At 48.5% G+C, this 142845-nt stretch overlaps 3 protein-coding genes across 9 annotated transcripts in view; 2 read left to right on the top strand and 1 right to left on the bottom strand.

The window, feature by feature from the left end:
- RFTN1 (raftlin, lipid raft linker 1) overlaps positions 1-39344 on the top strand; it is a 228494-nt gene extending 189150 nt beyond the window's left edge. For all 5 annotated transcript variants that reach the window (XM_070377114.1, XM_070377103.1, XM_070377110.1 and 2 more), the window contains 3 exons: positions 28071-28174; positions 29117-29198; positions 38075-39344. In XM_070377114.1, coding sequence (XP_070233215.1) covers positions 28071-28174; positions 29117-29198; positions 38075-38434 — 546 coding nt within the window. In that variant the 3' untranslated portion in view covers positions 38435-39344. The remainder of the gene's footprint in view (positions 1-28070; positions 28175-29116; positions 29199-38074) is intronic.
- A 16737-nt stretch (positions 39345-56081) lies between these two features.
- Positions 56082-107986, bottom strand: OXNAD1 (oxidoreductase NAD binding domain containing 1). 2 transcript variants are annotated; one of them, XM_070377115.1, is made up of 10 exons: positions 107205-107986; positions 100210-100359; positions 97854-97971; positions 97475-97538; positions 96895-96987; positions 81350-81456; positions 69650-69791; positions 58183-58425; positions 57312-57420; positions 56082-56637 (listed from the first exon to the last, which is right to left on the bottom strand). In XM_070377115.1, the coding sequence occupies exons 3-10, from the start codon at positions 97961-97963 to the stop codon at positions 56483-56485; spliced, it is 1023 nt and encodes a 340-aa protein (XP_070233216.1). In that variant the 5' UTR covers positions 97964-97971; positions 100210-100359; positions 107205-107986; the 3' UTR covers positions 56082-56482. The 2 variants fall into 2 exon arrangements, with proteins under 2 accessions (XP_070233216.1, XP_070233218.1); XM_070377117.1 differs by lacking the exon at positions 96895-96987 and having other exon boundaries at positions 107205-107980.
- Positions 107987-108021: 35 nt separating this feature from the next.
- On the top strand, positions 108022-114426 carry DPH3 (diphthamide biosynthesis 3). Of its 2 annotated transcripts, XM_005896320.3 has the most exons (3): positions 108022-108484; positions 109460-109534; positions 111760-114426. In XM_005896320.3, the coding sequence occupies exons 1-3, from the start codon at positions 108164-108166 to the stop codon at positions 111823-111825; spliced, it is 462 nt and encodes a 153-aa protein (XP_005896382.2). In that variant the 5' UTR covers positions 108022-108163; the 3' UTR covers positions 111826-114426. The 2 variants fall into 2 exon arrangements, with proteins under 2 accessions (XP_005896382.2, XP_005896383.2); XM_005896321.3 differs by lacking the exon at positions 109460-109534.
- The last annotated feature ends 28419 nt before the right edge of the window (positions 114427-142845 follow it).

Raw genomic sequence — 142845 nt, forward strand, 5'->3', positions numbered from 1 at the left:
GTTGCATACACGTCCCACATCTTTATCCATTCTCCTGTCTGTGGACCTTTAAGTGGCGTCCAGGTCTTGCCCAGTGTAAACTGTGCTGCTGTAAACACTGGGGTTGGTCGTAATTTTAAAAGGTGTGTGTATGTGTATATATATATTAACTGTGACCAACCTAGACAGCATATTGAAAAGCAGAGACATCGCTTTGCTAACAGGTCTGTATAGTCAAAACTGGGTTTCCGTAGTCATGTAAGAGGTGGGCCATAGAGAAGGCTGAGCACCAAAGAACTGATGCTTTGGAACTGTGGTGCTGGAGAAGACTCTTGAGAGTCCCTTGGACAGCAAGGAGATCAAACCAGTCCATCCTAAAGGAAGTCAACCCTGAATATTCTGCTATATTCAGAGGACGTACCTGAATATGATGCTAAAGCTGAAGCTCCAATACTTGGGCCACCTGATGCAAAGAGCTGACTCATTGGAAAAGACCCTGATGCTGGGAAAGATTGAAGGCGGGAGGAGAAGGGGACAAGATGGTTGGGTGGCATCACCGACTCAGTGGACATGAGTTTGAGTAAACTCCGGGAGATAGTGAAAGACAGGGAAGCCTAGTGTGCTGCCGTCCACGGGGTTGCAGAGAGGCGGACACGACTTAGCGAGTGAACCATGCGTGTATATGCAGGTAGTCAAATGTACCCGACCTCACTTGAGACTTGACCTTCTTTCTCCTTTGTTGGCTTTGCCTCCCTTTGCTGCTGTCTCTGGGGGTCAGGTACTTCCCTTCTACTCTTGTAAATGCACATTCTCAATCTCCACAGACTCATCCATTCTCTAAGCTGCTTCCAGCTTTGGCTCTGGAGTCACATGTCCACCTGGAGCTAGCCTCCCTTGGAGCACTTCTAGCCGTGGGGCCATATTGAACTTTCCCGAACTTTTGAAATCCTTCTTCTTGACTCTGGAAGGGGCTTACAGTGCTCTTTGGCTGTAAGAGACTTGTCGGAAGACAGCTTAGTTTGTACGGTCTGTGTTCCCTAGGTTAATTATTCTCTTCCCCAAATGATGGAGATCATATTTTAAAACAGTGACGTAAAAAAGCCACTCTGAGGTCATTGAGTCCTGACTCTTTTTTGGGGGGAGCTGTGCCAAGAGGCTTGTGAGATCTTAGCTCAGGCCCTTGGCAATGCAAGCGCAGAGTCCTAACCACTGGACCACCAGGCAGGTCCCAAGGCCTGAGTCGTGAGTCCTGACTTCTGCTCTGACTCTCACCCTGTGCTGGGAGGGCGGAGCCCAGGATGGCCGTGTGGTCCTCTTTCATTCTTTTCAGACAGATGTTTTCCTCTGCCTCCTCCTCGTCAGCAGCAGCCTGGCGTGGAGGTCATGAGTGTCACATGGCTTGGAGCAGCGACAGCACAGAGACAAGGGGGGTTTGGATTAGTGCCAGTCCTCCGGTTCCCCAAGATGCAGCTGGCCCTCGGTGGAGGATTACATAGGAGTGAAGATAATTTAGGGTAAAGGGGATTTGTGGGCACAAAGCGGAGAACCCTCAGGGAATCGGGGAATCCCAGAGGCTCAGAGTGAGTGACTGGCTCTTTGCTGTCCTGGGACGAGAATGCAGAGGCCCTAGCCTGTGGGTAACCTCCAGGTGGGAAGGGGACTTCTGGCAGATATGCAGCAGGGCGTTCCAGGCCGGGTGGTGTCCTGCTGACAAGATGTTTGCGGGCAGAGCCGAGCTGACCAAGGCCCCTGGGCCCAGTGGGCTCCGGCGAGGTGGTCACAGTCAGGATGTGGATGAGCCGGGGGCATTAGGAGGGGCTTCCTGTGGGTGGGATGAGGGGCGAAGTGGAGGAGAAAGCACGTCTGTTCCTTCTCGTCACCATTAGGAGACACTGTGGACGCTGCGGTGTTCCTCTGGATCCCGTCTCGCTTGTGCTTCACTTCCTCTGTGTCTTCGCTGCCACCTGCCCCTGGGTACCAAGCCTGGTGCTCGGGCAGGGGGAGCCGCCAGCGCCTGGAGGTTCAGATGCCCCTGGAGAGGTCCATCCCCAAGGGGAGGGGTCTGGGGTCTGAAACCCAGGGTGGGCCATCCCCAAAGAGGGGAGTATGAAACCCGGGGTGGGCCATCCCCAAGGGGAGGAGTCTGAACCCCGGGGCGGGCCATCCCCAAGGTGGGGAGTCTGAAACCCCGGGTGGGCCATCCCCAAAGTGGGGAGTATGAAATCTGGGGTGGGCCATCCCCAAGTGGGGGAGTGTGAAACCCGGGGTGGTCCATCCCCAAGGGGAGGAGTCTGAAACCTGGGGTGGTCCATCCCCAAGGGGAGGAGTCTGAAACCCTGGGGTGGGCCATCCCCAAGTGGGGGAGTGTGAAACCCAGGGAGGTCCATCCCCAAGGGGAGGAGTCCATCCCCAAGGGGAGGAGTCTGAAACCTGGGGTGGGCCATCCCCAAGGTGGGAGTGTGAAACCGGGGGAGGTCCATCCCCAAGAGGAGGAGTCTGAAACCCGAGGTGGGCCATCCCCAAAGGAAGGAGTCTGAAACCTGGGGTGGGCCATCCCCAGGTGAAGGAACCAGGGAGTCCATGAAACCTGGGGTGGGCCATCCCCAGGAGGGGGAAACCGGGGGTCCATCCCCAAGAGGAAACCTGGAGAGGTGGTCCATCACCAAAAGGGGAAACCTGGGGTGGGCCATCCCCAAGGGGGAGGGGTCTGAAACCTGAGAGGTCCATCCGCAAAGGGAGGGTCTGAAACCTGGAGAGGTCCATCAGGACTATGAAAGTATCCCCCATCGTGGGGGATACTTCTGAGCACGGCGTACCCCCAGAGCCGCCCGTGGGTCAGGCTGAGTTTTCCGTTCAGGGGCCGCCGCATCAGCTGTCCCTGTGCTTGACTTCATCAGCTTCCCTCCCCCTCGCTGGGAGCCTTGCCTTTGCAGGAACCTGCAAGTAACTTTCGGGTCTGCTTCTGCAGGATCTAGCCTAAGATAGACTGCGCCGTTTAAAAAATACCATGTGATGATATGAATTGTGGTGCAAATTGAGATAAAGTTGTTATGGGTTTTATCATTTGAAACAAAATTCTTGCATTCCAAAAGCTTATACATTAAAAAAAAAAAAAAAAAATGACCCTTCCTCCTGCCTCTGGGCCTCCGCTCTCTAGCTCCTTTTCCCAGAGGCAGCTCTTCCCCGAGGTGCCCAGGGAGCGTGTGCACACGCAGACACAGGTAGTGGGCTGACCATGCCCCCCAGGGTGTCAGGCTCTAAGCCCTGGAACCTGTACGTGTTAACCTCATTTGGAAAAACCGTCTTTACCGACGTGATCAGAGTTAAGGATTTGGGGTGGGGGATGATTCTGGATTATATGCTGGGTCGTACGAGCAGTCTCATGGTTCCTAATGGGAAGGAGGGTCAGGGGATGTGAAGACAGGGCTCAGAGAGTTGAAATGCTGGCCTTGAAGCTCTCAGGGATGCAGCCGCAAGCCCAGGAAGGAGCCGGCCACCGGCAGAGGGGAGAAACAGGAAACAGTTCCCCGCTGGAGCCTCCAGAGGGGGCGTTGCCCTGCTGACACCGTGCTTCTGAGCGCCGATGCTGACCGTGAACGTCTGGCCTCCAGAACTGGGAGACAAACATGTCTGTTGCTGTAAGCCACCAAGGTTGTGGTCACTTGTTAGAGCAGCCCTGGGAAATGGATACAGCATGCACAGATGTACCTGCAAAGGAGCCCCGGGGTGTGTACTTGATAGGGTGTCTTTGTGAGGGGAGAGTCTGCAGATGGCTGTGTGGTCCAGGCAAGCGCTGGGCTTGGGGGCTGAAGGGGATGAGGAGGGAATTTCTCATCAGAGAGCCCTGTGTCCAGCCTGCTGGCCTCGAAGTGATGCGTGTTTGGAGAAACGGACTGGAAAGAGGAAGGCAGACAGAGAGGTGAGAGAGTAGGGATGTTCTTTGCAAGTATCACTCAGGATGCTTTCCACTGTCCGCGCTGAATGTCTGCCTGGCGGTGGCCGGGACGGTTGGGGTCTGTCACCGCGCTCCCCCGGACAGGAAGTCTGGAGCACGGCAGTGGCTGCAAAGTCAGCTGTTTCAGTGGCTTGGGGACATCACCAGGGACACGGGTGCCGTCACCTCCTGCGTCCTGCTCCTTGACGTGTCTGCCAGGTTTCTCACGACCCCGACCCCCAGGCAGCTGCAGCAGATCTGAGCATCTCGTGGGAACATGACGACGGTGGGGAAGAACAGGGTGTTTCCTGCCATGCGCCCTTTTTTATTAGCAAGCAAGACCTTTCCCAGGAACTCCCAAGCAGAGTTTCCCTTGGGTCCTGTTGGCCAGGGTTGGGTCCCAGATGCATGTCACTCTCAAGACCGTGATGAGCTGGGGCTGGGGAGGGGCTGGGGACCTGGGCTATTGGCTTTGGAAGCCAATGGTTTGCCACTGAGTGGGAGCAGAAGGCAGGCACGCTCCTAGGAGTATTTTAAGGAAGACAGTTAAACTTGGACTTGGTGACAGCTTATGGAGTTGGAGGTTAAAAGGAAGAATTTGACTTTTCCTCTCTCTCTGCACTTTTTTCTTCCATAAACTAGATGGCCCTGGCTGTCCGATTCCCATATTTCACTTCCTGCTCACAGTTTAGTTATACACTATGTTAGACTTTAAAAAAATGTATTCAACAAATAAATATTGAGTTCCTACTGTGTGTCGGCTGCTGTGAAACGTGATGAATGGCGGAAATCCAGGCAGGAGGATTGATTTCTTTAACCGAGGGGAAGAAGTGCAGTCATTAAAAATGAATGCCCACCCCCTGGCCTTTCCATGCCCGTAAATAACTTCTCTTCCTTGTCAAGCTTCCTGAGGGGTGGTGAGAGGCCCTAAATCACCAGGAACCTTTGAAGGCTGGTGAGAGCAGAGGGGCAAGTGTGTGGTCTGGTGAAGACCCCAGGACACAGCAAGTTTAGAGCCTGGGTGCAGAAGGAAGGGAGAGGGAAAGAAATCATCCCATTTTCAGAATCATGGGACAAGTGCATTTTTAAAAAGTGATATGCTTTAAGCCATCCCATGCATGCTGCAGAATGATAAAAAGGAGGTGACCCTCAATGTGAAAATCAAGAAAGGCTTCATCTTTAGGCTTTCTCGATGTGTTTGGAATTAGAATGGTGGGAAGATGATTCTAGAAGATCTTTAAACACACACAAACACGTTCACTTTATTGTCATATAGTTTCTGGAGGTCAGAAGTCCAGGTGAGCTCAACTGGGTCTGCTCCTTCGGGTCTCATAAGTTTGAAATCGGGGTGGCAGGGCTGTGGTCCTTACTGGAGGCTCTGGTGGAAGGATCTGTTCCCAGGCTCATCCAGGTTGCTGGCCAGATCCAGCCCCTGGTGGTTATAGGACTGAGGGCCTTGGTTCCTTGCCGGCTGCCAGCCGAGGGCTGGTCTTTGCTCCGAGAACTGCCTGCATGCTTTCTCACACGCTCCACGTGGCCCTTCTGAGAATAGTTTAAATGCACAGCCAGCCTTGGAGCCACAGGTGAGCTCAGGGCCAGCCTGGGAACCACAGTTGCCCTCAGAGCCAGGCTGGGAGCCACAGGTGCGCTCAGAGCCAGGCTGGGAGCCACAGGTGCACTCAGGGCCAGCTTGGGAGCCACAGGTGTGCTCAGGGCCAGGCTGGGAGCCACAGGTGAGCTCAGGGCCAGGCTGGGAGCCACAGGTGCGCTCAGGGCAAATGCTTCTCTGAGGACTTAGTACAGGAGGTTAGTGAGCGTAGCTGGCTGGCTGGCATTCTTCTAAGTGATCATTAAGCACTACTCCTTGGAGTTTGTTCTTTTTAAGTCCAGTTGGCCGAGAATTTTAGGAAAACCAAATAAAAAGGAAGGGTCTACGGGGGGAGCGAACCAGTTGAGGGGCTGCACTCTGTAAGAACACCTTTAACTGGGTGGAGGGTTTCCTCCGTGGGGCCTGTGTTGCCCTCCTGTGCCTCCTGCCCTTTCCACATCTTGGTCAGCATCCTGTGTAGAAGGTAGGGACCTCTCGGAGGCCGTGGAGTATACAGGGTAGTTGGTCAGTCGTGTCTGACACTTTGTGACCCCATGAACCGCAGCACGCCAGGCCTCCCTGTCCATCACCAACTCCCGGAGTTTACCCAAACCCATGTCCATCGAGTTGGCGATGCCATCCAACCATCTCATCCTCTGTCATCCCCTTCTTCTCCTTCCCTCAATCTTTCCCAGAATCAGGGTCTTTTCAAATGAGATGCTCTTAGACTCCACAAAAAAAAACTGTTTCAGTTGCGCATGGGGTTGGGGAAAAGAATTGAGGGAATCCTTGAGAGTGAGGGGTGGGCATGATTCTGGATAACCTACCCATAGCAGTGGGACTCAGAGCTGCTTTTTCTGCATCTATCTACTTCTCCGTGTTGGGCTTCCAAATTAGATTTCATTGGCCTCTGTGGAAACTCTTTCACTGCTTCTTCAAAAAAAAGAAAAAGAAGAAGAGAAAGAAACAAAACCAAAAAACCTTGAGAACTACTTCTCTAGTCCAGCTTCTTTTTTTACTAGGGTTTCCTGACTTCTTAAATTCTTCCAGTCTCATCATCTACTAGTTTATCAATGTTAGGTCAAAACCAGTTTCAATAAGATGCAATAGGATACATTTAAGTATGAAAAAAATCAATTGTATTTAAGTGCCAAAAAAAAATCAATAATACAGAATGGAGAATACCTGATTTGAAAGCAGTCCTAGAGAATAAGTTTAATGCAGGTGAAGAGTGTGCCCACCGCTCCCCTCCAGTACTCCAGTGCTCTGAACTGGGGCCCAGCGGGGTTCTCCAGATCCTGCCTGCTTACTTGTCCCTCCATCTGTGTCCTCTTCTGCCCTCTGCCAAGTCCTGTCTGCGCCCCAGTCTCCACCTTTGTGATCTTCACAAAGATCACACCCTTCCTGGTGCACCTCTTTGTGACGTCATCTGTGATGTCCTGGGCTGGATTTGCATTCCCTTCCTTTTGGCCCTTACCGTGTTCCACCTTCCTTTCAGTTCAGTTCAGTTCAGTCGGTCAGTCGTGTCCGACTCTGCGACCCCATGAATCGCAGCACGCCAGGCCTCCCTGTCCAACACCAACTCCCGGAGTTCACCCAAACTTGTGTCCATCGAGTCGGTGATGCCATCCAGCCATCTCATCCTCTGTCGTCCCCTTCTCCTCCTGCCCCCAATCCCTCCCAGCATCAGAGTCTTTTCCAATGAGTCAGCTCTTCGCATGAGGTGGCCAAAGTACTGGAGCTTCAGCTTTAGCATCAGCAGGTGGCTTAGACGGTAAAGCGTCTGTCTACAATGTGGGAGACCCGGGTTCAATCCCTGGGTTGGGAAGATCCCCTGGAGAAGGAAATAGCAATCCACTCCAGTACTATTGCCTGGAAAATCCCATGGACAGAGGGCCTGGTAGGCTACAGTCCATGGGGTTGCAAAGAGTCAGACACGACTGAGCAACTTCACTTTCACTTTCTTTCTTTCTACCAATAAACACCCAGGACTGATCTCCTTCAGAAAGGACTGGTTGGATCTCCTTGCAGTCCAAGGGACTCTCAAGAGTCTTCTCCAACACCACAGTTCAAAAGCATCAATTCTTCAGCGCTCAGCTTTCTTCACAGTCCAACTCTCACATCCATACATGACCACTGGAAAAACCATAGCCTTGACTAGACGGACCTTTGTTGGCAAAGTAATGTCTCTGCTTTTGAATATGCTATCTAGGTTGGTCATAACTTTCCTTCCACGGAGTAAGCGTCTTTTAATTTCATGGCTGCAGTCACCATCTGCTGTGATTTTGGAGCCCAGAAAAATAAAGTCTGACACTGTTTCCACTGTTTCCCCATCTATTTCCCATGAAGTGATGGGACCAGATGCCATGATCTTCGTTTTCTGAATGTTGAGCTTTAAGCCAACTTTTTCACTCTCCTCTTTCACTTTCATCCTTTAGAGTTATGTAATTTTTTAAAAATACGTGTTTTATTGAAGCGTAGTTGATTTATAATATTGCATAAGTTTCAGGCGGACAGCAAAACGATTCAGTTATAGGCACATATGGGTTCTTTTTAAATACTCTCTCCCATTATGGTTTCTCATAGGATATTGGATGTGGTTCTCTGGGGTGCACAGTAGGACCTTGTTGTTTATCTGTTCTCTATATGATCGTCTGCGTCTGCTAATTCCAGCTCCTAACCCATCCCTCCCCTGACCCCACCTCCATCTTGCCCCTTCGGGAACCACAGATCTGGTCTCCGTGTCTGTGAGTCTGTTTCTGCTTCATAGATAAGTTCATTTCTGTCGTATTTTAGATTCCACATACAAGTGATGTCATATATGTGTCTTTCTCAGTGGCCTGACTTCACCTAGTATGATAATTTCTAGATCCATCCACGTTCTGATTTTTCATTTGCTTTTCTAAGTTTCCCAGGTAAATTGTGAGCTGCAAATGGCATTATTTCATTCTTGTTTATGGCTGCGTAGTATTCCACTGTATCTATCTGTCTATGTATATGAAGACGTGGCATGTACGTATACGCACATATGCCGTATCTTCTTTATCCATTCATCTGTGGGTGGGCATTTACGTTGCTTCCATGTCTTGGTTATTGTAAATAGTTTTGCTGTGAACACTGGGATGCGTGCATCTTTTTAAATTATAATTTTGTCTGGATGTATGCCCAGGAGTGGGATTGATGGATCGTATGGCATACAGTTATTTTTTAATTGCTCTGCAAACTCCTCGAGTCAGGAACTAGCTGTTTCTAATATTCATGTTCCCTGGATCCAAATTAACTCCTTTCGTGTTACAGCTTCTCATCCAACACTGGTTAGATGGATACGGAACAACATGAGGTTACTGCTGTGTTTAAAAGATAACTGACCGTGTTGTGAAATGTACACGGGAGGTTCTTATCCTCTGGTCTGCATTGTGATCCCGGCTGACTGGGAGGGTCATGCCCACCACACTGCTATGTGTGCCAAGAACCACAGACAGAATGCGGGGTGGGCAGAGATGGGGGACATTCCTGGAAATGGTTGAAAACGTTGGGCATGTTTATGTTGGAGGAAGAAGAAACACGGGGAGTCAGGAAGCTGATTCCACGTCTTTGAAGGGCAAACCTCTGATAAGGGGACAGGCTCTGTTTTCCTTGCCTGCAAGGGGAAAGCTGGGTCCCCTTGGGGAACTCTGGTGGAGCCATCTGCCAGTGGAAGTGGCTGGGGCATGCCACTGCCGACCCCAGGTACCATCTCTCAGGGGTGATGGAGGCGACCTTCCTGAATCACCTGGGGCCTTGATACGAATGCACATTCCCAGGCACCAGCCCCAGCAGCTCGGAGTCGGGAGGTCTGGGGGTGGAGATTAGGGGTCTGCATGTTAAAAACTCAACCAGGAACCGCTGGGCAGAGAACCACCCTGGTCCCTTCCAGCTTCAGTAAACTGGGATGCTTGGGTCAACTATTGCTTTTAAGCCAGTGGCTTCTTTGAGGCAAAATTCTTAAACATCGTCTTCAGCTCAGTGGAAAGAGGCATCATTTGGCAAATTAGACAAGAAGGCTCAGAAGCTAGTCTAATGAGGCCACGTTTTATAACTTTTTTCTTTTTGCAAAAGTGATGCGTGGACAGTTCCTCAAAATGTTCAGCATCCTTACCGTGTGATGATGGAGAATCACCGACCTTTTGATTCTACTCCAAGATGTTTATTCAAGAGAAATGAAAATGTAGGTCTGCATAAAAACCTATACATGAATCTTCATGGCGGCATTATTTGCAATATCCAAAACGTAGAGACACTCCAAATGCCCATCAGTTAACAAATAAGTAAAACGTGTGCCATGGAGTATTCTTCAGGTAACCTTTTACTGAACTCATGATTCCTTGGGTCTGCTGAGCAGTTCTGCTCCGGAGCAGCTTAGCGGACCTGTCCTGGGCTCAGAATCAGGTGATGGGAGGGTCCAGGTGGCCTCACTCGTGTGTCTGACAGTTGGCTGGCTATTGGCTGGGCCAGCGGGGCCCTGTGGGTCTTACCGTCTAGTAGGCTAGCCTGGGCTTCTTCACAGGAGGGCAGTCACAGGGCCCCCAGGAGCCCCAGGGTGCGGGGTTACTTGTCTCATTTGTTAATATCCTGTTAATTTGTTAATATCCTATGCATTTTCAAAGAAAGTCTCGAAACTAAGCTCAGATTCAAGAGACAGAGTCACAGACCCTTAGACTCTTAACTCCTAGTAGGACCACCTGCGTCAGTGCAGTGGCACAGAGGCTGGGCAGGGTGGAGCTGTGTGTGGTCAGTTTAATAATTTATCAGTCTTTGCTAAAGCATCCAGTGGCCTTAGTGGTTGGTGACCAACGTGATTCTGCATTTAATTTTCATGCACGAATATACTTGCCGCTTCTGCGTACAGAAAGGTCAGAAGGTTGGTATCACAACACCCTGGCAGATTAACTCCCATTGTTAATGGCAAACTCCTGTCTCGTTGCTGTTGGATGTGATTTACAGCAATTTTGATAAGATTTTGAGCATATAAGACAGTGGTGGCAGAATCTACCCCAGAAATGCTGGGAAAGGTTCATTCATTCATTCACTCACCCATTCTGTGCCAGACAACTCCCTAGTTGCTTGGGATCCATCAGGAATAAGATAAACCGCTTGCCTTGGCAGAGAATGCGTTCCAGGAAAGGAGATAGTGATGTGTAGATAAACTCATCGGTGCCGAGTAGTGATCAACACAATGAAGTGTTGGGAGACAGAGGGTAGTGGGGGTTTCCTCCAGGACCCCAGGCGGAAGTGGCTAGTCTCTCTGACACCGTGTTTATCTTCTTGACCATGATTTTCTTAGTCAGCTCCTCCTCTGATGGGTCACAACCCAAATACTGGTGGAAACCCAGCAGTGCACCTGTGATAGGCTCTGATGCATGTGTCTCCAGGCTGCAGTGGGGCAGAAAACCAGAGAGAACTGACGGACTCTGGAGACCCGGGAGCTGACAGTCAGGGCTCTGACATGTCCTGAAGGCTGGATATTCCCACCAGCATCTCCCAGCCCCTTGGAAGCCCTAGAAGATGTCCCCCTAGCAGGAGCAGGGTCCTCAGAGGACACGCTGAGGATGTGCGCAACGTAATTTGGCTTAAGGGAGAGGGGATGATAAGGAGACAGGGTCCAGTTAGCATCCCGGTAACCATGGCAACAAGAGGCTGACAACTGGGTCACCACCGAGAAACTATTGACCAGAGAGGATATTGACTGAATGCCAAAGTGGCCCCTTGAATTTACCAGATGGAGAAAGTCAGGGACGGAAAGTGTGTTGTGTTGACTGTTGCACAGTGAGACTTTCTTTTCAGAGTGACCGTGCTTTCCAGCTCTGGTGATGCTGGCCGCCCGGCGACAGTTGAGTAGCCCTTAAGTTCCGTCTCCTCCTCTGCTGCGGTTTTGAACCAGCCTTTGCTCAGGGACATCCTCTGGGCCAGCGTTTTGTGATTATTGGTTAGCAGTCAGGAATGAGAGCTGGTGATAACTTGGATGTAGTTTTAAGTTTGAGAGTTTTAGCTGACACACTTCCCCCCCACCGCCACCACCAACTCCAAAATAAATCCCTTTTCATTGTATACTTTGGGAAGGCTGTTTTAAATCCTCTCTTTTCTGGGTTGTAGATACAGTGGAAAAATAAGCAAGATTTAAAACGCGATCCCTCGTTGACTTCATGTCTAAAGACAAAGTGACAAATCCCAGTTACTCCCAGAAAGCCTAATTTCCTCTCACTCCTCCCAGAAAGTGGAAGGGACTTAGCGAGCCTGCGGATGGAGAAAATGTTTCTTGTGTAATTGTTATCAAACAAAGCTGTTTCCAAGGCTGCCTGCCAGAGAGAACACACTCACCCCAGACGTGGTCAGCATGTGTGTGTGTGAAATGTGTGCTCCTGGAGGTCGCGGGCCCTGCGGAGCAGCCTGCAGGATGTGACGGCTTTGAGCTGCGTAACAGTTTGCGCTCGGAGCAGCAGCACCTGCCCCCTGACAGTCAGGGTCCACCCCAGCCGTGCCCCCTCAGTCTTGACCCGTCCAGCGTCAGTCAGTGCATTTCAGTCGCTCATTCGTGTCTGACTCTCTGCGACCCTGTGGACCACAGCATGCCAGGCCTCCCTGTCCATCACCAACTCCCAGAGTTTACTCAAACCCATGTCCATTGAGTTGGTGATGCCATCCAACCATCTCATCCTCTGTCATCCCCTTCTCCTCCTACCCTCAATCTTTCCCAGCATCAGAGTCTTTTCCAATGAGTCAGCTCTTCGCATCAGGTGGCCAAAATATTGGAGCTTCAGCATCAGTCCTTCCAATGGATTTTCAGAGCTGATCTCCTTTAGGATGGACGGGTTGGATCTCCAGTGTAATCAGGGAGCCCTGGTCGTCAACGCACCGGACCTGGTTCTCACTCTGCCCGGCAGGCAGCTCTGGTGGGCGTATGCAGCCCCCAGCCCCTCTCTCCACGCCTCCCGCCCGGCCTGGAATCCAGGAGAGGGTTATCTTGCCCGGCAGGTTCAGGCTCCCTGCCAGCCTGGCGCGCGTGGTGGGAGGCGGCCAACAGCATCTCGAGCTGGCACACCTGCCTGTGTGTGCGTTTATCTCTCCCTCCCAGAGCTCCCTGGTGGCAGTGCCCGGCCTCACGGTCGCTTGTCACCAGTGAGGCTTCGGGGCCCCCGTGCCAGGCCAGGTCCCTGTGCGTCTGCCACGGAGGAGATGAGGGTAAGATGCTGCCAGCTCTGAGCGAGGTGAGACGTTAGCCAGTCTGGCTCCATTCAGCGGTAGCCATTACGGTCTCTCTCGCAGTGTTGTCTGATGAGGTGACTTTCCCTCTGATTTTCCTCCCAAAGATCTGTCCGGGGAATTGGCTCTTTCTCAAACAATCGTGATCGGTGTCCACTTCTGCTGTGGAATGAGGCATCCCAAAGCTTGGCGAGCTGAGATGAGCAGCGTTTGCTGTTGCAGTCAGTGGGCAGGTCCGCCGGGGGTTTCTGCTCATCTGGCCCGAGCTTCTCTGACCTCACTGTGCTTCTGCGGTGCTGGAGCGTCCACCGGCGGCTCCACTGGCTCAGGACGGCATCTCTCCTGTCTGCCGGTTGCCTGGGCTGCGGGGCTCCCGTCCTCCCGCAGGCCAGCCTGGGCTTGTCCCCGGTCCCCTGAGAGCATGTAGAAACAGCAAGCACCCTCGCGGCTGAGGCTGAGAGCAGCGTGAGGTCATGTCTACCATCTGCTCTTGGTCAGAGCAAGTCCCAAGCCCGGCCTGGATTCAAGGGGTGGAGAAGTGGACCCTTTACGGGAATTGCTGCATATGTACCTTGTCAAGAGGCCTGGATGCAGGCAAGTAATCACTGAGGCCATTCTTTGCAAACAATGTGTCTCAAATAATAATAACAGTCATTATTGCTATTCTGTTGGGCTCTCAAAGGGCTACCGAGTTTGCTGTTTTTCTTGCATGGTAGAGAAAATCAGGGTGAGACGTGAGCGAACCAGCAGGGGTGGGTAAGGAGTCCTAGGAAGGAAGCCTTCCACACATCACATGCATTTATTTCCTCTGCCCCCTTTTCTGCATCTGAGAACTAGGCTTGCTTTCTTTTTTTTTTAACGTATTCTCTTTGAACGTTATGAAAGCCAAAGTTGTCGAAAACGAGACCGTCGGCTTTCTTAGACTCTATTATGTTGGCCTAATTACATATCAGCAAAATGTTGTTTCTGGGGCATTGTGTGTAAAACAAAGAGGGAAACGGCGTCTCCGGCGGGCCCCAGCATCGGCTGGCAGAAGCGGTCGTCCCTGCCAGCCGTGGTCCCGGGAGAGGCCTCGGCAGGGACGGGGGCCAGGGAGGCAGGCCCACTGCAGCTGCCGCTGGCTCAGAGGGGCCAGGCCTTCCCCAGAGAGGGGGCCTTCTGCCCTCCTTCCTCAGCGCACCCGGCTGGCTCCCCTCTGGGGAGGGGCCGTGTGTCTGCCCTCCACACCCCCTGGACTAGGATTTCCTGCAGCAGCGGAAGAGGCTGGCGTGGCTTCGCTTCCCAGATGCCTGGCACAGAGCCAGACAGACTGGATGCAGAGATTGCTTGGTGAACAGTGGTGCCCAGGAGAGCCTTGCCCCTGGGATGCTGAAGGACGCGGGGAGTTTCCCAAAGGACCGCCCCAGGGTTAAGTAGCGCCCGCTTTCTATTTGATAGGGAGAAGGGAAATGGCAGCCCACTCCAGTATTCTTGCCTAGAGAATCCCGTGGACAGAGGACCCTGGTGGGCTGCTGTCCATGGAGTTGCACAGAGTTGGACATGACTGAAGCGACTCAGCATGCATGCATGCATCTATTTGATAAAGAGAGGTGCAGTGTTGCCTCTTTCCAGGTTGGCCTTCCCTTCTGCCCTGTCCTTGGAGCTCCGCTTTCCATCGCCTGAGGGCATGATCTTTCCTTCCCCATGTGCTATCGAGGCCAGGGTCTCTGCTCAGGCCAGGCCCAGGCACGGGGAAGCCCAAATTTCCCGAGAATGTGTTCACACACCAGCCGCTGCTTCCTGCCCTCTGAAGCACCCTGGCCGCGGTCTCTCGAGCCCTCACTGTCCATCCCGACCTGGTTTCTCAGCCTCCGCGGTGCGTCCCTTCTCAAGGCAGTAGATGCTGGGGATCTTCCTTCTCTTCCTTTGTCTGCACTGCACGGCGTGTGAGATCTTAGTTCCTGACCAGGGGTGAAACCCTTTGCCCCTGCAGTGCAAGCGTGGAGTCTTGACCACGCGACTGCCAGAGGAGTTCCTGGATTTTTCTTCTCAAATTTATTTCCTACCCTGGACAGCCCTCTGGCCCGGTTCCTCCCGGTTCAGTGCTTTTTTTATCAACGTCTGCTCCGCCTGCCCTGGAGACCCAGTCCTCAGTCACGCTCACCCTCCTGAGCTGTCATCTGCCCTGTGTTGGCCAAGGCCTGCAAGCCTTCGTTCTCACCGTGACCTCTCCCTGGCTTTAGACCGTGTGTCGGTGCTCTACGGCCGCTGTGACAAGTGACTGCAAAGTTAAGACAACGCAGATTTAGTCTTTTAACAGTTCTGGAGGCCAGAAATCCAGAACGTGTCTTAAGGGATTATAATCGAGGGGTGGGCAGGGCTGCTTTCTTTCTGGGACCGTCTGTTCCTCGCTTTTGACTTCTAGAGGCCAGCTCGCTCGTGGTCAGGCACTCTGCCCTCTGCTCTCTGCTCCCCTCTCTTTCCCTGACTCTGACCCCCCTGCCACCTCCCTTCTAAGGACCATCCTCCTTTTTTTTTTTTGGCATTATGTGGGATCTTAGTTCGCCAGCCAGGATTAAACCAGCGACCCCTGAAGTGGAAGCACAGAGTCTTAACCCTCAGACCACTAGGGAAGTCCCTAAGGACCCGTTTGATTACACCAAACCCACCTTGTAAATCTCCCCATCAGGTGATTCATAACTTCATCAATCTGCCAGATCCCTTTTACTGCACCGTAGAACGTAGCCTCTTCCCAGGCCCCAGGGTTTAGGATGTGGAGATGCGTGGAGGGAGTGTGTGGGTGTTATGCTTTCTGCCACAGGAATTGTTCTCTCTGGTTGTGGTCCTTGCCTTGGTTCAGTACACAAGCAGCCATTACCACACCCCCCAAGCCATCACGTGGGTCCTGTGTGATTCATTTAACAAGCCCAACGTGCGTGGGCACAGGCGGCATTCAGGGCTCTGCTCTTGCGGACAGCTCTGTGTCCGTTTGTTGTTTTTATATACAGGATCGTTGCCAGAAGTGAGGTTGTTGGGTCAAAGGGCAAATGTATTTGTAACTTAGATGCTGTCAGATCTAATGAACAGTGCCATCAGATTGTTCTCCCTGAGGTTGAATCCGCCCTCCTGCCAGCCTCTGTGAGGATCCCTGCTCCCCACAGCCTCGCCAGCTAAGTAGTTGTTAAACTTTTGGGTTATTCCAACATGAGAGAGGAGCTACGATATCTCAGGGCAGCTTGGGTTTGGACTTCTCTTACTGTGAGTGCGGCATGGTTTCCTGTGCTTCACGACCGTTTCAATTTCCTTTTCTGTGACTCTTTTTGCATCTTCATCCCACCTTAAAATTTGGATTACCGGATGTTTTCCTCATCAGTTTTTAGGAGCTCTTTTTTGACTGTAATTTGAGCTACAAATCTTTTCCCGTCTTGTCATGTGTCTTTTGACTTTGCATAGCTTACCTTTTGTCATGGTGAAGGAGTTTTTATGTCACCAGATTTATTATTTTTACTTTGTGGTTTCTGGATTCTAACCTATTTAGAAATGGCTTCCAATGGGCCCTTTAAAAATTTAAATAATAAAATTGTGTTGATGTAGGGGATTGGACACCAGCATCTGTTTCTTCTGAAAAATCCCAGTGAACTGATACCAAGAGAATGTTTGATAGATAGATGTGTGTAAGAGTCACTCCTGATTATTCGTGGATTCCATTTTTGCAAATCCTATTTGGTAAACCTATCTCTAACCCCGAAGGCAGGACTCTCGGTGCTTCCGCAGTTGCTTGCAGACGCGTGCCTTGTTGTTGCTGTTCAGCCGCTCAGTCGTGTCCAACTCTGTGACCCCAAGAATCGCAGCACGCCAGGCCTCCCTGTCCATCACCAACTCCCGGAGTTCACCCAAACTCATGTCCATTGAGTCGGTGATGCCATCCAGCCATCTCATCCTCTGTCATCCCTTTCTCCTCCTGCCTTCAATCTTTCCCTGCATCAGGGTCTTTTCAGATGAGTCAGTTCTTCCCATCAGGTGGCCAAAGTATTGGAGCTTCAGCTTCAGCATCAGTCCTTCCAATGAACACCCAGGACTGATCTCCTTTAGGATGGACTGGTTGGATCTCCTTGCAGTCCAAGGGACTCTCAAGTGTCTTCTCTAGTACAATTATGTGGCAAACGCGCGTTCCAGGCTAAAAAGCTTTCGTGCTGCACACAGGTGTGCAGTTCCCGTCTGCAGTTCACTTAGGGCCACGTTTTTGCGTGCTTGTGCTCCTTGTTGGTGACGTCACTGTTTTGAGTGGTCCTCAAGCATGGCGCTGCGGCACAAATTGCAGGAAAGCGGGCGTGGGCCGTACAGAGCGAGTGCACGTGTTAGGAGCTTTGCTCATGAGCGAGTTACAGTGCTGCTGGCGTGAGGTTCAGTATTAACGAATCCATGATATATACTAAAGCCAGGTGTCTTTAAACAGAAACTCTCATTAAACAAAGTTATATACTAATCATGTGACCAAATATCTGACCAGAGGTTCACAGGAAGCTAACCCTGTATTTCCCCAGGTTCAGTATCTGCTAATTTAGTGTTGTGGTGACATTGTAGTACATAATTCCCACAAATAATGAAAACTGGCTATAGATGGTAGGTAGCTAGATGGATAGAGACATAGGCAGGTAGATAGATGGATGGATGGATGGACAGATACGTACATACATAGAGATGTAGACAGGTGGATGGATGGATGGATAGATGGGTGTCCATAAGAACAAAAAGACTGAAGAAGAGAAAGAGGAAGCTGTGTAATTTCAACAGATTTCTCGAAGATGGTGGGTGCATGGAGAAAAGCTGATTGACTTAGCACAGTGGTGGAAGCCGCACCTGGAAGAGGAAGGGATTGTGAGGAAAGCGCTGGCCTTGGAAGCCTGAGCCCCTGCAGGGGGTGGGATGAACAGCAGAGCTGGAGACAGGCATCGGAGTGAAGTCCGCACACAGTGTGGTGAGATCCCTGGCTCCCACCTGTGCCTCATGCAGCCCAGTAACTGTAGACACGATCCAAGGGTCGGATGAAGCCACTTAAAGAGACAGAGTATGTGTATCCGTGAAACAGAACCAAGACGCTATAAGAAAAGAAATGATCAAAAGAGGAGGAGGAGCTTCAGGGCCTGAAAATAGGACAGCAGAGCATTTTAAAACATAACGAAAGGGCTGGGAGTGAGACAAAGGGCATTTTTAAGAAGACAGAATTAAAAAGAAAGCACAGTCGCTTGGTCGCGTCTGTCTCTTTGCGACACCATGGATGGCAGCCCACCAGGCTCCTCCATCCATGGGATTTTCCAGGCCAGAATACTGGAGTGGGGTGCCAGAGCCTTCTCCAGGGGATCTTCCCGACCCAGGGATTGAACCCAGGTCTCCCGAATTGCAGGCAGATTCTTTACCAACTGAGCCACCAGGGACGAGAATAAGAAAACAACAGGGGGGAAGGTCATAAAATTAAAATACCAATCCTACGTTTTGACTAACAGGAAGTCCGAAAAGAAAAAGACAGAAATGGAGAGCAAAATTATCAAAGAAAAGAAAAAAAAAATACTTTTCAGAGCTGAAGGATGGGAATCCTTTGAGGGCAAAGCTATTGGGTGTACACCCTTTGAGAAAAAAAAAAAAAAACACCCACATGAAGGCATATTGTGAATTCTGGAACTAATGGGGAAAAACATCCTAAAATGTTCCAACGCAGCACAGCAGGCTACACAGCTTGAGTATTACAAAGCTTGAGTAATCACACAGGTATCACAATAGCAGTGCTGACATAGAGAAGCTAGTGGAGGGATGCTTTGAAAGTATTGATGGAAAAAGTGATCACAGTCTAGACTTCTGTACCCAGACGGTTAGTTAAAGGTGAAGAGAAAGACACTTGTAGGAATGCAGGGATGCAAATAACTTCCAGGTCACGGTTTCCTAGGAAGCCAGCAGAGGGTGTGCTCCAGCAAAATGAGGGGGAAACCCAGAAGGAGAAGACATCCTCCCTAGGCAGTGTGGAGGGAGAACCTGGGCCAGAGGAGCATCCACGCCAGTTGGAGCAAGGGCACAGAACGTTCTGGAAATGAGGTCTCCAAATGGGAAAAAATAGAACTGATAGCTTATGGTGAACGATGTCGGATTCATGGTCTCCGAAGAAGATTTACCTTTGGGACCAGGGACCAGGCGTGATCACTCAAGAGCTTTTGTGTAGCAGTCTTAATATAAAAGTAAGAAAAGGGGCAGAGGAACCTTCTGACATAGACATCAGAAGGGGGACAGAGAGTGCCCCCTCGCTAGTGTTAGCAAGGGAGCTATATACTTTTTTAGTTAGTTATTACAGGAAATCAAAAGAATGTCTTGAGGTTGTGAAAATTTTACCACACCCACTCCCACAATTTACATTTTAGGATAACAGGATTAGAACTTAACAATAGATCCTACCAGGCCCACCTCTTTCAGAATCTCCAGTTTATTGTGATCCACACAGTCAAAGGCTTTGGCATAGTCAATAAAGCAGAAATAGATGTTTTTCTGGAACTCTCTTGCTTTTTCCATGATCCAGCGAATGTTGGCAATTTGATCTCTGGTTCCTCTGACTTTTCTAAAACCAGCTTGAATATGTGGGACTTCACAGTTCAGTTATTGCTGAAGCCTGGCTTGGAGAATTTTGAGCCTTACTTTACTACCGTGTGAGATGAGTACAATTGTGTGGTAGTTTGAGCATTCTTTGGCATTGCCTTTCTTTGGGATTGGAATGAAAACTGACCTTTTCCAGTCCTGTGGAAAATTCTGAAAGAGATGGGAATACCAGACCACCTGATCTAGGTTTCTCCTCTTGAGAAACCTATCTACAGGTCAGGAAGCAAGAGTTAGAACTGGACATGGAACAACAGACTGGTTCCAAATAGGAAACGGAGTATGTCAAGGCTGTATATTGTCACCCTGCTTATTTAACTCATATGCAGAGTACATCATGAGAAACGCTGGGCTGGAAGAAGCACAAGCTGGAATCAAGATTGCCGGGAGAAATATCAATAACCTCAGATATGCAGATGACACCACCCTTATGGCAGAAAGTGAAGAGGAACTAAAAAGCCTCTTGATGAAAGTGAAAGAGGAGAGTGAAAAAGTTGGCTTAAAGCTCAACATTCAGAAAACTAAAATCATGGCATCTGGTCCCATCACTTCATGGGAATTAGATGGGGAAACATTGGAAACAGTGTCAGACTTTATTTTTTGGGCTCCAGAATCACTGCAGATGGTGATTGCAGCCATGAAATTAAAAGACGCTTACTCCTTGGAAGGAAAGTTATGACCAACCTAGATAGCATATTCAAAAGCAGAGACGTTACTTTGCTAACAAAGGTCCATCTAGTTAAGGCTATGGTTTTTCCAGTGGTCATGTATGGATGTGAGAGTTGGACTGTGAAGAAGGCTGAGCGCCAAAGAACTGATGCTTTTGAACTGTGGTGTTGGAGAAGATTCTTGAGAGTCCCTTGGACTGCAAGGAGATCCAACCAGTCCATTTTAAAGATCAGTCCTGGGTGTTCATTGGAAGGACTGATGCTGAAGCTGAAACTCTAATACTTTGGCCACCTCATGTGAAAAGTTGACTCATTGGAAAAGACCCTGATGCTGGGAGGGATTGTGGGCAGGAGGAAAAGAGGATGACAGAGGATGAAATGGCTGGATGGTGTCACCGACTCGATGGACATGAGTTTGAGTAAACTCCAGGAGTTGGTGATGGACAGGGAGGCCTGGCATGCTGTGATTCATGGGGACACGACTGAGGGACTGAACTGACTGACTGACGGGACCCATTCCCATAATATACATTCTAAGATATCAGGATCAGTCAGAAGGTTTTCAGGAAGGAGAAACTGCCCTCAAGCAGGATACATTGTTGTTATATAATCCTTGGTACAAAGTTTAAACTGAGTTGTTTGTTGTATAATCATGAGTTCCGGGCTTAAAGAAAAAGCATTTTATGTGACTAAGGAATTTAGAGAAAAAAAAAAAAAAGATGTTTGTCCTTTCCTCCTCCTGAGAATTCCAGACCCCTTTCTCCTCCTCAGAAGCCCCAGACCCAGAGGCTCTCTCCTTCTTGGAGACCCCGGACTTTATCAACCTGCCTGGGAATTGATTCTCTCAGTTCAGTTCAGTTGCACACCAGGCCTCCCTGAACTAATATATTAATATTTAGGCACATGGGATATTTACTGATGGGTAGGAAGAAGAGCTGGAGAAGGAAATGGCAACCCACTCCAGTGTTCTTGCCTGGAGAATCCCAGGGACGGGGGAGCCTGGTGGGCTGCCGTCTATGGGGTCGCATAGAGTCGGACAAGACTGAAGCGACTTAGCAGCAGCAACAGCAGTAACATAGACTTTTGATTTAATTACATTATCACCATTGGGGGCACCAGGAAAGAGAAAGTAAGAATTGTGAAGGGGAACAGTGAGCCTCCATGTCCCATGGTAGGAAATCAGAAGAGGCCTGAAGTTGATACATAAGGAAGTCGTATATAAACATGCCTTGCCTGTTAGCGCTGGGCATTGGTGCTTCGGCAGCAGTTTACAAAAGCCTCTCGGCTGTTGCTTCACGTGTCCTCTCCAGGCATGGAGGGGAAAGACCCCCAAGGCTGCCAGGAGACCAGCCCAGAGGTCCTTTCAGACATGGAAACTGAATTCCCTTCTTCATCTCCAGTTACGAGTCAGGAACAAAGTGTCGTCTTTTAAGCTGCCTTTGTCCCAGATCCTTCTAGAAAAGAAACAAGGAGAAAAAGAGAGGTGCGCAGTGATACCAGTATAGAAACTTTCTCACTGGACCAGGGCGTTACCTCCTAATATTCCCTGCTGCAGGGGCTTTGGGAAAGGATCAAAAGACACACGTGTTTGTTAGTAAACGCTGCGTTTTGTCCTGGTTTTGGAGGGTAAGGGAAGGTTGTGTTGGATGTCTGTTTCTTCACTGGATTCGCGGCCACTGGAGGCATCGGCGGGAACAAAGGAAAAAGAGCCGTAAATACAAACGAATCCCTTTTGTACAAGTCGAAGAACCACAGGACGTGCGCCATTTTTTTTTTTAACACTCCAGGTGTGATCGGAGATGCCGCATCCACACGGGAGAGTGGAGAGTTAATTAAAATTTTTGCTGCTGTTCCCAGAAATGTCTTTCCGTTTGATCAGCGGGCTGGCTTTGGAGTGCTGCGTGTGCGTCTCTCCTCACTGGAGTGTCATGGAAAAGCAGATCAGAGAGCGGCTTCCATCCGACGCCTGCCCGACCCCCTTTCCTAGCGAACGGACTTGAAAGCGGCTTCCCCTGACTGCGTGGGGCTCGTGTCGTTTTTAGAAACGTCATCTTCTGACTATTGATAATGTGCACACCGGCTTTGATACAGGTGCCTGTGGAAAACCGCATGAACCCTTAATTACATCAAGGCGGCCCAGAGCGTTGGGCGTGGCAGAGTCTGGCAGGGCGAGCCCCCCACCCCCGGACCGTTTGTATTTTCCTTTTCCACCCGTGCTGTGCAGCCGGCTGGCAGCACCTGGGGCTGAGCCCTGGGCTGCGTCAGGCCAGGGCCATGTTTTGCAGTGTTTTCTCTTTGTTTTCCTTTTGGGCTTTATGGTTCTGGACCCTCTGGCTGGCATCCCCCACCTTGAGGGCGAAGGCTGCTGAGGAGGAATCCTGTCGTCTTCCTCTTGAAGATGGTGGAGAAGGAGAAGAGCGCAGAGCAAAGCCCGGCTTGGGAGCCCCGTCTGGGCAGGCAGGCGAGGCTGCCCCCGGGGTGCCCATTGTCTGCCTGCGCACAGCGCGGAGGAGAGAACCGGCTGGCCGGACGCTGGTGAAAGGGCTCCATCCTGCCGCTCGGGCTTTGTGAGCACCCGGGCTTTGTGAGCACCGCGCTGGTCCTGGTTGCCATGGCGACTGTCTGATTGTGGTGGGCCTGTCATGGCGCTTGATAAAGAGGGAAGGCTATTCTTGATAGACCCGAGTAATTACAACCTCGCAAAGCCCGAGTGTGGATTTAACATTTTCTCCCTTCTTAAATCCAGAATGCAGGGATGGGGGCCCGGGTTCTCAGGGTAAAGCGGCCGCAGCAGGGCGGGGAGCCCCTGCCCAGTGCCCGGGATGTACTGGCCAAGGCGGGCCTGCCATGGAGGGCCCCGTGTGCCGGGGGTGGGGCAGAAACGGGGTGGGGCCTGCATGGGGTCTCCAGGGTCGGGGCCAGAATGGGGCCCTCCCGTCCCCCTCCGCCACTGGTTTTTGTACCTGCCTCCCTTCCTTCCGCCCAGTCCAGCTGCCTCCGAACTGTGTCAGTGCAGGGCTGAGCCTTTCAGAGCCCCCTGACCTCTCCGCCCCTCGTGGAGAATGAGGGGAGGGCTTCAGTTCCGTTTAGTTGCTCACTCGTGTCCGACTCTTTGCGACTCCATGAATCGCAGCAGGCCAGGCCTCCCTGTCCATCACCAACTCCCGGAGTTCATACTCACGTCCATTGAGTCAGTGATGCCATCCAGCCATCTCATCCTCTGTCGTCCCCTTCTCCTCCTGCCCCCAATCCCTCCCAGCATCAGAGTATTTTCCAATGAGTCAACTCTTCCCATGAGGTGGCCAAAGTATTGGTTTCAGCTTCAGCATCATTCCTTCCAAAGAAATCCCAGGGCTGATCTCCTTCAGAATGGACTGGTTGGATCTCCTTGCAGTCCAAGGGACTCTCAAGAGTCTTCTCCAACACCACAGTTCAAAAGCATCAATTCTTCCGCACTCAGCCTTCTTCACAGTCCAACTCTCACATCCATACATGACCACAGGAAAAACCATAGCCTTGACTAGACTTTGTTGGCAAAGTTATGTCTCTGCTTTTCAATATGCTATCTAGGTTGGTCATAAATTTCCTTCCAAGGAGTAAGTGTCTTTTAATTTCATGGCTGCAATCACCATCTGCAGTGATTTTGGAGCCCCCAAAAATAAAATCTGACACTGTTTCCACTGTTTCCCCATCTGTTTCCCATGAAGTGATGGGACCGGATGCCATGATCTTTGTTTTCTGAATGTTGAGCTTTAAGCCAACTTTTTCACTCTCCACTTTCACTTTTATCAAGAGGCTTTTGAGTTCCTCTTCACTTTCTGCCATAAGGGTGTTGTCATCTGCATATCTGAGGTTATTGATATTTCTCCCAGCAATCTTGATTCCAGCTTGTGTTTCTTCCAGTCCAGCGTTTCTCCTGATTACTCTGCGTATAAGTTAAATAAGCAGGGTGACAATATACAGCCTTAACGTACTTTTCCTATTTGGAACCAGTCTGTTGTTCCATGGCCAGTTCCAACTGTTGCTTCCTGACCTGCATACAGATTTCTCAAGAGGCAGGTCAGGTGGTCTGGTATTCCCATCTCTTTATTCAAGGTAACAGCAGAGAGATTGTGGCCACAAAACTGCACTCTTTTCTGTCATCAGAAGAAACCTAATCGATTCCCTAGGCAGTTTTCTGCAGACTAAGTTGCACCTCAACTATTAGAAGTGTTCTTTAAAAAAAAATAAATAGAGCTGCCTTATGATCCACTCCTGGGTGTGTTTCCAAAGGATAGGAAAACACTAATTAGAAAAGATAGGTGTACCTCAGTGTCCATAGCAGCATGAGTCACAGCTGCTAAAATACAGAAGAAACCCGAGTCAGTAGACATATGGATTAAAACGAGTGGTGTATTTGTGTGTGTGCACACACACATGTGCACACGTAATGCACACTGTGTATATGTACACACACAGTGGACTCTGACTCAACCGTAGAAAATGAAATGATACCATTTGCAGCAACACAGATGGATCCAGGAGGTATTATGCTTATCAGTGAAGTAAGTCAGAGGAAGAGAGATACTTTTATATGTTTCCACTTACATGTCAAGTCTGAAAAATGAAATGAATGAATATAGCAAAACAGAAACAGCCTCACAGACGTAGAGGACAAACTAGCGTTTGCCAGTGGAGAGGATGAAGGGGATTAAGAGGTACAACCTATCACGTATAAAATAAGATATGGAAATGTACAGCACAGGGAATAAATGTGTGCTTTGTGATCACTGTATATGGAGTCTCCCTGGTGACTCAGCAGTAAGGAATCTGCCTGCCAGTGCAAGAGACACAGGTTTGATCCCTGGGTTGGGAAGCTCCCCTGGAGAAGGAAATGGCACCCCAGTCCAGTATTCTTGCTGGGAAATCCGTTGGACAGAGGAGCCTGGCAGGCTGCAGTCAGTGGGGTGGCAGAGTCAGACACGACTGAGCATGCATGTGGCCGACATGGCTTGTGTGGAGTATAATCTATAAAGCTGCTGGATCGCTGATGGTGTGAACCTGAGAAGAGTGTAATATTGCAAGTCGACAGCAATTCTTTGGCCACACCAGCAGGCGGCACGTGAGGCTTTAGCTCCCTGACCAGGGATACGTGCGGGGTCTGAACCACTAGACTGCCAGGCATGTCCTGGTCCCGTGCAGCACTTCAGTTAAGAAAAGGAAAAAAAAACAGCCCCCTGGGCCCCACCATTTGTAAAAGGAGTTTCTGATTGTGCAGGTCTGGGTAGGTCCCAAGACTCTGTTTGCAACAAGTTCTAGGGTGAGGCTGCTCACGGAACCGCACTTGGAGAGCCGTTGCCACAGGCCACGACTTCCTGTGTGCAGTGGAGGCTCCCGGGGGACGTGGCTGCGCAGTGGCCATGCCTGGACAGGTGCCTGCCATGGCAGCTCTAGAAGCTCCGGGGAAGCAGGCCTGCCCTTCTTTTGTCTTCGGCCCCCGGTTCTGTCCCCAGAGGCCCCCTCGCCAGCCCCGTGGGCCAGGCCTCTGCCCTGCACCCGCTCGCTCGCTGTGCGGCTCATGCTGGGGTCCCCCTGGGAAGGCCCTCCCTTCTCTGCCCACCGTGTTCCCCAGCCTCTGAGCCCCCAGAAGCCCACCCTCACCACGATGGCCCCAGCCCCTTTGCACTGACCGGCCAGCTTCCTGGCCTTCAAGCGGGCCGTCTTGTGTTCGGGGACATGTGTGTGTGTGTGCGCACGCATGCGCACCCTCTGGTGTCTGCAGGACGGGAACCCAGCGGCAGGGCTGAGCCGTCCTTCCCGTCCACCCCTCGGCGGGCCTGCGGTCCTCCTGAGTGGGTCCTGCGGTTATCCCGGCATGCAAGGACTCTGGATGCCTCTCAGGGGAGCAGGGCCCGGTGGGGCTGCCGTCAGAAGTCCACCTGCCTCTTGAGAAAGCAGGGTATGGGGTCGGGGGTGGGGGGCCCAGGCAGGGGCCTCACAGTGGGGTCCTCTTCCTGTCTACCCCCTCTGTGTGTGTGTTGTGTGGTGTGTGTGTTATGTGTGTGGTGTGTGTGTAGTGCGTGTTCAGTGTATTGTGTGTCTGGTGTGTGTTGTGTGTTGTGCTGTATGTGTGTTGTGTATGTGGTATGTGTGTGATGTGTGTGGTATCGTGTGTGTTTCTAGTGTGTGTTCTGTGTGTTGTGTGTCTGGTGTGTGTTGTGTGGTGTGCATTGTATGTGTTGTGCGGTGTGTGTTGTGCTGTGTGTGGTGTGGTGTGTGTGTGGGATGTGTGTTTTGTGTGTGTGTTAGTGTGTATGGTGTGTGTAGTGTGTTCTGTGTTGTGTGGTATGTGTGTGGTGTGTGTGGTGTGTGTGTGGTGTATGCATTGTGTGGTGTGTGTGGTGTGTGCATGGTGTGTGGTTGTATGTGTGTGGTGTGCTGTGTGTGTGGTGTGTGCATTGTGTGTGTTATGTGTATGGTGTGTGTTTGTGTGTGGTGTGTGTGTGTGGTGTGCATTGTGTGTGTGTGTGTGTGTGTGTGTGTGTGTGTGTGTGTGTGTGTGTGTAGTGTGTGTTCTGTGTGTTGTGTGTCTGGTCTGTACTGTGTGTTGTGCTGTGTGTGTGTGGTGTGTGTTATGGGTGTGGTATGTGTGGTGTCATGTGTGTCTAGTGTGTGTTGTATGTGTGTGTTGTGTGGTGTGTGCATTGTGTGTGATGTGTGCGTTCTGTGTGTGGTGTGTGCGTTGTGTGTGTGGTGTGTGTATGTGTGTGGTGTATGTGTGGTGTCGTGTATGTGTTGTGTGTATGGTGTGTGTGTGTGTGTGGTGTGGTGTATTTCTCTATGTGTGTCTGTGTGTTTGTGTGGGGTGTGTGTGTGTGGTGTGGTGTGTGCATTGTGTGTGGTGTGTGTGTGGTATGGTGTATTTCTCTATGTGTGTCTCTGTATGTGCTGTGTGTGTGTTGTGTGTGGTGTGTGGTGTCGTGTGTGTGTGTAGTGTGTGGTGTGTGGTATGTGTGGTGTTGTGTGTGTGTGTAGTGTGTGGTGTGTGTCTGGTGTGTGTTGTGTGTGTGTCTGGTGTGTGTGTGCAGTGTGGTGTATTTATGTGTGTCTGTGTATGTGCTGTGTGTGGTTGTGTGTGTTGTTGTGTGTGTGTTCTGTGTGTGGTGTGTATGGTGTGTGTGTGTCTAGTGCATGTTCTGTGTGTTGTGTCTGGTGTGTGTTGTGTGGTGTGTGCATTGTGTGTGTTGTGCTGTGTGTGGTGTATGTGGTGTTGTGTGTTCTGTGTGTTGTGTGTCTGGTGTGTGTTGTGTGTGTGGTGTGGTGTGCGTGTTGTGTGGTGTGTGTGGTGTGGTGTGTGTGTGGGGGTGGGGGGTGTGTGTGTGTGGTGTGGTGTGTGCATTGTGTGTGTGGTGTGTGTGTGCGGTGTGGTGTATTTCTCTGTGTGTGTGTGTGTGTGTGTGGCCGCTCTGGTTGAATGCAGTGACTTGATTTTCGCTCAGATGTAGTTTAACTCCCACAAGAGGCTCTGAAACCCCGTGAGCAGCGTGTGGTCATGGGCCCTGGGTCTGTCCTGGAGGTGAAGTGACTGTGCTTCTTCTTGAGTGATGCGCATGGAGGCGATTTGTCCAGAGGAGAGTGAAACAAAACAAACGCTCAAACCCCTTGCCAATGGCACAGACCAGGGCAGGGGGGAGGGAGACCCCACGATGGCACAGACCCGGGGCGAGGGGGAGACCCCACGACGGCACAGACCCGGGGCAAGGGGGAGGGTGACCCACGACGGCACAGACCCGGGGGAGAAGGGGAGACCCCACGACAGCACAGACCCGGGGCAAGGGGGAGGGTGACCCCACGACAGCACAGACCTGGGTGGCGGGGAGGGAGACCCCACGATGGCACAGACCTGGGCAGGGGGTAGACCCCACAATGGCAGTTGGACCCCAGGCTCTTGCAGCATCTTCGAGCCGGAGCATGACCCCGCTTCCACTTTGTTGGGTTGGTGGCCGGGTGGTGCCTCCCCATCCCTGAGATGAGGCGGCCCCAGCCCTGACCTGACCTTTCTCCCCAGGGTGTGGAGGTGCAGACAGACTACGTGCCCCTGCTGAACTCGCTGGCTGCCTACGGCTGGCAGCTCACCTGTGTGCTGCCGACTCCCGTCGTCAGGACAACCAGGTACCAATAACCAGCTTACCTTACTGAAGCTTGCACCGTCCTGACCAGCTCTTCGTGTGCGTGACTTGTGGAATCCTGTTGGCATCAGCTCTCCACCCGAGGAACGGCAGGCCCAGGACCTCAGAAAACCACCCCTGCCCCGAGCACCCCCTCCCCACGCGGGCAGCTCAGCCAGTGACCTGCCACCCAGCCTGTCACCGGGCGGAGGGGGCCCAGGTCTCTCATTTGCGAAAGAAACTCAGCACCTAGAGTGTGCCCCAGGCCGAGCGGCCACGTCGTGTACAGTCTCATCTAGTCCTCAGAGCATCCCGGGAGGCAGAATTGTTTTTGTTGTTTTGGGGATTTATCCCAGTCTTACCAACTCTGAAAGGCCTCTGTCTGTCTTCTGGGCTTGCTGTCAAACTAGTCCTCCTAATTACCTGTGGGGTGGTAAGCATAGATATCGTGCCCATTTTATAGATGAAGAAACTGAGGCTCAGGGAGGCTTCGTCACAAACCCGGACACACAGCCAGCAGGAGCCTCAGCCTGGGCCCAGGTCCTCACTGGCCACCCATCCCAGGCCAACCAGCTCCCACCCCAAGCCTCATCCCCAAAGACAGACTTGGAAGAGCCCCACCCCCGGCCGGTGTTCACTGAGGCACTTTGCTGTCATTTGGCCAAGATGCCAGCTGTCATTCCACACCAGGGGAAGGGGGTTTTCAGACGTGAAGCTGCCTTTCAGGGGTGCCCACTTCTGTTGGGCCCGTGAGACAGCCCCCCAGAGGCAAAGGTGCGTGCTGTGGGGGGCTTCATGACCTCTGACCTCTCCATCTTGGGCAGCCCCCTTCCTTCCCTGGGTGGCTGGCCTGGCTGAAGTTGGAGGTGGCGGCCTCCATGTGAGGTCTGGGCCCCCCGCCCCCGGGTGTAAGAGGACTTATCCTTCACTCCCGTGTGTGTTGCAGGGAGGGGACCGTGTCCACCAAGCAGGTCGTCTTTCTCCAGAGGCCGTGTCTACCTCAGAAGGTCAAGAAGAAGGAATCGAAGGTGAGCGACCTTGCCGCCCCCCTGGGCCTGGCTCCGCGGAGCCCCGGGGACCCCTGAGCCCCCTCAGCAAAATGAGCCACGTCACCTGCAGGTGGGGGCGCTGGGGGCCGTGTGGCCAGCCCCCTCCTGCGAGGGTGCTTGGGCAGGCAGGGTTTGCGTTCCCGAGGCTGAAGTGGGGGCTGCTGGGAGGCGGGGCAGGGGGCCCACGCCCCGTTCCTCTGCATCTTCATCTCCATGCGAGCTGGCCGGAGCTCCAGCCGGCGCCCCATCCCTGGAGCCGTGGGAAGTTTGGAGATCCTGGCAGAGAGAACCTGCCAGAACGCCTTCCCCGAAGGGCCCGCCCCGCAGGGCTGAGCGGCCAGGGCTGGTGTGGACGCAGGGCGGCGCCCCTGCAGAGCGAGTCCTAGGGCCAGGCCGTGCCCCACCCTCCTGAGACGTCACCCGAACCCTCCTGGGAGCGCAGTCGCCCTGAGACTGGGGGTGTACCCCGTGCTTCCCTGAGGCGGAGCCCAGGGCCTCCGCAGTGGCTGCACACCCCAGGCTTTGCCCCCGAGGGTGCTCCTCCCAGGCGACCCTCGGGGCCGCGCGGCCGTGCCCTGGGGCCAGCTTGCTGTCCCTGTGACGGGCACGGCCAGGCCGTGGGGCAGAGCCCGCTAGACACCCCCACCCTTCCCCTGGCACCACCCCCCAGGCCTCCTCGCGTGCTGGGGATGGGGGCCGTGAACAGGTTGGCCGTGAACCGCCGCCCCTCCGCAGCCAACACGTCGGGGCGGGGGGGGGTGCGCGCTGGTAGGAGGGACCCCGACGGGCCGGCCGGGGTTCTGGTGCGCGCTGTGCAGTCGCCGAGGGAAGGGCCGGAGGAAACCTGGGCGGCGGGGTTCAGGACGGGGCACAGGGCCGCTGTACGAACGTCCAGCAGGAAGGTCCGGAGTCCGGAGGGCGGCGGCCGGCTCTGCCGGGTCGGGAGGAGCGCCCCCGGGCAGCCCGCGCCCTCCAGGGCGCTCGCTCAGCCCTGCGCCTCCCGGGCACGGCTGGCAGTGGGCACTGCCCTCGCTGTGACGTGGGGCGGCGCCCGGAGGGTGGCCTGTACCGGCCCCGGTCCCCGGCCCCGCTCCTAAGCCGGCGGTTCCCTGTACGGCTCCCTGGAGACCCCGGGCGCCCTCAACTCGAGGCCCGCGGCGCTGACCCCGGCCGCGCCCTCCAGCCCGGGAAGCGCCTTGTTCTCTCTGCCCCACCACGCCCGCCTGGTTTCCCACCCGCTGCCTCATCTGGAGCCCTGTGTCTCCCCACTTCCTCTTCCGTAGAGAATCTCCTGCACCCCCAGACCTAGACGGCCCCCTCCCTACCCCTGAGTCGCCGAGTCTCCCCTTGGAGCGGCCAGCCTCAGCCTCTCCTTCCTTGTGGCTGCTGGTGACCCCGCAATCTTACGCACCAGGAGGGTCGGCCCTTCGCAGGCCCAAGCTGCCGCGCCCTGGAGCTCACCTGGGGCCTCCGTCTCCTCCCCCCACCGCCAGTCTGTCCTGAAGGCATGTCTAGCTTTAGGTCCTTGAGCCTCTGGAACCCCCTCTCCCATTATCACCTGTCTGGACTACCCTCATCTCCCGATGACAGGCCTCCCTTTCCAGGGTGTTCTCCACTCAGAACCAAAGTGACCTTCTACAAAGAGCAAATGGAGTCGTGTGCTTCTAAAGCTTTGTGTTTTTTCAAGATAAAGGTGGGAGCCTTTACTGGGGTCCACATGGCCCTGTGGGGTCTCCCCCCACCCCCTGCCCTCCGGCCCATCTGATGCATCTCAGCCGCCCTGGCCTGCATGCTCTCTTGGATTCCTCGCTGCCACAGGGCCTTTGCTTGGGCGTTTCCTGCATCTGGGATACTTTCTTCCTTTGTATTTTCTCAGGACAGCGTTCTCTCCCTTTAGACCAAGCCAGGCTCTTCTGCGATTTACCGTGAAGAACCATGTTCCTCTCCTCTCTGTTCCTGAGTATTTGTGATCAGTAGCTTATCCTCCCCAGTAGAATTGGACAGGAATTCTCTGAGATCACACCCTTTCTGTCCGCACTGCTGTATGCCCGGCCCCTGGCTTTCAGTTCAGTTCAGTTCAGTCGCTCAGTCGTGTCCGACTCTTTGCAACCCTATGAATCGCAGCATGCCAGGCCTCCCTGTCCATCACCAACTCCCGGAGTTCACCCAAACTCATGTCCATCGAGTCGGTGATGCCATCCAGCCATCTCATCCTGTCGTCCCCTTCTCCTCCTGTCCCCAATCCCTCCCAGCATCAGAGTCTTTTCCAATGAGTCAACTCTTCGCATCAGGTGGCCAAAGTACTGGAGTTTCAGCTTCAGCATCAGTCCTTCCAATGAACACCCAGGACTGATCTCCTTTAGGATGGACTGGTTGGATCTCCTTGCAGTCCAAGGGAGTCTCAAGAGTCTTCTCCAACACCACAGTTCAAAAGCATCAATTCTTCGGTGCTCAGCTTTCTTCATAGTCCAACTCTCACATCCATACATGACCACTGGAAAAACCATAGCTTTGACTAGATGGACCTTTGTTGGCAAAATAATATCTCTGCTTTTCAGTATGCTATCTAGGTTGGTCATAACTTTCCTTCCAAGGAGTAAGTGTCTTTTAATTTCATGGCTGCAGTCACCATCTGCAGTGATTTTGGAGCCCCCCAGAAATAGTCTGACACTGTTTCCACTGTTTCCCCATCTAACTGCCATGAAGTGATGGGACCAGATGCCATGATCTTCGTTTTCTGAATGTTGAGCTTTAAGCCAACTTTTTCACTCTCCACTTTCACTTTCATCAAGAGGCTTTTTAGTTCCTCTTCACTATCTGCCATAAGGGTGGTATCATCTGCATATCTGAGGTTATTGATATTTCTCCTGGCAATCTTGATTCCAGCTTGTGCTTCTTCCAGCCCAGCGTTTCTCATGATGTGCTCTGCAGATAAGTTAAATAAGCAGGCTTTGAGTTAGTACTCAGCAAACACTTGTTGAACCAGCGAATGAACAATCAAACTGCTGGGCCCAGGACGTGCGTGGTGTGTGTCTCACTGACATTTAAGGAAAGAGTGCAAAATTCAGACGTCAGGGATGCAGCATATTTAGTCCTCTTTTAATCAGCCAAGGGGATGAAATTCTCCAAACAGGACTTTCAGTATTTGAAAGAAACCTCTTTGTTCATCTGTGATAGTGGGTTTCAGAACAAATATTAACTTCCTTTGAAAGTAAGAGGTGCTTTCTGCAACCCGGGAGACATCTGTCTTCAGCTAAGCTACCGAAGTGGAGGCAGATACTGTCAGGTTTTAAAACGTGTGAATTCAATCCACGAGCCCTGCTGACTTGGAACTCTGGACATGTGCACACTGCTGTAAAGAGGACTTTCCCCTTTCTGCACTTATTTTTGGCACAGACAGCTAGTCGGGGTTTTCTCGGTTTCCATGCTGGCCGCACACCCTCACCCCACTCGTGCCCTGGCCTGGGAAGGCCCATCCACCCCGCTGCGCATGCAGCGGCTGCTCTCTTGTGTTGAGAGACTCGCCCTGGAACCGCTCAGACACGCTGCGTCCTCCAGCCTGGCGGCCTGCCTCTGGGTGAATGCTGCTGACCTCTGCTCAGAGCCGCCCCGCGGCAAGCTCTCCCGCCTCGGGGTCTGAAATACATACCACCCACCCTTGGACAGAGGTTAATCCGAGTGTAATTCAGAGTGAGCCTCTCATATCCGAGGTTCCCTGAATCCAAGGATGGAAGCAACCACTCACCTCGCAGCACTGGTTTTTACTGCTTCAAGCCACCTGCGTCTCAGGACCCACGTGGTCCAGGGGCCAATCGTCCTTCTGTTGTTCCTTCAAGACTGTGACTGTCCCGAGCACAGCAGTAAGGGGACCTGCAGGTGAGGCTGGAGGAGGAGGCCCTCCTGCGGATGCTGGGCTGGGGCTGATGGGGCACGTGGAGGGGTTGGGGGAGGCTGTTTCCCACAGTGAACTGGTGGTGCTGGTCTTAGCTGTGTGTTCTCACTCTGTGACCCATGAACCTGCTGAATTGGCATCACCAGGGAGCTTGTGTGAAGTGCCAGCCTCTGTCCCCTCCCCAGGCCCCCTGATCAGAAACCCCGGGATAGGGTGGGGGCCCTGTGTCTGAAGGCGTCCCCCAGGTGATCCTGAATGCCTGCCAAGTCTGAGAGCCAGTGTCTCAGCTGAGTAGTTTAGGGCCCCTTTCCAGGCTCACCGTGTGTATCTCCATTCAAATTTTATCATTATTGATTTTTTAAAAATAGGCCTGTCAGGGTCTGTTCAATGTAGATGTGTTTTTTTTTAATCAGACACACCGAAGCGTCTTTCACGGCAGTTAAATCTGTACTTCCATTAGCTGATCAGTTGGTTTCATGCATCAAGCCTTCATCTAGCAGATTCTGTCCTGAGGTCACGAAGTCTGAAAGCTGAGGCACACACGGGCGGGCTGAGCTATTCCAAAGGCGCGTGGCGTCTTCCCTGGCTTCCTTCCAGAATGTGAGTCTGAAACCTTTTACCCACCAAGAAGGAGCAGACGGAAGATTAGTGTAGAGTCAGAGAAACCTGTGTTTGAATTTCAGCTCTGCTGTTTTCTAGCTGTGTGACCTTGGGAGAGTTAACGTCACCTCTCGGAACCAGTACATGCTCATCATAAAATGATGCCAACAGTTCCTAGTGAGAGCACTGCTTTGCGAATTCAGGGGAAGGGAAACCTTGTCTCAGTGTGGGACACTCAGAACATTTAGCTTTTAGATTCTAGAGACCCTGAGTTTCAGCCACAGCTACTTCCCTGCTTCGTGAGAGTGCTCCCTGCAAAGGAGAGGGGGAAAGGGGAGGACTCCAGACACAGCCTCCAGGTGACCCGGCTGCGGCCCCAGAACAGCTGTGGTGGGCTGGGGACCCCAAGGAGCTTGGGGAGTCGGTGACATCGCCACCCTCCATCTAAGGACAGAGAGAATGGTGCCGTCCTTGAAGGCGTTTGGCTTGGCAGAGTTTTCCGAAGGACAGAAAAACACGGGTCGGAGTCGTTTGCATCCAGCTCGGCGTGGACAGCCCCAAATCCCCCTCCGCCCAGCAGCCCAGGCAGGGCCTGGAGAGAGTGAGCGGAGCGCTCCCCGCAGGCCCAGCCCGGCTGTGTCCTCGGTCGTGTTGTATCAGGAGGGCGGTGCAGCGTGATCCTCTGCGGGAATCCGGATGCGGTTGGTGTACGGGGAACCACGCGTCTGCTGTTCATTTAGCAAGAGCAGCCTTTTCGAGGACAAGGGGTTCGCACTGAGACTCACCAGGGTCTGCCACAGCTAAGAGATCCTGCGTGCCGCGGCAGAGACCCAGCACAGCCAGATGCATGCATGAATAATTGAAGAAGAAAAGAGCCAGGGTCCGGGGTGGACTCTGTCCCAGGGGGATGGGCACGGCCAGGCACACCAGCCACCTGCAGGGGACGCTGGGAGTGGGCCAGCGGGCCCCGCACCCCACTGCGGGGGAGTGGGCCCCCAACTCACCATCCACCAGCCGCCTGCAGGGGCGCTGGGAGTGGGCCAGCGGGACCCCGCACCCCACTGCGGGGGAGTGGGCCCCCAACTCACCATCCGCTGCAGGCTGAGTGGGTCCCCGGGGTGACTCACCCCACCCCGGGGCTGTGCACCAGTCCAGGGGGCGAGGGCAGCTCTTCTGGAGATTACTCCCTTGCCTGAGGACAGACAGCTACCAAATGCCAGAACCGGGGCCTGAACCGGGGTCTTGGCCACGGCACCGCCTGTGGTGCTGTGTCGCCTTATTTGAGGCCTTTCAGCCTAAGCAGTCTCACCAGTTTTGTTTTGACAAAAATACAATTTCCTCCAACATCTCTCAGAGCTGACTGGCTCTCAGCTCGCTGTATAGGCCAGCTTAACTGGCCTTTTTGTAAAACCATGCAGAATGAAGAGACTCTGACTATTTGGAGACACCCATTAAAAACAACTCCTCTGTGTGGCCTGGAAGTAAAACGCAGCTGCAGCAGCACATGAGGCAGCAGTAGTGAACGATGGCCGCTGGTACCCAGGAGCCGTGCAGGGTCAGTCCGTGCTGAGGTCAGAGGTCCTGGTCCCACATGGTGGTCATGGGGCCCCAAGATGCCTGCTGCAGTCTCGGCTGAAGTGGGCACCTTCGGGGTGGGATCTGGGGGACCACTCCACCTGCAGAGGGGGTCCATTGTTGAAAGCTCGTGGCTTGGGTAGGAAAAGCTCAAACTACTGTCCAACCTGAGGGCAGTCTGTCAGTCACTGTACGAGAGAAACCCCCAAAAGGAGTATCTAGGGGAAACCCAGCCAGTATTGTCAGGGAACTTGGTTGGGATTTGCAGGGCAGGCAGGTGGGGAGGACAGGATAAATATTAAATCCTAACCTCAGGTCTCCCCTGGTGGCTCAGATGGTAAAGAGTCCGTCTGCAATGCAGGAGACCTGGGTTCGATCCCTGGGTCGGGAAGATCCCCTGGCAAAGGGAATGGCAACCCAATCCAGTCTTCTTGCCTGGAGAATCCCATGGACTGAGGAGTCTGGCGGGCTACAGTCCGTGGAGTTGCAGAGTTGGCCACGACTGCGCGCCTGACACACACAACCTCAGCATACACACTTCACTGCTTTTCCTCTTTGTTGATAGAATATCCAGATTTGCTGGTCTTGTTCAAAAGGGGGTCAGTGCACTCACCCCAGGATGTGTTCCGTCTCAGAGCCCTGAGTGCGTCCAGGCAGGTGTCTTATTTGGGGAAGTAGACTTCTCCCGCTGAGAATGCCACAGAGGTGGTGGATTTTAAAGAATATACGCAGCACGTTTTTGCTTCTTCCTGGCAAAGCACCCAGATATATCTGCGACGTGGTACAGCCTTAGGAAATGGTTTTCCCTGGATGGTACAGCTGCCAGCGTGTAGCCTCACCGGAAGTCACTCAGATAGAAGGCTGCCTTCTCTTTCGGTCGCAGAAGGGCTTAGCTCCAAGTCCGTATTTGGTGACACCAGTGTGCTGCGACTCACGTGGAAAGAAATGAAGCAAAGAAAGACGTGCAACTTGAAGTGGAGCCGCGTGTCCGCGGGTGGGGCAGCCAAGGCCGTCCCCCGGGGTCGAGGCCCCCCGGTTCCCTTCCCTGGAAAACCCGTGTCTCCAGCGGGGTCTCCGGGGCTGGCCCGTCCCCAGGGCCCTGTGGCTGCAGTGCCCGCGGGCATAGCCTGCAGAGAGGACACCGCCCCCACGCCACCGGCGGAGCTCTGGGGCGCGGGGAGCCGTTTGCAGAGCGCGTGCCTGTCTTGTGAACACAGGGACCCACGTCTCCGCCTTCCTTCGCCGCCCCTCACGCCTCCCTGTCTGCCCCAGCTCCTGCGCCTGGATGTATCCCGAGTGCAATGGCTCCCAAACCACCTCCCTCCGGAGCGGCTCCTGCTGTCAGCAGGCTCAGCAGGACTCGAACGTTTTCCTCTTTTCTCCCCAGATTAATCTCTCTTTCTGGAGCTCCGCCAGATCTGATGTGGGGATGCGCCCACGCCTCCTCGCTAAGCCCCAGGGTGTTTTGACTCTTAAAATGAGAGGACTGGCTTCCCCTGACGCGCAGGGCAGCCAGCTTGGCCGGCGCTGCGTCCTCCCATTCAGCCGTCTCACAAAAGGGCGCTGAGCATCTTCTCCGCGCCAGGCTCCCTGCTGTATCCCGGGTATGCCAGAACCAAGGACAGGAGGCGTCCCTGACGCTCTGAACTGACATCCAGCGTCAGTCGCCATGAACACACCTGGTTTCTCATGTGCTGGACGCAGCGTAAGCCTGTCATGTGGATTGTGGCGGCATCGTATGGACGCGCACACCTTCTGTGGCAGAGCTTGGCTCACTGCGGCTCTTGGGCCAAAAGGGGCCGGCACAGTGCCTGCTTTTGTCGATAAAGTTTTGTGTTGGAACACGGTGACACCTGTTACGTATTATCACCTGGACTGCTTTTGCACTACAGTAGCAGAGTCGAAACGCTGCAACACAGAACACGTGGCCTGAAGATCCTGAAGTCGTTCTCCCACTGCACAGAGTCACCCACCCCGATTTAAGTTAGGGGAACTCCCCCCGTTGTATAGATAAGAACGCGGCTGAGTGGGGTGGACTCTGCATGGCGTGGCCCCCCTCCACGGCATCCCTGTGACCCGTCCTCCTCCAGCTCTGACACTGACTGTGCCCTTGGTCCTGTCCGCTCCTGGACTCCCCTGCCCACAGGGGAGCGCAGCCTGGGACTCCCTGGGAAGCGGCAGCTGGGATGGGTTTGGGTGAGGTTTCAGGGGGAGTACCATGGGAATGCCGGTGGGGAAGGGGGCCTGGCTGAGGGACGTGCTGGGCTCCGACTGGGCGACTGCAGTGGCCTGGCCAGTGCTGGGGGGAGCAGGAGGATGGGCTGTTGACCAGACCCACGTGGCCTGGTCATTGGGCGTAGCTTGCCCCAGAAGGGAGTGAGGGCTTTGTGGGGGCTCTCAAGCAGAGCGAGGTGCGGCTGGCGGCTGGCACGGCCTGCCAGTCCTTCAGGGGGACCTGAGTGCCCAGGTTCTGACCCGGGTGATACCCTTAGGAAGAGCAGGCCCGTGCGTGCTCACCCCTCCTGGTTCTCCAGATGACAGGATTTCAGCAGCTCCCCTCTCAGGCCTTTGGTATGGGGCCCTCTCCCCAGAAATTCACCCCTAGAGTCCACGCCGTGGCAGGAACTGCCAGCTCCCAGTGGGTGCAAGGTTTGGGCTGTGGTTGGGGAATAGCAGGCCTTGTGTGTCTCGCTGCCAGACGTGGGTGTGAACACAGAACACGTGTCCAGGGACGATCCGGGGTCACGGAAGCAGCGTGTATTTATCTCCCATCTCCCCTGATCTCTAGTTTCAGTGGCGATTCTCCCGAGACGAGATGCGTAACAGGCCGACGAGGAAATCCAGAGGGAAATTCTGTGTCAGGGGCAAGCGACAAGCCGAAGAAAGCGAGAAGAACCCAGAAGACCAGCTTCCCAGAGTGGGAGACGCGGGGGGCCATGTGCCCGGGCGGGAGGACTGGGCGGAGGGCCCCGCGGAGAAGCCGCGTCCGGATGGCCAGCCGTGTGTGGAGGGCGAGGCTGTGCAGAACGGCCCCTCGGGCCGCAGCCCGGCCCCGGCGGAGGGCAGCGTGAGGCTCACTGGCCCCGAGCCTGGAGAGGATGCTGGCGTGGAGGTGGCTCCAGGGCCCGCGGCAGCCGAGCACCCCTGAGCCTCGCTGGGCCGTGGGCTGGGGGCTCGTGCGCCCTGGTGTGGCACGTTGCCTTTGGCTTGGCGCGACCCCTCCTGGTGAGCTAATGAGCCACCCGAGGAGGGCTGGGCCCCGGCATTGCTGGTTTCTGCACATCCTTTTGAGACGTGTCCTGGGCCCCAGTGCTAGAACCCACGAGGACTGGTCGCTCCTAGACCTCGGGGCTAGGAGTCCAGCCCTGACCCTGCGGCTCCTGGGAGGGGCTGGGCCACCCAGGGCCTCCAGGGGCCCCTCAGGCCAAACTCCGGGTCAAGCCTGGCTGCCAGTCAAGGCCGACATGGTCATCGCCCCCACCCCCAGCCCCGAGATGGGGAGGTCCAGCCCCTGCTGTTGGTGCAGCTGCTGGGTGCTTGTAACACGCCCTTGAGCCCTGTCCACTGCTTTTCTCTGTCTGACCCCTGGACCCTGCTTCTTTGGCAAAGAACACGACATTGGGAGGGGAGGTGCTCCACCTCCTGGCATTCTCCAAGTGTTCCCATAGATACTGGTGATCTGGAAACGCAGAGAGAATTCTGTGCGTGTACCCACTTCTGCAGAATGTCCGCAAAAGTATTCTGTTAGTATTATTGCCAAAAAAAAACTTTAAGGTTTTGTATTCAGCACATCCTGGGAACACACCTTCTTTCTGTTATTTCGAGGCCAGCTGACTGGTGGGGAGCCTCTGTTGTGTGTTATTTTAATCAGTGTGTCCTTGGCCAAGTCGCTTCCCACGCGTGTTATGACGTGTTTATGTTGTCCAGAAAATACTGTGGAGGCTTTAAGTAGATGCAGCTGCAAAGCCTGGAGAGAGAGTGCCAGCCGACGTGACCAGCAGCCTGTCTCTCCTGTTTCTTGTTTAGTTACTTAAAGCAATAAATCACCTACGAGTTCAGTGCATTGTGAGTAGGAGTCTTTCTTCACGTCACACTGAAGAGTCGTAGCCTGGTGCCTGGACACCCCGACCCCAGTCCCCGTTCCTGTTTCCTGAGTCCCTTAACTCCTGGCACCCACAGGAGGAGCCAGCTGAGCTCGCTCTGCCTTCCTGTCATTTGTGCAAAGAAGATGAAAGCGGAATTCAGGGGCCACCAGGTAGGTCAGGGCACCCCCGTGGGTGCCCTGGGTGCCCATCTACTCCCAGGGTGAGGGAGACAGTACCTTTTTAAAACAAAAAGCCCCACATCCATTACTAAGGATGCCTCCAATCTTTTTAAGTAAATTATTCAGTGTGCAAATAATTTATCTGTGTGCAGATAAATTTTTATTTATTTTTATTTATCTTTTTATCTGTGTGCAAATTTGCTAAAATAAAACACATTTTAAATATATTTTAATAGGGGAGAATTAAAAATCCTAACACAGCCACATGGCACATTTTCCTTTTATGAGCAAACTTCCCAGCCTAAACCCGAGCTTACGATAAAGGATGAAGACTGTTCAAAGAGAAGATAGTCTTTTTTTCAGTTATACACACACACACATAATCAGATTCGTTTCTTTTATAGGTTATTAGAAAGTACCGAGTAGAGCCCCCTGTGCTATCCAGCAGATCCGTGTTGGTTCTCTCTTTTATATACAGTGGAGTGTATATGTTAATCCCAAACTCCTAATTTATACTGTTTGATACGTAAGTTCATTTGTATCCTTTCTTTTTAAGATTCTACACATAAGCAGTATCACATGGTACTTGTTTTTCTCTGGCTACTTCACTTACTATGCCGATCTCTAGGTCCGTCCATGTTGCTGTGAATGGCATTATTTCCCTCTTTTTATGGCTGAGTAATACTCCATTGTATATGTACCACATCGTCCTTATCCATTTGTCAGTGGACATTTAGGTTGCTTGTCTTGGCTTCATAAATAGTGCTTCAGTGAACACTTGGGCACATGTATCATTTTCAATTTGGTATTCTCTGGATATATGCCCAGGAATGGAACTGTAGAATTGTATGGTAGCTCTTTTTTTTTTAGTTTTTTAAGGGACCTCCATACTGTTCTCTATTGTGGCTACACCAATTTACATTCCCACCAACAGTGTAGAATGGTTGTTTTCTCCGCACCATTTCTGGCATTTATTACTTGCAGACTTTTTCATGATGGCCATTCTGACAGGTTGAGCTCATACCTCGTTGTAGTTTTGATTTGCATTTCTCTAATAATTAGCAATGTTGAGCATCTTTTCCTGTGCCTCTTGACCATCTTTATGTCTTTTTTGGAGAATTGTCTATTTAGGTCTTCAACCTATTTTTTTTTTTTTTAAACTGGGCTGTTTGGTTTTTTTTTTTAATTTAGCTGTGTGTATATTTGGAAATTAATCTCTTGTTGGTAGCATCATTTGCAAGTATCTTCTCCCATTCTGTAGGTTTTCTTTTTGTTTTACTTATGGTTTCCTTTGCTGTGCAAAGCTTTTTCATTTCATGAGGTCCCATTTCTTTATTTTTATCTGTCTCTGACTAGGAGATGGATCCAAAAAGGTCTTGCTGTGATTTACATCAGCGTGTCCAGCCTATATTTTCCCCTAGTTTTATTTAGTAGTATCTAGTTTTACATTTAGGTCTTTAACCCATTTTGAGTTTGCTCCTGTGTCTGGTGTTAGAGAACGTTCTAATTCCATTCTTTGAAACATAGCTGCCCAGTTTCCCCAGCACCGCTTATTGACGAGCTTGTCTTTTCTACCTTGTGTATACACTCTCGCCTCCTTCCACATCAATTAACTGACCGCAGGTGCGTGGGTTTATCTCTGTCCCATCCCACTGACACTTGCTTTTGTGCCAGGACCACACTCTTTTGACGACTGCAGCTTTGTAGTGTAGTCTGAAGTCAGAGAGCCTGGCTTGCCCAGGTCTGCTCTTCTTTCTCAATATTGCTTTGACTACACAGAGTGAAAGAATATGTGTACAAGCTGCCATACGAACTTTAAAATGTTTTGTTCTAGTTCTGTGAAAAATGCCATTGGTAGTTTGACAGGAATTGCATTGAATCTGTAGATTACCTTAGGTAGTATGGTTGTTTTGACAGTGTTCATTCTTCCAGTCCAAGAAGACATTTTTCATCTGTGTCACCTTCAGTTTCTTTCATCAGTACCTTATAGTTTTCCAAGTACAGGTCTTTTGCCTCCTTATGTAGGTTTATTTCTAGGTGTTTTATTAAGATCATTTTTAAAATAAAAGATAGTTTTAAAGAAGATGATTTTTTTAAAGTTATTTTAAAATGACGTTTTCCACACTTATACTCACAAATACCTACACAGTATTTTGGTTTAGTAAGAATGTTACCTCTTAGCTCATATCTTGGAGGATCACAGCTCTTGAAAAATAAGCTCCCAAAGTAGCAGGCTGGGACAGAAGCCACACACATTCTTACAGCTCTGAGAGGCACAGGATACCAGCTGCATCATTAGGCGGATGCCTTAGATCACAGAGCGGGGTATGTTTTTCAATAATTAGATGACATCTAAGTGGGCAGAATTTGTTGTGGAAAAATAGTTACAGGTGAATGTAGCTAATCTGGATTCCTCGGGAGTGTGGCCCCAGCACAGGGAACAGTCTTGTTTGGCGGGCTGCTGCGCATTCCCGCTGGAATGCTGCTGCACATTCCCATCTGGTCTACCTTGGGCGGGGCCTGGACTGGCTGTACCTTGGTCACTGGGGGAGCTTAAAAACCTCAGGGCTTCCCTGGAGGTCTCGTGGTTGACTCTGTGATCCTGATGCAGGGGCGTGGGTTCAGTCCCTGATCGGGAAACTGAGATCCCACAAGTTGTATAGCCAAAAAAAAAAAGATCTCTGACACCTGGGCCCCACCCCAGAGACCAGAGGGTTGCCCCTGGGGAGTGGCCAGGGCTTGGGATTTGCAAACCGCACCCCCCCATCCCTGCAAGTTGGTGCAGCTGAGGGTGAGACGTGTGGCCACAGGATGGCCATGAGCTGACTCCCAGCTTGTTCCTTGTGAAATGAGACATTTCTGACGAAAGGTGAATAAACCCCTAAATCCCACTCCCTCCCTCCTGCACATGCCTGGTAAATGTGGGGATTTCTGAAGGGAATTTTACGTTGCCAAAGCCGCCAGTGGGGGACAAGGCCGTCTTTGGCATTGCCAAGGCCCCGGGACTAGTGCAAGTCGCAGGATTTGGTGAGAGGCCTGTGTGCGTGGAGCTCCGCCTCTAAGGCTGCAGCTGTCACTGCGGGCCTGGAAGGAGTGGGGTGTTTTGAGGTGATCGAGTGACGAAGGTGGGGAACCAAGTAAGTGCTGTGGGTTCCTGATGCTCAGCCATCTCATCCCAACAGAAGCTCTGTGACAACGCTGATGGTCTTAGCATATTTGTTGTTGACTAGTCACTCAGTTGTGTCCAATTTGGCAACCTCATGAATGTAGCCCGCCAGGCTCCTCTGTCCATGGGATTTCCCAGGCAAGAACACTGGAGTGGGCTGCCATTTCCTCCTCCAGTGTATTGGTGGTGGTCTGTAAGTAACCAGACAGTGACCATCAGACCAGTCGTTGAGTTTTTTCATACCTCTAAGTGGATTATACTTTAGAGTCATGCTTCAGGGGGTCAGCTTTGAGAGGACATCAGGAGGAGACATTCTAACTCATTTCTTATGAAGCGTGTTTGGTCAGTAATCTAAACATATTAATCACAGCCCCGCTAAACCACAAATCCTCCTAGTTGAGGATGAGCTCTCAAAGGGAACAGTGGGACGTTACTGGTAGGAACATGTTGTGAAGCTCATCGCCCACACCCAGAGCGGGGCTGTCCTGCTGGGCTCACCCGAGCAGGCCGAGAGCTGCAGTCAGGGTTAAATATGACCTTGTGACAGGGCTGGGGAGGGGGCGAGGAGGGGGCTGGGGGCACAGGCGGCCTGGAAGCACCCCTGCGGAGAGGCTGGCACCGCCTGGGGAGTCTGGGTTTCCCGTACCTGCTGCCAGAGTGATGGCATCCCGTCAGATCAGCAGGACCTGCCAAGCCATAGACTGGCTTCTGAGGCAGTGTTCCCCACAGGTTTCTGTTGCCAAACATCACTTCTGCAGCCAGACCACAGCGAATGGTCCCCGAGCTGCGGGCCCTGCGCCCGCCAGGCGCTGGCTGCCCCCAGCCCTGCATGACCAGCCTCTGTGCGTTCACCTGGGCCCGAGGGCTCAGACCATTCACTTTTCTGGACTTACGGCTTTAACCCCTGTGCTGGGTGCTGGGGGGACAGAGCCAACCCCTGCTCCCCTGGACCTCACGGCCCCCCCAACAGCTGCAAGGGGTGGTAACTGTGCTAACGTGGGCCGCAGAGCTCGGTCAGGTGTGAAGGCGAGCGCTGGACAGGGCTGTGGAAAAGGTGAGCCCTGAGGCCAGGTGAGTGGTCCGTGGGGAGGCAGTGTGCCTGGTGGTCCAGACGAAGGGCATGGATGCTGGGGCCGCGTTGCTGGACAGAAGCCTGAAGGCCACTTCCCAGGTGTGGGGTCTGGGTAATGCGGGTATGACAGCTGTGAGGATGAAGTGAATACATGCAGAGCTCTTGGAGAAAGGCTGACACACAGCAGGTGCTGCATAAACGTCAGCGAGGAGGAGGAAGCTGGGAGCGGGCTCTGGAGATTTCGCAGCTGACCGGAGAATGAAGAGGCCCTGAGACTACCCCTCACGCTAGAAACAAGAATACTGTCTTTTTTTCACATTTTTTTTTAATGTGGACCATTTTTAAAGTCTTTATTGAATTCGTTACAAGTTACTTCTGTCGTTTGTTTTGACTGTTTTGGCTGCAGGGCGTGTGGGAGCCCGGATCCCCCTCCAAGGATCAATGCACCCCTGCGTCGGGAGGCCACATCTTACCTGGTGCAGCACCAGGAACCCCACGCACACTGTCCTACTCAGACATTTCCTCAGAGGAATCAGTACTGCCCTTGTCGAGGACTTCCCTAGAACCTCTACCCAGGGTTCGTTTGCAGGATTTGAACCACTCATTCAGCATTATTCCACAAAGTCACCAAAATGCAAGTCTCGATCCTTTCCTTAAGACCCAGGGAATATGTCTTTTTAACTTCTGGGGAGGGAGTCAGGATGTTTCAGAGAGTCAGGGAGGCAGCTGGCGGGGAGACTCCAGGTGAGGCATGTGTTTGTACGACTGTTTACCCTGGGTCTGGGGGCAGAGCCTACGTTCTGCCCCCAAATGATTCAACGGGGATGCTGGCGATTTCAGCCACACTGCCCAGTGTCTCAGAAATGGGGCGAAGGGATTCATTCAATCCAGAGACGGTTTAAAACGCAGACCGCGTGTTGGCTGGCTGGTGAAAGATGCTTTTCATCCTATAACTAACGCAGTAAAACCTACACTGCTGCTGCTGCTAAGTCGCTTCAGTCGTGTCCAACTCTGTGCGACCCCATAGACGGCAGCCCACCAGGCTCCCCCGTCCGTGGGATTCTCCAGACAAGAACACTGGAGTGGGTTGCCATTTCCTTCTCCAGTGCAGGAAAGTGAAAAGTGAAAGTGAAGCCACTCAGTCGTGTCCGACTCTTTAGCAACCCCATGGACTGCAGCCCACCAGGCTCCTCCACCCATGGGATTTTCCAGGCAAGAGTACTGGAGTGGGGTGCCTTTGCCTTCTCCGAAAAACCTACACATCTGTAGTCAAACGTGCTGCTCACTAGTCATTAAACCCAATATGGCTTTGGATTTCTCTGCTGCCTCTAAACAATATAAAAGTCTCAGTGATGGTAAGGAACAGCCTTCATTTATCAGGGTGAGTGTTAAAACGCTCCTTGTAATGGACCCCTGTGTCTGAGTCTCTGCAGTCCTGTACCTCCCCTGTCTCATGGATTCTTCAACAAAAACAACAAGGAAATCATCCTGGAAGGAAGGACAACCAGCAAGCTTGCCAGTTCCTGGACCTGGAAAATGCCTAAGTTGCTGTCTACACCCTCCCTTCCTTGAAGCTGGGGAACTATCAATTCAGCCCTGTCTCCGTGCAGCCCACCTGAAGCCCCAGTAGGCAAATGTCTGTCAGTCTTCTCTCTTATTAATGGGGATTCCACCATTTCTCTTGAGCCCCAACTCCAGAATTTAATCAGCAGCAGAGTGCAGGAGTCCTCTACATCAAACCAAACTTCTCCCTTGCTTCAGTCCAAGGCGATTTCGTCTTAGGCTGGAGAGGCAAACCACAGTCACTGTGACAATCAGTCAAGTGCCTGAAGACAGTTAAGCCAGCTTCGGTCATCGCTCATCAGAACGGCCAACCGCAGCGCCAGGGGCCCCTAAGGCCCGCTTTCCGTCATGAGACCGTGGGACGGTAAAGCGGAAAGCGGTTTCGGTTGACAGTCCTACCTGCTTGACGGATGATGGCAGGTCACAGAGATGGGCGTGCAGTGCAGGTCTCTGGACGCCTGGCTCCGCGCTCCTGCCATCAGACCACACTCTTTGTACTCCTGCTCTGTAGGCGCCTGACACAGAGACGCTAGTGGGACTTAGGAACCTCACCCAGCGGGACGCTCTGCGATGGGGCGCTCCGGTTAGTGGAGTCTCTCTGAGAAGGCGGAGAAGAGCGGACTTCCCTGGTGGCCCAGTGCGGGGCTCCAGGCTTCGAACACAGGGGCGTGTCCCACCCCTGGTTGGGGAACTAGGATCCCAGAGGCTGCCAAAACCCCAAAACCCAGAAACAAGGGGGAGGAGAGCCCACCCTGTGGTGGTGGAAGAGGTTTGGGGACAAGGCCAGGGCGGAGTCTGTGCAGAGGAAGGTCCTCAGACGGGAGGGGAAGAAGGCAGAGTCCCAGACGCCTGGCCTTGTCGCTCGCAGCCGGGTGGACCCGGGCAGGACCTCTAACTACCGACCCTCACCTGCCTCAGAGGGAAAACGGGGAAGCTTCCTTCACACGGCCTGTTGCACAGAAACATTGTCATTTAATGAGACAAACGCCAAGTACTTCTGTGAAGTGAAAGCCGCTCAGTTGTGTCTGACTCTTTGCGACCCCATGGACTATACAGTCCATGGAATTCTCAGGCCAGAACACTGGAGTAGGTAGCCTTTCCCTTCTCCAGGGGGTCTTCCCAACCCAGGGATCGAACCCAGATCTCCTGCATTGCAGGCAGATCCTTCACCCGCTGAGCCACCAGGGAAGCCCATCTCCAGCGGATCTTCCCGACCCAGGGATTGAACTGGGGTCTCCTGCATTGCAGGTGGATTCTTTACCAGCTGAGGCACAAACTGCCACCGAAACCCAGACCACCACAGAATTCAGGGTATCCCCAGTTACTATTCCTGAAGAAGATGAAAACAATGCAGTAAAGAGAAGGCAGAATAAAGCTAGAGTAATGAAAACAGTGTGATTTCAAAGCAGCAATAAATCAGCAGACTTGGGAAACAGAGCAGTGAGGGGATTTAAGCATGTGATAAAGGAGGAATTTCAAAGCGGGGGGAAAGTGTGGAATATCTGATGAATGCTGCTGAGCAACTGGAGCACTATATGGAAAAAGACAAAATTAATTCCCAGTGGATTAAAGACCTGCAGAAGTACCAGAAGAAAGTATATCCATGAAAACCAAGGGAGGGGTTCCCAGGTGGCTCAACGGCAAAGAATCCGCCTGCCAATGCAGGAGACGTGGGCCCGATCCCTAGTCCGGGAAGATGCCACATGCTGTGGAGCAACTAGGCCCGTGGACCATGCCTTCTGAGCCTGTGCTCTGGAGCCTGGGAGCCAGAACCACTGAAGCCCAGTCACCCTAGAGCTCGTGTTTCACAAGAGAAGTCACTGCATGAAAAGCCTGCGCAGTGAGTAAAGAGGAGCCCCTGCTCGCCACAGCTAGGAAAAAGCCCACGCAGCAAAGAAGACCCAGCAAGCACAAATAAGTAATAAATTTGAAAGAAAAAAAGTGGGGGGAGACTGACATACTTTATTACATATACATTTAAAACTCTGGTATACATTATTAAAAAAAGAATTCAGAGACAAGTAGTAGACTGGGAAAAGATATTTCCAATATATATAAGAAAGGATTAGCACTCATTCTATTTTATAAGGAGTTACAAATCAGATATCAAGATGTATAGAAAATGTGAACACACCATTCTCCAAAGAAAAAAGAGAAGTGGCTAAAACACTTAAAGGAGTAAAAATGTTAGAGAGCAATCAGAAAATAAGTTTTTTTTTTGTTAAAGGCAACTTTCACCCAACTGACTAGGAAAAACCGTATGAAGACTTAGAATATCTAGTATTAGCCAGAGGTAGGGAAGTGGGTACTTTCATACTCCACCACTCTAAATCGACTCGGCATTTTACAAAGCAGTTTGACGATACCAGTCAGTTTTTGATTCAGAAATGACAATTCTAGCGATTGTAGTTTGTGCACAAAAATCATGGAAAAGTGTGTACGCTGCAAACTTTGTAATAGCCCCAGACTGGGAACAGTCTAGATGTAGGTCATAAGGGCGTGGTAAGGTACATTCCGATGCATGTCCGTAATTTGGAGTGTGTTAATGACATCTGCAAGCACAGATATCTCGTGTATCCCGTGTTATTATACCATAAACTGTCTAGAAGGGAACCCAGCCAGCTTTTTACACAGAAGTTCATTCCGGGTGAGTGAGTGGCATGGGCGGGGATGACTTTAGCTTTTCACTTTATGGGGTCACACAGAGTCAGACGTGACTGAGCGACTTCACCCCTTCATATTATTAGATTTTTTATAATCATACTGATCAGGTAATTATAAAGAACAAAGAAATGGACGGAATCTTGGTACACTCAAGCACAGCAAAAGGGGACACAGGGGTGGGATGGAAGAGACCAGCTCAAGCTAAACGGGCCCCGCAGGGTATGGAAGAGCTCAGACAGACTGTATCGAGACGGCTGCTCAACATCCAGGATGGTTCTCGGTTCCTAAGCGCAAAGCATTTTAAAATGCACGCTTTGATCTGACGGTGGTCAGGAGGTATCTTTAAAGGTCATCACCATGCTTGCTTCATATGTGCATATTAGGAAGGCGTAAGATTAAAATACAAGACAGCTCACTATTTCTCTCGAATGAGAGCAGTATACTTCTTTGGCTTTCATTTAAAAGAAAATGAAATAATAGCTCTCAGGTTGAATTATCTGGATAAGATCATCTGCAATACCCAGGAATGAAGGAAATTGCTGTTTTCCATTCAGAAAGTTAAAAAAAAAAAATCTCAGGCCAAGGCTGGATGCTGTCTGACACTCCCCGCGTGCGTTCACACACTGGTACCGGCACGTGTACCTACCTGCTTGCAGCTCTGCATCCCATGGGAACAGTTCTCCTGAGCATGTCGCCAGAGTGGGCAAAACCTTCCCCATTGCCTCTTCCCACCGCCCCATCACTCCGATGACTTGTCCAGTCAACCACAATCCACAGCTTCCCTCCTTCAGATACGAGTTGCAAAAAAAAATTTCCCCCCAAAGCATTTCTGCTTTAAATCATAAAAAAAGGTTTCCCAAAGTATTTAACTTGTTCCTCACGATAATTGTATCTTACATTTTCCTATCTTAAATGTCTAGCACAGTCACAGCACACGTAGATGCTCAGAAAACAACAGCTAAGTTAGTTATCATCCTCTGGAAAAAGGCCAACTGGAGGCCCGCTAAATGGTCCTTTCAGAGGTTTTCATCTAATCAGGCTGTTACCTCCCTCATCTTAAAAAAAAAAAAAAAAATACAACTAAACTGGTTTGGATAAAAGTATTGCACCAGTTTAACTGTGCTACTGGTCCTTAGTCTTGATAAGTAGACCATGGCCATAAAGGTGCTGCCACTCAGGGAGGCTGGGTAAAGGGTATATGGGAGCCCTGTGCTCTCTTTGTAACTCTTCTATAAATCTAAAAGTATTTCAAATAAAGTTTGAAAAACAGATATTAAGAAATGAGTAAAATCACATGCTCTTGGGTTGGAATAAATAATACTGTTAAAAACACCATACTACCCAAAGCAATAAATAGCTTTGATACGATTCCTACCAAATCGCCCATAGCATTTTTTACAGAACTTGGACAAGTCATCCTAAAATTTACATGGAACCATAAAAGACCCAAAAGCACCAAAGCAATGCTGAAGAAAATGAACAAAGCTGAAGGCATAAGCCCCTCGGACTCCAGACAATAGTACAAGGCAACAGTAATCAAAGGGGCGTGACATCGGCACAGAGACAGAGCGAAGGCCAGGAGCAGACGCGCACGCCTGCGCTCCGTTAGTCCAGATAAAGGAGGCAAGAGTGGACAGTGGGAAAAGCCTCCTCAGCAAGTGGTGTCTGGAAGGTTGGACAGCGGCACGCAAATCAATAGTTACAGCACACACCCTCAAACCATATTCAGAAATAAACTCAGAATAAATAAAATGGCTTAAAGACTTAAATATAAAACATGACCCTGTAAAACTCCTACAAGAGAACACAGGCAAAGCATTCTCTGACATAGATCGTACCGTTGTTTTCTTAGGCCAGTCTCCCCAAGCAACAGAAATAAAGGCGAAAATAAGCAAATGGGACCAAATCAAACTTACAAGCTTTTGCACAGCAAAGGAAACCAGAAACAAAATGAAAAGATAATCTGTGGAATGAGAGAAAATATCTGCAAATGATGCAATCAACAAGGGCTTAATTTCCAAAATATACAAACAGCTCAGACCAAATGACCAAAAAACAACAACAATCAAAAAATGAGCAGAAGACTCAGCCATTTCTCCAAAGACATACAGGGCCAACAAACACATGAAAAGATGCTCATCATCGCTAATTATTAGAGAAATGCAAATCAAAACAACAACGAGGTACTGTCTCACGCTGGTCAAAACGGCTAAAGTCTACAAATAGTAAATGCTGGAGGTGTGGAGAAAACAGAACCCTCCTCCACTGCTGGTGGGAATGTAAACCGGTGCAGCCGCTGTGGAGAACAGTACAGAGGTTTCTCAAAAAACTAAAACTAGGACTACCATATGACCCAGCAACGCCACTCCTGGGCATATACCCAGAGAAAATCATAATTCAGAAAGATACACGCATCCCAGTGTTCACTGCAGCACTGTTTACAATAGTCAGGACATGGAAACAGCCTGAATGTCCATCAACAGATGAATGGATACAGAAGGTGCCGTGTACACAGAATGGACGATTTCTCATCCACATAAAGAGTAAGCCAGAAAGAGAAAGACAAATATCATAAGCTGTCACTCGTATGTGGAATATAAAATACTACACACACGAACACACTTATGAACAGAGACAGACTCACAAACATAAGATCAAACTTGCGGTTCCAGGCGGGCGGGGCGGAGGGCATGGATGGGGGGTTTGGGCTGAGCAGATACACACATATATAGGATGGATAAACATCAAGGTCCTACTAGACAGTACAGGGAACTGTACTCAGTATCCTGTGATAACCCATAATGGAAAAGAAGGTGAAAGAATATGTAGATGTACAGCCAAATCACTGCTGTACAGTGAAAATAAATGCATTGTAAATCAACTATCAGTTCAGTTCAGTCGCTCAGTCAGGTCCGACTCTTGGCGACCCCATGGGCAATCACTACACGCCAAGCAAATTTTGTGAGTAAAATTTAAAAAAGGAGCACTTTTGACCCTATTTCCCTTTCCAGCTACCATCCTATCTTTTTATTTCCCTTAACAGTAAAATTCTTTGCAATTACAGTCGACACTCACTGTAATTGTATTTCCCTCTTAACATCCCTCTTATCACGACCACTGGTGACCTTCCAGTCACGTCAGTGGCTGCTCATTGGAACCTCGCTCTCCTGTTACTTCAAGCACGATACAGCTGACCAGCCCGTCCTGCCTGAAACACTGTCCTCACGTGGGGCTCCGGCACCACTCTCTTCTCGTCTATTCGAGCACTTTCTGCAGCTCTAGAAGTGCCAAACCTCATCAACCCTCCACAGCTTACTGAGGGCCACTGACTCAGCCCAGGCAGCCCCAAACAAGCTGGACATTGAAGATCTGAGCACAGTGGATGCAAACAATCAAATGTACAAAAAGCCGAGAGTTCACAGGGACACTTAGAAAAACCTCACTGGTCATTTTGGAGGTTGCTTGGACACCAACTCATAACAGGTTAGTTGGTAAACAAAGGGAAAGAATCAAGCGCTGATCCTGCCTTTCCAATTCAGACTCATTTCAGGGCAAAGTCAATGAGGGAAAGTTCTTTTTAGAAGAATCATGGGCAATAAATGCGGCAAGATGATAGAAATGGGCAATTAGTCCTTAATGAAATAGCACACAATGATCAACAGCTACTAAGATAACTTGGGTGAAAGGCTGATAGAGAACTTTATACTGGGGGGAATCAGGCTGACAAAAGCTGAACCCACTGACCAATCTTAAAAACACTGAGAGCAGGACAGACGTTAGGTGTCACCTCAGGATGCAACAGAAATACGTAACACCACTTACGACATGGTCTCCCAAAAGAAAAAAAAAAATCTTGAGTCTGAATCTAAATAAGCTCCAGATCTACTTACCAGTTTATGCGACATACAGAGCATAGAGGCCATGTTCAACCACACCGAGAGGGTACCGCGGGTGGGGTTCACAACGTGGGAAAGTCCGCAGGACCACCCGGCTTCTTCAACAAGGTGTCTGGGTACATGTGTGGGGAGGGGGGAGGGGACCGTGGATTGAAAGACGCTCAGGAGAGATACCGACTGAATTGCGAGCTGTGGACTTCGCGGCAATGTGGGGAGAACGTAGGGAAAACAGTGCCGGCGCATCTCAGACGACCGTAAGGGGTCGGTGTTACTTGTGCTGCATCATGACAGCTCCATGGTCATCCTGAGGTGATATGGCTGTTACATGCCCGAGAATTTACAGGTATGATTTCTAGGGTTAGCTTCAAAATACCCCTGAAACATTAAAACCCAAGAAGTTGAGGACAGACAAAAACAGACAGTGCATGCTGGTCATCAATGACGTTGGTGATGGATGTGTAAGAGTTGACGCTACTGTCTTCTGTACTTTGGTATATCTGCCATTTGCTTCTCCAGGGCATCTTGGCAACCCAGGGATCAAGCTCATGTCTCCTGCATGGGCGGGGGGGCGGGGCGGAGGAAGGGGGCGGACTCTTTACCGCGGAGGCACCAGGGAAACCCCGCTAATCCCCGGTGATGCCAGTGTGTGTGGCGTGTGTGCGGTAGTCGCTCGGCCGTGGCCCACTCCTTGCGACCCCAGGGACAGTAGCTCGCCAGGCTCTGCTGCCCGTGGGATTCCCCAGGCAAGAATACCGAAGCGGGTGGCCACTGCCTTCTCCAGGTGTAACCAATAAATAATTAAAAAACAAAACGAAGGCCAGTTCATCAACTCTGGGAAGGCCCTTTCACCCATGTACGAAGCATCTACCAAGTGCCTATCGCACGCTCAGGAGAGCGCTGAACAAGGCAGAGCCCTCCTCACGGGCAGGCTCCAGGCCGGCGGAGGAACCCGGGCCGTCTGCCTCCGACATCCTGAGCAGGAAAGCGGAAGGCGGAGTCACGCCACGCTCCCGCTCCCGCTCTGCCCTGCCGAGCCCTCCCCGGGGACCTTCAGCCTCGGTGGCGCTATTCTGTCTCACATGCGGGCGCAAGTCTGTGCCCAGACGTGGGTAATTACAAACCAGGGCATCGCGCAGGTCACCGGCCCAGCGCGGGGTGGGGCTGAGCCGCGAACCCAGCGGTCGGCTCAGGGCTCCCCAGCTGCCCTTCTCAGCCACCACGCCAGCAGTCCCAAGGCACCCGGGCTGGGCTTCCCCGAGACGGAGCTAGGAGCTCCCAGAGGGATCCTGACGGGCCTGGCGGGCAAGGGCAAACGGATCTCCTTGAGCAGCGGACCAGAAGCACCGTTCCGTGCTCATCGCCAGAAAGGATGGAGTTGGAAGGGGCTGCCATTCAGGCAGTGGTCACAATCTGGCCCCTCAGGGGTTTATAGACAGTGAGCAAGCAGCTGGAGAGTGAACTCAGGCCGGGAGGCCGGGAGGCCGGGCCGTTCCGGGAGGAGGCAAACATTCTCGCCCATGCTTTCCTTAAGCCGTGTGCAGCGATGGATCTCGCCCGAGGACTGGCCTTTCTTTAGGAGCTAAGGATCAGACAGCACAAGGTCTTACTCATGGAAATGCTTTTCTTCGGCTCCACGTTAACGACTGTAATTGTAACGAATCTTGCCTGGGGACCTGTTTCTCAAGACTTGTCCCCCTAATGACACAGCAGCAGTCTGCCTCGCCCAGAGACATTGCCCAAAACCCGTTCTCCCTGGCTGGTCTGGGGCCGGTTATCTCAGGATGTCTGTCTTAGGGGAGGGTCTGGGGGAGCTCTTAGGACCTCCAAGTATTCTTTTTCTCTATTCTCAGCTGTCAGCTGAGAAGTATCCAATGCCCTGCTTAAAACAGTGGGGGTGGGTACTCTTTCTACCCGCTTCTGATGTCCGTGTCAGAAGCTTTATCTCTCACTTCCAATGAACACCTACCCAAGGCTCTCGTGAATGAGACGGCCTTTGGTCCCAGAGGTGTCTTCTCCTCCGGAGACCATGGATCCGGCACCGCAGCTCGCCATAAGCTGTCGCAGGCAGCCTGCCGGGCAGAGCTGGGTGCCCCAGGACGGGCGGCCCTGGTTCTCTGACAACACAGAGCCTGACCCAGGCCGCGCTGCAGACGCCCCAGCACCCCACACCGACACGGAAAGGCCCAGGGCGGCCCCCTGCACAGGCATCTCCTCCGGAGGGCCACCTGGGCCTGGGGCTGAGCGCACTGCCCCCATCCCTGCCCCTCCCGTCTCCAGCTCCTTGGCCTCCTGAGTGCGCGGCCCTCAGGCCCAGCCCGTGGCCTGGACACCCCGGGGCCTCCTGACTCAGGGCTCCAAGGAGCCAGAGCCCCCCGTGCGCCCGCCACTTCCGAACAGTGCTGACCGCTGCCCTGAATGGACTCCGATGTTCCCATCAGGTCACAAGCCCCCCTTTGCTCCTCAGTTCAGTTCAGTCGCTTAGTCCTGTCCGACTCTTTGCGACTCCATGGACCGCAGCACGCCAGGCCTCCCTGTCCATCACCAACTCCTGGAGCTTGGCTCAAACTCATGTCCATTGAGTCCGTGATGCCATCCAACCATCTCATCTTCGGTTGTCCCCTTCTCCTCCCACCTACAATCTTTCCCAGCATCAGGGTCTTTTCAAATGAGTCAGCCCTTTGCATCAGGTGACCAAAGTATTGAAGCTTCAGCTTCAGCATCAGTCCTTCCAATGAATATTCAGGACTGGTTTCCTTTAGAATGGACTGGTTGGATCTTCTTGCAGTCCAAGGGACTCTCAAGAGTCCACTCCAACACCGTAGTTCAAAAGCATCAATTCTTTGGCGCTCAGCTTTCTTTATAGTCCAACTCTCACATCCATAAATGACTACTGGAAAAACCATAGCTTTGACTAGACGGACCTTTGTTAGCAAAGTAATATCTCTGCTGTTTAATATGCTATCTAGGTTAGTCATAACTTTTCTTCCAAGGAGTGTCTTTTTATTTCATGGCTGCAGTCGCCATCTGCAGTGATTTTGGAGCCCCCCCAAAATAAAGTCTTTCACTGTTTCCACTGTTTCTCCATCTATTTGTCATGAAGCAATGGGACCAGATGCCATGATCTTAGTTTTCTGAATGTTGAGCTTTAAGCCAACTTTCTCACTCTCCTCTTTCACTTTCATCAAGAGGCTCTTTAGTTCTTCTTCGCTCCTAGTGAAATCAAATCTGGTATTGAAATAGCTGACCAATGACCTCTGCTTAAAACATAACAAAATTCAAAACGTCCTAGTCGAGGCTAGCGTGGTGATGCCAGCCATCACGGGGCCCCACAGATGAATGATGTGTTTACGCCCTGGAGTCCCTGAGACCTGCCCTGGAGAGGAGGAAGGGCCCCCTGCCCTCTCTCCTCAGCTGAGGACTAAACTCTGCATGGTCCCTGCACCTCCCACGCTGGTCTACCTCTCTTCTCAGACCCCATGCACCTCATGAGGTTCTCCAAGAAGCCAGCCGTGGTCCTTGTCACAGAAAGGAGGGCCTGGCCTGAGCCTGGGGACATTTCTCAGATTTTTAAAAATCTACACAAAAATAAGGAGTACAGTCTTCTTTTTAGCAGTTCCACCAGGGAAGCCTCAGACAAGGCTCTCAACTCTCTCCACCCATTCTGGGGACCGCCTCCTGACCCCAGGCTTAGCAAGCACTTAAAATGGTAGCTGCTTTCTTTCAGCCACTCAAAAGCCGTGGTGCCAGGAACAACCCTGGCCAAAGAATGAAATATGAGGCAGAGCAGCAGGACTTGGAATCGGCTCTGCACCCCGCGATCAATCCTGAGCACACTTGTACAGCCCATCAAGCCCAGACACTGAGGGCAGAATCACAGAGAACACAGCACTCATCGTCACCTCGGTCCCGGAAGAGAAGCCACCTCACACGTGGAGCGCTGAGACAGACAGCCAAGACATGGGCCTCAGAAAAGGTTTCATCTGAGGAGAAACTCACAGTCAGGATACATACTTAGGATATTCATTAACAGAAATATGCTGGATGTTCAATACCCTAAAGCAGTTTTCCCAACAGCTTTCTATTTCCAAACCCAACTTTTAACAGTCTCAAGAAACGAGGCTGCAGGCCACAAGAAGGTAAACTAAGACATTCAACAGAAACCATTCCAAATGATCTCACATTTACGTTTATTCAACAAAAGATACATACGTGGCTGTCAAATTATTTAAAGAGCCTGCATTTCACACACAAAACAGTAGTTTCATATGGGTGAAGGATGTGTCTTTTTTCCCTTGAGAGAAAATATGTATTGACCAATTCAAGGTACACCATGAGATAATCAGTTATTCATAAAAGAAAGTCAATGTAATAAAAATCAGTTTAATTAATGAAGTTTTTGCAACAAGTTTATCGTTTAACTGTCAGCTGCTTTTACTTGTTTCTCCAATTGGGCAGAGTCCACAGCCTTAAAAAGAGAGTGGGCAGAGGAAAATCACAGGCCGAACCACAGAGCGCCCTGTGTGTGAGCCTCGCAGGCCTCATCTGCCTCCTTCTCCCGGCCCCGCCTGCCGCTACCACCACTTCTCAAAGCAGATGTGCTCTCTGGGGACGTGGCTGCTCTCCAGCTCCTTGGAGAAGAAGTCTGTCATGGGAGGTGGACCACAAATGTAGAACAAGGTCTCTTTCGAAATGTGATCTCTTATCTCCTTCTGCGTTATTCCTCCTTCTGCCGAAAACACAGAATAGACACCAAGTTGAGCCAGATGCGTCTGTACTGAAAGGAGGAAGCACTGACCACAACTTGGCAACAGAGTTTATTTTCAATAACTGGGCCCAGAGGTTGTGCCCCGAGTCATCCACGCATTGGCTCCTGTGGGCGTCCAGGCCGGATCCCAGCTGACAGCGTGTCTCCAGGCTTCCTGAAGCCACAGCGAGCAACGCGGGCAGCCGGTCACCACACACTCTCCAGACAGGGCCGCGCAGCGTGCTGGTCTTTGGGACAGATTCAAAACTGCCTTCAGCAAAGTAACTAAACTGCTTTGTGAGAAATCCTTCCAGGAGGGGAAACCACGAAAAATTTAAATGACTATTCATGGCAAATGGAACTGATTCAGTCAAAGCTGGAGGATAAATTCTCTGTATGCATGTTACAGCAATGACGCAAAGGTCCCCTAAAAAATGCAGAAAATAAATTTTTAATATAGGCAGCAGGAGATCTGTATATAATAAGTGAACCCAACTAATCTCTCCTTATGTTTCCATAATGAATCATCTCTCAATCCCCCAGGTAGTGACATTCCCAGCCAGCAAATCCCAACAATAAAGCATTTACACTCAACCAACTGGTACATCCACACGGCAATGGCATGGAGACGGTGAAAACACCTTTTGGGGACTCACCCGTGATGTACGGTCTGAGGTCTGCAGTGATTTGTGTCGTCTGTTTTGTAACATGCAAACTGCAGGCAATCTTCTCAGGAAATTCATTCACTAGATCGAGGATATTTTTCTGGAATGTCAAACGTATCTGGTCACACGACAATTTTAAAAAACCAAAACAGATGTGCACCCCCCGGACGCCGAAGCTCCACTGCCAATTCTGCACACGTCCGCTGCTCGGCTCTCCACTTAAGAGAGGCATTGTTTGCAGCCGGGCAGGCCAGAGCAATCTGAGTGCGGGGGGCTATTTGCCTTTAATTGAAATCTGAATATGCTAACAAGCATATTACTAACTCTCTAGGAGTTTTTGCTTTTTTCTTTTCTCTCAGGCGTGGGCAATTAAGCAGCAGTTTCAGTGACCACAGTTGTGTCTTTTAACTGTTTCTGTTCTTTTGTTCATCCTTGCAGCTGCAAAGCCACCCAGAGCGACAGGCTTCTCCCTCAGAGGGACTTAGTTCCTGCAGATGCAGCTCATGGGGGTTTCACGTATTGAGCTGGGTCACACCTACTCTTGGGGCACCCAGCCCACTCGTAGGCCTCTTGACCCTCTGGGGAGCCCCAGGGGCAGGCTGAATTTTTCTGCTCACCCACCTCCAGACTCAAGCCCGCCAGACCTGCCCTCTTCTGTCACTGCACTGGGAGCCTCCTTAGCACTAGCTTTTTAAATAGTTCTGGGCAGGATAGGATGTGCTGATTAATTCTCTCTTGAACAGGGTTCAGCCTTTCAAGCCTCTGGTTTGAACTGCTGGAGAGAAGAGCGAATGGAGAGAAGAAAGGCCCGTGCCACAAGCCTGCTCACGCCCAGCTAAACGAGACGCACACTGCTCCCCACCTTGAACAGGAGCTCGCTGGTGTCTTTCGCGCTGTACAGCAGTCTGACTGTCCCCATCTCATACCCCTGTCCCTTGCTTGCCCGCTCTCTGAGGAGGTCGGCCGCGTGCCGCAGGATGGAAAGCAGGGGGTTAATCCCAACACCTCCCGCGATCAACACGAGGTTTCTGGAGGCGTCCGTGGGCTGCGGGTCGAAGAAGAACTCCCCCCCGACTCTCACAGCCACCTCAGAGTCCAGGGTGCACTGCGGGGGACAGAGAAGAGACGTCAGTCCTCTGTGGCAAAGGCCTTACACCAAATGCTCGTCCGTAGTAAGGCTGAGTGTCTGCCCCCGGGGTGTCTATCAGTTTCTAGGCCCATCTTCACTCACTCACAGTGGCTGTAGGGCCATGAACTGATTCCACTCGCCCATCACCCAGGCTGTTGCGCGTCCACCTTCGTGACGCAGGTGGCACAGCTACACTGGATGGAGACAAGGAGGCCTGCCTCAGGGACTCTGCCACATGCTGACTTTCTGGGTGATGAACTAGCTGGCTTGTGCAGAGGCCCTGGGCCCAGGGGACAGCCTGGAAGCAGGAGGTGAGGACCACTCCCACCCCTGCAGGCAAAGGGGCTACGCCGGGTAAGGACACTTACACCAGGGTGACCATCAGAGCTGCACACGCTGGCTCTCCAGGGGGACCACGCTGCCCCAACGGGGGCATTCTGGAGGGTGTAACCGTGATCTGAGGAACCCAGCTGGCATTTAGAGGGCGGTGCCCGAGATGCAGGATGTGAACTCGGGTGTCCCAAAGCTGCTCCTACTAAGCAAACGGCTAAACCTGCAGGAGATCCGTGGGCCAGTTTCTGCGGGTAGTTTGATGCCAGCCATCTGGGGGGCATTTACACCACAGCAATCAGCAGATACAACAAATGAGGACTTTTTAAAGTCAGAGAGCTGGTCTGACAGCACACTGTGATCTGTAACGCACACAGGCTACCCTGCATGATGTCTTTCTGAACGATCTTCAGGACGTTCATGGAGGTGAAACCAGTTCGCAAGGATCTGAGACTAGACCCTAACTCATTTCATAAAAAAAACCTGAAAGGAGTATTTGCACGGATCTAATGTCACCTGAATCTTCCAGAATGTTACTGCCATGTAGACTGTACGGTACTGTGTCCAAAACTTTACCAAGCATGTTCACTGTTCTAGAAAACCGGATCCGAGGGTGCAGCACGCATGGGTGGTCCTGGCGACAGCTGTGCACCATCTGCATTTGCAGACGTGTATTCACATGCGGAGATCCTACGCCTAGGAGCAGGAGCCTGACTGACTGCTTCAGCCTACCTTCTAGTTTCCTGGGCTTCCCTGGTGGCTCAGCTGGTAAAGAATCCCCCTGCAATGCAGGAGACCTGGGTTCAATCCCTGGGTTGGGAAGATCCCCTGGAGAAGGGAAAGGCTGCCCACTCCAGTATTCTGGCCTGGAGAATCCCATGGAGTGTATAGTCCATGGGGTCGCAAAGAGTCAGACATGACTGAGTGACTTTCACGTCACTCACCATTTTTATGCTGAAGCACAGTCTGATTATGGATCACTTTCCTTTGCTTCTCCTTTGTATTATACTTTATACTATAGACAGCATATTAAAAGACAGAGAGATTACTTTGCCAACAAAGGTCTGTCTAGTCAAGGCTATGGTTTTTCCAGTGGTCATGTGTAGATGTGAGATTTGGACTGTGAAGAAAGCTGAGCGCCGAAGAATTGATGCTTTTGAACTATGGTGTTGGAGGAGACTCCTGAGAGTCCCTTGGACTGCAAGGAGATCCAACCAGTCCATCCTAAAGGAGATCAATCCTGGGTGTTCACTGGAAGGACTGATGTTGAAGCTGAAGCTCCAATAGTTTGGCCACCTGATGCAAAGAGCTGACTCATCTGAAAAGATTGAAGAAAGATTGAAGGTGGGAGGAGAAGGGGACGCCAGAGGATGAGATGGTTGGATGGCATCACCAACTTGATGGACATGGGTTTGGGTGGACTCTGGGAGTTGGTGATGGACAGGGAGGCCTGGCGTGCTGTGGTTCATGGGGTTGCAAAGAGTCGGACACGACTGGCCCACTGAACTGATGATGTGGTTTTTTTTTTTTTTTTAATATACCTGATTACATGAACTCTGAATTTCATTTTGGAAATGGAAGGGGGCACTGGATCTGGCAGTGTTGAGAACCCCTAGTTTGGAGAAAAACACGTTGATCTAGGGGTCAGAAGGCTGAATCTTATTCAGAGCCCCTAGGAATCAGCAAGCCCGTGTGCTCCTCAGAGCCTCTGCTGCCACACCTGGAAAATGGGCTCCCACCCCCGTCCTGCTCACTGCCCCTGGGGTGTGGTGGGCATCGCATGACACTGTGGGGAGGCCCCTGGCAGCAAGTGCCACATGGAGGGTGTTCTGGTCATGTGGCTATAACAGAAGAAAAGACGCAGAGGCGCCTGCCTCCTCCTTTCCTGTCACCAAAGGAATCAAGAATCCTATATCAGGGGCATTCCTGATCAAATCAACTGAGTGGACTCCCTCCTAAGGATTCTGAAGGCCAACGCTGAGCACTCACCCAGCACCCTGCTTGACAAGTATGCAGTAAGTACTTTTTGATATGAATTTAATTTGGGGCTCTATCACTCAAAGAGTTAAAATTTAGAAATCTAAGAAAAAATGAAAATTCTTTGAATTCACAAATAATTTGGTCAAGAGCTGCTAAATGAATGGAAATCCTCTCTCTGAGTGGGGGGTGGGGGGTGGGAGTGGTAACTGAACTTAACTATTCTTAACTATTAAACCTAGATAGCATATTAAAAAGCAGAGATATTACTTTGCCAACAAAGGTCCGTCTAGTCAAGGCTATGGTTTTTCCAGTGGTCATGTATGGATGTGAGAGTTGGACTGTGAAGAAAGCTGAGTGCCGAAGAATTGATGCTTTTGAACTGTGGTGTTGGAGGAGACTCTTGAGAGTCCTTTGGACTGCAAGGAGATCCAACCAGTCCATCCTAAAGGAGATCAGTCCTGAGTGTTCATTGGAAGGACTGATGCTGAAGCTCAAACCCCAATACTTTGGCCACCTCATGCGAAGAGTTGACTCATTGGAAAAGACCCTGATGCCGGGAGGGATTGGGGGCAGGAGGAGAAGGGGACAAGAGAGGATGAGATGGCTGGATGGCATCACCGACTCGATGGACATGAGTTTGAGTGAACTCTGGGAGTTGGTGATGGACAGGGAGGCCTGGCGTGCTGCAATTCATGGGGTTGCAAAGTCGGACACAATTGAGCGACTGAACCGAACTGAACTATTTTAAATACATAGGAGATTTTTACATGAAGGATGGTATATGAGTTTTCATTTTTGACATAAGAAATTAGCAGCAAGGGCACATTCCATTAGGAATAACTAAAACCCAGGAACTGCAACACTGGCTACCAGGTGCTTTTAAAATGCTCCTTCCCTACAAGTCTCGAAAACAGAAATCTGCAGAGGCTTGACCTAATGACAACAGTGGAGTTCATCCCTGTCTAACCCCCTCCCCTTCTTGCTTGCCTATATATTTCTCTCTTTATCTGTAAAAATCGAAGAGTAAAAGAGGCTAAGAAATGGGAGAGAAGACATTTTATCCAATGGTCACCTTTAGCGTGTTTAGTGATGACAACAAGCAAAGCCTTTAGGTTATTGTTTTTAGAAACCAGAGTATTTTCAACTCTAAAGTTGGCAAGAAAATGTGCCCCAGGGAAAGATAATACTCAAGAAGCCTGTTGTCTCTTTAGTGACAAGATGATCTTCAGGAGATCTATCTCCTAATTTGCTAGCATCTGCAAAGAATCAAAAGCCATCTTTGTCTTTTGTTGATCAATAAAAACCGCCAGGGTAGCAGGAACACGAGGCTTAAAAGTACTGTCGAGTATAAAACACAAGCACGTAAAGGGACATTACCTCCAATTACACAGCAATGTATCTAATTTGGGTATAGATTTTCTACTTGTGAAATAAACAACTTTTTCACAGCAACTGGAGCCCAGCACACAATAGCTGTCTAGAACCCTTTACCCTGCCAGGAGCTTGAGCCAAAGTAGATACAATAAAGGAAAACGTTTATGGCGCTTTATTCCACGTCCCAGCAGAGCAGCCTGCTGCCACCCAGACACTCACGTGCCACTATTGTCCACTCTGATAGCTTAATAAAGACAAATCCTCAGGAGGAAAACAGCCACGTGAGAACAGTTCCAAGAAAAACCTGACTTCATAAAGGCTGCCTGCAACTCCCACTGGGCAGAGTGGAGCAGGCACCACGATTAGGATGTGCATTCAAGCAATGCCACTCGGAGATTTTCTACAGCCTCTTAGAATAAATTCCTTCATTGAAACATCAATGAGCCATGAAACCAAACAGGGAGCTATGGACCAGGACCAGGTCCAGGTCACGTGGGTGGCCGACGGCCGGAGGCAGCGCGTGGCACTGCGGGCCGGGGTGGCTGAGCTCCTTTTATCAGAGCTCGGGGCACAGGGCGCCCCTGCCACTCCCGCCCCAGGGCGTGTGTTATCAGTTCAGGATACATTCTGGAGATAGAAGTAGGGGAAAATCCACAGAGAATCTAAAAAGGAACGAGGTAGCCGAGACCACACCAAATGAAGGACACAGAAGGTCGCAGGGAACACATGTGACAAGAGGCACTTCCCATGGAAACGCTGAGGCAAGCAGCTGGAGACGTGCCTAAACTGACACAGTGTGCGTGTAAGCCTAAGAGTATGTTTTTATGCTGCTGTAGGTTTAGAGATCTTTTAGTTTTTAAAATTATCTTCCAGTAACAGTTTTGTTTTTCTTTTTGTTACAGTTTGATGAATTTTAACACAAACATAGAGAAGTGCAACTACCACCAAAACCAAGATACTGAACAGTCCCGCTAGCACCCCCAAACTCCACTTTGCCATCTATCCCTTTCTGCTCCCACCCTTCCCCGCTCTACCCCATCAAGCACTGGTCTGTTTTTATTGCTGTGTTTCTGTCTTCCAGACTGTAGCACAAATGAGACTGGCTTCTTTCACGCAACACAGCACCCCTGAGAGTCACCTACGTTGGATTGTGCGTCAGCAGCCGATCTGTTTTTACTGCTGAATAACAAATACAGGCAGACCTGGGAAACACTGCAGATCCGGCTCCAGACCACTGCCATGAAGCACCGAAATCAAGAGTGCCTGCTTGTGCACGTTCAGTCATGTCGCACTCCTTGCGACCCCATGCACTGTAGCCCGCCAGGCTCCCCTGTCCATGGAATTTTCCCAGCGAGAATACTGGAGTGGGTTACCATTCCCATCTCCACGGGATCTTCCTGACTCAGGGATCAAAGCTGCTTCCCCTGCACTGGCAGCAGGTTCTGTATCACTGGGCCACGTGCTGGAGCACAGCTACTGCTCGCTTTCCCAGTGAGTATAAGTTATGCTTACACTATACTTCAGTCTTTGAAGTGTGCAATAGCATTATGTCTTAAAAAAATGCACATACCTTAATTGAAAAATACTTTATACTATTAACACTAAGCTACAGCAATCAAAACAGTTTTGTACTGGCATAGACAGACAGATCAAAGGAAAAGGTCAGTAAGCCCCGAAATAAATCCACACTTATAGCCAATTAATCGATGACAGAGGAGGCAAAAATGCACAGTGGAGAAAGGACAGTCTCTTGACTAAAGTGGTGCTGGCAAAACTGGACAGCTGTATGTAAAATAATGAAATAAGAATGTTCTCTAACACCGTCCAGAAAAATAAAACCTCAAAATGGATTAAATACCTAAATGTTAAGACCAGATACTATAAAACTAGAGGAAAATATAGGCTACTCTCCGACAGAAATCAGAGCAATATTTTCTTGGATCTATCTCCTAGAGTAATGGAAACAAAAAAACAAAAATAAAAGAATGGGACCTAATTAAACGCTTTCCTTTGCATAGCAAAGGAAAACATAAACAAAAAGACTACAGGAAAATATTTGCAAATGCTGCTACCAACAAGGGTTAATTTCCAAAATATACAAACAGCTCATACAGCTTAATATAAAAAGGCAAAAAAAAATTAAAACATGGGCAGAAGACCTAAACAGACATTTCTCCAAAGAAGACACACAAATGGCCAACAGGCACATGAAAAGATGCTCCATATCACTAATTACTGGAGAAATGCAAATCAAAAAACTACAATGAGGAACCAAAAAACTACAATGAGGAACCACCGCACCTCACTCCTGTCAGAATGACCATCATCACAAAGTCTACAAATAAGAAATACTAAGAGGGTGTTGGTAGGAATATAAACTGATACAGCCACTATGGAGAACAGTATGGAAGGTCCTTAAAAACTAAGACTAGAGCTCCCATTTGACCCTGCAATCCCAGTCCTGGGCATATCTAGAGAAAACTAATTTGGAAAGATACAGGCACCACTATGTTCACAGCAGCAGTATTCAGTCGCCAAGACACGGGAACAACCTAGCTGTCCATCAACAGATGAATGGATAAAGAAAAGCCACCACACAAATGCAACGGGCTAGTAGTAGTAGTAGTGCAGTTGCTCAGTCGTGTCCGACTCTTTGCGACCCCATGAACCACAGCACGCCAGGCCTCCCTGTCCATCACCAACTCCTGGAGTTCACTTAGACTCACGTCCATCGAGTCAGTGATGCCATCCAGCCATCTCATCCTCTGTCGTCCGTCCCCTTCTCCTCCTGCCCCTATTCCCTCCCAGCATCAGAGTCTTTTCCAATGAGTCAACACTTCGCATGAGGTGGCCAAAATACTGGAGTTTCAGCTTTAACATCATTCCCTCCAAAGAAATCCCAGGGCTGATCTTCAGAATGGACTGGTTGGATCTCCTTGCAGTCCAAGGGACTCTCAAGAGTCTTCTCCAACACCACAGTTCAAAAGCATCAATTCTTCAGCGCTCAGCCTTCTTCACAGTCCAACTCTCACATCCATACATGACCACAGGAAAAACCATAGCCTTGACTAGATGAACCTTTGTTGGCAAAGTAATGTCTTTGCTTTTCAATATGCTGTCTAGGTTGGTCATAACTTCCCTTCCAAGGAGTAAGCGTCTTTTAATTTCATGGCTGCAGTCACCCTCTGCAGTGATTCTGGAGCCCAAAACATAAAGTCTGACACTGTTTCCACTGTTTCCCCATCTATTTCCAATGAAGTGATGGGACCAGATGCCATGATCTTCGTTTTCTGAATGTTGAGCTTTAAGCCAACTTTTTCACTCTCCTCTTTCACTTTCATCAAGAGGCTTTTTAGTTCCTCTTCACTTTCTGCCATAAGGGTGGTATCACCTGCATATCCGAGGTTATTGATATTTCTCCCGGCAATCTTGATTCCAGCTTGTGCTTCTTCCAGCCCAGCGTTTCTCATGATGTACTCTGCATAGAAGTTAAATAAGCAGGGTGACAATATACAGCCTTGACGTACTCCTTTTCCTATTTGGAACCAGTCTGTTCCATGTCCAGTTCTAACTGTTGCTTCCTGACCTGCATACAGATTTCTCAAGAGGCAGGTCAGGTGGTCTGGTATGCCCATCTCTTTCAAAATTTTCCACAGTTTATTGTGATCCACACAGTCAAAGGCTTTGGCACAGTCAATAAAGCAGAAACAGATGTTTTTTTGGAACTCTCTTGCTTTTTCGATGATCCAGCGGATGTTGGCAATTTGATCTCTGGCTCCTTTGCCTTTTCTAAAATCAGCTTGAACATCAGGAATTTCATGGTTCACGTATTGCTAAAGCCTGGCTTGGAGAATTTTGAGCATTACTTTACTAGCGTGTGAGATGAGTGCAATTGTGCGGTAGTTTGAGCATTCTTTGGCATTGCCTTTCTTTGGGATTGGAATGAAAACTGACCTTTTCCAGTCCTGTGGCCACTGCTCAGTTTTCCAAATTTGCTGGCATATTGAGTGTAGCACTTTCACAGCATCATCTTTCAGGATTTGGAATAGCTCAACTGGAATTCCATCACCTCCACTAGCTTTGTTTGTAGCGATGCTTTCTAAGGCCCACTTGACTTCACATTCCAGGATGTCTGGCTCTAGGTCAGTGATCAATCACATCATCGTAATTATCTGGGTCGTGAAGATCTTTTTTGTACAGTATTCCTGCCACCTCTTCTTAATATCTTCTGCTTCTGTTAGGTCCATACCATTTCTGTCCTTTATCGAGCCCATCTTTGCATGAAATGTTCCGTTGGTATCTCTAATTTTCTTGAAGAGATCTCTAGTCTTTCCCATTCTGTTGTTTTCCTCTATTTCTTTGCATTGATCGCTGAGGAAGGCTTTCTTATCTCTTCTTGCTATTCTTTGGAACTCTGCATTCAGATGCTTATATCTTTCCTTTTCTCCTCAGCCACAAAAAAGAATGAAATAATGCCACGTGAAGCTACATGGATGGACCTGGAGATCGTCATATTAAGCGAAGTAAGTCAGAGAGAGAAACACAAATATCATATATCACATATGAAGTCTAAAAGACGATACAAAAAATGTATTTACAAAACATTTCTGTGAGAAACAGACTCACAGACATACAAAACAAACTTATGGTTACCAAAGGGGAAAGCAGGGGAGAGAGAAATGCAGAGTGTGGGATTACATCCATGCGCTACTACAATTAAGACAGTAAACAACAAGGACCCACTGCACAGCAGAGAACTGCATTCAGTGCCTGTAAGCGCCTAGAAGAGAAAGGGGTCTGAGAAAGAACGCACATGCACTTGTGAACAGCTGAGTCACTGCTGTGCATCTGAAACTAATACAATGTTGTAAATTACACTAATAAAAAAATTGCTTCATAGAAAACCTTTATTGCTTAAAAAAAAATGCCAACAAACATCTAACAGCGCAGGGTTGCCACAAATTCAATTATCAGTTCAGTTCAGTCGCTCAGTTGTGTCTGACTCTCTGCAACCCCATGAATCGCAGCATGCCAGGCCTCCCTGCCCATCGCCAACTCCCGGAGTCCATCCAAACTCATGTCCATTGAGTCAGTGATGCCATCCAGCCGCCTCATCCTCTGGCGTCCCCAAGAACACAATTGCCCATAATGTGTAGTAAAGTGGAACACAGCACAGCAAGGTCTGCCTGGGTGCTGTCTGAATGCATCGCAGCTCCTTCACCCATTCGCCTGCTGAGGGACGTTTGCATTGTTTCCAGGCTTTGAGGACTATGAATAGAACCCCTATGAAGATTCACGTTCAGATTTCTGTATGAACAATTCTTTTGTTTCTCTAGAATGAATACCCAGGAATCACACCACTAGGTATTCCGTCAAGTGTGTGTTGGTTTCACATGAAACTGCAGAAGTGTTTTCCAGGACAGCTGTAGCCCTTGCACTCCCGCTGACACTACAAGCAACATGAGAGTTCCAGTTGCTCCACGTCACTGGCATCACTTGCCATGGTCGACACTTTAAATCTCAGACATTCTAACAGGTCTGCAGACGTAGCCCACTAGGTATGGTTTTAACCTGCATTTCCCTAATGATGAATGATGTGGACTGTCATTTCACTGCTTACTTGTCATTCTAATATCCTTTTTAGGCAAGTGTTCAATCCTTTGTCCATTTAAAAATTAGGTTTGTTTTCTTTTTGCTGCCTTTTGAGTTCTTTATACATTCTGGATACAAGTCCTTTGTTGGATATCTAATTTGCAAGTGCTTTCTCCTAGGCTGTGGCTTGTTTTTTTAACTTCTGTTAATAGTGTATTTTGCAGAAAAAAAAGGTTTAGTTTTGATTAAATTCGATATATAAATCTTTCCTTTTATGGATCTTGCTTTCTGTGTCATGTCTAAAAACTATCTGCCTGCCCTGCTGTTCAGAATATTTCCTATGTCTTCTAAAACCTTATAGTTTTACATTTTAGACATTATACCTACAACATATTTTAATTTTGAATATAAAGTGTGAGATCTAGGTCAGGGTTCTGTTTTATTTTTGCATATGGACAGACAACTACTCAGCACTGTTTGCTGAAAACGTCACTGCTTCTCCGTTGACTTTCTTTAGCACCTTTGTCAAAGTTCAAAAGGTTGTATGTGTCAGTCTATTTCTGAACGCTTTAATTTGTCCCTTTGATCTGTATGCCTACTCCTTCACCAATACTACACTGTATTGATTATTGTAGCCTTATTTTAATCTTGAATTTGAGCAATATGATTCCTCACACTTTAGGCTTCTTTTTCAAAACTGCTTTTGCCATCTTAGTTTCTCATCCATATACATTTCAAAATCAGTTTGTCTTATCTACAATATTTGCAATCAGCACACTCTGTTTTGTGATCCCAGGTGGCCCATGGTAAAGAATCCTCCTGCTAATGCAGGATATCCAGGTTCAGTCCCTAGGTCAGGAACATCCCCTGGAGGTGGAAATGGCAAACTACTCCAGTACTCTTGCCTAGAAAATCCCATGGACGGGGAGCCTGGTGGGTGGGCTACAGTCCATAGAGTCGCACAGAGTCAGACAAGATTTAAGGACTAAGCAGGCACGCACCCATTCTCCTTTCTGGTAAAGAGGAGAAGAAAGTGCCTGGGATGGGATGGAGATTGTTGGTAAGTAAAGAAGGCACAGTCTAGTAATGAAGGGGATGGCAGTAAAAAAAAAAAAAAAGACAAGGATCAGAAATCAAGAAGACAAATCTTTTCTGAGCTCACTCTTTGTTATCAGAATTCTAGTAGCTAGTGAGGAGCAGCATAGGGCTGTGCTGAGTCCCACAGTGAACCATGAGTCATTAGCGGCAAATGTGGACTCCGTCTCAGACTCAAGAGTGAAGAGCTTTCCAGAGACTGAAATAGAGAGGCAACCGCCCCACGGGTTTAGCAGTGCTCAGGTCTGGGCAGGAAAAGTATGTGATCAGAGACTGTTTCCCCCCCACATAATGAGAGAACAGTAGCTTAGTTCCCTTCATTTAGGATAGTGAGGATGAAATAATCTTATTAATAGAATTACCACTGACAAGACACCCAGAGAGCCAATTTTCAAAAACTCACGTATAAAGTAAAATGCCTTAATTCTGTAGTAGGATTCACCTGAGTACTGTCTGCTGACCCAGAAGGGATCTCCCGGCCCCAGGGCACCCTTGCATCACCCTTAGTGCGTCAGAATGATTCTGCTTCCTGGGGACCTCCTTGGTGGCCCCGGTTTAAGACCCCACCTTCCACTGCGTGCGGTGCAGGTTCTGTCCCTGGTTGGGGAGCTAGGACCCCACAAGCCACGTGGCACAGCCAAAAAGTAAAAAATAAACAAACATGCTGCTCCTATACCCCTTCTGGGATCTGAATTCTGGACGGAAGGCAGCTCTCTGTGGGCGTGTGCCCTGTGCACCCAAGCCTAGGTTCCTTACATGGATTAAGTGAGCTGAATTTTGTGAGAGACAGAGAGCCCAGGTCTCCAAGTTTAAACAGAGGTTTGCTCACCTGATTGTGGATCCAGAGAGCAGGAGGGTGGTTTGCAAATTTCACTGCCAGTTCTATCATTCTCTCCTGTTCCAGCAGCCTAGGGCTGGAGCATATTGAGAACCCACCAACCACAGAGACTCCTGGGATAAAAAAGTCAACCCTAAAAGGAAAGGCAAATAAATTGACTACTGTTAATGCAATTTTTAAAGTGCAAGGTAAATACAAACTTTTGGCTAGAATGACTAAGAAAAAAGGAGAAAAAATATAATTACTAAAATCAAGAATGAAAGATGGGACATTATCACCAACTTCACCAAAAAAAAATTTTTTTTAAATTATAAAGGAATTCTATGAATAACTGTAAGACACAAAACTGGCTAACTCAGATGAAATGGATGCATTCCTAGAAAAACACGAACTACCAAACTGGACTCTAGAAGAATCAGAAAATCTGAACAGATCCATAATAAATGGACTGAATTAGTATAATTTAAAAATTTCCCACAAGGGTAAGTCCAGACGGCAGCAGAGGTTAACTCTGAAGAAGCTGAAGAAACATCTGAAGAAGAATTAATGCTTATCTTTCACACATACTTCCCCCCAAAACAGAAAAAAACACTTTCCACTTCACTCTACCATGTCAGTATTATTCTAATACTAAAGCCAGACAAAGATACCACTAAACTACAGATCAACATCCCTTATGAATACAGATGCAAAATTCTCAGGAATATTGATTCAACATATGAAAATCATCAATGAATTAAACCACTTAACACAATAAAGGACAAAATCCATGTGATCATCTCAACAGATGCAAAAATGGCATCTGACAAAATCCAACACCCTTACATAATAAATATACTCAACAAACCAGGAATAAATGGTAATTTCCTCAGCCTGATAAAGACAACTACAAAATATCTAATCATCAGATCAGATCAGATCAGTCGCTCAGTCGTGTCCGACTCCTTGCGACCCCATGAACCACAGCACGCCAGGCCTCCCTGTCCATCACCACCTCCAGGAGGTCACTGAGACTCACGTCCATCGAGTCAGTGATGCCATCCAGCCATCTCATCCTCTGTCATCCCCTTCTCCTCCTGCCCCCAATCCCTCCCAGCATCAGAGTCTTTTCCAATGAGTCAACTCTTCACATGAGATGGCCAAAGTACTGGAGTTTCAGCTTTAACATCATTCCTTCCAAAGAAATTCCAGGGCTGATGTCCTTCAGAATGGACTGGTTGGATCTCCTTGCAGTCCAAGGGACTCTCAAGAGTCTTCTCCAACACCACAGTTCAAAAGCATCAATTCTTCAGCGCTCAGCCTTCTTCACAGTCCAACTCTCACATCCATACATGACCACAGGAAAAACCATAGCCTTGACTAGACGAACCTTTGTTGGCAAAGTAATGTCTCTGCTTTTGAATATGCTGTCTAGGTTGATCATAACTTGCCTTCCAAGGAGTAAGCGTCTTTTAATTTCACGGCTGCAGTCACCATCTGCAGTGATTTTGGAGCCCAGAAAAAACAAAATCTGACACTGTTTCCACTGTTTCCCTATCCATTCCCCATGAAGTGGTGGGACCGGATGCCATGATCTTAGTTTTCTGAATGTTGAGCTTTAAGCCAACTCTTTCACTCTCTACTTTCATCAAGAGGCTTTTTAGTTCCTCTTCACTTTCTGCCATAAGGGTGGTGTCACCTGCATATCTGAGGTTATTGATATTTCTCCCGGCAATCTTGATTCCAGCTTGTGTTTCTTCCAGTCCAGCATTTCTCATGATGTACTCTGCTGCTGCTAAGCCGCTAAGTCACTTAAGTTGTGTCTGACTCTATGTGACCCCATAGACGGCATATGTTAAATAAACAGGGTGACAATATACAGCCTTGACGAACTCCTTTTCCTATTTGGAACCAGTCTGTTGTTCCATGTCCAGTTCTAGCTGTTGCTTCCTGACCTGCATACAAATTTCTCAAGAGGCAGATCAGGTGGTCTGGTATTCCCATCTCTTTCAGAATTTTCCACCGTTTATTGTGATCCACACAGTCAAAGGCTTTGGCATAGTCAATAAAGCAGAAATAGATGTTTTTCTGGAACTCTCTTGCTTTTTCGATGATCCAGCGGATGTTGGCAATTTGATCTCTGGCTCCTTTGCCTTTTCTAAAATCAGCCTGAACATCAGGAAGTTCACGGTTCACATATTGCTGAATGGCTTGGAGAATTTTGAGCATTACTTTACTAGCATGTGAGATGAGTGCAATTGTGTGGTAGTTTGAGCATTCTTTGGCATTGCCTTTCTTTGGGATTGGAATGAAAACTGACCTTTTCCAGTCCTGTGGCCACTGCTCAGTTTTCCAAATTTGCTGGCATATTGAGTGTAGCACTTTCACAGCATCATCTTTCAGGATTTGGAATAGCTCAACTGGAATTCCATCACCTCCACTAGCTTTGTTCGTAGTGATGCTTTCTAAGGCCCACTTGACTTCACATTCCAGGATGTCTGGCTCTAGGTCAGTGATCACACTATCGTGATTATCTGGGTCATGAAGATCTTTTTTGCACAGTTCTTCTGTGTATTCCTGCCACCTCTTCTTAATATCTTCTGCTTCTGTTAGGTCCATACCATTTCTGTCCTTTATCGAGCCCATCTTTGCATGAAATGTTCCTTTGGTATCTCTGATTTTCTTGAAGAGATCCCTAGTCTTTCCCATTCTGTTGTTTTCCTCTATTTCTTTGCATTGATCGCTGAGGAAGGCTTTCTTATCTCTTCTTGCTATTCTTTGGAACTCTGCATTCAGATATTTATATCTTTCCTTTTCTCCTTTGCTTTTTGCTTCTCTTCTTTTCACAGCTATTTGTAAGGCCTCCCCAGACAGCCATTTTGCTTTTTTGCATTTCTTTTCCATAGGAATGGTCTTGATCCCTGTCTCCTGTACAATGTCATGAACCTCCTTCCATAGTTCATCAGGCACTCTATCTATCAGATCTAGGCCCTTAAATCTATTTCTCACTTCCACTGTATAATCATAAGGGATTTGATTTAGGTCATACCTGAATGGTCTAGTGGTTTTCCCTACTTTCTTCAATTTCAGTCTGAATTTGGCAATAAGGAGTTCATGGTCTGAGCCACAGTCAGCTCCTGGTCTTGTTTTTGCTGACTGTATAGAGCTTCTCCATCTTTGGCTGCAAAGAATATAATCAATCTGATTTTGGTGTTGACCATCTGGTGATGTCCATGTACAGAGTCTTCTCTTGTGTTGTTGGAAGAGGGTGTTTCTTATGACCAGTGCATTTTCTTCGCTAAACTCTATCAGTCTTTGCCCTGCTTCATTCTGTATTCCAAAGCCAAATTTACCTGTTACTCCAGGTGTTTCTTGACTTCCTACTTTTGCATTCCAGTCCCCTATAATGAAAAGGACATCTTTTTTGGGTGTTAGTTCTAAAAGGTCTTGCAGGTCTTCATAGAACCATTCAACTTCAGCTTCTTCAGCATTACTGGTTGGAGCATAGACTTGGGTTACTGTGATATTGAAAGGTTTGCCTTGGAAACGAACAGAGATCACTCTGTCGTTTTTGAGATTGCATCCAAGTACTGCATTTTGTTGTACTCTTTTGTTGACCATGATGGCCACTCCATTTCTTCCCTGAAAGGCTGAAAATTCCCCACCTGAGAAGAGAAACAAGGCAAAGATGTCTGCTCTGACCAATTCTACTCAACTCTGTACCAGACATTCTAGCCAAGGCAATTAAGCAAGAAAATGAAATAAGAGGCATCCAGATTGAAGAGAAAGAAGTTGCAGATGACATAACATTATATATAGAAAATCCTAATGAATTTACTATAAATACAGGAGAACTAATAAACAACTTCAAATAAAGTTGCAGAATATAAAATTAATAATAAAAACCAACTGTATTTCTACCCAGTAGCAATGAACAATCTAAATGTGAAATTAAGAAAAAGTCCTATTTATAATAAAGTAATAAAATAATTGGGAATAAACTTCACAAAAGAAGTGTAAGACTTATACACTAAAAACTACATTACTGAAAAAAAATCAAAGAGATCTAAATAAACAGAAAGAAGATCTAAATAAACAGAAAGGCTTCTTATATTCATGGACTGGAAGACTTAATATTAAGATGGCAATAGTTCCCAAATTGATCTACAGATTTACTACAATACTTATCAAACCCTAGCTGGTCTCTTTGATAAGTTGATCATAAAACTGATATGAAATTCAAGGAGCCTAGAATCATCAGAATAATCTTTAAAAAGAAGAATAAATTTGGAGGATCCACACCTTCTGATTTCAAAATTGCTTTAAATCACAGTAATGATGACACTGTGGTACTGGTGTTGGGACAGGCAGGTGTCAATGGCAAAAGGCTGAGAATCAAAACATAAACTTCGTTTTACGGTCAACTGATTTTCAACAAGACTACCAGCACAATTTAATGCAAAAGAAGAGTCTTTTCAGTAAGTGGTGATGGTTTTAGAATGATCTATAAAGGAAACAGACTCTGAAAAAGAATAAACACACACACGCATATGACTGAATCACTTTGCTGTACACCAGAAACTAATACAACACTGAAAACCAACTATACTTCAATTAAAGAAAAAAGTGCTAGGACAAGTGAATAGTAACTGGAAAAGAATAAGGGTGGACCCCGACCTCGTACCATATACAAACATTAACTCTGGTTAGATCACAGACCTAAATATAAACAGTAAAGTTACAAACTCAGACTTACACAGGAGTAAGTCTTCACGGCCAGCTACTTAGAAATGACACTAAAACACAAAGGTCACAGAAAAACTGGAGAAACTAGACTGCGTAAGATGAAAAATTTTATGCCACACACTTATGTGTCGTACACACCATCCAGACAGTTAAAAGATGACCCTTGGAATGGGAGAAAATATTTTTGAATCATGTATCTAACCAGTAATTTGTATACAGAATATAGTAATAAAAAGAAAATTCAAAACATGGGTAAAGGGGGCTTCCCTGGTGGCTCTGTGGAAAAGGACCTGGTCTGGGAAGACCCCACAGGCCAAGGAGCAACTAAGCCTGCGTGTCACAACTCTGGGCCTGTGCTCTAGGGCCTGGGAGCCACAGCTCCTGAGCCCACACACCCTGGAGCCTGCGCTCCACAGCAAGAGAAGCCCCAGCAATGAGAAATGCACGCACCACACCTGGGAGCTCCTGCTCCCCAAAACTAGAGAGAAGTCCACACAGCAACAAAGACCCAGCACAGACAAATGAATAAATAAGTAAAATCACATTTCACAAGTGGGCAAAGGATTCGTACAAACATTTCTCCAAAGATGATACATAAATGGATAATAAGTACACGAAAAAATGCTCAACCTCATTTGTCATTCAGTTCAGTTCAGTTCAGTCGCTCAATTGTGTCCGACTCTTTGCGACTCCATGAATTGCAGCACGCCAGGCCTCCCTGTCTATCACCAACTCCCGGAGTTCACCCAGACTCACGTCCATCGAGTCAGTGATGCCATCCAGCCACCTCATCCTCTGTCGTCCCCTTCTCCTCCTGACCCCAATCCCTCCCAGCATCAGAGTCTTTTCCAATGAGTCAACTCTTCGCATGAGGTGGCCAAAGTACTGGAGTTTCAGCTTCAGCATCATTCCTTCCAAAGAAATCCCAGGGCTGATGTCCTTCAGAATGGACTGGTTGGACTTCCTTGCAGTCCAAGAGATTCTCAAGAGTCTTGTCCAACACCACAGTTCAAAAGCATCAATCCTTCGCGCTCAGCCTTCTTCACAGTCCAACTCTCACATCCATACATGACCACTGGAAACAGTGTCAGACTTTATTTTTTGGGGCTCCAAAATCACTGCAGATGGTGACTGCAGCCATGAAATTAAAAGACGCTTACTCCTTGGAAGGAAAGTTATGATCAACCTAGATAGCATATTGAAAAGCAGAGACATTACTTTGCCAACAAAGGTCCGTCTAGTCATATGTCATTAGGGAAATGCAAATCAAAATCACAATGAGCCATTAATGAATGTCACACTCACCTGGACAGATGGCTGATCAAAAAGACAATGGCAAGTGTCAGGATCTGGAGAAACTGGAACCTTTGTACATTGCTGATGGGAATGTAACATGGCCTTGCTACTTTAAAGAACAATTTGGCAGTGCCTGAAAATGTTAAGATGTGACCAGCAATTCTACTCTGAGGTATATACTAAAGAAAAAAGAAAATATATATCCACTTAAAAATATGCACACGAATGTTCATAGCAGCATTACTGATAACAGCCTGAAAGTTCCAAAACAAGCTAAATGTTCACCAATTGATGAATACGTAAACAAAGGCGGTACATTCACAGGATGGAATGAAGTACTGAAACATGCCACACTCAGATGAGCAGCGGAACTGCGTTAAGTGAAAGAAGTGACATTGCTCAGTCGTGTCCGACTCTTGTACCCCATGGACTGTAGCCTGCCAGGCTCCTCTGTCCATGGCATTTTCCAGGCAAGAGTACTGGAGTGGGTTGCCATTTCCTTCTCCAGGAGATCTTCCTGACCCACGAACTGAATCCGGGTCTCCCGCATTGTAGACAGAGGCTTTACCATCTGGGCCACCAGGGAAGTCAAAGAACTGAAAGAAGTGAAGGAAACTAGTCACAAAAAAAGACCACATACTACATAATTCCATTGACACAAAATGTCCAGAATAGGAAAATCCATAAAAGACAGGAACTAGAACAGTGGGTGCCTAAGGGTGAGGATGGGAAGTGAATGATATTCAGGGCAGAGTTTCTTTCTGGGATGATGAGAATATTCTGAAAGTTGACTGGCTGATCACCGTACAATTCTAGAATATACTGTGAATTCAATTCTGTGAATATACTAGAAATCACTGAACTGTACCCTTTGAATGGGTGAATTTTATGATACGTTTATCTTGATAAAAAGTTTCCTGAATGTGAAAAAGAAATCAACAAAAACTCTCTTGCTGGCATTTGACCACCTACACTGAATAGGCTGACGCAGCCTCCTAAATCCTGACAGTCTCATGTCGCCTTCTTCGCTCCTAAGCACGCTCCTAGAGTGGAGAACTCTTGTGAGTTTCAAGCCATCAATAACTGCACGCCACAAACTTTTTTGGGGTGAGAGTTCTAGAAAATGCAATAAATCTAGTCACATACCAAGGCAAGAGAAATTTACTACAAACCGAGACCACAGAAAATTCCCATCCCCATGTCCAGGAGACTCATCTATCCATAGAGCTGTTCCTCAGCCATCGAAGAAGGACAGACAGTATAATTAAAAAAGGCGACAATCATCCCCAATGTCCTCCCCTGATCTGATCTATGGCCTTAGAGGCTGTTCTCTTCTCAACTCTGGCCTTAGGTCCCTGGTCATTTTTCAGTCTTAGAAAACAAGTTCTGGGCAGGAAGGGCTCCAGAAAAGGTCCCCAGGTTATTTCTGCCCGTATTTACTTCCTTCTTTCCCATGAATGATTTCCCTTCCATTTCAGACAAGATACAAATTTTAAAAGACTATAGTTAACACTTACTAATACCGTTGCTATATGCTTTCAGAGAAGAGGTGAATGGCATTTCCATAGCGTCTGTGTTTAAAAAAAAATTAATCTCTGAGCTATTTTTGCTGCTTTATTTCCTGAACGATAGCACCCTCTGCTGCTTGACGTTGATAGAGACCTTTTTCTCCAGTAACTGAAGGGGAATCCCTCTTCTCTAGTAACTCTGGAAACCCTCCACCTTTAGGAAAAAGGACTCCTTCATGAAATGCTACAGAAGAACCTCATCTGAATAGGCCTAAGAAAATATGCACAATACATAGTTAGTAAAATATCTTTCCAAGAAAAAGTAAGTTTTAGACACACACACACACTCACGCACACACCCCTGTTAAAAATGCCGTCCTTTGCAGCGAGTACATGAAGAGCAGAGAGAAAGGGCCTGGTTCTGCAGCGAAGCACGCATGTCCACATCTAGGGTGACACCGGCAGCCCTGTCCCGCCACAGGGCCCAGCACACAGCAGGCACACGGGCCACAGCCGAGCAAACGCGCTTCCCCGAGATCCCCACTCTAAGCTGCCCGACTCAGCACACACGACAGACAGCCTCTGTCTGCCGACCATGCACAGGCACGGAGGCTGGTGCTGGCAGTAAAAATGCAAGTCTGTCTTGGCTCCCACCCTCACAAACCTCCCTAATGGGAGGAAGATTAACCTGATGGCTCAGCAGGTAAAGAATCTGCCTGAAATAGAGGGGACACAGAAGACCCCTTGGGTCTGACCCAATCCCTGGGTCAGGGAGATCCCCTAGAGGAGGAAACGGCAACCCACTCCAGTATTCTTGCCCGGAGAATGCCATGGACAGGGGAGCCTGGTATGCCACAGTTCAGAGGGTCACAGAGAGTCAGACGCGACTGAGCATTAGCGTGAAAGAATCCACTTGGGAGAGAGAAGGCGGCGTCACTTGAGATGCGTCTGGAAGCTCTCATGCTTTAGCGCAGACTCCTGCGTAGCTCTAACATGTGATCCTGATTTTATCAGGGAAATACTAAGACAGCTACCGCATTTTATTTTTTAAAAAAATCTGCTTGGGGGTGGGTGGGACATGCAGAGGGGAGGGGAGGGGAGGAAAAAGAAGTTAATTCCACCAGAGATGGAAGAATCAGGAAGGACTTCACAGAGGAGTCCTGAAAGACAGCGCTCATCAGACAGGCCGTGGAGGAGGACACCATCTGCAGGGAGACTCCCAGGAATGCGGCACCGCCTCCACGTGGGCCTGAGTCGGGGCTGCGGTGCTGCAGTGCTTACGTCTGCAGTGCAGCTGCCCCGCTGCAGGCGGGGGAGAGTCCTAGCTCTCTAACCTGGCTCCTCTCACCTCATTACCCCGAGCACTTTCAAGCATGAAATCCTGTTATCACATATGAAGTCAGAGACACAGCCTGCCCCACTCAGAAACGCGTCGCCTGCTCCCTGGTGTGTTCTGCCCACAGCCCGGGCGTGCAGCGGGCACCAGAGGCGTGTGCCTGCCCACTCCTAGCAGGCCGGCTGCTCTTCCCACAGCAGCCTCGGTGCACGGGAGGCTGGCGAGGAGCTCAGACTGTCCCCGGGACCTCAAAGACACTCCTCACAGAGGACCTCACCAGCACAGATGCTCTCTGACGGCCTGAGCAAAGCACTGGCTACAACAGACACCCAAAACAAACGCATAAAGTAAACATCAGGCACTGTGCCAAATGCCTGACATATCCTACAACACCGAAGTGTTACTCTTTCCTCTTCAAGGACATGGAAACCGAAGCCCAGAGCAAAAAGGAAGCCGCCCACCTTGCAGAGCCAGCAGGTGGGAAGGCAGAGCGGCAGGTGGGAAGGCAGAGTGGCAGACTGGGAGCGAGACCCAGCCCCTGGGATGGACCCGCCCACAGCACCGACACCCCGGGTACACTGAACCTGGCAGCCCCGGGCACTCATGGGCAGGGGGAGACTGTTGGGGCCGCGTCCAGCTCCATCCTCCCCCTCAGTCGCGGGAGCTCCAAGCATCCAGAGCAGGACTCCCCAGGGAGCTGCGTGCTAAGCTGTGAGCTCCTGGTGGGAGAAACCCAGAAGGTTCAATCCTGCTCGTGCGGGAAATGGGTCTGAAGGAGTTCTCCCTTTCTCTCTGGATGGGATGGTGTGAGATCTGAGAGCTGTCTCCCAGTACAGGAACCCCAGCAGCCAACAGCCCCGGAGGACCATGCCTGGTCTAGGCTGGGAGTGTCCACCCGAGGGTCAGGGCCCAAGGCCGCAGAGCATGCACTTGCACGCTCAGAGGCGGCTCTGCGCCTCCTCTTGGAGTGTGGCAGGCATTGGCGGGGGCCACCAGTCCAGAGTCCAGGGACGAGGGGTCACGGCCCAGCGGGCGCCCTCCCCCTGGCTCCAGCAGCTCTCCCTCCGACCACTCCAACCCCGTAAGCACACGGCAGCCCCCTCCTCTTTCCCCTCAAGTGCCACGTGGGGTGACGGGTGAGCCAACCATTTAAGAGAGCCTGCGAGCAAGCCACCCCAGCGACAGTGCCAACGGAGCAGTGCCCACCACCTTGGTAACCACCAAGTCACACGGCCACAGGGCTCACAGTGTCCAGAGCCACGCGGAGAGGCGGTGTTAAGGCAGCAGCCTTCTCAAGAAGACGGTCCAGATGCCAGGGACGAGGGACTGACTCGCCTGGCAGGGAAACACGGACCAGCTGGAGCTGACCCCCACCCCACGCCGCCCTCTGTCTGCCATGCACTGAATCAGCGCCCGCCTGGACGGGGCTACCAGAGCCATTCAGTGACACGGCATACGCGGCACCATGCTGAGGAGTCTTCCGCTGAGGCTCACGGGGAGACCCTATTTCTGTGCATATCGCTAGGAAATGATGACGTTTTCCTACCATGCTAGCACGCACACCGCGGGAGCAGCAGGATAACCAAGGCACAGGCTCTGTCATGGGGACACCGGGGTCAGAGTCGGCACCATTCCAAGCGGAAGGCACACAGATAACGGCGTGCACAGGGCACAAACGCCTCCCCAGAAGGGAAACGTGCAAAGACAGATCCTTATACTCGAAGTCCGCACTGTTCAACGCAATAACCGCTAAACCAGTTTTGAAGGGTAAAAACGTTGCCAACCCCCCCTCGAAACAGCCCAAATGCACTTAATATGTATCACTGAACATGTGCAAAGATTGCAGTAAATTGCTTCACAAGCGCAAATTATTGCAATCAGCATCTTGTTTTCTGGTTCTAAATTCAAAGCAAACTATTAACACAAGCCTGCTAACTCTTGCTATTATCACACATCCTCCTCCTAACAAAACCACATTTCCAGATGGACTGCCAAAATTAGTCAAGTGGCTCCTAAGAAAGACGACCAAGATTGACATGCCAGAAACTCATTTAGAAATGAAAGCTGGATTTAAATAAAGGAAACAGACACCCAAACACACCTTTCCTAAGCAAATACGGGTTGTGGTCTTTACTATCCAACTTCCACAGCTGCTCAGTGAGGCCCTTCGCGGGAACACTGGGACAGCTGGGCTGCTCCCGTGTCAGCATACTGACCAGCCCTCGGCCATGAGCGTGATGCGGGCTGGGTCCGATCGGGGGGGAGCGTCCTGCTAACAAATTCAGCAAAAGCTATTTCAACTCAACCCAGACAAGGCGTGAAGGTTGCAGAACTCAGGCGAGAGGGTGGGCACCTCGGTGACAAGACTGGTTGCCATAACCAGTTTCAGACTTCTGCGTTTACTAGCATTTGACATAAAGGCTGATTTTTTAGAAATGTATCCACCCCCAGCAACACATGAGTGAAGCAAAGGAGACGACTGCAGTGCATTCTATCGGCAGCCAGGCCTGCAGAACAGAATCAACTGTCAGATCTGTCGGGTCCGGACTACGACTAGCCGCTCTGTCTCCCTCTGGAAAACTCAAGGCAGCAACGTTCATCTATGGCTGAGAGGCTCCCGGGCTCAGAACCAAGGTGGGCCCTGAGGCTAGGAAAGGAATCAGGTTCTCCATGCCAGAAGAGGCTCAGGCTGAAGGGAGACACCCTAGAATTCCTCTTCCCGGGGAGAAATAGCAGTCACAGAAGTCCTTCCAAGAAGGAAAAAGCAGCTCTGGTGTCTGACATCACCTGGACCACACATGCTGAGGAAACAGAAGAGCCACTTACCACTGGCCGGCCTTAAAAGAAAAGTCTTTATCGGCGACAAGCAGGCGGAGCCTCTTCACCGATGGGGACTCGCTAGCCACTCCACACACCTTGGCTGCCGAAACGACCTGGAACCAAAAGATGATGCTGGCTGAGGTTAGGGGCACTCAACTCAGAAACAAACTCGCTTTCTAGTAACTGCATTTTTTTTTTTTTTTTACTCTACAAAGATGTGGTTTTCAAAAACTGCAAAACAAGGTAAAGCATATTTTGCTTCAGAATTCTGCCTACCACCAGATGAACAACTTTCAATTATTTTGGGAGACTTGCTATCATACTCACTGAATTTTATTCTGCGTATAAAAACTGTCTCTTACGGGGACTGTTTAACAAGTGCATGTTTGCCGAGTGTGCAGCGTGCACCAGCACCAGGCTGGGGGCTCTGAAAAGAGCGGTCCCCCCGCCAGCCCCGTGAGGCCCTGCCTGCAGCCTGACTGCTCCGGAGCAAGCACACTACCGAGCGCCACGGTCAGCCGCAAGCCTGTGTTTGTCCTGAGCCTGCCTAAGTCCAAGTCACGCTGACTTCAGAAATGAAAAGCAAACACTTAGAGACTTTGTGTTGAGCAATTCCGAACAGGAAACTGTGTCTCTGTTGACTCTAACAACAGACAACGAATTGGATGTGCACTCCCTGTGTCTTTGTTTTCTGCATTTATCTTTTCCAGTTCATTTTTATTGTATTTTACAAGATATAAACGGTTCACAACCTTCAAACAGCAATGAAAACAGCCTTTTGCTACAGGTCGCTGGAGAAGCACTGTTTTAAATGACGTGTCTGATCTTCAGAAAACTCTAAAAAGGCCTGAGTCAGGCCCTCTTCAGTCCAGTGTCATCCATGCCCCACATTCCTCAAGCTCCACATGGTTCTACTTCCAACACCTGTTTCTTCCGCCTTTGGGTCTCTCCTCCTCCCAGAGCTGGGACTTCTTCACAACAGGAGAGAGAAGACAGTAAGGCTCCCCGCCTCCTACTGCTTTGGGCTCCACTTCTGGCAGCAAATCCCACCAGAAGCCGGCGTCCAAATACAGACTTTCTGCCTGTGTTACCTGTTCCACTCCACCAGGGGGGGCCCCGGGGCTTGGTCAAGGTCAGGGGGCCTCTCCTCCTAATGAGAGTTTCAGTTCAGTCGCTCTGTCGTGTCCGACTCTTTGCGACCTCATGGACCGCAGCACACCAGGCCTCCCTGTCCATCACCAACTCCTGGAGTTCACCCAAACTCATGTCCATCGAGTCAGTGGCGCCATCCAACCATCTCATCCTGTCGTCCCCTTCTCCCGTCTTCAACCTTTCCCAGCATCAGGGTCTTTTCCAATGAGTCGGTTCTTCACATCAGGTGGCCAAAGTATTGGAGTTTCAGCTTCAACATCAGTCCTTCCAACGAATGTGAGCTCATCCAGCCCCTTTTCTCCAGTAGGACCAAGTCCAGTCAAATGAGCAGTGGGAGACAACTCCTAAAATTCCACAGGAAAGCTCCAGATGCTGGTGGTCTCCCTGACCGCAAAGCACCTCTGAAAACGTGCTGGCTCTCTCGTGCTCCCGTAAAGCCCCGCCACTGAGGACCTTTCTTGGCGTTCTCACCAGCCCTCTCTCCTGTCCCTGAGAGCACGTCGGGTCGGCTCTGCCCTGCGGAGCCTCTGCCTGCACCTGTGACCCCGGCCCCACCCACCTTGCTGAAAGGCTGCCTCACTCAGCTCCCACCAGCCTTCCCCCACATCCAGCCTGCCCCCAGACCCCCCAACTCATCAGACATGATGCCCGATGCTAGCAGCCCGTCCTCAGCAGCTCAGCCAACAAGAGGAAGCAGCAGAGGATGGCTGTTTGCAGCCAGGGTCCCACAGCCACAGTGCAGCTGCCGTAGCCTGGCTCCACCACGGGCCAGCCGTGTGAGCCCGGGCGCGTGTGTGAGCCCAGCCTCTCAGCTCGGTGACAGGAACAGCGTTCATGCAAAGCCTGTGTGAGTAACACTGCTGCCCCGAGTAACTGCTCAGCAAGCATTTACTGCAGCTCACTACACTAATGGTGACGAGCCCACCAGTACGAATCTGCTATCACAACGCAATCTTACACTCGATCCGTGCACCACTGCACAGGTCACATCATCACTGCCACCACCCAGGGCCTCCAGACTGAGCACCCAACCCCAGGGGGCGGTTCTCATGGGCAGCAAGCACGGTGGCCTTGGAACCACAGTTTCCACGTTATTTTGCTAGAACCAACTTAAAAGCCATACTGTCTTTATTTTGGAAATCCAGCCTTTAACCCCAGAATCTACTGATAATCTTCTATCCAACAAAACCTTCCCTGCCCCCGTGACGTTCTCGGTGCCCATGGTCACCGGGCTGCTGCCTCCTGTGACTTCCCCCAGGGCTAGGGGGCATCTTCTCCGACAACCAAACTCAACGCCCCGCCTCAGTTCTCAGCCTCCCTGATCTCTCTGAATCGGACACTTACGACTTCCTCTGCACATCCCGAGGCCTCCCCCTTGCCTGGGACATGGGACACGGAACTCCCCCCCGTCCCCCCTGCCTCCCTGACCTGGCCCCCCCCTTCTCTGCTCCTCCCCCCACTCCTCACCAGGAGCCTCACCCCTGCTCGCTCTCCACCTCGGGGTCAAGGCCCTCAAGCGCTCCCAAAGCTACTGTCCCTTCACCCCAAAGCGGCATTCCTTTTCTGCCAACTGCCAGCTCACAGCTACACTCTCTGTGACGACAGCCAACATCTGAGGGGCATTTAGTTCAGGTGCACTCCAGGTTCTGAGGTAGATGTTTAATGTACATTAATTCATGCAGCTAATACAGCTAACCATATTCCCCCCCAAGAGACAGGACTATTACCCTCCATTCTGCAGAAGAGCAAACAGGAAGGTTGGGTGATGTGCTCACGATCACTCGGGCATGGGTGAGCCCAGAGTCACACCCAGGTCTGCCTGGCCCTTGACCGCCTGAGAGCTCTGTCCCGAAGGCAAAGGCACTGACACGCACGACTGAACCCACCACGCTCCTTCCTTCCACAACCCTTCTGGAGCCCGAGGCCAAGGTGGAGAAGGCTGTGCCTCACTCAGGGGCCCTGCCAAAGCAGCCACGTCCTGCGCTGGGGCTTCCGTTCTGGGCCCACCGAGGACTTAGCATGTCAAACCCACACTGGGCACGGCACACACAGCCTGGCTCGTCCCTCATGCCGGAGCCAGCTCCGTGTGCTCCCCTCACGCCTCCTCCCCTGGCTCACCCACCACCACCCTGAGCCAGGAATCCCACTCTTCTCGCTTGAATTTCTGTTGTTTCCGCCTGTCTATCCTACTTAGCACGTTTTATGTAAATAGAAATATTCATGAACATATCTTTTCCACACACAAACCAAAAGCCTCCTGCAGGTAGGAGACAGAACCGACATCTAGATCAACTCCCCACCTTAAGCACAGAGCTAAATGCATAGTTGAGAGTCAGTAAATATCTGCAGAATGGATCAAAACTCTAACTCAAAGTGACCTAAAATTGGTTTCTAAAACAAAGGTTAGTAGAAATTCAGGAGCTTTTTATGGTCAAAACAGAAAGGAAAAAAGGAGGTGGGAGACCATTAAAGAAAGCCTGGCCTAGTTCATATTCAAAACACAGAAGAGGGCAGGGAAGACGGGATTTTTTCAGTGGGATAGGACTCTTCGTTTGCCACACGCTCTAAACATCTTATTACAAAGACAAATAGCAACGATCATCAGAGGACTCTCCATTACATTACTACTCTCGATATTTTTTTTAGGTTTACTAAAAAGAAACATTTGTTTTCATTATTTTCTTTCAGTATAATAATTCGTGAAAACACAGCAAGAGCTCGATTATTTCACCTGTAACAGTGGGCTTCTGTCAGATTCATTAAAATCTAGGTAAGTGCAAGCTTTAAACACAGCCCAAAGAGTCACCTGGTGGCAGGGAAGTGACATTCACAGTCATGGGGCGGGGGGGAGGGCACAGAGAACCTGAGCTGAAACACAAGCTTGCTCCGTCAGCAGACGCTAGACCATGTAAAATACCAGCAGCAACCGTCTGCCAAAGTCCAAATAAAGAATTCAGTGAAGAAGGGAAAGAAGTTACACCTCCTATTGGAAAGGTCCACTTTTCATTTGGATAGCCTTCACGAAAACGTTCCCAGATGCTTTTTGCCTACTTATATTACCAAAGAAGGCAACATTCCTGTGGCGATTAGTCTAAATAATCTGGGCAAAAATGCAAACTGCCTTGCACAATCCCCGATTTTTAAAGACATGTCTCCCTCTTAACGTTTTATTTTCTTAATACAAATACTGTTCACTATATACAGATTCCTGGCGAGGTAGAGTGAAAAACACTAGCAAAATCTTCTTGAAGGCCACATCATTTTTATTCTGAAAACGATTTCATGATATTAAGATCTGTAGTCATGGCTCTGGTTATATGCTACTCTTTCTCTACTTTTAGTGAAAAGGGAAAACATGATGGAGGAACTGTATGTTTTAACATGTGTACTTGTTCTTATACTCAATGAATCAGAAGATTCTGCAACTGAAACCTCAACCAGCCACGTCCTAAGTTAAAACACATGGCAGGAAATGAAGTTCCCATAAAACAGCCCTTTTGCTGTTCAACAAAATCACAATACATCTGCCCGCTCCCAGTAGCACACGCTTTTCATGCTTTGACGGAGTCAGCACCTACAAGGAAATGCCATCCTACTGACTGAAAGGTTCTGTGGATGGTGTTTTGAGGTTCCTGCTGCTACAGAAGTCTCTGCAGGAAACGGGCCTTTCTCTGGGAAGCCCGGCTGCCTTCCCCCATCCACGCCCATCCATTCTTTTGCTGGCTTAAAAACTGAGACCAAGCTAGGACTGGAGACAACCTGAAACAAAAACACAGCCGGGGCACAGAGCACTTCAGGGCTGAAGGAACACTTAGTCGCTGTCAAGGATAGTGCTTACACACAAGGACACCAAGGCCCAGAGACATGATTTCAGCTGAGGCCGGAGCAACCTGATGAGTAGGAATCTGATGACAAGAGGCGGGTTTTATGAAGTCAATCACTGGCGCGCAAAGAGCGCACCCTCTGCCACCTGCACAACCCCTGCAGTGGCTGAGCCACCAGCACCGCGGCCTGGTGTGAGTGCGCACTCGCCTGCTCCTCCTAAAGACTCGGCCGCCCACCCAGACCGAGTCTGCTCTCTGCCCCTCAAGCCTCCCCTCTCTCAGGCAGCACCCTCTCCTCCCTCGTCTCCATGACAACACATGCGCACAGGAGGAGACCGCCAGGGCCCACACACAGAGTTTACCAGGCACTGCGTGCACAGTAACTGACTCGACGGTCACAACAGCCCTAAGGAGTGAGTATCACTGACATCCCCACTTTGCACGTGAGAAGACTGAGGTCCTAGAGCCGCTGAGCGGCAAAGCTGAGATCTGAATCCAGGCACGTGACTACTGTGCTCTGCTGCTTTTCAAAACACAATACACAAAACAAGCTTCTCCCTTCATCGAGCTGTTACCCATGTCCCTGCTCCCATCCACATAAAAAACTGAAGCGTGGTCTATGGTCCTGGCTCCACTTTCTTATTTCCCACTCGACTCCCCTCCACAGCCTGGCAGGCATTCACACTCAGCAATGCATGGAAGGTGGCCACTCCGGCCGCCCACCACCACCGCAGGACGCCCAGCGCTGGCCACTCAGAATCCACGTGGCTGCCGCGCCCTCCAGGAAGCGCTCTTCTCGCCGGCTTCACCCACACCTGCTCATCACCCTCCCGCCCCATTTCCTCCACTGGCCCGTCCTCTTCCGCTTGACCGCTGGATGTGGGCGCATCCCAGGCGGAGTCCCGCAAGCCCACCCCCCACCTCTCCACGAGGCTTACACTGTTCATCTCCAGCCGCAAACTCCAATCTCACACATTCAACTGCAGACTTCAGTTTCCATTTCAAACAACATAATCTGACACAGAACGCTTTTATCTCTCAACGTTTCTCTCTTTTTCACTATGGAAAACTTCAAGCACATACAAAACCAGTAAAAACAGCATAATCTCCATGTGGATTCAATGGATGACGTGAGCTGACAAAGCTCATGGCTGATCTCATCTCACCTGTAACTCCATCCACCTTCCACCTCCCACCCCAGGTTATCCCCAAACAGAGCCCTTTATTCCTTCCTCCAAACTTGTTCTTCTGTTTTAACAAGTATGTGCTACCTTCATCATCTTCCCCGATTATCCAAACCCCAAAGCTAGAAGTCTCTGGCTCTCCCGCCCTCTTCTCTGTGTACACCCCCACCCACCTGTGAATCCCATCAACCCCACCCCACTCCCCACCACCCTGCTCTAAGCCACCATCATCTCTTCCAGGACTAAGTCGTGTCTGACTCTGGGACCTCATGGACTGCAGCTGGTCAGGTTCCTCTGTTCATGGAATTCGCAAGAATACTGGAGGGGGTTGCCATTTCCTTCTCCAGGAGACGTTCCAGACCCAGGGATTGAACCTAGGTCTCCTGCATTGCAGGCAGATTCTTTACCGTCTGAGCCATCAAGGAAGCCCTCCAGTAGCCTCCAACTTGGTGTCAAAGCACAACAAAAGCAAAACAAAACCTCTGCAGGCCAGAAGAGCGTGGCATGATACACAACATTTAAAGTGACGACAGGGAAAACCTATGACCGTGAACACCCAGCAAGGCTCTCCTTTAGATCTGACAGAGAAATCAAAAGCTCTACAGATAAGCAAAAGCTAAAAGAATTCAGCACCACCAGACTGGCTTTACAACAAATACTAAAGGAACTTCTCTAAGCGGAAAAGCAAAGGCTACAACTGAAAACAAGAAAGTGAAGGAACGGGAAGGCTCACTGGTAAAGACAAACGTATAGTAAAGGGAGGGAAAGCCTACACACGAACAGGGCCTCAAAACCAGTCATCACGAGGAGAGGCGAGTACACGTACATGGCATTTGAAATGCATTTGTAATAAGAGACCAGCAACTTAAAACCATCATATACATACACATACAGACTGCTATATCAAACCCCGACAACTGCAACTGAAAAATCTATAAGAAAAAGGAATCCAAACACAACATTAAAGATAGTCATCATATCACAGAAGAACAAAAGAGCAGCAAAGGAAGAAAAAAATATCTACAAAAACAGATCAAAAACAATGAACAAAATGGCAATAAAGTAAGTCCCCCACATACGAACCTTCAAGGTGTTAACTTTCAAACATGCAACACGCATTCACATGTCCAATCACGTGAGTTCACATCTCTGTAAAAGTTATCTATAAAAGCTGGATGCCTAGGTTAACTCTGTTGGACTTACAAATTGGACTTATGAACGCACTCCCAGAACGCAACTCATTCACATGTAGAAGACTGACTGTAAGAACATATATAAATGATAATCCTCTTATATGTAAATGAATTAAATGCTTCAACCAAAAGACACAGACTGGCTGAATGGATACAAAAACAAGACCCATATATATGCTGTCTACAAGAGACCTGATTCAGATCTAGTGACACACACAGACTGAAAGTGAAGGGATGGAAAGAGAGATTCTGTGCAAATGGAAATCAAAAGAAAGCTGGAGTAGCAATACTCGTATCAGACAAAATGGACTTTAAAATAAAGACTGTTAGAAGAGATAAAGAAGGACACTCTGATCTTTGATCAAAGCTGTCCACTTTGAAGGACAAAATGATCAAAGAACCAATCCAAGAAGAAGATGTAACAATTGTAAACATGTGTGCCCAGCACAGGAAGCACCTCCATATATAAGGCAAATGTTAACAACAAGTGAGAATTGACAGTAACGCCATAATAGTTACATCAATGAACAGATCATCCAGACAGAATAAAAGAACACAGCCCTTAAATGCCACATTAGATCAGATGGACGTAAGTGGTATTTATAGAGCATTCCATCTGAAAGTAGCAAGATTCAAATGTACATGGAACACTCTCCGGGACAGCTCACATGCGAGGCCACAGAGCAAGCCTCAGTAAACGTAAGAGAACTGAAATCATATCAAGTAATTTTTCCAACCACAACATTATGAGATTAGAAATCAATTACAAGCAAAAAAACTGCAAAAAACATAAACACGTGGAGACTAAACAATAAGCTACTAAACAACCAATGAGTCACTGAAGATGTCAAAGAGGAGATTAAAAAATACCTAAGAACAAATGCAAATGAAAACACAGCCATCCAAAACCTATGGGATGCAGCGAAAGCAGTTCTAAGAGATAAGTTTATAGCAATACAAGCTTACCCGAGGAATCAGAAAACTCACAAATAATCTAACCTTACATCTACAGCAACTAGAGAAAGAAGTCAAACAAAACCCAAAGTTAGTAGAAAGAAAGAAGTCATGAAGATTGGTGCAGAAATGAAATAGAGACAAAGAAAATACAACAATCAATAAAACTAAAAGCTGATTTCCTGAAAAGATAAACAAAATTGATAAACCTTTAGCAAGACTCATCAAGAAAAAAAGGGAGAGGACCTAAATCAATAAAATTAGAAATGTAAAATAAGTTACTACTGACATCACAGAAAAGACAAAGGACCATAAGAGACTACTACAAAAAACTATATGCTAATAAAATGGACAACCCGGAAGAAATGGAAAAATTCTTAGAAAGATATAATTCCCCAAAAGTGAACCAGGAAGAGAGAGAAAATATGAACAAATCAATTACAAGTACTGAAATTGAAACTGTGATTTAAAAAGTCCCAACAAATAAAACTCCAGGACCAGATGGCTTCACGGGCGAATTCTATCAAATACTTAGAGAAGAGTTAACATCAATCCTTCTGAAACTATTCCAAAATAATTGCAAAGGAAGGAATACTTCCAAACTCATTCTATAAGGCCACCATCACCCTGATTTCAAAACTAGACACAAATACCACAAAAAGAAGAAAATTACAGGCCAGCATCCCTGATGAAAATAGATGCAAAAATTCTCAACATAATACTAGCAAACTGAATCCAACAATACATTAAAAGAATCACACACCACGACCAAGTGGGATTTATCCCAAGGATGCAAGAATTTTTTAACACATCATTGACAAGAGGCGTAGTAATACGTCTTCTGTTACCCAAATGTTATTGACCACCGTGTTTCAATATTCACTTACATAACAAATCACTGGCTACAAGCATCAATTTCTGCAAAAACCCCCTGATCAATGTTTTAATATCCATTAATCAATCAGTGTGACATACCACATGAACAAACTGGAGAATAAAAACCATAGGACTATTTCAATAAATGCAGAAAAAGCTTTTGGTAAAATTAACCATCCATTTATGATAAAAAGTCTCCAGAAAGTGGGCTTACAGGGAACCCACCTCAACATAATAAAGGTCACATACGACAAACCCACAACTAACATCATACTCAACAGTGAAATGAAAGCATTTCCTCTAAAACTGGTAACAATACTAAGAGGTCCACTCTTGCCACTTTTATCCAACATACTTCTGGAAGGCCCAGTCACTGCAGTCAGAGGGGGAAAGGGAGAGGCGGGGCTGGTCCGTATTGGAAAAGAAGACAGACTGTTGCTGTTTGCAGATGACATTACACTATACATGCTGCTGCTGCTGCTGCTGCTCAGTCGCTTCAGTCGTGTCCGACTCTGTGCGACCCCATAGACAGCAGCCCACCAGGCTCCCCCGTCCCTGGGATTCTCCAGGCAAGAACACTGGAGTGGGTTGCCATTTCCTTCTCCAATGCAGGAAAGTGAAAAGGGAAAGTGAAGTCGCTCAGTCATGTCCGACTCTTCGCGACCCCATGGACTGCAGCCCACCAGGCTCCTCCATCCATGGGATTTTCCAGGCGAGAGTACTGGAGTGGGGTGCCAATGCCTTCTCATAGAAAACCCTAAAGATGCCACCAGAGAACTTCCAGAGTTCATCAGTGAGTTAAGTCAGGTAGTAGATACAAAATCAGTACAAGAAGTCTGCTGCGTCCCTATACACTAACCATCAAAGGTCAGAGAGAAAGGGAACAGCCACAGTCACAATCACATCAAAAAGAATAAAATACCGAGGAATAAACCTACAGGGGACGACAGAGGATGAGATGGCTGGATGGCGTCACTGACTCGATGGACCTGAGTCTGAGTGAACTCCGGGAGTCGGTGATGGACAGGGAGGCCTGGCGTGCTGCGACTCATGGGTCGCAAAGAGTTGTACACGACTGAGTGACTGAACTGACTGAAACCTACCTGAGGAGACAGAAGACTTGTACTCAGAAAACTATGAGATGCTGATGAAAGAAATCAAAGATAAAAATATACCACGTTCTTGGGTTGGAAAAATCAGTATTGTCAAAATGACTATACTAACCAATGCAATCTACAGATTCAGTGCAATCCCTATCAAATTATCAAAGGCATTTTTCACAGAACCAGAACAAAACAATGTTTTAATTTGTATGGAAACACAAAAGACCCTGAAGAGCCAACAATCTTCAGGAAGTAAAGTATAGCTGGAGAAATCAGACTCACGATTTCAGACTATACTACAAAGTTACAGTCATCAAGAGTAGGGTACTGGCATAAAAACAAACACATAAATCAACAGGACAGGATTGAAAGCCCCAAAATAACCCCATGGACCTATAGTCAATTAATCTACGATGGAGGCAAAAATACACAATGGAGAAAAGATGGTCTCTTCAATAAGTGGTGCTTGAAAAACTGGACAGCTACAGGTAAAAAAATTAAATTAAAATGTTCCCTAAGACCACACACAAAAATAAACTCAAAATGAATCAGAGACTTAAAAGTAAGACTGGACACTATAACTCCTAGAGGAAAATATATGCAGGACACTCTTTGACATAAATTATAGCAGTATCTTATTGGATCCATCTCCTAGAGTAATAGAAATAAAAACAAAAATGAACAAATGTGGCCTAATTAAACTTAAAAGCTTTTGCAAAGCAAAGGAAACCATAAACAAAATGTAAAGACAACCTACAGAATGGGAGAAAAAATTTGTAAACAATGCAACCAACAAAGGATTAATCCCCAAAATATACAAACAGACTACACAGCTCAAATCAAAAATCAAACAGCCCAATCAAAAACCAGGCAGGAGATATAAACAGACACTGCTCCAGAGAAGATACACAGATGGCTAACAAACACGTGAAAAGATGCTCAGCGATGCTCATTACTAGAAAAACGCAAATCAAAACTACGAGGGACTTCTCTGGTGGTTCCAATGGTAATCTGCCTTTCAATGCAAGGGACACAGGTTTCATCCCTGGCCATGCAACCCAATATTTACAGCAGTCAAGACACGGCAGCAACCTAAATGTCCATCGACGGGTGAATGGACAAAGATTTGGTACATATATATACAATACATGTGTGTGTGTGTGTGTGTGTGTGTGTGTGTGTGTGTATCTAATGGAATATTACTCAGCCATAAAAAAGAATGAAAAATGCCATTTAGAGCAACATGGATAGACCTAGAGATTATCATATGAACTGAAGCCAGAGAGAGAAAAATACAAGTATCACATGGTATCAGTTATATGTGGAATCTAAAAAAAAGGATACAAATGAACTTATTTACAAAACAGAAAGAGACTCACAGAAATAGAAAATACTCATGGTTACCAAAGGGAGAGGGGCAGGAATAAGTTAGGAATTAGGGATTAAGATATACATACTATGCTATGCTATGCTAAGTCACTTCAGTCATGTCCGACTCTGTGTGACCCCATAGACGGCAGCCCACCAGGCTCCCCAGTCCCTGGGATTCTCCAGGCAAGAACACTGGAGTGGGTTGCCATTTCTTTCTCCAATGCATGAAAGTGAAAAGTGAAAGTGAAGTCGCTCAGTCGTGTCCGACTCTTAGCGACCCCATGGACTGCAGCCTACCAGGCTCCTCCGTCCATGGGATTTTCCAGGCAAGTGTGCTGGAGTGGGGTGCCATTGCCTTCTCCGATATACATACTACTATATATAAAATAGATAATCAACAAGGACCTACCATATAGCACAGGGAACTATACTCAATATTTTGTAATAACTTATGAGTGACGAATCTGAAAAGACACACACACATATATAAGTGTGTATGTATATAACTGAATCACTGTGCTGTACGTCTGAAACTAACATAATACTGTCAATCAATTATACTTTGATAAAAATAAACTTAATTTTTAAAAAACGAAAGAAAGGGAGGGAGGGAGAAAAAGGATTAGTGCATTAGAATTAATCAGCTGCACAGAATCAGTTTCTTCTGACTACTGAGTATCTGAGATGAGGAACCTTATCTATAGTTTTCAACACTGCAGCCCCAGGACCTAGCCTAGCGTCTGGTATATTTCTTAAAGAAAACATAAGAATTAGTAAGTTTAAAATTCTTTCATTACCAGAATCTCCCAGTAATTGATGAAAAGGTCTTGCTCAGAGGGCCAGCCCTCTATAGAGGCCAAGCAGCGAGTGACTTCTGGGGTGAAAGCTTAGTCTTGCGTGAATAATCCTTACTGCATTGCAGTATCTCTACTCTTATCTCCTTGACATCTCTAAGGTTACCCAGACTGCTTACACTGGATCCTTAAGAGGAGAAAACGTGAACCTGAGTTCAGAGCTCAGCTCCCTGCATCAGCAGGACTCTCTAGGCCCCAGGTAAGAGGTATTACGGTCACGGGATAGCCATTCAGGGACTCCTGCAGAGGGAACCCCGTGAGTACAGAAAGGATGCTCCTGGTGGGGTGAGGGCCCCGTTCTGGACGCAGGGTCCCAGGGACCAGGAATCAGATGTGGGGCTTCCCTCTGGCCCCAGGCTCTGCCCCCTGTGCTGAAGAGGCAGGGGCCACGCTACCCTTAGGCTGCCTCCCCAGCTGGAGCTGACGGGAAATGACACGTGGGGAGTTCTGTGAAGTGCTCTCGCCAAACGGCAGGGCCAGCAGATGAGGTAAGGAGGACGCGATCCGGTCAGGCCTGAGGAGGCAGTGGTGCCCACGCATCCGAGTTGAGGGCCTGCTCTACGGCAGGGGGCTGCCCTCTGGGGGTGTGGGCGAGGCCCTGGTCACCTCACACCATGGAGGTCACGGCTCCCAACACCCCCAGGCTTTACCCAGCCCTCAGCCCCCAGCTTCTGCTCTCCTTCTGTGCAGAGGAGTGGAGAGGAGAGGAGGTGCCGCTGGAAAAAATCTGCCCCATCTCCCTGAAAGCGATGCCACAACTGGAATTGCCCCACAAATCTCTGACTTCCGGGCATTGAAACTCTCAGCTGTTCAATCACACCAACGGAGCTTACACTGACTTTCTGTCAAGTTTTCTTCAACTTGGCTCAAAATAACCTCTCACAAGTCTCAGCAGTTTTGTCCTGGCAAATTCTGAAATGCTACTCTAATTGAGGGATTGGCAAACTACATTCAAAATACGGGCCAAATCCGGGTGTCCTGGTAAATACCGTCTCACTGGAAAGCAGCCCCACCGATGTGTGCACATGCTGCCTAGGGCCATCCTCATGACAAAGGCAGAGTTCTGCAGCTGTAACTAAGACAGCTCGGCCCTGGGAGCCTGAACACTCACTCTCTGGCTCTTTAAGGAAAGGCTGCCAAACTCAACTCTGATTCCACCTGCCTCAAAATACAACAGAAAAAAGTACAGTCCAAGCCTGCTACATAAACTGGCTTTTTCTTCAAAACTGGCAAGGCTTTACTTTTCAAAAAGGAATTCTAACATGTTGGGGGCCAGAGTGAGGTACTCCGCCCATGGCAAAGGTCATGAGGAAGGAGGCTCGACATACGCAAAGGCGGGATTGAGCCTCAGGAGTCCCCCTGGAAATCCTCGAGCATCTACCCCCATTAACCAGAGCCTGCCTACTTTACTACTTTGTGCTCTCACCTACACCTCTGACTTTACAGGGGGCTGTCCCCCACCACCTCCTTCGGAAAAGGAGTTAACTTAGAGCTCCAGTTAATAATAATTCCTGGGCGTGATAAGAGTGTTTTAACCTACAAACTCCTCTGAAGGTTCTCTAGCCTGCCTGACAGGCTTGTCCGGCCACATGTGATTGCTCACAGCCTCCCAACCGTGAGAGGCACGAGATGCTTTAAACCTTCTAAAAACAGGTTCCTTAGAAAAGTTAGAAAACTATTAGTATAAGTATAATGGGCTGATTAGAAATTGTATTGGTGAAGGGTTTTTCATTTGTTGAGCCAATGTTTGTTGCTAAGTCTCCATATCCCCTGCCCTTACACACATTAATGAACATATAGAAGAAATAACTATTAACCTTTGATATTAATCGCGTTAGACCTTAGGCTAAGTAAATTCTTTCCTTAACTAAAACCTACTACACCCTCACCCTATAGGAATGTAACTTTATTTGGGTGGCGTCTGTTTTAAGAATAATCACCATTGGAGAAAAAAGTGTTCTGACCACTGTCACAAGGAGAGGGTCATAAATTGTCAGCAGGCCCCCCTGGCCAGAAGATGATGTAACACCCCTAAGACCTCTGTATACATTTGTATGAAGCACCTGACTTTGATAAAAGTCAGGACTGCTGACCCCATGTGACTTTTGCATAACATCTCAGTGTATAAAAGTAGACCATGGAAAATAAAGAAAGGGGATCAGTTTCTCGAAATACTGGTCTCCCCATGTCTCTTTCTCTCTCACTCTGGCTGAGTCTCCATCTGGAGCGTGGAACCCGCCATGCTTACTAATTATGCCTGGGCTTCTAAGATCCGACCAGGGAGGCCTCAGTGTCTCCTCTCCTTCGGGAGAACGGAAGGATGCCTGCGGCCTACATAAGTGGTGCAAACTTCTTGTCTTGAAGTTTTATTGGTCTCCCACATAAACCAAGCTACTCAGCCTCTTTTCTCCACTGAATTTTCCTACTGAGCTATCCTTATTCTATTACTCTTTATATCTTTAATTAATATCTAATTGAAGCTATTGTATCCTGACCCTCGCCGACGCCGTCCCCGCTTCAAATACCCTGGATCAGCCAGGGCTGGACCCCGGCACTAACAAATATCACATTTACAGAATCAGCACTTTTGTGTGTTCAACAAACCAGAAAAAGTATTTTCAGATTTACCATCAGTGGGAAAAGCACATTTTCCTACACATCCACGAATCTATTGTGCTGAACTACTTTTGCACAGACTCCTCAAAACACACGCGCTTAAAGCTGAACCCACAAATGCACCACTCTTGGTCCCAAAGCAGTTTTCTGAAAGCAGAATAAGCTTGAAAAGTGGAGCCCAAATAATGCTCTCCTATATTAAATTCTATTATTACCACTAAAAATTAAACGATAGCAACAATACAATTTCTGACCATGTTTATAGAAGTAGATAATCCTTCTGTATATAAAATATAGTTTTTTAACCATTAGTTTAAAAATACCTATAAAACTAAGCTAAACACAATCCAAGTATTTGAAGAATCATTCAAAAGAAAAATCAAATATCTAATTTATGTTTTTAAAAGAAAACGGGGTTACTCACGGAGGTAACGGGTGAGGATCCTTTATTCCCCAGCCCGTGAACCCCTTCGGGTTGGTGGATTAGCCCTTCCGTGGTCTGAATATGGAGGAAAATCTGCACATGGGAAGGTAAGAGAGCTCATTCACCCTCCTTTCTCAGATGTCAGTGCTTTCTCCCTTTTGATGAAATAAGTTGTTCTAAAGTAGGGAGAGGAACAAGGACTTTGAGACATGGTGCCAAAAAAGAAAGAAAAGGCAAGCTACTCATAAAATTTAGGCTCTAAAGGAAGATCTCTTCCTAAAAGAGCACCCTAAACCTTATGCCTGTGAGGCCAGTTCCCTCCTTTGCTACAACACTCCCTTCATCAGAAACAAATCCATCCATTCTGACTTTAAAGGGAATGACTGGAGTATTTGGCTATCATCTTTTCAAATCAGTTGTCCCAAGTCACATTTGGAGAAGTTCTGGACAGAAATATAACAAACCTGCCCGGACTGTCCCTCAAAGGGATTCAAGCTCATCTAAAGCCCTTGTGGTAAGCCGGGCCTAACCGTGTGCAGACTGCAAGCTAGGAGAACCTGCCCTGGCCCGAGATACAAACCTCCTGGCGAACGACATCTGCAGTTCTCTCCAAGTGATCAGGTCTCCTTTTGGATTTCATTACACTTTAATAAAAAGTAAAATTAGGTTATTAAGTATTATCCTCCTAAAAATTAATTGCAGTATTAATTACTGTGACTATCCAGCACCTGTGACTGGAGAGGAACGCCGCCCAGCACACAATGTGACTGGCTGTCCCGGGTACAATGGAGCACTATGGACCCTGGAGAACAGCCCCGGAGTCTATACACTAACTAAAGCGTACGCCCCACTGACAGCAGGCACAGTCAAGGAAGATGCTATGACTTGCCTCCCACTGTCTTCAGCAGGTCGGGGCTCTTTGAACACCCGCTGCAACGACACTGAAGGTGACCACTCACCTGCTCCGAGTGAAGTAGCGCAACGCACTGGGTGTTGATCTCAGTGGAGCCGCCTGAGTGCAGATGGTGCCCAGAGAGCCTCGAAGCAGCCTGGGGATCACGACCACCATGGTGCTTCCTGGCAGACAGCAAACTCAAAGTCACAACATTCCAAGAAAAAGGAGGGAAACATCAGACTGTCTTAGGGCCAGTGAAGAAGAGTTTGGATTTTTGTTGCTGATGTTACGAGCTGATCTAACAGCAAAATGATTAAAGACCTAGCTCCACCCTGACAAAACTGCTCCTGCTATTTAGAGTTGAGCCCACTGACCCCCACCATGCATGTGCACCAGTGATTATCGGTGCTGGCAAATATTCCTGTGCTCTATCGGTTTCCAAAATCTCTGACCGAGCTCATGTCACTGACCTTACGCTATCACAGAAGAGGACAGCAGATTCTGTAACTGCCTAGTAACTACATTCTGCCCAGAGCACCACGTAAGCCTGCAATATTTCTTATGAGATAAAGAGAAAAGGGCAGACAAATTTTCAAAGTTTCACAGCAATGAGAATAAACAGACTCCAACCACAGGCAGTAACATAAATGAGTAACACAAATACCTCAGTAAATGAAAAGAATGACAGAAAAGACTCAAAAAAGCACCTACACAAAGCACCTAGTCTACAAGTCCAGTCATACAAAGTACAAAAGCAGGAAAAAAATGAATCTGTGAGTTGGAAATCAAATTAGCAGTCACCCATGGCGAGGTGACCGTGACAAAGTTGTTTCTTAATCTGAATGTTGATTATATGGGTATTTTCATTTTGAAAAAAATTCCTCAAACACAAGAGGAGTTTCAGAGCGGTAATACTCCAAATGGCACTGTAATGATGGATCCACGTCATCATACGCTTGTCCACACCCACAGAACATACATCACCAAGAGCAGGCCGTGCTGTGAGACGTGGGAGGACTCTCCGAGTCAGTGCCGGTTCACCAATTACAGGTCGGAGATTAAGGCCCCACTCTGGTGGGGGCTGTGGACGGTGGGGAGGCTGTGCATGTGTGGGGGCAGGGAGTGGAAGGGAAACTCTGCACTCGCCCTCAATCTTGCTGTGAACCTAAAACTGCTCCCCCAAAATTTTGTCTTAAAAATTCAACCAAGCAGTCTTCTTAGGATTTATGTACTTCTATTTACATGTCAAATTTCAATAACAAGTTTAAAGAAAAAAAAACAAAAAAAAAAACAGAAAGATTCTCCAACACATCAAATTCTAAAAACTATTGCCTATCAGGAAAACCACTGATCGGGAGTCAGACGACATTTTTTTTTTGCTTCCTATCACTCTGTTTTTTCTCTGCTAATTCTTAAATCCTTCTTTGCTTACATGGGCTTCCCAGGTGGTGCTAGTGGTAAAGAACCCACTTGCCAATGCAGGAGACATAAAAGACATGGGCTGGGAAGATCCCCTGGGGAAGGGCATGACAACCCACTCCAGTACTCTTGCTGCTGCTGCTGCTGCTGCTGCTGCTAGGTCGATTCAGGGTGTCCGACTCTGTGCAACCCCATGGACGGCAGCCCACCAGGCTCCCCTGTCCATGGGATTCTCCAAGCAAGAACACTGGAGTGGGTTGCCATTGCCTTCTCCCCTCTTGCTTAGAGAATCCCAAGGACAAAGGTGTCTAATCCTACAGTCCATGGGATCACAAAGAGTCAGACATGACTGAAGTGACTTAGCACGATAGCCCACTGCTTAGGATGGCCACTTTTAACAAGTTATATTGCCATATATATGTGTCCTTTCCTATCTTAGTTGACTTCAGAATAAATGAAAATGTATGTGAACGCTATTTCCAGAGCTCTTTGGGAGGTACTATATAAATGAATTGTAACAAATACAATGTTAGAAAATATTCAAGTGAAGTCTACATTCCTACTCCAAGGAAAGTGTGCCACATTTCTACACCACACTCACTATTTTAGCCCTTCATTTGACAAATATTTAGTAAGAGTCCATCATGTGGTAGGCCCTGGGGCCACAAGAACAAGACAAAGACCTTGGGGAGCCTGAAGCTATTTTAGAAGATCCAGACAGGAAATAAAAGTAAATAAATTGAGAGGTGACAATTATCATATGTAATTCGTTGAGTTACAACCAAATCATATTAAAAAGCCACTGCTTTCTAACTGGTCTTCGGATAAAAGATTTATTTCTTGCCATTGTGGATAAACACGCTACTTGCCATTTTTCTCTCTAGTAAAATGAAAGAAGTGAAAGGCCTCTTTCCACCTCACATAAAACGTAGCTTCTCTCCTCTGAATGTGCTAAACCCAAAATGGTATATTAGTCACTGAAAGAAAGAGGCAAAACTTACTTCAGAGGTCCATGAGAGTTTAGGAGCCGTTAAGTGTACAGCTGGCTGGCTGACATGCAATATTCTGGTCCTGGAATCACACCGAGACCTTTGGCACACACACGGGCTGGAGCAGAAACAGCACCATCCACTGAAACTCTCACCGAGGTCCTTCAACAGCAGAGACAACATGTAAGAACAATGTTTGGGAAGCTGTTCAAAAGCACTACCATCTCGGGACTTCCCTGGTGGCACAGCGGATGGGAGTCCACCGGCCAATGCAGGGGCGTGGGTTCAATCCCGGGTCCAGGAAGATTCCACGTGCTTAGGAGCAACTAAGCCTGTGGGCCATGACTACTGAAGCCTGTGCTCCTAGAGCCGACGCAACGAGAAGCATGTTCACAACCCCCGCTACCCACAACCAGAGAAAGCCCCTGAGCCACAACCAAGACCCTGCACAGCCAAAAATAAATAAATAAACAAACTTATTTAAAAAAAAAAAAAAAAGGAAACCACTCCTGTTTCTTAGCAGTAAAAGCAAAGGCTCATTGTAACAGGCAAGCAGCACCTCACAGCCAAGCTACTCTCAATGGCGCCCCCCTTCCATCCACTCCTCCTCATGTTCCCACTCTTCTCATCTGTTTCTCTTGCTGCTTCTTTCATCTTTCTTGTTGTTTCACTGCTGAGTCAAGTCCGACTCTGTTGCGATCCCATGTCCTACAACCTGCCAGGCTCCTCTGTCCATGGGATTTCCCAGGCAAGAATACTGGAGAGGGTTGCCATGCCCTCCTCCAGGGCATCTTCCCGACCCAGGGATCAAACCCACGTCTCTTGCATTGCAGGTGGATTCTTTACCGCTGAGCTACCAGGGACGCCCCCTCATCTTTCTTGAACCGTCTGTATCTCCTGCTGCTTAGGGTCTCCACCCCATGAACAACCAGACCAGTGGCTGGGCTGATAACAGGTACATGTCATTTGGGCCCAACCTCCCTGACAAAATTTAACTGACGTGCAGGCAAATATGGACACACTGTTTTGGACATCTGTTGCTACAATAAGCTGCCTCATCTAAGACACATCTTTTAGTGATTATCCTGTTTGATCTACTGCTCAACTTGAACTAGAAAACAAAGAAAACTTAATTTTTAAAAGCTGTTTTCTTTAAAATTCTACAATCTTGTTTTTTAACAATAGTAACCATGACCAAGAGTGCCACCTACTGGTAAATAAGGGGTATTTTATCAAACTGTGTTCAAAGTGCCTTCTAAAGCAATAAGGTATTTAAAGAAAAAAACCCATCCATATTTTGAAACACATCCAGTGACTTTATATACTCAATGAAAGTATTAGCTAACTATAGAAAATTAATATATACTAAATAATTTACTACTAGAGCTCATCAATGAATTTGGTAAAGTCCCAAGATGCAAAACTAATACACAGAAATCTGTTGCATTCTGATACACTAACAATGAAAGATCAGAAAGAGAAAGTAAGAAAAGAATTGCAATTACCATACATGAAAAACAATAAAATACTCAGGAATTAAACCTACCTTAGGAGATAAAGACCTATACTATGAAAACTATAGGAAGCTGATGAAAGAAATCAAAGATGACACAAACGGAAAGATAGACCATGTTCTTGGGTTAGAAGGATCAATACTGTCAAAATGACTATATTACCCAAGGCAATCTACAGATTCAATGCAATCTCTATCAAATTACCAATGGAATTTTTCACAGAACTAGAAAAAAAAAATGTTTTAATTTGTATGGAAACACAAAAAACCCTGAAAAGCCAAAACAATCTTGAGAAAGAAATGCAGAGCTGAAGGAATCAGACTCCATGGCTTTGGACTATATTACAAAGCTACAGTCATCAAAAGAGTAGGGTACTGGCATAAAAACAGACATACAGATCAATGGGACAGGATAAAGCCCAGAAACAAACCCAGGCACCTGTGGTCAATTAATCTATGACAGAGGCAAGAACAAACAATGGAGAAAAGATAGTCTCTTCAATAAGTGGTGCTGGGAAAACTGGACAGCTACATGTAAAAGCATGAAATTAGAACACTTCCTCACACCACACAAAAATAAACTCAAAATGAATTAGAGACCTAAATGTGAGACTGGATATTATCAAAATCCTAGAGGAAAACATAGACAGCGCTCTCTTTGACAGAAATAGCAGAAAGATTTTTTAAAATCTGTCTCCTAGAGTAATAAAAATAAAAACAAAAATAAACAAATGGGACCTAATTAAACTTAAAAGCTTTTGCAAAGCAAAAGAAACCATAAACCAAATAAAAAGAATCTACAGAATGGGAGAAAATATTTGCAAACCATGTGACTGACCCACAAGGGCTTAATCTCCAAAATACACAAACAGCTCTACATAAAAAAAATAACCCAATCAAAAAATGGGCATAAGATTAAACAGACATTTCCCCAAAGACACACAGACAGCAGAAAAGGCACATGAAAAGATGCTCAACATCACTAATTATTAGAGAAATGCAAATCAAAACTACAATGAGGTACAACCTCACCCCACTCAGAATGGCCATCAACAAAAAGTCTACAAATACTAAATGCTAAAGAGCATGTGCAGAAAAAGGAACCATTCTACACTGTCTGTGGGAATGCAAACTGGTATAGCCTTTATGGAGAAGAGTATGGAGGCTCCTTAAAAAACTAAAAGTAGAGCTACCATATGATCCTTCAATCCCACTCCTGGACATGTACCTGGAGAAAATCACAGTTGAAAACATACACACACTCCAGTGCTCACTGCAGCACTGTTTACAACAGCCAAGACATGGGAGTGACCTAAGTGTCCACTGACAGACGAAATGGATAAAAATGTGCATAAAATACACAATGGAATATTACTCAGTCATAAAAAAGCATGAAATAATGCTGTTTGCAGCAACACGGATGGACCTAGAGATTAACAACTAGGTGAAGTCAGAGAAAGACAGGCATATGGTATCACCTACACACGGATCTAAAATGATACAGACGAACTTATCGACAAAACAGAAACAGACCCACAGACACAGAAAACAAACTTATGGTTACCAAAGAAGAGGGGGTATATGTTAGGAGCCTGGGCTTAACGTATACACACTACTATATATAAAACAGGTAACCAGTGAGGACCTATCATATAACACAGGGAACTACACTCAGTATTAGGTACAAACCTATAAGGGAAGAGAATCTGATACATATACATGTATGTATAATATAACTGAATCCCTGTGGTGTTCACCTGAAACTAAGGGACACTGTAAATCAACTAGACTTCAACAAGGGCTTCCCAGGTGGCTGCCAATGCAGAAGACACAAGAGATGCAGGTTCGATCCCCTGGAGTGGGAAATGGCAACCCACTCCAGTATTATTACCTGGAGAATTCCATGGACAGAGGAGCCTGGGGGCTACAATCCAGGAGGCTGCAAAGAACAGGACACAACTGAGCATGCATGTACTCATACTTCAATTAAAACAAAATTAAAACAATGCCACATTCAAAAAATAAAGTAAACAATACAAAACAAAAAGGAAAACACCTATCCGTATCTTGAAATGTGTCCAATGGTTTTATTCATTCAATGTAAACATTAATTAACTATACAAAATTAATATATATTAAGTAATTTTCAAAACTATACAAAAAAGAACATTCCATCAACGTTTGTATCCTCATTTGGGCCTTACCTCACCAAAAAGTTATTTTATTTCTGAAACAGAGAAAAGTATCATAAATACTAAATGAAACATATAGCCATTTAAGCAGTCCTACAAGCAACAGATTAAATTCAAGATTTAAAATGAACTATACTAGTTTCTGTTCAACAAGTACATTCAAATTATTTAACAATTACTGGGGCATCCAGCACTATTTTAGGTTGCAGAGACACAACAAAGAGCCAGACACAAGGCCTCTGCCGTTACACGAAGCTTTTATCACAATGTCTACGGCAGCTAATAAACAGATAACTAGAAGACACAGATTACAGTAAGTGTGCAAGGGAAATAAGAGTGATGGAGGTTGGGGAATATCAGGAAAGGTCTCTCTCAAGGAGTCTGAGCTGAGACCTGACGATGAGGACAAGTGCAGAGCAAAGGAGCAGAGGCCCCAGCACAGAAACAAGGCTGGTGTGAGACAGAGCACAACCAGCCTGTCTGCAGGGCAGAGAGCCAGGGCCCGGGACAGATGAGCCACAGCACGGACAGTGCCAGGCCACGGCAGGCCGTGGCTGGGGGCAGGCCTCCTTCTAAAGGCGAAGGGAGGCGACTGCAGGGCTTGAACAAACCAGGGGAGGGGCGTGATCTCACTCACACTAAAGGGTCACTCCAGCTGCCTTGAAAAGAACAGACCAAGAGTTGAAGCAGGAAGTTCAGTTAGAAGGTGCCCTGCTAAGCTCAGACAGAATAAAACTAAATAAGACAGAATAAGACAGACAGATGAACAGGGACTAGATTTTGAAGCTAGAGCCCTATCACTTGCTGAGACAGGATGACGTGTGAGCAGGCAGTGAGAGAAAGAAAAAATAACCAAGAATGCCTCAAAGAGCAGGGACACACAGAAATAAACTCAGAGCTTGCACGGCACTTGCCGATTTAGAATCCCAGGTGCCGGTGAGGAGGCACAGGGGTTCTTGGCATTCAGAAAGGGGACCCGAGTGAAATACAAGTTACTGCAGAGTGTTGGAGTCAGAACCAGCAGAACCAGGCTCAGATCTGACTCCTTTCTGGCTTTCAACCTTGGGCCAGTCACCTCTTCCCCTTTTTAAATGGAAATGCCAAGACTACCTCACTGGGTTGCTGAAACGGGTACATGTCTGGGGAAACACCTGGCACGCAGGAGGATCACTAAAACAACCCAATCTAGAGAGGCAGCGGGTTATGTGCCAAAAACACAACTGCCCAGCCCGACCTACAACAACACTCATAAAACACAGCTGCTGTGACCTAAGTGTGACCTAGTTCTAAATTCAATCTCATGCTAAGAATTTTGGTCACTGTTGTTTTCCAAATCAGCAGCAGTACGATTTTTAAAAATTTATTTTTAAACCATTAAATCTGTGATCACAAATGACCGTATAGCTACTATTAAACTTGCTTTTGTCATACTCCGAGTCCAAAGATATCTCATTATGAAACGTGTCCACTCTTTTCTAGGAATAAATGTAGTTCAGCAGTCACTATTACGTTTTATTCACAAACGCTGGGTGGCGTAAAATAACGCATCCCGGGTTTTGCTACAGTTTTACTTTCTTCAGCACAGTATGCACTCCAACTGACAGATCCATAAGGGGACCCAGCTCTGGCCCAACAAGGGATGCGGCAACAGATGGCAGGAGGAAAGCAGCACGCAAGGCCAAGGGGACCCCCAAGTCATGTCTCAAGGGAACCGGCCCCACTCTAAGGAAAATCTGAGCCCTCTTAGACTGCCAGAGCTGTCTGTTTAACCCAGCTCCGCTTCAAGCACCATCAGATCACAGATGGTACTGAAGGTCATGAAGACCCAGTTCTGGGCTCAGCCAGGCCCGAGTTCTCACCATAGCTTCCTGCCATTCACTAGTTTGGCCCTTTTACGCAAGTGTCTAAACCTAAGCCTCTAAACCCTCAGGTTTCCCAGTGTTGAAAATGGGAGTGAAACCTATGCCTTGTTGTTTTAATAACAGGATGCATCTAAACACCACTTGGTACAGGGTCTGGCACGCAGTGTCAACTACTACTAGCAAAGTGGCTCGTTCACCTTCCTTTTTCTACTTGAGGTAATACATACTCAAAGAAAAGTTGGAAAATTACAAAGAAATTATAAAGAAAAATCACCCAACAACTCCTGTAACTTTTAGGATTACTAACTTCAGATTTCAAAATTCCTCAGCAAATTGTTTTTGACAGACCCAAACTGCTTCCTAAAAGGTCTACCAATGTATACTTCCATGAACCAAATATGCACCCATTTCCGGACCTTCAAAAACAACTCACCTTTATTCTGGAGGTACTTATGCTCAGAAGTACTAAAGAACAAAAAGATTCCCGACCTCAAAATGATCACTGGGACTATAATTCTGACGCTATCAACTCTGTCCTCCTCTCTCCAAGAGGCTCCCTGGGAAAATCCTGGTCTACAAAGGCTTCCCCTGTGGCTCAGATGATAAAGAATCCGCCCGCAATGCAGGAGACCTGGGTTCGATCCCTGGGTTGGGACGATCCCCTGGAGAAGGGAAAGGCTACCCACTCCAGTATTCTGGCCTGGAGAATAGTCCATGGGGTCACAAAGAGTCGGACACGACTCAGCGACTTTCACTTCACTCACAGACACAGCGAGCAGCCTCTGAACTACACAGGCTTTACCAAAAGGGTTTTGCTGCTCCTTTGCTCAAAGCAGAAATCAGTCCAGTTAACCCGCAATGAGTCTAACAAACGTTTAACAAACACTTTCCAACTGCTGGTTAGATCTCCAATTAAGGAAAACACAATGTTTGTGAGGCCTCTGCCATATTCTATAAACCCTTTTAATGTAACTTCCAAATTATCTCCCAAAGACTCCTTTACCATTAGGTTTTCAAGCTTTAAAGGAGCTAAACCAGCTGGAACTTCAGCACACACAAAATTAATTCATGCATAAATAAGCATAGGGAAGTGTACATATTTATTATGCATATGTATTATGTTAACATAAATTAAATATGGTACATGTGATTGCTGAACCACGTAAAACTCGCAATTTCCACGCAAAAGTAAAATGTTAGACCTGAAAGGAGTCTTGTAAATCATCTCTAATCCAACTCTTTTTCAGTCAGAAGAGGAAATAAAGCCAAAGAACATAAATATCCAGCTCCCAGATCCAAACAGTCATCTTCTGAGCCCAGATCTGCTTTTCAATAGGGCTTTTCCCCACTGCCTTCCTACTCTACCAAGATTTGAATAAATACTTAGTGATAGAGCAAAACTCCCATGAAACCCCACTTTGCCAACACAAGACGTATCACCTTTTATCTTCATTTCACTTTAACGTATATTAAGGCCTCATGGTATTATAATAACTCTGCGTGCTGATTCCATTTCTCTTTCAAAGAAGAATCTGTGGTTCGGCTCAGTTCAGTCGCTCAGTCGTGTCCGACTCTTTGCGACCCCACGCACGCCAGGCCTCCCTGTCCATCACCAATTCCCGGACCTGTGGTTCAACACCAGTTAAGTCATTCGTTCCTAGGCTTTGGGGACAGCCAGGCTCTTCATTTTCCAGATGTGCGATTTCGGTCAAGACATCTGACTCTCTGTATCTCCGTTTAAAGACTACTAACACGGAATGAATGACACCTAGATTCCCAGCACTGGTGGAAGAATGACACTGAGCGTCAACCCCGCGTAACAGACCTCGCTTGGTCCTTTCGACCACACACCTCACGGGCCTCTGAAGAGAAGCTGGGCTGAGGGAGAGGCCGGGCTGTACCTGGACAGCCGAGCGCGGCCCGATCACAAGCCACGCGCCGCTCGGAGCTTAAAGTCACTCGGTGAATCAAGACCTCAGCTTTCCGTCCCTCACCGGGGAGGTCCAGGTGGCTGAGCAGTTCCCGCCGCCGCCTCTCACCCCGCAAAGCGCTTTCCGCCAGCGGCGCCAAGGGCCGGGCTGACGCTACCTAGGCCGACCGGGGCCTCCTACGGAGTCTGCTTAAGGCCTGAGGCCCACGGACGTGAGACACGGGACACTACGCCTCAATCGGGAGTCTCCACACCGCCGCCACCCCCGCGCCGACCCAGCCGCTCGCGCAGCGCCAAGCTCCGCCCCGGCTCTGGAGAGCTTCCGGCGTCCCCGAAGTGACGCACAGGCGCGTGAGAGAAACCCACATGCCATTGGTTGCTGTCGCCCGATGGGCGGAGCGACGCTCGATCGACCCCGAGCCGCGAGTCCTATTCGCCCGTGTCTCCGCCCCCTAGAGCCGCCATCTCCATGGTGACCGCTGCCCGGTCACCCCTTTGGCCTGACTCCCGGAGTTGCGTCATTGTCTCTGCGCCGGAAGCGGGCCTCCGTGGGCCGGAAGGGGGTTCCGCGCGCGGGTGCTCTGTGAAGACTCCCGTGTGGGCGGGCGACAGCCAAGTTGGCCCGGGGCTCCGGCCTGGGTCGGACGGCGAAGCTGAGAGACCTGTGCCGGTTCCAGTGACGATGGCGGTATTTCACGATGAGGTGGAGATCGAGGACTTCCAATACGACGAAGACTCGGAGACCTACTTCTACCCCTGCCCGTGTGGGGATAACTTCTGCATCACCAAGGTAACGGGAGGCTCCTCGGAGCGGGCGCGTGTTAGCTCTGCCGAGTTCCTGCCGCGGAGCCGCGCGGCTCAGAGTTATCCGCTTCCTTTTGTCATCCCTTTCTGAATTCTACCAGAGTCGGTACTTTGCGCCGTCTGTGGTTCTGGTCTTCTCTCAGGCCTGAGGAGAGCGGGGAGGGGGTGGATGGCAGCGAGTACCAGTCTTCTCGCCAACCCCCGCCGCTCAAGCTTCCCCTCCCTAGGATGCGTTTTGGAGGAAGGAGTGTGTTTTTGTCTTCCGAGGTGGGGGTGGGTTTTTAGACGACTGAACCATGACTCACCTTCCTGGGTGTTTTTTCCCCAAGTGACGCTTCCAGGGAAGAATGGGGCTGGCGTTTCTCTCGGGAGGTGCTTTTGGTCCTCACGTGCCTTGTGGGTTTGTCCAGTGGTCATTTTTGGATGTGAGAGTTGGACTGTAAAGAAAGCTGCGCGCCGAAAAATTGATGCTTTTAAACTGAGGTATTGGAGAAGACTCGAGAGTCCCTTGGACTGCAAGGAGATCCAACCAGTCCATCCTAAAGGAGATCAGTCCTGAATATTCATTGGAAGGACTATGAATAGTCCAATACCTTGGACTCCAATGAAACTCCAATACCTTGGCCACCTGATGTGAAGAACTGACTTCTTGGAAAAGACTCTGATGCTGGGCAAGATTGAAGGCGGGAGGAGAAGGGGACAACAGAGGATGAGATGGTTGGATGGCATCACCGACTCGATGGACATGAGTTTGAGTAAACTCCGGGAGTTGGTGATGGACAGGGAGGCCTGGTGTGCTGCGATCCATGTGGTCGAAGAGAGTCAGACACGACTAAACTGAACTGCCTTGTGGGGAGGCCAGCCTCCAAGGAGCTTGCCCACAGAAGTGAGAGGGTTGGGGAGGAGGAGATCACCAAGGGAAGGCTGCGCTGACCCATACGGTGTTTAATTTTATTTATAGGAAGATTTGGAGAATGGGGAAGATGTGGCAACCTGCCCTAGCTGCTCTCTCATTATAAAGGTGATTTATGACAAGGTAAGGAGTCAGGTTTTAAAACAGGGGGGGGAGAGGGTTGCAAGAACCTTGAGCAGTCTGCCTGTGATATGTAAGTGCAGGAGATTGTTTTCTAATGGTGTGATAGGAAAATGCTATATTTTAAAATGAATTTTAAAGAGCCATTCATGCTCCTGCTGCTGCTGCTAAGTCGCTTCAGTCGTGTGCAACTCTGTGCGACCCCATAGACGGCAGCCCACCAGGCTCCCCCGTCCCTGGGATTCTCCAGGCAAGAACACTCGGGTGGGTTGCCATTTCCTTCTCCAGTGCATGAAAGTGAAAAGTGAAAGTGAAGTTGCTCAGTCGTGTCCCACTCTTCAGGATCCCATGGACTGTAGCCTACCAGGCTCCTCTGCCCATGGGATTTTCCAGGCAAGAGTACTGGACTGGGTTGCCATTGCCTTCTCCGAGAGCCATTCATAAGCAGTTGCAAATTAAAATTTTGTATTATATTGTTACTGAAAATTTTAAAAGCTCAATTTATTAACTTTTTTTGGAGAAGGCAATAAACTGTTCTTTATCTAATGAATCTTACTGGGATTACTTATTTAACAGGAAAATGATCATAAAGATTAATTGAAAGTCTTTATTCCTCCATTATTTAATAAGTAATTAGAATCGTTCAGAGTTCCTGGACTTATTTTGAAAGGAACAGTTTTATAGTATCTCTTACCTGACTTATATACAGAACTCTGTATTATCTTGTTTGAGCTGTGCCATAGTTGGAATTTTACAATTTTCATTTTAGTCTTTAACGTCCTGTTGTTTTCATCCAAAGATGTTGACAATAGAAAACAAATGTTGTGAGTGCCCCCTCACCCCCAGCTTTTGGTCAGTACTTTGAATGGAGTCTTAAGAGACTTAACATTGTATTTTCTGAGTTTGTTGTGTTTGTTGTTGTTGTTGAGATATAGTTGTCCCATAACAGTGCTTAACATTCTTAAGGATAAATTCTAAAGTGCTTATAGGCAAGGTGGGAACAAGACAGACTCCTGACAGAAACAGGCTGTAACTTAGACTGTACTTTAGCCGTTTACTGGTTTATTCTTGATTTAAATGTGTTCTGAAGAAACAGAACCAGACAAGGGTGAGCACGAGTGCTGCTGTGAGGAGAGACTGCGGCCTTAAGGCGGGTGATCGTGCGCTGAGGCTGCTGAGTGGCATCCCTGGCCTCTCCCCACTCGGTGCCAGTGGCAGCCCTCAGTATGTCAACCCAAAACGTCTCTACACATTGCCAGATGTCCCCAAAGATACAAGTAACACCTCCTTCCCACCACCCATTGAGACCCCTGTGTTAGAGCAAGAAGGCTGTTTTCAGAGGTTGAGAACATGGAGCCTCATGTTGATGGTGGACCATAAGTTCCAAAGAGCATGGTGGGAGGGTTCCAGGTGCTGGGCAGGAGTCAGAGATTGCCAGGGACAGAATAAGGCTGGTCCTTAACAGGGGTCAGACTACAGGAGATGAGGGGTAACCTGGGAGGCAGAGGTTTCTGGGGGTGGCTGGCATAAGCCAGGAGAAATCATCAGAGGTTGAACTTCATTTACAAAGTAGCTAGTTTACAGATTATCTGTGTTGGGAAACATAAAGAGCTACCCACTTTAGTTGGAACAAGTAATTTGAAGAGAACAGGTATTTGAGTGACCAAATATTGGAGAAGTAGTAGTGCAAGTAGTGATTAATACAGAACCTTAAAACATGTGTTTTGTAAATGTGATTTCCAAGAAGTGGGAGCTCTGTAGTGAAGATGGACATGTTTGTTTATAAGGTAAGGTGCGTGCGTGCTAAGTCACTTCAGTCGTGTCTTCCTATGTGATCGTATGGACTGTAGCCTGCCAGTCTCCTCTGTCCATGGGATTCTCCAGGCAAGAATACTGGAGTGAATTGCCATGCCCTCCTCCAGAGGGTCTTCCAGACCCAGGGATCAAATCCACGTCTCTTACCTCTCCTGCACTGGCAGGTGGGTTCTTTACTACTAGAGCCACCTAAGATAATAATATGGTGCATTAAATATGAATTTGGGTCTAAAAACTGGGCAAGATTATTCAAGATTATATTTCTGGTGCTGACTTTGACCAAGGATGAAGTCATAGAGCAAAGGAAAAACTTAACAGAGCAAGATTGACTGTGTAACAAAATGAAATCTTACTATTGATGCATCTGTGACACAGACACTCAGTGAGTAATGTAATTTCTTGTTCTGTCTTAGGATCAGTTCACGTGTGGAGAGACAGTCCCAGCCCCTTCCACCAACAAAGAACTAGTTAAATGCTGAAGAAGATTTTTAGGTTCTAAAACCTGAACTTGGGGAATGAGGCAAGCTGGAAAAGTCTAATGCGGAGTCACTGGCTTCTTTACGGGGACAGTCCTTTTGTGGTTTGCTGTTCATGAGAGTCTGGATTCTTTCCATCGGGTGCCAAGTTCACCTCCAATTGAAGAAGCAAGTCCACCACATGACATGCCTGGATTTTGTGCTCAAAACCTTGAATTGGAAGTGTTTCCATCCAAACATAAAAGAAGATAATTTCAAATCAGTGCTTTTTTCCCTCAGTTTTATTTTTATATCTTTACACTATTACTTCATTATCTGACAACAGCATCATCTACCTCAAAGCATTAGGTTTCTTTAACTTAAAAAGATTTTTATTTTAATCACTTAAGAAGATTTTTTAAATCAGCCCTTTCTATGCAATTTGACGTCAGCTCTTTGCTGTTGTAAACTGAAGGAAGTCAGTTGCCTCTAGTCTGTTGGGACTGTGCCTTCTACTCCCTCACCACGCTGACCTTCGTCAGGGATCTGTGTTCTGTTAAACGTGCCACTTCATTATGCTTCATATACTGGGTCCTGGTGGTGGTGCAAAGAAAAAATATACTGAGCTCACAAAGTTAGTGAGTTAAGAAGAAAAGTCAAAAAACAAAACAGTCAAAGGATATGGACTTCCCTTATCAATATTCTGCGTTTTCCTTGAAAATCAGGACAAGATAAAAAACAGCCAAAGGAAGTGAAACTGGTAACAGAACGAGAAGAGAAAACTATGCCTACTTAGTTATTTAATTAAATGCTTGAGTGCTTTTTCGAGATCAGTGCAACTAATATTTCTGTATCTGGCCTCTTGTGTGTGTATTTGTTTTTCGATAAGGCTAATGAGATTTTACTCTAGACGGGTTAACGTCAAGTCTTCGTGGCTGGTGGCTGTGCTTTCAGCACTACTACCAAATCAGTCACTAGTCCTAAAAGGTAAAGCTTTGATAACAGCCCTTGTATTTACTAAGGATGAACTTGAAAATGAGATGCCTGTTCTAATTAAATATGCCCTGAGGGCAGATATGTGCTGCGCTTAGTCGCTCAGTCTCGTCTGGCTCTTTCTGACCCCGTGGACTGCAGCCCGCCAGACTCCTCTGTCCATGGGGATTCTCCAGGCAAGAATACTGGAGTGGGTTACCATTCCCTTCTCCAGGGGATCTTCCCCACCTAGGGATCGAACCCAGGTCTCCCGTATTGCAGGCAGATTCTTTACTGACTGAGCCACCAGGAAAGCCCAAGGGCATATACAGTAAGCCTTTATAAGCTATAGCCACACATACATTCACTCTTGCAGAGAATTGTTACCCTGGAGAAAAAGAAAAATACAAAGATAGACCATTGGTCTTCTTTGCCACAGCCATGAGAGTAGCAAGAAATAGAATCACTTGCATGGAAATTCCAAATTTCCCTTTAGGTACACACCTTTGTTGTGTGTACATAAAATTAACTGATGTCTGGTGGGTTGTTGTGGAATTGGCTCCTGCAATTAATGAGAAAAATAGCTTGCCAGAATGTGAGCATTTTATTACTAACTGATGTATGTTTTATACACTCATTGGGGGTTTAAATTAAAACAGGCCAGTGGCCTTTTTTCTCCTGCCAATGGCATAGCTATATGAAGCCATTAGACTGAGAAGTAAATCACCAAAAATTGTATGCCAAAACTGCTTGGTGCATTATATGAAGTGTACGGTGTGTTCTTGATATGTTGAGAAATCACTGTCGGGGACACCGACACCCCAGAAGTCATCCACAGTAGCTTTGAAACCAGTGGTGGCTCAAGTGAACAGAGCAGGGTGTGTGCTAACTGGTGGGGATGAATTACAAAGAGAAAAAGACTGTCCCACACTCAGATCTGATGGTTTGGTAGATACCGATAACCAATGATGAATTTCAAATAAGAACAGACATCTTTAATGTCACCTCTGCTGTGAGCGTAAGAGCAGGAAGAAAAGGTGCCCAAGTCCAAACGTCCCAGGAGACAAGCCAGTGGCACTGGTGATGAGTGATATTCAGGAATGTGATCACAGGCATGATTTCATTCCCGAAAGCAACTGAGTCACTACATTGGTTAACCACAAAGAACACATCAGGATTTAATCCTATGTTAAGCAGAAGGTAAAACCAGGGGTCTTGCAGATGTAACTAGGGTTCTGTGGGGTCCCTTGCTTAGCTTCACAGACATTTCAGAGCCCCTCTGAGGCCTGATTTGTAATCCAGCTCTGTGACCTGCTAGCTTTGTAATCTTTGGCAAGACCAGTGGGTTCCTCGTCTGTTAAAATCGGGAGACTGAATCCGGGGATTTCTAAATTCAGTACTGTAATTTCAGGCTTCGTAGTGTGCAGGAGCTGGAATGGTAATCGAAACCTTTCTAATCTAAACACTAAGATGACTTACAGAGGAAGACACTTCATTCTTCAGTAACTCCACATCAGAGGATTCTGCAGATAATTCAGTGTACACATTCAGAAACCCTTTTCTTGAAAGCCCCCAATATTTTTGATAACTGTATATACTAATTTATTACCAGTTTAAACTATTAGCATGCTGAATAAAGTCAGATTATTCACATCCATTTGTTTTCATGTGATTTTTCCTCCCCTAAATACCAGCATTATGTACTTTGTAATGTGATTATATATGAGATGGAAAATCTTTAACCTGCTTTGGGACTTTGGAGGTAGGTTTCTGTTGTGGACAATACAGTTTTTAAATAGGTTGCCACTATTACTACAGGTTGGCCACATGGGTATTGGTTCTGGATTTTTAATAGTTACTTGGGAAAAAATAAGCTTTGGATTAAGTGGCAGTAAGGCAAATATAGCTGACATTCTTAGGTGAGTGATTCAGTTTCTTGCTGGGAAGGAAGGTTGCTGCTTAAGACATGGTAATTCTTATAGTGGTTTAAGAGCCCAGCTCTGGTCAGGACACGGGTTGAATCTCAGTTCCTCCACTGTGATCTTGGACAGGTTTCTTAGTCTTTGTGTATCTCTATGCCCTGGTCTGTGAAATACAGGCCATAATGGTGCCTTTTTCCCAGGGTTGCTCTGTGGGGGCAACAGACCCACATTCAGCAGGGGTCTGTGGAATGCTTGCCACTATGAAGAAGCCAGGTAGGTTTCTGTCATCATGGAGCTTACCTGCAACAAGAGGAAATAAGAGAACAGGCTGTGTTTAGGGCCCAGGTGATGGGATACAACTGCCTTTCTCAAGGGCAGACTGAAGGCATCTCAGTCTGATACCTTTTCTGAGACCTGAAGGATGAGAATGAAACAGTCTCGTAAAAATGACTACATTAGCTAATGATGACAACATTCAATACTGCCTGTTGTATATGCAAAAACAAAAAGGTTACCTATTCTGATGCAAAAGGAATTCATTGTTTTGAGCACTGACAACATTATATGAAACATGCAAAGTATTGAACACTCTCTGCATTTACTGATCTCTGGCGTGGGTTTTGACAAGCCCTCACTGTGGTTCTGATGCAGCTGAAGCTTGAGAACCACTGGTTGAGCACCGGTGTTCAAACCCAGCAGCTCACTGGAATCGCCCGAGGAGCTTCTGAAACTGCTGCCCATTGGTTTATGCTTCTGTTGCTGCGCCAGCACCACACTGTTTTGATGACTGTCGCTTTGTGGTATAGTCTGAAGTCAGGGAGGTTGATTCTTCCAGCTCCATTTTTCTTTCTCAAGATTGCTCTGGCTATTCGGGGTCTTTAGTGTCTCCCTGAGAAATCTGTATGCAGGTCAAGAAGCAACAGAACTGGACATAGAACAACAGACTGGTTCTAAATTGGGAAAGGAGTACCTCAAGTATATTGTCACCCTACTTATTTAACTTATATGCAGAGTATATCGTGAAATGCTGGGCTGGAAGAAGCACAAGCTGAAATCAAGATTGCCAGGAGAAATATCAATAACCTCAGATATGCAGGTAACACCACCCTTATGGCAGAAAGCAAAGAGGACCTAAAGAGGCTCTTGATGAAAATAAGAGGAGAGTGAAAAAGTTGGCTTAAAACTCAACATTCAAAAAACTTAAGATCATAGCATCCAGTCCCATCACTTCACAGCAAATAGATGGGGAAACAATGGAAACAGTGACAGATTTTATTTTGGGGGGGGGGGCTCCAAAATCACTGCAGATGGTGACTGCAGCCATGAAATTACAAGACACTTGCTCCTTGGAAGAAAAACTATGACAAACCTAGACAGCATATTAAAAAGCAGAGACATTACTTTACCGACAAAGGTGCATCTAGTCAAGGCTATGGTTTTTCCAGTAGTCATGTATGGATGTGAGAGCTGAAGGCTGAGCACCAAAGAATGATGCTTTTGAATTATGGTGTTGGAGAAGACTTGAGAGTCCCTTGGACTGCAAGGAGATCCGTCCAGTCAATCCTAAAGGAAATCAACCTTAAGCATTCATTGGAAGGACTGATGCTGAAGCTGAAGCTCCAATACTTTGGCCACCTGATGTGAAGAACTGACTCATTGGAAAAGACCCTGATGCTGGGAAAGATTGAAGGCAGGAGGAGAAGGAGACGGCAGAGGATGAGATGGTTGGATAGCATCACCAACTCGATGCACATAAGTTTGAGCAAGCTCCAGAAGTTGGTGATGGACAGAGAAGCCTGGCGTGCTGCAGTCCATGGGGTGGCAAAGAATTGGAGATGACAGAGCAACTGAACTGAACTGTTGCCATACATTTTGTGAATTTTTTTTGTTTTAGTTCTGTGAAAAATGCCATTGGTAATTTGATAGGAAGTGCTTTGAATCTGTAGATTGCTTTGGGTAGTATAGTCATTTAGACAATTTGAGTCTTTGAAGACAGCCTCTTCAATAAGTGGTGCTGGGAAGACTGGACAGTTATGTGTCAAAGAATGAAATAGAACACTTCCTAACACCATATGCTATGCTAAGTCACTTCAGTCATGTCTGACTCTGTGTGACCCCAGAGACGGCAGCCCACCAGGCTCCCCCGTCCCTGGGATTCTCCAGGCAAGAACACTGGAGTGGGTTGCCATTTCCTTCTCCAATGCATGAAAGTGAAAAGTCAAAGCAAAGTCACTCAGTTGTATCTGACTCTTAGCGACCCATGGACTGCAGCCTACCAGGCTCCTGTGTCCATGGGATTTTCCAGGCAAGAGTACTGGAGTGGGGTGGGTGCCATTGCCTTCTCCGTCCTAACACCATACATAGAAGTAAATTCAAAGTGGATTAAAGGCTTAAATTTAAGGCCAGAAACTATAAAGTTCTTAGAGAAAAACATAGGCAGTATACTCTGATATAAATCACAGCAAGATTCTGACCCACCTCCTAGATTAATGGGAATAAAAACAATAAATGAGACCTAATAAAACACTTTTGCACAGAAAACTATAAACAAGATGAAAAGACGCAAATGAAACAACTGACAAGGGGTTAATCTTCAAAATATATAAGCAGCTCATACAGCTCAATATCAGAAAAACAACCCAATCAAAAAATGGGCAGAAGACCTAAACAGACATTTCTCCAAAGAAGACATACAGATGGCCAATAAACACACGAAATGATGCTCAACATCTCTAATTATTCAGCTCAGTTCAGTTGCTCAGTCGTGTCCGACTCTTTGCGACCCCGTGAATCACAGCACGCCAGGCCTCCCTGTCCATCACCAACTCCCAGAGTTCACTCAGACTCACGTCCATCGAGTCAGTGGTGTCATCCAGCCATCTCATCCTCTGCCGTCCCCTTCTCCTCCTGCCCCCAATCCCTCCCAGCATCAGAGTCTTTTCCAATGAGTCAACTCTTTGCATGAGGTGGCCAAAGTATTGGAGTTTCAGCTTTGGCATCAGTCCTTCCAATGAACACCCAGGACTGATCTCCTTTAGAATGGACTGGTTGGATCTCCTTGCAGTCCAAGGGACTCTCATTATTAGAGAAATGCAAATCAGAACTACAATAAGGCCCCTCTTCACACCATTTAGAATGGCCATCATCAAAAAAATCTATAAACAATAAATGCTGGAGAGGATGTGGGGAAAAGTGAACCCTCTTGCTTTGTTGGTAGGAATGTAAACTGATGGAGCCATTATGGAGAGCAGTGTGCAGATTCCTTTAAAAACTAGGAATAAATATACCACATGACCCCACAATCCCACTACTAGGCATATACCTGGAGGAAACCACAATTCTAAAAGACACATTCACCCCAGTGTTCATTGCAACACTATTTACAATAGCCAGGACATGGAAGCAACTAGATGTCCATCAGCAGATGGATGGATAAAGAAGATGTAGTACATATTTACAAAGAAGTATTACTCGGCCCTGCTGTGGACAAGTTGGGGCGGGGAGGAGAGGGTAGGATGAACTGAGAAAGCAGTGTTGAAGTATATCCACTATCGTGTGTAAAATAGATGGTGTTGACTTAAAAAGGAGTTACAACCCAGAAGTTGAGAGTTACATTTTATTTGGTGGTCATTCTTAGGACTTCAAGCCTGGGAGACAGCATCGCAAGTTACACTGAGAGAACTGAGGAGGCAGGCGGAGGAGGCAGTTTAGGTTTGGCAGCAAAGGGGGCAGGTATTCTGGACATTAGAGATTATTGTTAATTAAGGAAAACCAGATCCCTGAAACTAAGGAATTTAGCGCTCGTCTAGGTATGGGAAGATGCAAGCAGTGATCTCAGTGATTCAGTGATCTCACTGACGTCACTCCTTTCATACGCGTCTCAGCTGTCTAGGGCCAGCATCCTGCTTTTTTATTTTTCCCATCCTAGGTCCTCACTTACCGCAGGGAGTGGCGGCAGCCGACAGCTGCTGGATCTCAGGCATTGTTCTCCCTTTTGGGTGCCCCTTGGACTCAGAAGTTTATGTTTGGAAGCCTGAAATCACAATGATGTGACATCCTTATTTACTGATTCGGCAGGAAATATTCCATTTCACAGTAGTTGTTGAAAGTTGGTATATAACACAGGGAGCCCAGCATGTGATGACCCAGAGGGGTGGGATGTGGAGAGGGAATATGAATATATATAATTATGACTGATTCTCTTTGGTGTACAGCAGAAACCAACACAACATTATAAAGCAATTTTCCTCCAATTAAAAAAGAAGATAAAACTGCGGCTCAAAAGAGGCTGATTTACTTGGTCTAGGTACAATTATCAGGGTTTGTAGAGTCTCCCTGGTGATTCTAACGTGCCAGCCACATTGTGAACCACCAGACTCAGCTGGAAAAGAGAATTCACAATCATAAAGTAAGAAGGATTCTGTTTTTTCAATGGTCACAACTTGTTTGCATGTGGAACAGGCGTGTAGGCTCGCTCGGCCACCTGCTTTTATGTCCAGGCATGCAATACACCTTAACAAATGCCTGCAGAGCCCACGCTGGGCTATTGACCCCGGTAGGAGAGCCTCAGTCTGGGCGGGCTCTGAGCTGTGCCCCAGGCTTAAACAATCACGTTTTCCCAGCACACACTTGGGCAGCTGATTGCACACCCTACAGAAGTGACAGCTTCTGCAGGTGTAAGTAATTAGGAGTCCTTTAATCCATCTGAGGGTGCCTGCCATTCCCTTCTTCCTACAGAGCAAATTGTTCATGATTATATATTTGACTGGGAAACAATTTTTCAAATTATTCCTCTTTAAGGGTATAAAACAAAGGACACATGAAAAAGAAATCACAGTTAAAAATACTGTCCCCTAGCTCACAACATGCTTAAAATGCAGGAGGGATACATCCAAGGAAGGCAGCCACCTCGGTCTGGCAAATGAAGGGTATTTGATGGGGAAGGGGTTCCAGACAAAGCGACTCCCAAATGGAGTGAATGTCTAGTAAGGGGTGGGGTATCCTAGTAAGTGGCCCTGAGCCCAGACACTGCTTCGGGGGTCAACACTTGGGACTGCAACAGGCAAGCAGGACCCAGTCCCCAGGCAGAGATTTGAGGCCAGACTTCATTCTTTGTTCTTGGATAGGGCCGAAGTTTTTCCGTTTGGGCAGTGATTAATGCCAAGACTGAGGGTGTGGAAGAGGGGAAACACGCTCTTAATAGGCACCTCCTGTGTCCCAGGCTGTGTCCGTGAAAGTGGGACAGGGCACCCAGGGTCACCCCAGAGAGCAGTGGGTCCTGGTCTACAGTCCCAAATGCCAAAGCCTGGGCTATTACTGGACGCAGCAGGACTCTGAACCACCAAACGGTGATGATCAAAGTCAACCAGCGTGGAAGGGGGCTCTGAACTGTGTAATGAGATTAAGTGAGCTGATACACATGAAGCAGGGAGCGCAGTGTTTGCGCATAGTAAGGGCTCAGGAAACAGTAGTTTAATTGTACGTATTTCTTGCTGCATCGGAAATGACCCAGGACTACGGTTTGAGAAACTTGCCTGAATTCCAAGGTTAAGACCACAAGGAACCCAGCCATGACGTGTCAGGGTTCCATCCGGATAAGCGGGAGAGCCATGAGTGGTAGAGAATGAGGGGTTTGTTAGAGGATCAGGCAGGCTTCACGTGACTGCAGGAGTGAGAAGGAGGCATCAAGCCTGTCATCTTGCGCCTGGTGTTGAGACGAGAGCCACCTACAGGTCAGCCCAACACGTGGGTGAGGAGAAAAAAGCTTGGTGTGAAGGAGAGAAAATACAAACCGGAGGTGTAACTGTCTCCCCACCGCCAACCTGGACACCGTGGGTGATTTTCGAGGGAGACAGGTGCCATTCCCCAGGGAGCTGTGTAAGTAGTTAGCCCAGAACAAGGCAAGCTGGTAGATGGGCGACAGTGTGTGTGGGCACTCACTGTTGCAGGGGCCCTGCTCCAACCTTCCGAGCATAAAAACACATCTGCCGTTTTCCTTCTTGCTACCTTTTCTTGGCCACGTGACTGGTGGAAACTTAGTTCCCCAGCCAGGGATTGAACCCAGGTCCCAGCCATAAGAGAGGTCAGTCCTAACCACTGGACTGCCAGGAGGTCAATGTTCACCCAGGACCGTACAGAGAAGGGAGTTCTGGGAAATGTAGTCCCAGAGTCCCAGGTCAGTCACCATACTCAAGGTTGGGGAAGCCAAGGCAGGGGTGGGACACTTGTTTTGTTGTTAAACAGGTAAACTGATCCTAGCATGATGTCATTTAGATTACACTGTGATGTTGATTTCATCATCCCCGTATTAACTGAAAGACTAGGTGTCAGCCTCTTTTGCTGGCCAGACATCAGACAACAGTCCCATAGGATTAATTTTTGCTACACTTGTGTTGTGAGATGAGCAAGGCTTTGGCTGTGATTTCTGTATTCAAATTTAAATCAACTTCACCCTAGTATTAAATAATCAGTTCAGTCACTCAGTTGTGTCTGACTCTTTGCGACCCATGGACTGCAGCACGCCAGGCCTCCCTGTCCATCACCAACTCCCGGAGTTTACTCAAACCCATGTCCATTGAGTCAGTGATGCCATCCAACCATCTCATCCTCTGTCATCCCCTTCTCCTCCTGCCTTCAATCTTTCCCAGCATCAGGGTCTTTTCAAATGAGTCAGCTCTTCGAGTCAGGTGGCCAAAGTATTGGAGTTTCAGCTTTAGCATCAGTCCTTCCAATGAATGTTCAGGACTGATTTCCTTTAGGATGGACTGGTTGGATCTCCTTGCTGTCCAAGGGACTCTCAAGAGTTTTCTCCAGCACCACAGTTCAAAAGCATCAATCTAAGTTAATATTTTCAAAGTCTGCTCTATATAGTCACATGAAGGTAGGTATCCATGAGCCCTAATTATAGAGAGAAATGGGATATGTGGTCACACAATGTCATTAAAAGTGAAATGTAATGCCCCTGGGAATCTTACTGATATGTTGTTTCCCGGTTGCTGGAATTTGGGATGACCCATTTTGAGTGTTTTTATTGCAATGGATTCCCTGATACATTTCAGAGGCACCCAACAGTTTCTTATCCAGGCTGTTTAAAATCGGGTGAGAAGCTCACATGTCAAGTCTGATATGGTCTGAAACCTTGAACTTGGACCTTGAACAGAACCTGCCAGATATTGTTTATATATTCCTGGCAAAATACATCCTTCTTATGACTTGTCCATCTGGCTTGGCAAAGCACTCATCATACCATGCTGAGATCTAGAGAAAAAAATCTGTGAAGTTAGACATGAAAAAGGACTCTCTGCTTGTAAAATGTTAAGGTTATTAGTAGTTACTCAGCCACCAAATTGGATAAGCAATGTCACTCAATCAATAAAGATGCTGTAAGCACTTTTGTTTATGAGTTGGGCCAAATCTTTGTGCCAAGGGGGGATTTAAAAAAAATAATTATATTACAGAGAAAGTTTAAGAACAGAATGGAAATGCTTTTCACCAATGTGACAAATGCGTGTTGGCAGTTACTATAAATGATTGGAAGCTTTGTTGTCTTTGCTGAACACACCTCTTCCTCCTCAGAAATGTTGAGGAATTAAGCACCGTATGGACATAACGAGGCAGAAGGGCCCTGATCTCAGCCAGATGGCTTCTGTTCTTCCAGCTCGCACACGTGTTCTTTCCCGTCTGTGGGCTCCCAGGGACAGGGCCCTGGGCAAAGTGTCTAAGGACGGTGTTGGTCACCTGTCCTGGCCTCAGTCTCTCTGCTGTAACGCTGGAGGGGGGTTGAAGGATTTCAGAGATCCGTCAGCTCTGTTCTGCTGTGACTTTGATGAGGTGACTATTTTCAGACTCCGATGAAGTTGTCCTGGCAACCTGAAGGGGCCACCTGGAGGTGACTACCGTGCCCTGGGCTGGGAGGGGGCACACAGAGAGCAGGGGAGGGGACAGCCTGTCAAGAGTGACCCTGAGTGACAGTCATCAGGGCCTGTGGGAGAAGCCAAAGCCCCATAGGATACGGGTGTGGGCAACCCAGGCCCCACCCGCTGGTGAAGGACTGCTGCTGCTGCTGCTGCTAAGTTGCCCCAGTCATGTCCAACTCTGTGCGACCCCGTAGACAGCAGCCCACCAGGCTCCCCCGTCCCTGGGATTCTCCAGGCAAGAACACTGGAGTGGGTTGCCATTTCCTTCTCCAGTGCATGAAAGTGAGAAGTGAAAGTGAAGTCGCTCCGTCGTGTCCGACTCTTCGTGACCCCATGGACTGCAGCCCACCAGGCTCCTCCGTCCCTGGGATTTTCCAGGCGAGAGCACTGGAGTGGGCTGCCATTGCCTTAGGCGCACCAAAACCTCCCTGGCCCGTGTCCTCTCTCCAGATGAGCAGGCTACCACATGTGAATGCCACCTGCGGGCCCTTCAGCCCAGGTCTGCAGCAAATGAGGCCCACTAGGTCCTGGCCACCTGATGCAAGGAACCGACTCATTGGAAAAGACCCTGATTCCTGGAAAGATTGAAGCGGGAGGAGAAGGGGACGGCAGAAGATGAGATGGTTGGATGGCATCACCGACGCAATGGACATGAGTTTGAGCAAACTCTGGGAGTTGGTGATGGACAGGGAGGCCTGGCACGCAGCGGTTCATGGGGTCGTAAAGAGTCGGACAGGACTGAGCGACTGAACTGAACTGAGTTACTGGCCTTAGCATCTCAGGACACACTTAGCACAGCCTTTGCACTCCAGACCCGCCCCGTCCAACGCGGCAGGAACTAGCCACGTGAGGCTTTTCAAATCTACACTGAAGCTGAGATGAGATAAAAGTAAGAGGTCAGTTCCTCAGCCATACTACCATATTTCAAGTCCTCATGTGCACATGCTTCTGTGGCTCGTGGCATATTGGGCAGTCCAAGAAAAGGGCATTTTCATCATCACAGGAAGGTCTATGGGGAGCCTTTGTTCCAGAATTTGCCAGAATGTATACTAAAGAAACATGAAACACCTCTCCCAACTTCCTCTTCTTCTTCTATGACCTTTCTCTTTTTGCTTCCCTTAGAATATCTTAGCTATACATTCTTACAGGGTGAAAAGATGAGACATGTGATATTAAAGACCTAGGTTCAAGCCTCAGCTTCCTCACATCAGGTTTATGAGAGTTATCAACATAGTCTGTTTCTGTGTCAATAAAAAGGATAATTAACCACCTCCCTGGGCTGAGAAAATCAGATGGGATAATTGATGAGCCCCGTGCACTGTACAAATTCTCACCAGTTCAGTTCAGTCCAGCCCAGTCGTATCCAGCTCTTTGCGACCCCATGGACTGCAGCACGCCAGGCCTCCCTGTCCATCAACTCCCGGAGTTTACTCAAACCCATGTCCATTGAGTCGGCGATGCCATCCAACCATCTCATCCTCTGTCGTCCCCGTCTCCTCCTGCCCTCAGTCTTTCCCAGCATCAGGGTCTTTCCCAGTGAGTCACTTCTCTACATCAGGTGCCACAGTGCTGGGGTCTCAGCTTCAGCATCCGTCCTTGTCTCTGTGTTCTCGTTTCCTGGGCATCCGCCTGTTCCATTCTGGCCACCAGGTGGCGCAGGTTCCCCTCTCAGCGCAGCGGCGAGAGGGCCGCTCCTACCTTGAGCCACACCGTCCTTTGTTGTACGGTGACCTTGGGAGAGCCGGTTTCGCCTCCTGCAAACCCAGAACGGTGAAAATCACCTCGCAGGGCGGCCCTGAGGTTAAACAAGATGACATACGCTAAGTGCCTTGCACGGGTCAAGCGCGCAGTGGACGCTGTTTCATCCCTGCCTTTCTCTTTTCCTCTTTCTACTCCTATTCACGCTTATCAGCCCCTGCTTCTGTGCTGTGGGTCATACAGACTTTGTCCCCAAGGCCCCTGCAATGCAGCAGAGTGTCTTACACTGTTACCTACACACACACACACACACACACCCTGTATATTACTGGAATAAAAGACATGGTCTCCCTCTCCCCCAACCTCGCCCAGTTCCTAAATCACCCAAAATTTCCTCTTGTTCAGATGCATTTCAGTATGATGAGCCACATTCTGAAGAGCTAAAAATAATGGTAAAAGGTGTAGCAACTGTAGAAGAGTGTTAATTATGTGTTCAGAACCTTCTATTCCCCGCTGGGCTCCACTATAGAGGATTATACAGGCAAGATAAAATGTTGCTCCATAAAACTAACTTCAAATCCTTCTCGAAACAGGTGTGAGGTTTCCCCCAGAGGAGGGGCAGTGATGCTGGCCCCCGACATCTCCCTCAGGACAGCCTCGGGCTCGCGGGCCAGTGAGCCCTAAGTGCAGGGTTATAGGGCTGTAAGGAGAGGTGGATGGAGCCGGACTGGGTGGAGGAGAGACACAGCCCCCTTCTGGACTGAGGAACGACAGGTCAGCATTCCCGGCCCCACACCCTGGAGGGAGCAGCAGCTGTCCAAGGCTGGGGGCTAGGTAAGTCGCTCCTTAACCCCACCCGAACCTTCCTCCTTTATGCCACCTTCTCTCTTTCCCGTCCTCTCCTCCTGCTATTTAATGCTTCACTCATTCATTCGTTCAATAATTATCTTCATTCATTCATTCAATAATTATGTACAAATTCTTAGGCTTCCCTGGTGGCTCAGCTGGTAAAGAATCTGCCCTCAATACGGGAGACCTGGGTTCGATCCCTGGGTTGGGAAGATCCCCTGGAGAAGGGAAAGGCTACCCACTCCAGTGTTCTGGCCTGGAGAATTCCATGGACTGTATAGTCATGGGGTTGCAAAGAGTCGGACACGACTGAGCGATGTTCACTTGCATTTTTCAACCGTACACCAATTCAAATACGTTTTAGGCCCTGAGTCAATCAGTGAGCAACAATGACAAAGATTCTTTCTGGAACTTACAGACACTCATTCACGTTCCAATATTTTTTATACGCACTTGTCTTCTTTTGGGCCACCTGAGCTGCTGGGACTTCCCTGGTGGCTCAGACAGTAACAAATCTGCCTGCAATGCAGGAGACCCGGGTTGGATCCCTGTGTTGGGAAGATCCCTTGGAGAAGGAAATGGCAACCCACTCCAGTATTCGTGCCTGGAAAATCCTGTCGTGGACAGAGGAGCCTGGAGGTCTACAGTGCGTGGGGTCGCAAAGAGTCGGACACGACTGAGCGACTGGGCCCTCTGCCCCCCATGTGAAAAGGCCAGCGTCGTGGCTTGTTCTCTGAGGTCCAGGCACACCGCTGCCGTTCCGAAGCGCTGGTTGAGCAATCCTTGCTTCAGTTACACAGGATGCCTTGCCATTTTCCCATGAATCTCCCTGGCCTCTGAAGGACTAAGGTTGTGTCATTTGCATTTCTGTCACCTGTCACCTAAAGGTTCTGCCAGAAAGGCAGAGCCCGTGAAGGAAACGGATAAGAACTCCTGGCTTGTGTTAGGGTGCGGGGCCAGCCCTGGGGGCGGGATTAGCTTGAAGGCCTACTTGGCATCGCTTGTGGCAGCCTGGGCCAGTCCTTCCACGTAAAGCGAGGCTTGCTCCTTGTGGTTTGGCTCAGCGTCCCCCGAGAGTGGAGCCTGAGGCAAGGATTAGGTGCAGGTGTTGACGTGGGAGGTGAACCCCAGAAGCAGGGGCGTGTGAGTGAGGAAGTGAGGATGGGGAAGGAGAGGCGAGTACAAGGGCACCTTGCCAGCTTCTGCTTGGTTCCGCCGGCCCTTCTGAGAAGAGTACAAGATGCCTCAGTTCAGAATCTCCTCCCTGAGAGATGGAGGCGGGGGCCCCTCCACTGGGTCCTCGCCTCCGTGATGAGAGCTTGCCCTGGAGCGCTCACTCTTAGGGGAGCTTGCTCCCTGGCTCTGTGGACCGCTCTGCCTTCAGAGAAGACCCTGGGGCAGAGAAGAGCCTCAGCACGAGGCCGAGGGAAACAGAGCCAGGCGGCGCTGTCCGTTGACTGGGGCTGACGCAGGGGTAGCCGGAGGACGTGTCTCCATCAGAGCCTTGCTGAACGGTGCAGCGTCTTGTGAGTTCCCTAACCCCAGGCCAGATGGGGTCGTCTCTGGCTTCTCTCCAGAACACAGCCTCTGTGCATGACTGTGATTTAAGCAGAGGCCTGGCAAGAAACAGTTGAGCTTTCAGAACCTCTGAGGAGGTCTTTCTTTGAATCTGCATGGTTTGAGCGTCAGCAGTGAGGCTGATTTGGGGACCACGAATTTGCACCTGCTCTGACACATGCCGAGTTCCGCCCGGTGGACCCTGACTCTGCCGACCACCTCCAACCTTTGATTTGCCTGACGGCATTAAGACCCCTGGCGGTCCTCCAGCCTGGGCCACTACTGACCCTGGTCAACACAGAGCCTGTGCACGAGCTCTGCTTCCCAAACTGGTCTGCGGGCTCCGAACCCCGTTTTAAGCTCTCCTGTGGCCAGTTGCAGCCGGCAGCTGAGCCCACAGCATGCAGAGTGCCTGTCACTCTCCTTCCTGACGGCCTGGCCCCATTAGGCTTGCAGATTTGGGGGCCCAGGCTGTCGTCTGAGTGGTCACCATCATGCTCTGTCACCCTGAGATGGGGGCGGGAGGCAGGTGGGTGAGCTCTGTCGGTTCTCTTGCTGTTGGCATCGTTGCTGGGTTCAACCATGAGCACCCGGGCCGCGAGTCACTGAGGACACGGAGAGAATCCGCTCAGATGTCTGCGGCCACGCTCAGAAAGAGCTCTTCGCAAGACAGAAGAGGCTCTTCATCTGTGCCTGTCCTCTGCTCTTCTCCGTGAGCTGATTGCCATCTGGAGTCACACAGCTGGGCTAATGGGGGGGCACCGGCCACTCCTAGGGGGTCACAGAGCCTGTGTCACATGAGACCTGAGAAAAGAAACCCACGGGGCCTGGAATCACCACCAGTCTGCAGAGCCCCCCTCCCTTCTCAGCACACAGTTTCCTGGACACCAACATCAGACAGGGCCGCTCTGGGCCTGTGACGGAGCAGGACGGAAGCAAGGTCATGCCGTCATCCGCGTGTGCTTGGACAAAGCGAGAACTCTGGGAGGACCTCAGAATGAGCAGAGAGCCCCTTTCCTGGCGAACAGGAGCAGTGGTCCCTCCACCCGTGATGGCTTTAGCCCTTCTTAGTGACCCCCTCACCTTGTATAAAAACACGAGATTCCCAGGCATAACATGGCTCCGTTTCCTGACCGCCTCCAGCCCAGAGCAAGATCGGGTCCCCGGTACCCTTTTCCAAGGCCCCTCGCCCCAGCTCTGGCTTCCCAAGGCCCTCTGTGCCCTCCTGCTGGGACCCCCATGGTGCCTCTGGGGTGCGATCCCCCTGGTTGCAGTAAGCCCCACTTGCACGACGGCCTGGTTGTGGTGTCCGGCTGGGGAGAGGCCAGTTCTGACCTGCTTCCCTGCGGGAGCTCCTGGTGATCTTTATCAGCTGCAGGATGCTCCCAGGAGCCCCTGGGCCAGACCTTGGCACTCTGCACCCCCTCCCCAGGGCAGACAAAGGGGGATTGGATTGGCTCCTGCTGCAGACATTTTGGTGCCCAGTGTGGCATCCCCGGCCGTGCCCGGGTTTCAGCCCTAGGGCACCTTGCCACGCAGGCTCAGACTCATCTTGCACTGCCTGATGGTCGAGCCCAGTCCTCTCTGCTTTCCTGCCCGGAGGCCTCCTCTGAAGCTTGGAAGCTCTCTGCCCTCACAGCCTATAAGGTGCCCGAAAAGAGCTGACACCCCCAGGGGCCACGTTAACCAGGAAGAGAGGAGCTCTCGTGGAAAAAGATCCCAGCCTCCACCCTGCTGTAGATGCTTCTGGAACGCCCACTTCCTGTGGGCATCTCAGAGGAGGAAGAACCAAGCCCTTTGTTCACAACACCCTTCCACTGGCTTTTCCTCCCTCTCTGCCCCAGTCTCCTGACTCGCTGACTCCTGTTTCCTCGGGTCACTTCTTGGTTTTTTTTTTTTTCTGTTTATTTATTTTACTTTACAATATTGTATTGGTTTTGCCATACATTGACTTGAATCCACCATGGGTGTACATGTGTTCCCCTTTAAAGAAGGCTCCCACATCCACAGCCTCATTCCCATCTGCTGTTAGGTTGCCCCAAGCTAGCCTGCCTCCCCAGGACCCGCCCAATGCTAGCTCCTGCCTGCAGAGTTTCCCAGCCGCAGTGTGGCCTGGGGGTGTCTCCACTCCCTGCTCCAATCACAATCCCCGAGCTTCTGGTCACAGAGGGTGGGCCAGGGGCAGGTGCTTCCCCTGGCCAGTTTAACCAGAGTGGCCCTCAGAGCTCTCGCTGCGGATCTGGGACACGAACTCCGGCTCAGCCCCTGGGCTTGTTGGGACGGTGCTTTACTTGGTGCTTTACTTGGGACGGTGCTTCACTGATGAGCGCAGGTTTTCTTTTCACTCCTCCCTTTGAAGGGTGGGGTCTGTTTGCCCTCCTCTTCTATGTGGGTTGATCTGTGATTGCTCTGAGCAAGGAGAATGGTGGAAGGGGTGTGTATGAGTTCCAGGTCAGGCTTTTAAGAGGACCAGCAGCTTCTGTGTTGGTTTACTGAGCCACAGGGTAAGAAACCAGACTGCCCCGCTAAAGGGACCTCTCTCAGGAGAGGGCAGGGCCCAGCTGAGCAGCCTGCCGGACACCCTGGCCAAGGGGCTGGGTATCTTTTGGACCCTCCAGACTAGACCAGCCACTATCTGAATACCTCCCAGCAGCACCAGCTGTTGCCACATGAAGCAGAGGACTTGCCTAGTTGAGCTATGCCCAAACTCATAATCCATGAAACTGCAAATTATAACAAAGTAACTGTTTTAGTCCATCAATTTAGGGATAATTTATTATGCAGCAAGAGTTGTTGCGGCCACAAGTGGGGGTGTCTAAAGCCAGCACGTAGCCATCCTGGGGACCAGGTAATAGAGCTGAACCAGGAAATCAGACCAGGTAATGGATCTGGTGATCTTTTTGAATCCTGGATCAAGCTTGACCTGAAGCTGTCCCAGATTTGCCAGTTACACGAGTCTACTATTTTCCTCTTTTGCCAATTAGGGTTAGGTTTTCTTCTGCTTATAAACCAAAGAATCCCAAGTAATCCAGCACCCAGTTTTTTTTAAGCTATGAAGAATATAAAGTTTAGTTTTGTTCTGGCGTCGGCAATGGTTGAAGGGCAGTTACTTGATAAGGCTATGTCTCAAGGGCATGAGAATCCTGATTCTGGCTACCTGTCAGAAACACTGAGAGATCTTTTAAAAATACAGATGCCTAGGCCCATCAAGTCAGTAGCACTGACCCTGGGGGATAAAAATAAAAATTCAAGTGAAAATCTAGGTTCTGAGGGGACTTGGGGGCAGATGCAGAGATTCTGAAGCTTTCCTTGAGGAGCCAGAGGGAAACTTCCAGCATGCCCCTCCCCACTGTCTCAGAGGTTGGCCATGCCCAGCTTGAGGTGGGACGGAGCTGGGGTAAAGCAAAAGAGTGCTGGGCCAGCCCAGGTAGGGGTGAGGGGCCTGTCGAGGGCGGAGTGAATCTGTGGCTTCCCAGAAGGACCCGAGAGGATGACGAGCCCGTAGCGTGTCCCCAGGATCAACTTAGCACAGAAGCCCAGTGGCTGTGGGGTGAGTGAGGGCAGAGGATGTCCCAAACATCCAGCGTGGGGCAGCATGGGGCGGGAGGAAGTATTTCGTGCCCCTGGGAATATCCCGGAGGTAATAATGGATCCTCCCATCAAATCTTCTGTGTTCCCAGAGAGGCTCAGGGAGAAGCACTATTTCCAGATCCTGAGTTCAGAAGTCCAGGCTCAGAGAGACCTTCCCCGTGTTAATGAAGAAGATTCAGAAGTCACTTGTGTAGACCAAAAAGTAGATGCCCACTTGGCCTCTGACGCCTCTACGCTGTGCCAGCCTTGCAGACTCAGACTCCGCCCAGGGGAGGCACCCTGCACTCACGGGATTAGGCCCCCTACACTCTCTTATCCCTGAGGGAGGCGTTTGAGTTTGGGAACTGTATGCATGGCCGCTGTGCTTATTCTGCTACTGTTTAAGAACCCTCCCTCCACAGGGAATCCACTGCTCCGTGTTTAACCAGAGTCCTCAGTGTATCTTCATCTCCCTGGTTTGCTCTGGGATCCCACAGACTTGGGGTAGAAGGCCAGGTCTTCCATATGAGGTTGGAGAGCTTACTTCTCGTCCTTTGCACTGTTATCTTCCGGCTCATCATTTCCAGGCTTTGAAGTGTTTCTCCTTAATGTCCTTATTTAAAGGAATGAATTGCACACAGTCTGCTTCTATAGTCAGCACACTGACTTGCCTGATTCGTGTGCCTTTATGCATTTTTTATTTTTCAAAGATGATACTCCTTTGGCGAAGTTTGATTCCAAAGAACTAGACTTGTGAATTCTTAAAAAAAAAAATTGTTTTAGCTTATTTAGAATTTTTGCCTCCTAATCTAGAGTCTGGAAGACTAAAAAGTAATCAGGACATCATCTTCTTAATATATACATATATTTTTGGCCACACCACACAGCATGTGGGATTTCTCAGATCAGGGGTTGAACCTATGCCCCCTGCAGTCAAAGTGTGGAGTCTTAACCATGGGCCCCCCAGGGAAGTTCCCAAAGTCTTCTTAAATTTGACCTCAAATAAGAGCTCTTAAATTGAAGTTCTGTAACTTTTTTTTTTTGCACTCACTCTACTTGACTCAAGGTACACACGCAAACACGTTGTTATCACTTCCCTTAAAATTCACAAGCGTGTGTTACGTGTCTAACAAGAGTCAGATACTGAGCTAGGGATGCTAGGTAAAAATATGGGCAAAACTCTAGACTAGTGGAGGAGACAGGTGTTTGATCCTTTCAGTACAGAGTGGTCCATGTTCAGGCAGAGCCAGGTACCCAGCTCCCAGAAGAGGGGTGCTTAGCCCAGCCCTGGGGCTGGGGGAGGACTCTGGGGAGACGCTACATGAACTGTCAGGCGTGATAGATAAGAAAAAGCTGAAAGGAGGAGAAAAGGGGACTCCTTTTTAAAAATTATTTTATTGAAGTATAGTTGATTTGCAATGTTGTAATTTCTATCGTACAGCAAAGTGATTTAGTTATACATATGTATGCGTTCTTTTCCATCATGGTTTATCACAGGATATGGAACATAGATCCCTGTGCTCTACAGCAGGGCCTTGGTGTTATTCATTCTGTATACACTACTTTACCTCTGCTAATCCCAAATTCCCTAATTCTCCTCCCCTTCCCCTTCCCCCAGTAGGGAACAAACAGTACGTGTGTTCTCTGAGACTGTGCGTCTATTTCTATTTTGTAAATAAGTTCATTTGTATCATTATTTTTTAGATTCAGCATGTAAGCAGTATCCATGTGACATTTGTCTTTCTCTGGCTTACTTCACTCAGTAGGACAATATCTGGGTACACCCATGTTGCTGCAAAGAGCTCATATTTTATTCATTCTCTCTTGTGTCTGAGTAACATCCCATCGTGGTCTGCACGCGCGAATCTTCTCTGTGCACTCATCTGTTGATGGACAGGTAGGTTGCTCCCATGTCTTGGCCATTGTTCACGGTGCTGCAGTGAACACTGGGGTGCATGTCTCCTTTCAGATCATGTTTTTCTCTGGGTGTACACCCAGGAGCAGGATGCAGTATCAGATGGCAGCTCTATTTTTAGTTTTTTAAGGAACTTCCATACTGTTCTGCACAGTGGCCACACCAATTTGTATTCCCACCAACAGTGTGGGAGGGTTTCCTTCTCTCTACACCCTCTCCAGCATTTATTGTTTGTAAATTTTTTGGTGATGACCATTCCGACTGGTGTGAGGTGATATCCCAATGTAGTTTTGATTTGCATTTCTCTTGTAATTAATTAATGAAGTTCCCTGGTGGCTCAGACAGTAAAGTGTCTGCTTACAATGTGGGAGACCTGGGTTCGATCCCTGGGTCGGGAAGATCTCCTGGAGAAGGAAATGGCAACCCACTCCAGTACTCTTGCCTGGAAAACCCCATGGATGGAGGATCCTGGTAGGCTACAGTCCATGGGGTTGCAAAGAAGTGGACACGACTGAGTGACTTTGCTTTCTTTACTTTCTATAATTAATGATGTTGAACATCTTTTCATATGCCTATTAGCCATCTGTATGTCTTATTTGGAGAAATGTCTATTTAGGTCCTCTGCCTATTTTTTGAGTGGGTTGTTTATTTTTATATTACACCACACGAGCTGTTTGTAAATTTTGGAAACATCCCTTGTTGGTCACATCATTTGCAAACATATTCTCCCAATCTGTGGGTTGTTTTTCGGTTTTGTTTATAGTTTCCTTTGCTGTGTAAAAACTTTTGAGTTTAATTAGGTCTCACTTGTTTATTTTTGTTTTTATTTCCATTACTCTGGGAGGTGGAATGAAGATTCGGCTGCAATTTATGTCAGGGTGTTCTGCCTCTGGTTTCCTCTGATAGTTTTAGTGTCCAGTCTTCCATTTGGGGCTCTAATCCATTTTGAGTTCATTTCTGTGTATGGTGTTGAAGAGTGTTCTAATTTCCTTTTTCACATGTGGCTGTCCAGTTTTCCCAGCACCATCTATTGAAGAGACTGTCTTTCCTCCATTGTAGAGTCTTATCTCCTTTGCTGTAAATTAACTCGCCATGGACGTGTGTGTTTATTTCTGGGCTTTCTGTCCTGTTCCATTGATCTATATGTCCGTTTCTGTGCCACACTCTTGTGATGACTGTAGCTATGTAGGATAGTTTGCAGTCAGGGAATCTTATTCTTCCAGCTCCATTTTTCTTTCTCAAAATTGCTTTCTCTGTTTTTGGGATCTTTTGTGTCTTCATACAAATTTTAAGACATTTTTGTTCTGGTTCTGTGAAAAATGCTGTTGGTAATTTGATTGCATTGAATCTGTAGATTGCTTTGGGTATTTTTGACAACATTCATTCTTCCAATCCAAAACACGGTGTATCTTTCCATCTGTTTGTGTCCTCTTCAATTTCTTTCATCAGCGTCCTATAGTTTTTAGATTTTTGAGGAAGGGGCTGCACCAACCTACATTCCTGCTGACAGGGTAGGAGGGTTCCCTAGAGAAGGGCATTCTTGGTAAAGAGAACAGCATGTCAAAAGCAGGTACAAAAGGAAGAGAGTTGTATTAGGGACCGCGTGTTGGAGACAGTGGGATGAGTGGCAGCTGGTGAGTCCAGAGGCTAAAGGCCAGGCTAGCAAGGAGGTTGTAGGCACGCTATGCTGGGGGTCCATGGTATTACTCTGAAAATAACGGGAGAGCCATAGAGGGGATTCCATCAAGGGAAGCATTTTAGCGAGATCACTTGAACTGTAGGAAAGATTGAAGATGCTTGAATGAATGAATCTGAGGTTCAAGGGAGGAGTCGAGGCTGGAGAAACACCTGGGAATTATTTGAATATAGGTGAATTATTATATCACACATAGGTATTTGAAGGGTCACTGGATGCTGGGCCTGTTGCTGTGGCAATTTTGGAAAAAAATAATTATTTACAAATGTAAGTCTATTTTGTGTCCCACTTGGCAAGTGTACTTAAGAAGCCTGTTCGTTTACTTTCCTGGAATTGTTTTTGAAATAGCTCTGCCTTCCCAGAAACCAGAGAGTACATATCCAACTCCGTCTGAGTCTGCGCTGACATAATAGGCAGTGAAGATGATGTTTTGCAATTTTCTGATTCATGGATGGCTCATCAAGGTCGTCCAAGCTTAGCTTCCCCAAAACACATGGGATGAGGACCTAGCTGTGTCTTTGATACATGACAGAGATTCAAGAAATACTTGGTTCTTTTTAATTTGGAAAGTGACCAGAAGTGTCTAGAATTCACTCTGGAAAGAGCAACGTAATCTGGGACGCGAACAGCAAACTTATCATTCAGAAGCTTAACTTTGAGCTCTGCAGGCCTCCTAAAGCCCAGCTGTTGAAACTCATCAGAGCACAGAAAGGTTTTCACTTTGCCAACTCAGTCCTCGTGGGTGTCAGCAGATGCCGCACCTTCTGGTTAATCACTGGGCAAAGAAGACGAGGATTAGGACCAAAGGGCTAGAGGATTTTGTCTTAAGCACTTGCCTTATGAGAAAGCCTTGAGGAAATCCAGAGGCCCCTTGACAACTGCCATGTAATGAGTTCTGCCACTCATGAGGAGCAGATGAGTTAGGAGGCTGAAACTGTTGTTTTAAATGAACTCCCCCAAACAAATTCCTATATCTCACACAAAACAGGAGGAAAGTCATTATAAATCCCAAGGGACATTCCCTCCTCACGTTCAGAAGCTGTACTTACTTGCTGTTTATGTTTTGTTTAGAAAGCAATGGAAACCTGCCTCTCAGAGACGGGAGTAATGCTATGCTATGCTAAGTCACTTCAGTCGTGTCCGAATCTGTGTGACCCCATAGACAGCAGCCTACCAGGCTCCCCTGTCCCTAGGATTCTCCAGGCAAGAACACTGGAGTGGGTTGCCATTTCCTCCAATGCATGAAAGTGAAAAGTGAAAGTGAAGTCGCTCAGTCGTGTCCGACTCTTAGCGACCCCATGGACTGCAGCCTACCAGGCTCCTCCGTCCCTGGGATTTTCCAGGCAAGAGTACTGGAGTGGGGTGCCATTGCCTTCTCTGGATGGGAGTAAAGGGAAAGAGTTTTACAGGCTGGTGCTCAGGGCCACAGTGTTTTCCAGAAGGTGTGTGAGAAAAGAGGTCAAACACCTTTGCCTCTCAGCTTGTCTGAGCAGCCCCCAGGGGTGGCGGGCGGGATCTGTATGCCAGGCACCCCACACTGTGAGGTGGGGGCAGAGCTGGTTGGACAACACCCAGGAGTTGTGAGCACAGCACGCTGTGGGTCTTGGACTCAGGGTCAGGCAGTTTTCCTTTCATAATGATAAAGAGCAGGAGCAGAGCCCAGTCTTGCCTGAGAGAGGCGCTGTCTCAGCAGCAAACACAGGCCCTGCCCCAGTCAACCTCCCGTCTTCCTGGCTGGCAGAGACCCAGTGAGCTCTGAGCAGCAGGGTGCCCAGCCCTGTCCTCTTTGTGAGGGACTTTCCATGACTGTGTGACCCAGCTCTGGCCAATGAGGCAGAGGGAAGTCTACTGATAGGAAGTTGGGGGCAGGTCAGGGGAAGATCTCTCTCAACACAAAGATGTTGGAGGAGAGCCTCCTTCTGCCCCCTCTCTTCCTTCCTACCTGGGATGCTGGGCCAAGGATGTCATGGTAGGTGTTGGAATGGACATCCTGTAACCATGAAGGGATGGATGCCAGAATGCAAAGCCAACAGGGATGGCAAGCGGAAGGCAGCAAGAGCCTGTCGATGAATGAGGTCTGTGAGCTGCTGCAGCCAGTGGGGAACTGCCTGCCTCTGAACAGGGCATGTGAAATGACTCAAGAGTGCCATTTCATCATCCCCTGGGAGCCGATTATTCCTTTACTTGCTTCCAAACTCATTAAACTGACTAAATTTTGGTAGATCCTAATACGAACTGTGGCGTTAGAGAAGACTCTTAAGAGTCCCTTGGACTGAAAGGAGATCCAACCAGTCCATTCTGAAGGAGATCAGCCCTGGGATTTCTTTGGAAGGAATGATGCTAAAGCTGAAACTCCAGTACTTTGGCCACCTCATGCAAAGAGTTGACTCACTGGAAAAGACTCTGATGCTGGGAGGGATTGGGAGCAGGAGGAGAAGGGGACGACAGAGGATGAGATGGCTGGATGGCATCACTGACTCAATGGAAGTGAGTCTGAGTGAACTCCAGGAGTTGGTGATGGACAGGGAGGCCTGGCATGCTGAGATTCATGGGGTCGCAAAGAGTCGGACATGACTGAGCAACTGAACTGAACTGAAAACAACTTGACTCTTACTTTCACCCATTCCTGTTTAGGTCATTGTAACAAACACTGGGAGGCAATACTGAGAGAGATAATCCTTTGGTAGGTTGATAAGGAGTCCAGGACCCTCAAGGAGGCAGGGCTCCAGGGCTCTCAAGGAGGAGAAAGGGACAAACTTTTTTTTATACATTGCTTTGTCTTAGTCACATAAGATGTTCTTTTCTTAAACTCTGAGTTGTTATGACAATAATCTTTAAGACTTTCTTTAAGCCCAGAGCTAATGATTACACAACAAAACAACTCATGCTTTCCCTTAAGCTCTGTGAAAGTGAAAGTGAAGTTGCTCATTCATGTCTGACTTTTTGTGACCCCATTGACTGTAGCCCACCAGGCTCCTCTGTCCATGGGATTTTCCAGGCAAGAATACTGGAGTGGGTTGCCATTTCCTTCTCCAGGGGATCTTCCCGACCCAGGGACTGAACCCGGGTCTCCCACATTGCAGGCAGACGCTTTACCGTCTGAGCCACACAGTTCAGTTCAGTCGCTCAGTTGTGTCTGACTCTTTGCGACCCCGTGAACCGTAGCACACCAGGCCTCCCTGTCCATCACCAACTCCCGAAGTCCACCCAAACCCATGTCCAACGAGTCGGTGATGCCATCCAGCCATCTCATCCTCTGCCGTCCCCTTCTCCTCCTGCCCTCAGTCTTTCCCAGCATCAGAGTCTTTTCCAATGAGTCAAATCTTTGCATGAGGTGGCCAAAGTATTGGAGTTTCAGCTTTAGCATCAGTCCTTCCAATGAACACCCAGGACTGATCTCCTTTAGGATGGACTGGTTGCATCTCCTTGCAGTCCAAGGGACTCTCAAGATTCTTCTCCAACACCACAGTTCGAAAGCATGCTTCCCTTGTGGCTCAGCTGGTAAAGAATCCGCTTGCAATGTGGGATTCCTGGGTTCAATTCCTGGGTTGGGAAGATCCCCTGGAGAAGGGAAAGGCTACCCACTCCAGTATTCTGGCCTGGAGAATTCCATGGATTGTATAGTCCTTGGGGTTGCAAAGAGTCATACATGACTGAGAAACTTTCACTCACTTCACTGGCTTCCCTTGTGGCTCAGCTGAGCCACATAGCCTCCCCTCAAAATCAAAAGGTGAACAAAAGGCATCCCTGGGTGGACGTCCTCGGTACTAATGATTATATAACAGCAATTTATGTTGCTCGAGGACATGTTTTTTCTTCTTAACAAGAACCTTCTGACTAAACTTGTTATCTTAAGACATGTGTTGTGGGAGTGTGCCGGGGTCCAGCCCCAGTGGATCCAGGGAAATTCGAAGGGGAGACGGCTTCAGCGATCAGGATACGATAGCTTTAATTAAATATTAATTAGAGATATAAAGAGTAATAGAATAAGGATAGCTCAGTGAGAAAATTCAGTGGAGAAAAGGGGCTGAATAACTTGGTTTACGTGGAAAGCTAGTAAAATTCCAAGGCAAGGAATTTACATCACCTACGTAGGCCGCAGGCGTCGTCCCCTTCTCCCGAAGGAGAGGAGACACTAAGGCCTCCCTGGTCAGATCTTAGAAGCCCAGGCATAATTAGTAAGATTGACAAGCCTCCACATTCCAGATGGGGATTCAGCCAGAAGGTGAGAGAAAGAACGACATGGGGAGACCAGTCTTTCGAGGAACTGATCCCATTCTTTATTTTCCAGGGTCTGTTTTTATACACTGAGATGTTATACAAAAGTCACACGGGGTCAGCAGTCCTGACTTTTATTAAAGTCAGGTGCTTCATACAAATGTATACAGAGGTCTTAGGGGTGTTACATCATCTTTTGGCCAGGGAGCCTGCTAACAATTTATGACCCTCTCCTTGTGATAGCGGTCAGTCAACCAGAACACTTATTTTTCCAGGGGTGATTATTCTTAAAACAGATGCCACCTTCCAAAGGTACCAGATAAAGTTACATTCCTATATGGTGAGGGGTGTAGTGGGTTTTAATTAAGGAAAGAATTTGCTAGCCTAAGGTCCAACGTGATTAATATCAAAGGTTAATACTTATTTCTTCTATATATTCATTAATGTGTGTAAGGGCAGGGGATGTGGAGACTTAGCAGTAAACATTGGCTCAACAAATAAAAAACCCTTCACCAATACAATTTCTAATCAGCCCACTATACTATACTAATAATTTTCTAACTTCTCTAAAGAACCTGTTTTTAGAAGGTTTAAAACATCTCGTGCCTCTCACGGTTGGGAGGCTGTGAGCAATCACATGTGGCTGGACAAGCCTGTCAGGCAGGCTAGAGAAGCTTCAGAGGAGTTTGTAGGTTAAAACACTCCTGTCACGCCCAGGAATTATTATTAACTGGAGCTCTAAGTTAACTCTTTTTCAGAGAGAGGTGGTGGGGGACAGCCCCCCGTAAAGTCAGAGGTGTAGGTGAGAGCACAAAGCAGTAAAGTAGGCAGACTCTGGTTTTGGGGGTAGATGCTCGAGAATTTCCAGGGGGACTCCTGAGGCTCCATCCTGCCTTTGCATATGCCGAGCCTCCTTCCTCATGACCTTTGCCATGGGCGGAGTTCCTCACACTGGCTCCCGGCAGGAGTGGGTCTGGTAAGGCCTTTCTCTTGTTAGTTCTAACCTTGTTAATTTAAGATGTATGTTGTGCAGTGGGTCTGGTAAAAGTGTATAAGGCCTTGCTAAGACTAGTGAGGGGGGCACTCTCCTGATGTCCCTCTTCTGATGTCTGTCAGAAACTCCCTCTGTCCCTTTTTACACTTTAATAAGACTCAGTTACACAAATGCTCTTGAGTGATCAAGCATGGTCCCTGGTCCCAAAGCTAAATCTTCTTCTTCGGAGATCATGAATCCAACACTGTTCACCGTAAACTATCAATACGATGTGGAGGTTAAAAATAAAGACCTTGGAACCAGGTGAAAACCTGGGTTTGTGATCTAACTGCATCCCTTTCTTGGTTTGTGGCCTTGGGAAGATTGCTTCATCCACGTAAGCCTTTCTTCAACTATAGAATGGGATGATATAAAATGAGGATTATAATGGTACCTACTTTGTTGGCCTATTGTGAATATAACAAGAAATAATGTGAGTTAAGTGTTAGGCACAGCTTCATCGCCTGTGGCTGTTATTGCTATTATTTCTGATGGTGGGTACATATGTTTGTCGCAGACGTCTTATTGTCTCTTGCCTAGTTAGTGTAGAAAGTTTTTCCTACTTGATTTTTCTCCAATCTCTTGAAACATCGTTCATCTGTACTACACTTCCTGGTTTTCCCTCTGTGATAGAATCCATGGAGTTGAGCATCCAGCCCTTTGGTAAGTGCTAAGGGGGAACATCATGAGAAACTCTGGGCTGGAGGAAGCACAAGCTGGAATCAAGATTGCCAGGAGAAATATCAATAACCTCAGATATGCAGATGACACCACCCTTATGGCAGAAAGTGAAGAGGAACTAAAGAGCCTCTTGATGAAAGTGAAAGTGGAGAGTGAAAAAGTTGGCTTAAAGCTCAACATTCAGAAAACGAAGATCATGGCATCTGGTCCCATCACTTCATGGGAAGTAGATGGGGAAACAGTGTCAGACTTTATTTTTCTGGGCTCCAAAATCACTGCAGATGGTGATTGCAGCCATGAAATTAAAAGATGCTTACTCCTTGGAAGGAAATGTATGACCAACCTAGATAGCATATTCAAAAGCAGAAGCATTACTTTGCCAACAAAGGTCCGTCTAGTCAAGACTGTAGTTTTTCCAGTGGTCATGTATGGATGTGAGAGTTGGGCTATAAAGAAAGCTGAGCACAGAAGAATTGATGCTTTTGAACTGTGGTGTTGGAGAAGACTCTTGAGAGTCCCTTGGACTGCAAGGAGATCCAATCAGTCCATCCTAAAGGAGATCAGTCCTGAATATTCATAGGAAGGACTGATGCTGAAGCTGAAACTCCGATACTTTGGCCACTTGATGCAAAGAGCTGACTCATTAGAAAAGACCCTGATGCTGGGAAAGATTGAGGGCAGGAGGAGAAGGGGATGACAGAGGATGAGATGGTTGGATGACATCACCAACTCAGTGGACATGGGTTTGGGTGGACTCCGGGAGTTGGTGATGGACAGGGAGGCCTGGCGTGCCGCGGTTCATGGGGTCGGATAGAGTTGGACATGACTGAGCGACTGAACTGAACTGAACTGAAGGGGGAACAGGGGCTTCCCTGGTGGCTCAGATGGTAAAGAATCTGCCTGCCAATGCAGGAGAATTTGTTCGATCCCTGGGTCAGGAAGATCCCCTGGAGAAGGAAGTGGCAACCCACTCCAGATTCTTGCCTGGAGAATCCCATGGACAAAGGAGTCTCTGATGGCTACAGTCCATGGGGTTGCAAAGAGTCAGATACAACTGAGTGACTAATGCTTTCACTTACTTTTAAGGGAGAACGAGGAAGTGCAGACCATGGCTCTTTGCTGAAGAAAGCCTGCTGCTCTGCTCAGTCTGGGGTAGACTTCCACTGTGAGCCAGACTGACCAGCAGTGCTGGACAGGGGCCATCGTAAGACAGCGGCACCACGTTCCCATCCGGGCCCCACCAGTGAGTCTCGGGCCAGCTGGGTAGGGAGGCAATGCAAGGATGTAGCAGACCGGTTTGAGGAGGGGCCTGGAGACCCAACCTCAAAAGCTGGAAGGCCTTTGCTCAGACGGTCCGTGCGGAGATGTCCCTGTCAAGGGCTGGAGCCTCAGGGAGATGGTAGCAGCTCCACCACCCAGCAAAGCAACCACTGCCTAGAGCCCTGGGCACAGGCCTCTGTGGAGAGAGGTTAAGGGTACTCTTAAGAGCTGACTGGAGAAGAAAAGAGCATTCCCAGTAAAGAGTAGGAAGAGTGGTTGCTCATCCTCCCATTCCATGAGGCATCTGACCAGCATGCGGGAACAAAACAAGACCTCTCCACAGCAGGTCAGCGTGCTCAGCGGCACCTCTCTCCGGGTGGTCGGAGTGATGGGGACATCTGTTCCTTGTGCTTGGTGAAGGCTCGCTGGACAGGCCGGGTCAGCGACCTGCAGAGCAGAGATGGGGTCGGGCGCTTTGAGCTGTCTGTGTGGGGGGAGGAGGCGTCCCCAGGCTGTTTATCAGGAGCCAGCCTTGGGCATGTGGGCACCAACTGTCAAAGGGCATGACAGGCTGGCAGCTTTGCATGCAGATTGCACCAGGCAAGAGGTACCCCTGGATCTGGCCTTGCAACACACTCCACGGGCCGTGTTGGCTCAGGAGCACAAGGAGGGAGGCTGATTGGCCTCGTGCAGCCTGGCCGCGAGCCCTGCTATTGGGAGGGCCTGACTCCAGCTTGTGTGCTGAAGTCTGGCTGAATGGGCTGCCAAGGATCAGAGTTTATGTAAACACACAGAGGCCATGGTTCTTGCCCCACGCAGGAGCTCATATCTGATCGTCCTCACTTCCCAGTTGCAAGGGAATCATGCTGGGGGGAGGCAGGGAGCATGTGTGTTGCCCTTTGTGAGTGTCTTCACCACCATAACCTAGAAACACGTCGGATTTCATCGGTTCCTGCAGTTGAATCCCATTGGCTTGGCTGAGATGCTGAGAGGTACTCTGCTCCTTAGCACCCCTCCCTTCCTTGTTGATGCTGCCTGTGGTCTCATTTAGGAAGCTCACCCTGCCTGACCTGTCAACCGGGAAGGCGCGGGGCATCTGTGCGTCCAAGGAAAGGCAGCTGACAGCTACAGTGTCAATGTTTTATATTTTGATTTAAATAAAATGAGTCATTTGTTTATTTCTATTTCATTCTAAAAAGGATTGGAGTCTGTTTACAATTAGATCCTGTTTTTTGCCCTCTTGTGTTTTCTTTCCTTTTTGGTTATTTATAATGTAAAAACACCCTATTTTTAAACTTTCCACCTTTAGTCACAGTTTCTTTGGGAACAGTTTTCTGTTTTTAAAGGATCTATCATTGGTCTCCTTCTGCAGCTGGAAAGAGGAGGTAAACAAGGCCTGTGAGCCACATCGGCCCCACCACCTGTTTTTGTAAATAAAGTTTTATTGTAACACAGGGACGCGCATCTGTCTATTATTGACCTTGCCTGCTTTTGTGCTACAAGGGCAGAGTTGTAGAGTCAGGGAAGAGACCATGTGGCTGCAAAGCCAAAAATATATACTATCTAGCCCTCTGGAGGAAAAGAATAAATACTAAATATAATTTAAAACTTTAAGTTATAATTTTAAAATGCCATCTGGCCCAAGTGCATTTATCCTGATCGGCACTGTGCGGTGATGTGAGGCTAGAATTGGTGTCTGTTCTTCTCTGTACCAGTGTCTCCCTGATTCCCAAGACCCAGCCTTTCTGGGTCTGTCT

This window comes from Bos mutus, chromosome 1 (assembly GCF_027580195.1).
Source record: "Bos mutus isolate GX-2022 chromosome 1, NWIPB_WYAK_1.1, whole genome shotgun sequence".
Classification (NCBI taxonomy): Eukaryota; Metazoa; Chordata; class Mammalia; order Artiodactyla; family Bovidae; genus Bos; species Bos mutus.

What these genes read in the sequence shown, in the direction of transcription:
- DPH3 (XM_005896320.3), top strand. Translation starts at nt 108,164, where the DNA reads ATGGTGACCGCTGCCCGGTCACCCCTTTGGCCTGACTCCCGGAGTTGC. An exon ending in ATAACTTCTGCATCACCAAG is followed by an intron (nt 108,485 to 109,459) that starts GTAACGGGAGGC and finishes TTTTATTTATAG; the next exon opens with GAAGATTTGGAGAATGGGGA. An exon ending in TAAAGGTGATTTATGACAAG is followed by an intron (nt 109,535 to 111,759) that starts GTAAGGAGTCAG and finishes GTTCTGTCTTAG; the next exon opens with GATCAGTTCACGTGTGGAGA.
- OXNAD1 (XM_070377115.1), bottom strand. Translation starts at nt 97,963, where the DNA reads ATGGTGGTCGTGATCCCCAGGCTGCTTCGAGGCTCTCTGGGCACCATC. An exon ending in CAGATGTCGTTCGCCAGGAG is followed by an intron (nt 96,988 to 97,474) that starts GTTTGTATCTCG and finishes TCCCATGTGCAG; the next exon opens with ATTTTCCTCCATATTCAGAC. An exon ending in CCTCAGACCGTACATCACGG is followed by an intron (nt 56,638 to 57,311) that starts GTGAGTCCCCAA and finishes TGTTTTCGGCAG; the next exon opens with AAGGAGGAATAACGCAGAAG.